Source organism: Zootoca vivipara, chromosome 8 (genome assembly GCF_965207765.1).
Source record: "Zootoca vivipara chromosome 8, rZooViv2.hap1.1, whole genome shotgun sequence".
NCBI lineage: Eukaryota > Metazoa > Chordata > Lepidosauria > Squamata > Lacertidae > Zootoca > Zootoca vivipara.
Genome location: NC_142591.1, coordinates 81,088,363 through 81,232,193, shown reverse-complemented (window position 1 = coordinate 81,232,193; position 143,831 = coordinate 81,088,363). Strand labels below are relative to the sequence as shown.

General features: G+C 43.0%; 11 protein-coding genes across 13 annotated transcripts in view; 1 reads left to right on the top strand and 10 right to left on the bottom strand.

Moving 5' to 3' along the window:
- Nucleotides 1-960: 960 nt before the first annotated feature.
- LOC148684917 (proto-oncogene Mas-like) lies at nt 961-1,899 on the bottom strand. The gene has a single exon (XM_088675062.1). The coding sequence runs from the start codon at nt 1,897-1,899 to the stop codon at nt 961-963; it is 939 nt and encodes a 312-aa protein (XP_088531188.1).
- Nucleotides 1,900-16,856: 14,957 nt separating this feature from the next.
- LOC118089671 (mas-related G protein-coupled receptor member X4-like) lies at nt 16,857-17,822 on the bottom strand. Its single transcript, XM_088676418.1, has one exon. It carries the CDS (start codon nt 17,820-17,822, stop codon nt 16,857-16,859), a length of 966 nt encoding a protein of 321 aa, XP_088532544.1.
- Nucleotides 17,823-39,390: 21,568 nt separating this feature from the next.
- LOC118089668 (mas-related G protein-coupled receptor member H-like) lies at nt 39,391-40,981 on the bottom strand. The gene has a single exon (XM_035124437.2). The coding sequence runs from the start codon at nt 40,677-40,679 to the stop codon at nt 39,720-39,722; it is 960 nt and encodes a 319-aa protein (XP_034980328.2). The 5' UTR covers nt 40,680-40,981; the 3' UTR covers nt 39,391-39,719.
- A 2,599-nt stretch (nt 40,982-43,580) lies between these two features.
- Nucleotides 43,581-44,741, bottom strand: LOC118089667 (mas-related G protein-coupled receptor member H-like). Its single transcript, XM_035124436.3, has one exon. The coding sequence runs from the start codon at nt 44,739-44,741 to the stop codon at nt 43,761-43,763; it is 981 nt and encodes a 326-aa protein (XP_034980327.3). The 3' UTR covers nt 43,581-43,760.
- Nucleotides 44,742-54,988: 10,247 nt separating this feature from the next.
- LOC118089666 (proto-oncogene Mas-like) lies at nt 54,989-55,975 on the bottom strand. Its single transcript, XM_035124435.2, has one exon. The coding sequence runs from the start codon at nt 55,973-55,975 to the stop codon at nt 54,989-54,991; it is 987 nt and encodes a 328-aa protein (XP_034980326.2).
- A 9,592-nt stretch (nt 55,976-65,567) lies between these two features.
- Nucleotides 65,568-66,591, bottom strand: LOC118089665 (proto-oncogene Mas-like). Its single transcript, XM_035124434.2, has one exon. It carries the CDS (start codon nt 66,552-66,554, stop codon nt 65,568-65,570), a length of 987 nt encoding a protein of 328 aa, XP_034980325.1. The 5' UTR covers nt 66,555-66,591.
- Nucleotides 66,592-71,031: 4,440 nt separating this feature from the next.
- LOC118089664 (mas-related G protein-coupled receptor member H-like) lies at nt 71,032-72,349 on the bottom strand. The gene has a single exon (XM_035124433.2). It carries the CDS (start codon nt 72,246-72,248, stop codon nt 71,229-71,231), a length of 1,020 nt encoding a protein of 339 aa, XP_034980324.2. The 5' UTR covers nt 72,249-72,349; the 3' UTR covers nt 71,032-71,228.
- A 5,710-nt stretch (nt 72,350-78,059) lies between these two features.
- LOC132592583 (proto-oncogene Mas-like) lies at nt 78,060-81,962 on the bottom strand. Of its 2 annotated transcripts, none has more exons than XM_088676002.1 (3): nt 81,832-81,962; nt 81,604-81,713; nt 78,060-79,424 (listed from the first exon to the last, which is right to left on the bottom strand). In XM_088676002.1, the coding sequence occupies exon 3, from the start codon at nt 79,376-79,378 to the stop codon at nt 78,389-78,391; it is 990 nt and encodes a 329-aa protein (XP_088532128.1). In that variant the 5' UTR covers nt 79,379-79,424; nt 81,604-81,713; nt 81,832-81,962; the 3' UTR covers nt 78,060-78,388. The 2 variants fall into 2 exon arrangements, with proteins under 2 accessions (XP_088532128.1, XP_088532129.1); XM_088676003.1 differs by having other exon boundaries at nt 78,060-79,421.
- An 11,223-nt stretch (nt 81,963-93,185) lies between these two features.
- Nucleotides 93,186-94,826, bottom strand: LOC118090502 (proto-oncogene Mas-like). Its single transcript, XM_088676000.1, has one exon. It carries the CDS (start codon nt 94,824-94,826, stop codon nt 93,837-93,839), a length of 990 nt encoding a protein of 329 aa, XP_088532126.1. The 3' UTR covers nt 93,186-93,836.
- Nucleotides 94,827-99,708: 4,882 nt separating this feature from the next.
- LOC118090501 (mas-related G protein-coupled receptor member H) lies at nt 99,709-100,698 on the bottom strand. The gene has a single exon (XM_088676001.1). It carries the CDS (start codon nt 100,696-100,698, stop codon nt 99,709-99,711), a length of 990 nt encoding a protein of 329 aa, XP_088532127.1.
- A 15,726-nt stretch (nt 100,699-116,424) lies between these two features.
- Nucleotides 116,425-143,831, top strand: part of COL22A1 (collagen type XXII alpha 1 chain) — a 180,488-nt gene continuing 153,081 nt past the window's right edge. The window contains exons 1-3 of one of the 2 annotated variants that reach the window (XM_060277589.2): nt 116,425-116,561; nt 140,195-140,359; nt 143,118-143,684. In XM_060277589.2, the coding sequence (XP_060133572.1) occupies nt 140,269-140,359; nt 143,118-143,684 (658 nt within the window). In that variant the 5' untranslated portion in view covers nt 116,425-116,561; nt 140,195-140,268. Of the gene's footprint in view, nt 116,562-127,484; nt 127,561-140,194; nt 140,360-143,117; nt 143,685-143,831 lie in introns of those variants that run through there. The other variant, XM_060277590.2, reaches the window with a different exon arrangement.

Sequence of the window (143,831 nt, the reverse complement as noted above, 5' to 3'; positions counted from 1 at the left end):
ATCCAATCCCTTAATCAACAAAGGCAAGAAGCTTGGTAATACAATTTCAAATCTGGTAGAGAGAAACCTCATAGGAGTGGACATATTTGGAGGTCGGTGGCATTGATGCCAAAGTGGAAAAAGACAGCCACACACCTATCAATGCTGATGGCTATGAGTAGAAATTGATCCATGCTGTACAAGAATGCAGAGGTTCAGGATGTAAGTGATGAAATGAGACCTTTCAATACAGAAACCAAGCAGCCAGATGACAATCGCATTCCACCAAAGCCCCAAAATGCTGATTAAAAGGTAGAATCCAACTGTGGAATCCACTCCCATAGTATATACACCAATGACCACCAACGTGGATGACTTTAAAAGAGGACTGAACACATCAATGGATGATCAATTAATATTCTGCCTCCTCTGTGTGATGCAGTATGCCTCTGAATTCCACTTGCTGAGAATAACCAATATGCAATATATACTGTCCTAATATCAATCCTGAATCGTTATCAGTGTGGCTATTGCTAGAGAGAACAGTTTCATTGAAAGTTCCATAATATTCCTCTCCATCATACAAAGGGGACAGTGATGGGTGGGTGTAATTGATCATTGTGATCAATCTTTGCTTTTATACATCTTCTGGTGTTTTCTGGTTGGAGGAATTTAGACAAAGGTAGAATTAGTCTTTACTAACGGAAATTAGCAAATACAAAGCTAAAGCTTTTCAGATTAGTCTTTCATATCTTGTAGCTATTTTGGAGTGGGTTAAGGGGAAATGACTCTTGCTCTTTAATTGCCAGGTAAAGGGGCCAGTGGGGCTTGCAGCTACCTGAATATATGAGGGGTTTCAGATATTTCAGAATATATGCAGGTATATGGGTTTCTTTGAACTTCTGAACAGCCCAAGGACCTTGCCAAAAGTTTCAGAACAGCAAGAGGAAAAAAGTGAATCATTCTGATTCTTTTGAAGCATCATATCTGCGGGCTGACCTGGAGTTCTACCTCCTCTCTTCCATGTTCCTCCTCCTCCTTGAAAACCCTCTGAAATACAACCTTCAAGCTCTCCCTTGATTGAGAGTGTTTCTTTCTACCAACCAGGAAATAAATCAGTGGGTTAACACTGCTGTTTAGGCAGCTGCATAAGCGCCCAAGAACGTATCCACCAAAACTGTAAATATAAATAAAAGTATATGGGAAAGCTAAGAAGAGAAAGAAGAGGAAGGCAAGCAGGATGGCTGTTACAGCTTTCCCCTTCTTCCTCTGTTGTGATCTAAAGTAAACTTTTATAAACAGGACCAGAGTGGAAACAGTCATGAGTGGGAGGCAAAGTATAGCATTCGTTAGAAACTGGTAGAAAGAGAAATGAAGTGAACGGTAAAAAATAGAAAGAATAAATTCGATTGCACTGAGCAGGAAAGAGATGATCCATATTGTGGCACACACAAGGGTGGAACATTGTGGTGGACGGTGGCATCGATGCCAAAGGGGGAAGACGACAGAAACACACCTGTCCATGCTAATGGCTGTCAACAGATATTGACCAGTGTTGTACATGAACCAAAAGAGAGAGATGTCAATTGTTGTAAACAAATGATATTCATACCAAGGTATGAGTGAAGATGACCAAAGAAGATATAGACTGGAATAAGTAAATAAGCATATGAGTGTCCCAAGGTCAGCAGCAGCCAGATGGAGGATGAAGGTGGTGAAATGATTCCTCTTCATGCAAAAGCCAAGAAACCAGAGGACAGTTCCATTCCCCATAAGTCCAAAAATGCTAATCATTACAATGAAGACAGAGAAAATAATTTCTGTTACAGAATACCATAAAAATCTAGTAAGCTTTTCTACTCCAATATCTTCCCATGAAGCATTCAAAGTGGACCAGGATCTCAGGCTACCATTGCTCATCTTGCTTAATCTTCGCTTTTGAGCTATTTCTTGTAGGGATCTTCCTACCAAGAGAAAAGGGAGTCAGTTTTGGCTTTAAAGCTCAACCATATTAAACTGAGACTCAAACAATAATGGAAGAGACATGGAATTCATGACTGATAAACAAAAAGAAAGAAAGAAAGAAAGAAAGAAAGAAAGAAAGAAAGAAAGAAAGAAAGAAAGAAAGAAAGAAACACTTTAGGAATATTGCTCATTGGAATGTTTGTCAAAATTTATCAGTTTCAAAGGTTTAGGGGGGAAATGCAGTTGGCCAATGGGTTATGGATTTTTCCTCCAATTAAGGAATCTGCAGGCACATCATCAGTAAGCATATCATTTTTAACCTAAAATTCCCCTCTTCTGCTCTCTGAGTCGGACATAACATCTGAAATTAACGTGTTGTGTGCTATGCACTGAGATTGGGGCGGTTGGATGGGGTCAATGTTTCAAATCTGGAGTGGAGAAGAGGAACAGGAGAAGGAGTTGAATATCAAGAAAACAAAAGCCATTATTATTAGTAGTACCCCAGCCACAGTGGACAGCTTCCAACATATATAAAAACATAACATAACAATGCACTAGGAAGGCATGTGTAAGTTTTTATTATTAAAATGTGATTTTTAACAAAACCAGATTAAATAAAATTCAAGTCAAATCCACTGCCTTAGTCTCACAGTGGCCAAACACATCTTTAAGTGAAGCCTACAAACAGCTTTGGAACATAAAAATCCTCTCCTCTGCTGTGGTTTTCTGCTGCCCCAACCAACCCCACTCGGGGCAACTTTGACCAACCTGCTTTTTTACGAGGGCATGGGGACACTTCTCTCCAATCCCAGATTCGATAACATGACCCCTAACATTCTTCAGATGGAAATAGGGATATTTTTCACTCCTCTCCTATTGAACCCCCTCTACCCCCTTTATTTGTCCCCCACATAGCATTTCCTAACATAAGAAGTACCACTACCAGTAAACGGTTTATGGAGGGGGGGGGAGAACCCTATGAACTATAACAGAAAAATAATACACAAGTTAAACACACAAGTGTATTATATTATATATGTTATATTATACATATATTATTATTATTATTATTATACTAGCTGACCCGGCCACGCGTTGCTGTTGTTCTTTCCTGTGATCCCCCCCCCTAACCCTGTCCCGATCCTTGACGCATCCTGCCCCTCCTCCCTCCACCCCGGCTCATCCCTGTGTTTCGGTAGGATACCCTTCCCTCTGTTGTCCCTGGGGAGTGTTGGCCCCTCCCCCTGTATCTCCATACCTTGGCCCCCACCCTTCAAAAAGGAACTGTTAGGTTCTGGGTTCTATTTCCCAGCATGCACTTTTGGCTGAACCCTCTGTTGTCCCTGGGGAGTGTTGGCCCCTACCCCCGGTATCTTCCTACATTGGCCCCCCAGCCTTGGAGAAGGAGCTGTCAGTTTCTGGGTTCCATTTCCCAGTATTTACTTTTGTCTGAGCCCTCTGTTGTCCCCTCCCCCTGTGTCTCCATACATTGGCCCCTGCGCACGCATCATGAACATATATATTTAGATTAAGGACCGGGGGTGATGATGTGCCCTGGGACCCAGAGAACTACTTAAAAAATCCCAACCCGGGGGGGGGGGTCAATTAGCGAAGCCCCATAGCCCCGTAGCAACAGACAGGCCCAGACAGAAGGAGGGGGGTCATATGGGCCACTTGGCGCGGGCCTCCGAATCTAAAGGAGGCCTCGGTCGGCATATTCACAATCATTAAAATGGAAAAAGTAACAAAAGGGTAAAAAACAGGGCCACATTATCTACCTGGCCCGGGCCTGGCAACAGAAGGCGCGTTCTGAAGCACCCGAGTTGTTCAGTTCCATAAAAAACCCAGGAAGTGGCAAGGGGAAGGTAGGGGATTGTAAATGGGGTGGGGGTTGGCCACTGCAAATATCTGGGGAGAGAAAGTGCATGGTTGTTGTTGTTGTTTTTAAAAAAAGACACAGAGGCTTAAAATCAGTTGTTTCTCTTAAAATAAGACATACCCATAAAATAAGCCATAGCAGGATTTCTAAGCATTTGCGCAATATAAGCCATACCCCGAAAATAGGACATAGTGATAGGCGCAGTTTTGGAGGGCCCCAAGGAAGAGGCAAGGCTGGACGCGTAATAAAAAACATCCCCTGAAAATAAGCCAATGTGGGGCTATTTTAGGAATAATAAATATAAGACGGTGTCTTATTTTTGGAGAAACACGGTAAAGCCTAGGTTAAAGGGGCACGACTGCCCTTACTTAAAATGGCTGCCGGAGCCTCGCATGTGACACAACGGCCACTTAATTATGAAGCGAAAACCCCTCGCTGTGCCCCCAAGTGCATGTTAGGAGAAATGATGAACGACTGCCTAATGCTGCAGGGCGTTTATTAATGCAGCCACCGGGAGAGGCTTTGGGCTTGGCCCCTGCGCACACATCGTGAACATATATATTTAGATTAAGGATGGGGGGTGATGATGCGGCCTGGGACCCAAAGAACTACTTTTAAAATCCTGACCGGGGGGTGTCAAATAGCGAAGACCCACAGCCCTATAGCAACAGACAGGCCCAGACAGAAGGAGGGTGGTCATATGGGCCACTTGGCATGGGCCTCCAAGTCTAAAGGGGGCCTCGGTCTGCATATTCACAATCAGTATAATGAAAAAAGTAACAAAAGGGTTAAAAACAGGGCCACATTATCTTATCTACCTGGCCCGGGCCTCTGTCTGGCCCTGGAAGGGCCTGGCAACAGAAGGCGCGTTCTGAAGCAACCGAGTTACCAGCGTATCTCATGACGTTTTGAAGGATGGTATTTATTTTTGTCTTGTGGTTATTTGGTGGGGGATTTGGTGGGGTAGTGGTGCTAAATTGTAAAGTAAAAACCCCTTGCTGTGCCCCCAAGTGCGTTGCTGTGGGTCGCCCCCCCCCCCCGGGCCTGTCGGGGCCTACATAAAACAAAGGCCTGGTTTGATAATGGCCGCCTTGCTGGTTTCAGTTGCTTGGTTGATGATGATGTCATTTGGTTTGTGGGTGTGGCTTAGATTTCACAGGAAGGGAGGGGGTGTACTGTGGGAGGAATTCCACTTGAGGGCGCTGTTTGACTTGGTGGAAAACCAGGTCTGTACCTGGGCAGGTGTGCGATTTGAGGGATTTTTGCCCCCAACAACGCGCGGGGAGTGGCCTGGATTGTTGTGTCAAAATTTCAGGACGATCGGTCAAACGGTTACGGAGAAAAGTGGAACCTGGATTTTCACGATTTTTACATTTTTATATATATAGATTGTGTATTTAATGAGTTAAATACACAGGTTAAGCACACAATATCGTGGGCTGTCCCCTGAGTCTGCTAGATGTTATCGGGGGAGACTGTTGTCTCAGAAGAGCGAGGAACATTCTCAGGGATGACTCACATCTGACCAGCACCTTTTTAATCTCCTGCCCTCGGGTAGAGTGGTACAGTGATAATAAAGTATTATTATTATTATTATTATTATTATTATTATTATTATTATTATTAAATGAGTTTAAAGCAGCAAAATGAGAGCTAAAATCTCTCTCTCCATGTGTGTGTGTGTGTGTGCTTGTGTGCATGTGCTGTTGAGCCTGACATTGAGTTTTTAAAAAAAATAAAGTTGTACCCCTATAGTAGAGCACTTGTGAGGCAGATTATGGGTTTGTCCAGTCCTGTATTCCCTTCTCCAGGGATTCAACCTGGCATTTTCCGCCATCAATGCATGTACACTTCTGTTTACGGTTCCCCAAACCCTTTTGCAAATGAACTATGTCAACTTGAGACATCTACATACCTGTGAGCAACTGTTGGATCAGCAGTCTAGTACAACATCAAGCTCAGTGCAGTCCTTTCCTACTGCAGGAGGCAAAACAGAAATGGGGAACATAGAAGAAGATGAACAAAGTGGTGAAACTGATTGAGTGAGATAAGCAAGAGACTGCTAGAGGTATTCATGGCATTGTAAAAAGTGGAAATAAGCGGGCAAGTGCCAGCAATAAAGGCTTCTCTCATATTTGCTTTGATTTAAGAAAAGGAAACAGACCAAGGAAATTGAAAAGAAATGATATATTTGAATATATGCCTTATATTAGGCCCCTCTTCACCCGTCATGCATTCAGTAAGTGCATAGGAGGGAGAACATATTTGTCAAAGCAGATCCAGCCTGTGACCTCCACACAGCCATCTGGAGACCTTTGTGGAGCCATTCAGATTTACAGGAGTGAACATATAGCCTCTGTCCAGTTATTTTTTTTTATTATCAATAGACACGCATACCACCAACAAATCATCAATAGAATTTTTCATGTACACACATACACAAATAGATCCCCCTTCCTTGGCAGCCTAAGTGGTAAGTTGCTCATCAGTGTGACTAATTTTGAGTATAAGCCTACTTTTTTGGCACCAAAAATGTGCTGAAAAACAGCCCTCGGCTTATATTCGAGTGAGGCGGGCAGCGGTGGAGAAAGACACAGGTCTGGGGGTTCAGAGAAGCGCTGCGACTCTCCGAACTCCCGTCCTATGCCTGCTCTGTGCAAGGCAGCTGGGAGGAAGTAGCGGCAAGGAAGAGATCCTTCCTCGCCATTTCTCCCCCCCCACCCTGCCGCCGACAGCTGGGAAAGGCATAGGATGGTATTTCTTTTTATTTTTGAAATTTACAAGTAGCTGCTGCATTTCCCACCATAGGCTTCTACTCGAGTCAATAAGTTTTCCCAGTTTTTTGAGGTAAAATTAGGTGCTCGGTTTATATTCGGGTTGGCTTATACTTGAGTATATACGGTAGTTGATATCAGTGGATCTTTTGTGAGAGTGGATCTTTTGTGAGAGTGGATCTTTTGTGAGAGTGACTTCATTGGCACCATATTTTATGTATAGTTTTAGCTATCATATGAAGGTCAAGATATGGGGGCAGAGGCACAACCAGTAATTTTTCTCTTTCTCTCTGCCGGTACTCACCATGAAGTTGTTAAAATAAGTGCCATACTTTAAACATTTGCAGGGAAAAGGTGCTGGTACTGTGTACCTTTGAGTACCCCCAGAAAAACACACTGGGCACAAGCCTTCAAATCTCCGCACAATCCTAAATGTGTGCAGACTTCTAGTGAGGCAGACCAATGCTTCCCACCCAACAAGCAATGAGTCCCCGAAAGCTCCTACAAAGTGTTTACCACTCCTGCCACCTGCTACTCTTTTAACTCTGGGGGTTGAACCTAGTCCTGGTCCGAGTGTTTCAGATGCTTCATAGGGCAAGGAACATAGCTCTGTGGTACAGCATCTGCCTCATGTGCAGAAGGGTTCAAACCCTGGCATCAGCAAGTAGGGCATACCCTTATCTGAAACCCTTGGGAAGTGCTGTCAGTCAGAGTCAAAGAATCATAGAATCTTAGAGTAGGAAGGGTCCCAAGGGTCATCTAGTCCAACCCCCTGCAATGCAATACCAAAGCAATACTAGGCTGTAAGTTGGAAAGAGCCAATGTGGCATTGTGGTTCCAATTTTGGAGTAAGATCTGGGAGATAAGCGTTCAGATTCCCACACAGACGTAAAACTCACTGGATAACATTGAACCAGTCAGAGTCCTTCAGCCTGACGTACCTCACAGGCTTCTTGTGAGGATAAAAAGAGGAGCAAGACAAACCCATGTATAGCACCTTGGATGAATTCCTTGGAGGAAAGGTGGGGTGTAAGTAAATAAATGGACTGAATTTTAGAAGGCAGCTTCCTATACTTTCATGTTCCTTAAACCTCATACAGAATCTTTCACAACTGAGTTATCTTTGAACCTTTCAACCCCAGGGGATCATGCTGTGCATGTCAATCAATCAATCAATCAATCATCTTCATCATCATCATCATCATCATCATCATCATCATCATCATCATCACTGCCAGACATGTTATTCATCTTTCTGCTCTTGCAAAAGAAGAATTTCTAACTTTTCACTTACCTTTGACAAACATCAGATGAGATATCGTGATAGAGAGAGGAAAAAACCAGAAGTAGATAATCCTGTGCTGGAATAAACAACCAGAAGATTTGCAGACACCAATGCGAATCCCAAGTATTGAGGAAACATTCAATGCTTTTAGGAGCTCATGACAACATGTACAAGAATGTGCCCATTTGCCTACATTTATGCTTAATCAGTTTGCCAGTGTCATGTGACAAGAGAAAAACGATTATCATTGGGTTGTCAACATAGTCTTTAGAGGATTGTGATCATGCACACTAACAGCTCCATTTGTAAAATTCTGTATACAAAAGTGCTTTGAAAGGCTCCATTACACTTCAAAAGTCTGCAAGTAAGTTATAAGCACTGAGAAGCACTTTGCTCCCCACACAGGATATTTCCAAAACACCTGGGGAAAGAAAGCCCAGCTAATGGGCTGGAAAGAGCAGGATGATGGTACAGTAGGGATACAGAACCTTTTTCCAGCAAGAGGACCTCATTTTTTCTGGGAAACCTCCTAGAAGGAAATACATACAGCCAATCTACTGCTTTCAAGCAGAGAGTTCCGTTTGGATAAAAGTAGGATGCTTGAAATCTCTCAAGCCTCTTTGCTTCCAGATGCAAGCTACAAAAATTCTATGCACGGCAGGAGAGAGTGCAGAAAGGTAAGGAAGGCACTTCTCATGGCAGAATGGGGGTGAATGGAAAGGACGAAGACTGGAAAAGGTGCAACAAGAGTTTGTGGTTGACATTTGGTCCTCTGCTTCAGCAAGCAAAATGTCTTGCACCAGCATTAACACATCACATCCTTTCTTTTTGCCTTTTTCTCCGTCTCTTTGGCATCTGGACTCATTTATATTCATCCCTCCTTCAGTCTGTGTTGGTATTGAGCCGAACCATACACATATTAATTACTCAAGCCACGCATACATTCAAAACTCTGAATAAATAAACATAGAAAACTGCCTTGTACAAGGCAAAACAGTTATTCTATGTAGCACAGATTGCTGACACTGACCACCAGCAGGGATATAGGCAGGAATCATTCCTGTCCCTACCTGGAGCTGCCACTGAGTGAATCCAGCACATTCTGCATGCTAAGTCAAAGCTCCGCATATGAGCAAGAGTCCTCAAAACACCTGCAAGCATAAAGTGTATATGTCTCTGGAAACTTTGATAAGCGATTTCTTTTTTGAATTTTTTAAAATAAGTTCATTTCCTGAACACATAGGAGATTGCTGAAGTACCTAGGCTGAAAAAAGAAAGAAACCTTCCCATGACGAATTGAAACACCAACTAGTGGATATGAACATTTTAAAAGGACATGAATTAGCCCTACCTGGCAGAGACTGAATCTGTAATCTTCTGCATAGAAACCACTCAGCCTCAGATTCTAAGTATAACTCTATAACATACGTTGAACTATGATTTCTATGCAACGATATGAGAGGTTATTCTTTTGTTCCATTGCTTTTTCCCAAGAAAAGCTGCTGTTTACTGTTGATTTAGGACAAAGATCAGAAGGGTCTTTGAAGGGACATTCAAAATCCTAGTGTTAGACCTTAAGCTACTAAGGCCACCAGGCACTGAGATATCCTGAACTCATTCTTTCCAAGCCTGCCACCTGGGATCCCTAAGGTAAAGGTAAAGGTAAAGGTAAAGGTAAAGGACCTCATTCTTTTCTGGGAAACCTCCTAGAAGGAAATACATACAGCCAATCTACTCCTACTTTTAAGCAGAGAATTCTGTTTGGATAAAAGTAGGATGCTTGAAATCTCTCAAGGCTCTTTGCTCCCAGCTGGAAGCTACAAAAATTCTAAGCACGACAGGGACGGCAGGAGAGAGTGCAGAAAGGTAAGGAAGGCACTTCTCGTGGCAGAACTGGGGTGAATGGGAAGGATGAACGCAGGAAAAGGTGCAGCAAGAGTTTGTGAGTGACATTTGGTCCTCTGCTTCAGGCAGCAAAATGTCTTGCACCAGCATTAACACATCACATCCTATCTTTTTGCTTTTTTCTCCTTCTCTTTGGCATCCTCACATATTTCTTTTCCTTCATGCTCCTCCTCAAAGGCAACCTTTATGGTGAAGCTTCTGGACTCCTTTGTCTCCATCTCTCCTTCAGTCTGTGTTGGTATCCAGCCCAACCACACACACATCAATTACTCAAGCCATGCACACGTTCAAAACTCAGAATAAATAAACATAGAAAACTGCCTTGTACAAGGCAAGACCATTATTCTACGCAGCTCAGATTGCTGACACTGACCATCAGGGATACAGGCAGGAATCATTCCTGTCTCTACCTGGAGCTGCCACTGAGTGAATCCAGCACATTCTGCATGTTAAGTCAAAGCTCTGCAGATGAGCAAGAGTCCTCAAAACACCTGCAAGCATAAAGTGCATATGTCTCTGGAAAATTTGATAAGCGATTTCTTTTTTGAATTTTTTAAAATAAGTTCATTTCCTGAACACACAGGAGATTGCTGAAGAATCTAGGCTGGGGGGAAAAGAAACCTTCCCATGACTAATTGGAACACCAACTAGTGGATATGACCATTTTAAAAGGACATGAATTAGCCCTACCTGGCAGAGACTGAATCTGTAATCTTCTTCTTGCAAACCACACAGCCTCAGATTCTAAGTATAACTCTATAACATACATTGAACTGTGATTTCTATGCAACGATATGAGAGGTTATTCTTTTGTTCCATTGCTTTTTCCCAAGAAAAGCTGCTGTTTACTGTTGATTTAGGACAAACATCAGAAGGGTCTTTGAAGGGACATTCAAAATCCTAGTGTTAGACCTTCAGCTACTAAGGCCACTGGCACTGAGATATCCAGAACTCATTCTTTCCAAGCCTGCCACCTGGGATCCCTATAACTCTGTTCATGTCAGTGTGCAAAATGCTTGCTAATTATCCCACTGAGGAATGGCTCTCCTGCTACCTTTCCAGGTGAAGTATGTTCACATACCTGTGATAATCTGTGGCTCAGATATCATGAGCGGGAGGAAGCAGGAGGAACAGAATTCTGTGCTGGGGAAAGTAGGCAATCAAAGGATTTGTAGGAATCAGTGCAATCCCCAAGTCACAAGGAAAACTTGTAAGACTAACCAAGCTGAATTCAAGATGTCCTGTAAATTATCCTCTTCTCTTTGTCTGCGCTTAATCAGTTTGCCAACAGCTTGTGACAAGAAGAAACTGTTTCTTTACTGGTGATCAAGATAGGTAAAGGTAAAGGGATCCCTTACCATTAGGTCCGGTCGTGACCGACTCTAGGGTTGCGGCGCTCATCTCACGTAATTGGCCAAGGGAGCCAGCGTACAGCTTCCAGGTCACGTGGCCAGCATCACAAAGCCACTTCTGGCAAACCAGAGGAGCACGCGGAAATGCTGTTTGCGTAACAAGGCCCCAAGAAATCCCAATAACTCACAACGGACACAATAATTATGGTTTGGTTTTTGGCATTAACTTTTTGGCCACAACTTTATTTAAAATACAAATTAATTTCGAGTGTTGGCTTAGGCTTTGGTTAATCCTTCTGTCCACCCTAAGGGACAGGACCATTTCCATCTGACCACTGGGTCAGGACCATACCATCTGCTCAGTTAAGCAGGACCAATTCCATCTGACCATTTGGGTCAGGACCAACTCCGACTTACCTTGTGGTTGGTAAGTCAAGTAAACACCCCAAGGGATTGGAGGTACGGTTTCCCAGTACTCTCCTTCCCCCAAGGAGTGTTCCCCGAGGCTCGGCTCTGTAATGGACACACCATCCTTGCTTAAGGCCGGATGATGGACTAGAGTCCCTGAGCCCCAGGATTCCTTTAACAGAATACTTCTATAAGGAGCCAATAATTGGGGGATAGGCCTATAGGCCATGCCCCTCCAAAACCATTTAACCAAAGCCTAACGGCCAACCTAACAAGTTGTGACATATTGCTCGTCAGTAGGCGAAAACCACATGGCAACAGCCAATCAGCCAAGTGGAAAAATTCCTACTGAACTCCTGAATACAGCGAGCCCCGCTAATCGGGCAAGCAGTGTCGGCTAAGGCCTAAAATCAGCGGCGGGTGGGTGGGGATTCGAAGCTTCTCAATCGGACTGGGCAGAAACGAAAGTGAGCGATCATTAAGTTAGAAGTGCCTGTCAATCAAACTCAAGGCACGCCCCGTGACTCAGCTTAACATTTTAACCCACCCCCTCCCAGATTTCTCTCAGGCCTGTCCGCAAACGCCACTACACTTTATTGAGTGTAATGGTCCTTACCTTCCCGCTGGAGCGGTACCTATTTATCTACTTGTACTTTGACGTGCTTTCAAACTGCTAGGTTGGCAGGAGCTGGGACCAAACAACAGGAGCTCACCCCGTCGTGAGGAAGCGGCAACCTTCTGATCGGCAAGCCCTAGGCTCTGCGGTTTAACCCACAGCACCACCCGCATCTCTAGATAGCCATCATCAAAATTAGGAGGAGGTCGTTGTTGCCTTAAGTCTCACTGCTGTAGAAAGTACGCTGGATAAGTACGCTGGATAAACGCTGGTTTCCTAGTCACCGGGAAGCGGGAAGCAGCAACAACTCTGTGACTTGATTGAGTGATATTCATTAATTGATTAATAGCTTAGTATGCTTCTATCTTTCTATGCTCAACTCATTTAACATAATAATGTATATAGAAAAAAGTACAAAAACACAGGGATTATTGCAGTCAATGGGTACAGTAACATAAGAGGCATGAGAGGTTTCTGCTGGAAAGTGGCGATTTCCTGTAGATTTCCCCCCCCCACTCCCACATGTAACCCCCGCTAACCACTCAAAACTCTGCCATTGTTTACAGCCTCCACTTTCCTCATATCAGATTCCCCCAAGGATGCAGCATCCTCAAATATACCATTGCTTGAAGGTATTTAACTCAAACCACTGCTTTATTTAAAATTGCCATCCCCCCCTCTCAGTTCTCTCCATCCCTGCTTTACTCAAATGTCCACTCTTGTTTTAAGTCACCATTTTCCCATTGAAAAATGCCTCTTCATTCATTGGTACCTCGTCTTGTTTCCATCTTTGTGCTGATAATATTCTTGCTGCAGTTGTTGCATATAAAAACAATGTTTTATCTTTCTTATATATTTCTCTAACTGCAATACCTAATAAGAAGGCTTCTGGGGTTGTTTTTTATATAAATGTATATTTCAACATTTTTTAAAGTTCATTATAGTGTCTGCGGGGCTCATTTCTTGCCTGAAGAATTCTGCAATTATCTACATGTACACAGGTCAATAATCGTGTCTCTAAAACAGTCAACTTCTGCCTTAAATTATTTGCAGATTTAAACAAAACTTTTGGACATATTCACAGCATTGTTGATATACCAGTTCTTAGATATTAATGCAGAAAGCTACTATCAGATATTTGGTGGAAACTGCTTTGAGGCCAAGCTGAGAAACAAGTACAGTTTTGCCATGAAACTACAACAGGGTGAAACATGGTATTGCCTGAACAATTTAATTTTGTAAGAAACGGAGGTTTTATTTTAGGGGGGAATCTACCAACTTCTTTGCCTTTATTGTTGCCAGAAAAGATGAATTATGAAAATGCAGTTTAAAATTATAAAAGATAAAATTTCAGAAAACATGCATACAGAAGATCTGGACAGAGGCTCATCGCACCCAGCATCTTGCTATCAAAGTAGTCAGGTAAGTACCTACGGAAGCCTTCAAGCAGAATCCAACTGCAAAAACTCTTGCCTCATATGAGATTCCTAGCCACTGGCATTCAGAGACATACTGCCTACAATTATGAAGGGTGGAACACATGGCTAGAAGCTTTTGAGGCAACCATTACCGAGTCATTAACATTCATCTCTGAGCTCGGAGTCCAGAAAATTTCGCCAGCAGATTTTCACACCTGTGAGTAGGCACTGATCAGCAGTCTTCAGATGTGGTGTGGGAAAAGCAGCAATGGTGTTTGTTGTATGTGGAATGGGACTGCGGTGGGGAGTCCTGAAGAGAAAATGCTGCAATCATCAATGGAATATGAAGTGATATCTGCCAAATTTGTTGCAAGAGGCACTGTAGATTTTGTTTGCTTGCTATCCTGGCTTTTTCAGCTTGCCAGCCTCATAGAAGGGAAATAATATGTCACTTTATTGCCGACTAAGGTAGCAATCAGTGATTTTAGGGGGAATTGGAGTTCTTTTGCAATCTGCTCAACTCTCAATGTGACTGGGTGGGAACATTTGATATTGGAACAAAGTAGTGCACTAAAAGAGAATTTTACACAGTCAATGGAGGAGAGGGAAAGGTGTCAATGCATCAAAGGGATGTACCAGGTGTCCAGGCAGGTGTGTGTGTGTGTGTGTGTACACACACAAGGTATGACTGGACAATTCAGTGAATGGTCACATAAATTGGGCAGCAAGAAATATTTGAACATACAATCGGCATCGGAAACCCACAAAATGCTCACAATTGTGTACAGAGATGAAGCTGTAACTCGAAAGACAGTGTATGAGTGGTTTTTAGCATTTCCGTGAAGGGTGGGAAACCATCAAAGATGACCCTCAGTCTGGCAGATCGTCGACGAGCAAAACCACTGCAATTGTTGACAGAGTCCATGAGTTATTGATGCGGGATCGGCGTTTGTCCATCCGAAATATGGCAGAAGAATTGCATATTCCCTGTGAAATCATTACTGAGGTTACTGAGTTGTCCCACCTCCATATTCTCCCGATCTGGTCACACCAGATTTCTTTATTTCTCCAAAACTGAAATATGCACTGAAAGGGCACAGATTTTCCAACATTTCACATGTCCAAGCTGCTGTGATGAGGGAACTGAAAGCAGTACGAAAATAGGACTTCTCCAGAAGCTTCCAACAGTTCTAAGAATGTTGTCAGTGGTGCCCTGTATCAGAGGGGTCTACTTTGAAGGCCTGTAATTTACCATATGTATGTTTGAATATTTCTCGCTGTCTGATTTCTGTGACCATTCACTGAGCGCACATGTACACACACACACACACACCTTTCCATAATCCAAGTCCTCACCTCAAACACTCAGTGCAAGGGGCAGCTTGTAGCTACCTCCAAAATAGAAAAACAGACCAAGCAAAAGTCTGTGGAAGATGCACACAAACATTGTGGTTTTTTTCCCTGAATTCCATGCACAGCATCACTTTATATGCTCTTAGCTTCATATATAACTGCACAAGTGTGCTTGCACACACAGCGTATAATATGAAAGGTGCTCACGGGCAGCCATACTTAAAGTTTGAGCCCATACCAGTATGAGCCCCTAGGGTTAGAGCCGTCTTTCCCATTGGGCTTACTGGCACGTTGCGCCAGGGCGCTGGCCTCTCAGGGGCACCCCAGCGAGAGGGGGAGCTGTGCAGCTTTGCCGGCGACCTCCCCTTTCCCTCCTGCATGCCTGCCAACTGCGCCCCGCCAACCTTATGGCTGGCGGGCATGCTGTTTCCTTCCCAAGCCTCCGCGGGAGGAAAGCGATCTCCGCAGACGCTTAGGATGGAATAGAATAGAAATAGAATAGAAATAGTTTATTGTCACTGTACCACTTGTTTACAGTGAGATTAAACGAGCCCCTCCCCCCAATCTCTCAGTCCTTGTTACACTCTGTGTGCTGTCGTATGACCACCAACCCCAAACATCAGCTGCAATGTTGCTGTCTTCCATTCTGCAGCCTCACGGCCCATGGGTAGATACTGTTCTTTAACCTGTTGGTGCGGCTTATCATGCTTCTATATCTCCTGCCCGAGGGCAGTGCAGCTTCCTTCCCAAGCCTCCGCGGGAGGAGAGCGATCACCACAGAGGCTTGGGAAAAGGTCAACAACTCTGGTAAACAGGGATGGGGGTGGGGCGCCAGGGGGATCTTTGCACCACGGCGCTGGATATGCTTAAGATGGCCCTGCCTAGGGTATATTTTCAATGTTGCAGGAAAGGAATGAACACCTACAGTGAGCTAACTCTGTGCTGCCGAGTTCAGAGTCTGTAGCATTAGAATCGTCCCTCTTCAAAAGCAAGCAATATATTATTAGATATGAATAAATGTTTGGTAACTTTAAATAATCTGTACATGTATTTTTTAGAACAACAACAACCAGGGGCATAGCCAGGATCAAAATGGGGGCAAGGGGCGGGGCCAAGGCACGGGTGAGGGGCCACAGTGGGGCAAGGAAAGCCATGGTCGTTCAGGGGCGAGGGGGCGCCAGGATCAGCCCGAAATCGGGCTGCTCCGACTCCCTCATTGACCGGCAGGGGCGAGGGGGCACCAGGATCAGCCTGAACTTGGGCTGCTCTGACCCCCTCCGCGATCGGCAGGGGTGAGGGGGCGCCAGGATCAGCCCGAAATTGGGCTGCTCCGATCCCCTCCTCCCCCTCCGCGATTGCCGGGGCGGGTGGAGGGAAAGCTGGCTTTCCCTCCACCCGCCCCACAGCCAGCAAGGGAGAAGGGAGACGTCCCTTCTAGCTGGCTGGCTGTGTGGTGGGTGGAGGGAAAGCCCCAGAGCCACACAAAGCGTTTGGCTGGCTTTCCCTCCACCAGCCCCACAGCCAGCCGGCTAGAAGGGACGTCTCCCTTCTCCCTGGCTGGCTGTGGGGCGGGCGGAGGGAAAGCCAGCCAAATGCTTTGCGCGGCTCTGGGGCTTTCCCTCCACCCGCCCCACAGCCAGCCAGGGAAAAGGGAGACGGCACCGGGCAGCGGCGGGCAGCGGGGCAGGCTGGCCAGCGGCCCTGCTTCTAGGGGGGGGGAACTACCCCCTCTTGCCCCCTCTGCCTACGCCAATTACAACAACAACTAGGAAAATCTTCTGCCACTTAGACTACAACTTCCATATCACCAGATAGATGGCACAGACTGGGGGTAGGCTCAACAACAACAACAACAACAACAACAACAACAACAACAACAACAGTAGTAGTAGTAGTAGACAGCTTAAGCTTCTATGGAGGCTTCAATATTTATTTTGACTGGGGAACTCCAATTCCCCTTTGCTGTCTCCCTCCTCCTTTAAAACATTCTCAAGTATACTCTTAATTCTCTCCCGGGATTGATGACTCTTCTTCCTCCCTACCAGGAAATAAATCGCAGGATTAACGGTGCTGTTAAGAGAGGCACATATGAACGCATATTCTAGGAGGTAGGGATTTTTATGAAACAAGGCCAGGTACTGAACAGCATCCATTGGGATAGCAAGGAGGAGAAAGAAGAGGAGTGTAAGCAAGATGGCCATTATAAGCTTCCCCCGCTTACGCTCATGTGGTTTTAAGTAGACCTTCATGGAAAGGGTTACGGTGGAGAAGGACATTAACAGGGTGCAGAGCAGGGCAATGGCAAGAAACTGGTAGGAGCTTAGAGAACAATATTTCCCAGTTAGCAAGAGCGTGATATGAATTCCAGAAGACACGAAGGCAAGGATCCATATTGCGGCGCACACGATGACGGACAGGTGTATGTGCTTATGGAAGCGATACCAAATTGGGAAAAAGATGCACACGAACCTGCCAGTGCTGATAACCGTCAGTAGAAGCTGGCTAGCACTGTATGTGAATAGGAAGACAGTGTAAAACAACGACCTTAGAAGCTCGAAATCCAAGTAATGTGACTTACATACAATCCAATTCAAATCAATAGCAACTACAGCAGTGAGTACGCCAAAGTCAGCAATGGCGAGGTTCAGGATGTAGGTGCTGAAGTGATTCCTCTTGATGCGGAATGCCAGAAGCCAGATGACTGTCCCATTTCCCACAAATCCAAAAAGGCAGAGAAGCAAAGTGAAGGTGATCATGAAAAACATTTCTAAAGAACTATCGGCACAGCTCCTTGGATCATAGCTGTTATTCGTTGGGATACTTTGCGTTCCATTGTGTTCTTTTCCAGCATCCAGCGGTGACAGGAGTGACCGGCAGAAATTTGCCATCCTGATCAGTTTCTGCTTTGATATTCCTTCTGGTGTATCCTAGAAGAAAAGAGAAGAGTTGGATTTGTTTCTTGATTTGGGGCTAAATGCATAATGATGCTGCTCAAGTTCTCAGCTGGGTCTTCTTTGCTCCCTGCTCTTGATCAACTTTAGAAGCCATTTAGATTATTTCAGGTCCATGTTATTTTCAGATCAGTTCATATTCATACTACACTGCTCCAGAGAAAATTTCTCAGGTGCAGAGCGATTGCAGAAGGAAGCACAAAAATTTTGAAACAATAGAAATGAAAATACAGCTCCTTTCATTTAGAGAGTAATTCTACCCATAGGACTATTCAACTGATGGAACTCAAAGAGTAATTTTTAATGCACCAGAAATTGTGTTCAAGACCATCCAAATATGAAGACGCATGCTGTACTTGTAACTTTCATGGGGTTGGAAACATGGGAAGCTTTCATATTTGGAATATTCCTTGCTTGTATTGTCTATACTAGGTTGAATCCATATTAAATGAATTACAATTATTTTCCATTGAAATCAGTGGGACTTAAGTCATGGATTGGGTCAGCTAACTTGACTACCACTCCAATTACCTGGGAATAAACTTATTTGAATTCATTGGAACTTGAAGTGGACATGGTGAGGATTGCATTGCGAGCTATTCCTTAACTCTAGCTTTCAGAAATTTCTTCCAACCAACTATTTTTTGCACATACTTTTTGACTAAAGCACACATTTCTGCATTTTATTCTCACTGATATCTTTATTTCAATCCACAATTTCACTTAAATATATGTGTTAGTTTAAGCATTCTTCGGTTGAAGAACTGCATCACAAAATTCAGATAAGTGTGAATTTTGAAGGACAGTTCTATTTCAGTTCACTTATGGTTCCAGTAAGCGTTAATTTGATAGATTCAGCTTTAAATGCACAATGAATCAATTTCTCCCCCATTTCTAAGAATGAGGACTAAGAGGATGGGCCAAAAGCGTTAGAGAAAATATTATCTTTGAATAGGATTCTAAGGAAGAGTAAATGAGGGCATGTTGGAACCACAGGAGAATTGACCATTAATAAAAGTTGTCATGCACAGAATGCCCTACCTTTACAAATCACAGCTGTTGGCTCACAACTGGGTATAGCTATACTTCTGATGTTCTCCTCCTTGATTTTCAGGACCTCAAGCCATACATCTCCTTTCTGCTTCAAAAAAGTACTTTGCCAACTACAACATGCCCATGCACACTGAGCATACTACCTGGAGCTGGGAGGGTCAGGGATGGGCTTTATGTTCAGACAGGGTGGGGCACATCATGATGAAATGTACAAGAAATCCATTGGTTGGTGCCTCAATAACCAAGGTCAGGGCTCTGCAACTTTCTGTGTGGGCAGAAAAAAATGCTTCTCAAATGTAAAGTCTCAAGGGAAGTTTGCACTTATCTTTGCAGGTGTTTAAAAGCATACTCCACCTCTCTAGGAAGAGCGTTGAGGTCATATTTATTACACTGATTTTGACCATCATTCCCTAACAAAGAAATGAATTTTGCTCGATCATATTATTCAATCCTATTCAATCAAATTACACATTCTAAAAATCTCAGAGTAGACAAGGCCCCCTAAGACCCCCACATGTGCACCCGATAAACTGGCGATGACCCCTTTCCCTGTACTTACTACCTGGACATATTTTATTCATGGACAAAGGGTCCTTCCTGAGGTGCATCTGAAATTCTCCTTCTTCCAGAATAATGGAGTTCTGAATTGCCTTGTCTAGTTTCTTGTTTTTGATCTCTAAACTTCCCCCTCTATTTCCTGCACAGCTTGCTGTTCCTTTCAGTTACTTCATTCCATCCCCTCTCTATCAGCAAATCACGTAGGCCCATTGATTTAAAAAATGGTTGTATGGGGAGAAAACTGATCATATGAAGAAAATTGTGAGCATTTGAGAAGTATTGCTCTCCAAAGCAAACACCTATGCTTAAATGCTTGGAATAAGATAAGTACAGCCTTGACTCCCAAACGAAGCTGTGTTATCATGAGGCAAATTGCTGAATCATTCAGCCCAGTACTGTTTTTGGGGGAGCTGCTATCTAAGATCCTTTTAACTAGAGAGTGAACCCAGGAAATTATACTTGCCACATTTTTGCTCTATCATTGGATTAAGATCATTTTGCCCCCTTTGAACCACACACATTTCCTTTAGAACACCACGTCCCCTTTAGCATGCTTTGCCTAATAAACGGTTCTGAGTTACTGATATTTTCCTTCATACATTTTCAGAGGAAATGATTTTAATTCCACCATGTAGGTATTTCCTGACTTCTTTCTCCCATTAAATGTGCAGCACATAAATGAATTCATCTCTCCCCCGCCCCATTGTACTTTTGCAGAAGTCAGTTGCAGGAAGTTCTGTTCATGACTTCTGCTAAAGCTTTGTACGAGGCACAGAAAGAACTCTTGTTTGCCTTCCCGACTTCTCTTGAACCCCCCCCCCAAAAAAAACCCCAAACTCAACAAGTGAAGATTCGCAGCAACATTAAATAACACATGACAATGAAGACAGAACTAATTATTTTCCCCCTTTAATAAACACTACTGTTCTGAATTTTAGCAGTCATAGAATCATAGAATCAAAGATTTGTACAGTTGTAATCCCAAACCCAAAGGATCATCTTTTCATCACTTGTTTCAAGTTCTCTGCACATTCGAGAGGAGATAAGGTTATGTTGATATCAAATAATGGATCACCATTATTTATATTGTATATTATTTATATCACCACCAAAGGAACACAAGTAAACAACAAAGAACCCTCCCCCCACATATATTAAGTAAAATAGAAACATCGTCACCTGACCCCCATCTCCTCCCATCTACTTCTATCCCCCTCTTTCTTCCCAATGTCTCAACAAATGGAACCAATTTGTAAAAAAATTTTACGAGAGACATTGCATATTTTTCTGTAAATCAAGAAAATCTTAAATAAATAAATAAATAATAGGATGGAACCAAACTTTGAAGATATAACCACTGACTAATCATGCTACCAACATGAGTCTGACCAAACTGCGGGAGGCAGTGGAAGACAGGAGTGCCTGGCGTGCTCTGGTCCATGGGGTCACAAAGAGTCGGACACGACTAAACAACAAAACAACAACAAAAAATGGATACAATAAATAAATAAATCACACAGCCATCTTGGTTGAAGGCCATCACTGCCTCATGTGGAACTTGGATGTGAGGCTGAGGAAGGGTGAAGCTCTCTCAGGTGAGAAGAAGAAGAAGAAGAAGAAGAAGAAGAAGAAGAAGAAGAAGAAGAAGAAGAAGAAGAAGAAGAAGAAGAGGAGGAGGAGGAGGAGGAGGAGGAGGAGGAGAAATTTGTATTTGATATCCCATTTTATCACTACCTGAAGGAGTCTCAAAGCAGCTACCAATCTCCTTTCCCCTCCTCCCCCACAACAGACACCCTGTGAGGTGGGTGGGGCTGAGAGACTTCAGAGAAGTGTGACTACCCCAAGGTCACCCAGCAGCTGCATGTGGAGGAGCGGAGACGCGAACCCAGTCCCCCAGATTAAGAGTCTACCGCTCTTAACCACGGCACCACACTGGCTCTCGGAGTCTAGAAGGAGTCAAGCCTCTGTATATGGATTGGCGATTAAGATAAAATGGTGATAAAGGCATACCTATACTTATATAGAATTTTGTGTTTTATTAGGACCTTTATTTTATTTTATTTTATTCTTTCTTTTTATTCTTTCTTTTTTATATTCCTTTCCAGACTAGTTTGGTTCTTTGTTGTATAGTAAGTTGAAAACCTTCAATAACCTTTAAAATAAATAAATAAAATATGCCTCACAAAGAATACCCTATCTTTTTCAGTAACTGTGTTTGCTGACAAGTGGGAGTAGACAAGAGTCAGATTTTCTCCTCCTAGAATGTAGGATCTTGAGTCGTACGTCCCCTCTCTTCTTCCCAAAGGACTTGTTTCCATCCAGAACTGAGCACACAAGCTTGGGTAGAGGATTTCGGGAAGAGGCTTTATGCATTTACATCATGATGAAGGTGCAAATAATTGTTATATGTCCACTTAGCAAAGCCAGGGCTCTTTTGCTTTTCCTGGGTGCTCCAGAAATTTCCTGTCACAGGAGAAATTGCTTCCCAAAGTCTCAAGAGTGGTGTGTGCTTTATACATGCACTTCATTCAAAGTGCTTTCCAGCACTTTGTGTAATTTGAACATAGTGCTCTTAGCACATAGATCTGATCTCTGGGCTCTGCAAAACACATATTTTCCGTAGAAAGCTCAATCATACAAATGCCCACTTTTTAACTCTGATGGCACAGAAGAGAAATGAACCACAAATTTGACCATCAAGAGATGGGCAGAACTAGAACTACAGTCCTTTAACACTCTCGGTTTAATGGTAGCATTAGGGATCTACATTATTATATTTGTTGTTGTTGTTGTTTAGTCATTTAGTCGTGTCCAACTCTTTGTGACCCCATGGACCATAGAACGCCAGGCACACCTGTCTTCCACTGCCTCCTGCAGTTTGGTCAAACTCATCATTATAACTCATCAAACTACATCATTATATTAGGATTATTATTAATTTCATTTCTATACTGCTTTATATTTTTAAGGGGGAAAATATCTAAGTGGTTTCTAACCCACATTAAAATGCTCCAGCATAGGTCCAGTGGGCGGGGGGCACTTCGATGGTGCACCCCACCCCGGGCACCATCGAGGAACGTTTCACCACTACAACTGGGCAAAGGAAATTTATTCTTCATGCCCAAAGATTGATATTGATGCACTGGAAAGAGAAATGTATGTCTCTCTTTAGTGAATGGATTGCATATATGACAACATTTGCTTATGAACTTATGAATGGATTGTTTACAGACATAGATTTTGTACGGACAACTATAATGTTATTTGGAATGCATTTATTAAAAATATAAGGTAAAGGGGGACCCCTGACCATTAGGTCCAGTCGTGACCGACTCTGGGGTTGCGCGCTCATCTCGCATTATTGGCCGAGGGAGCCGGCGTATAGCTTCCAGGTCATGTGGCCAGCATGACAAAGCCGCTTCTGGCAAACCAGAGCAGCACATGGAAACACCGTTTACCTTCCCGCTGTAGCGGTTCCTATTTATCTACTTGCATTTTGACGTGCTTTCGAACTGCTAGGTTGGCAGGAGCTGGGACCAAGCAACGGGAGCTCACTCCGTCACAGGGATTCGAACCGCCGACCTTCTGATCAGCAAGCCCTAGGCTCAGTGGTTTAACCACAGCGCCACCTGGGTCCCCAATTAAAAATATAGTTGGTTATAAAGAACCACATATATATTTGGATCACAATAAAACATATACCTATACACCAGACAGACATATATGAAATCTTAATTTGCATGCATGCATGCATGATGAAATAATTTTACTATGTATCCTCCACCTTTCTGTCTCCCTGGTCGCTGAAATTCTCATCTCTACACCTGCTTGCTCATGTGTGCTCCCTCTTGACTCTCTCAATAGATGCAGCCAACTGCCTTTTAATTCCTCAGCTGTGTGCGTTGCTCACTTCTGCATGCATTGCTACCGTAGGAGAGAAGGATCCCTGCTTTCTGATAGGCTAATCAATCCTGCTGGAAGCTGCAAAACCAGTCTCTCTCTCTCTCTCTCTCTCTCTCTCTCTCTCTCTCTCTCTCTCTCTCTCTCTCTCTCACACACACACACACACACACACACACACAGAGAGAGAGAGAGAGAGAGAGAGAGAGAAGATCATTCCAAATTATAATACTTCAAATTCATTTACAGTGCTTTGGCTGTTCCTGTTGACCAAGGAACTCATAATATTCTGAGTTCTTATTTTGGAATAAGATACATACATGAGGCATCTATGGATGGACAATTATCATTAGCCATGATGGGTGAGTGGTTTTGCCTATATAATTTCACATTTGGGTGCTATCTACATTTGTTATTTTTATTATGTAGTAAAATTGTCTCATCTTTTTTTTTAAAAAAAAAAATCGCAAGTGTTGTTACTGGAGGTGTTCTGCAATTTATCTTTCCACTGCTTATTGTTTAGAAATTATTTTTTGATATTTTAAACATAGGTTACACTGGGGATATGTGTGTGGTCCTGACATGCAATTAGGACCACTGAAGAAGACTTGAAGGTCAAAACATGTTTGGCCATGTTTAGATGCTCCTTAGTTATTCAGGTCATTTGGGGGGGGGCAATCCTATTGCAAGGTCTTCAGAAATAAGCAGCTGAGGAGGCAATGGATCTCTTCGTTCCCAACCCCAGGTCAGCTGAAGATATGCCAGTGTAACTTTTTTATTCTAGTTTTGCCAAGGCACTGCCAACGAAGCAAAAGGTGGCATAGCAGAGATCAGTATAAGTTCACCCAAAGGAGCATTCTGAGGGTTTGATGGAGACAGGACCAGTTTTGAAAGACATAGGATAGCTCCTAAGCCCATTCAGCTTGGTCCCATGGCACAGAAACCCAAAATAGAATACAAATTCTAAACGCTTGTTTTCCCTCCGCCAGACTAGTTAAGGCAGAGTTCCAGCAGCAGCTGAATGGGCTGCAGATCTCACATAATTTTACACTTCTCGGCATAGGATTTATTCCTTCAAATTTAACTGTTAATCTTTTTTATTAGCATTTGTTATATACGAATATGTATAATAGATTTTTGGCTATCTGTGTTTCATATGCACCCTAGATTTGTAAAGCATGGCTTTCAAACTGTTTGGGTTTCTTTACAAATACATAAATTGAGTAAAACTGGAGAAAAAAATGGCAGAGCACACATTCTGGCAGCAAATCACTGAGCCTGCTTAGATTTTCAGGGGGCTGTAACACCCATGTACAGTATGCTATTAGCTTGCAACTCCAGGTTTAGCACACACACACTCTCTCTCCCTCTCCCCCAACTTGTTTCTTCCATTCTCCCAGCAAACAGCAGATCTTTATAAAAATCATCCTTTGCTTGAGGCAGGGGGAGGTATGTTCCCAATCTCAAGAAATATACAGCTGTTTCTTGGCTGCTGAAAATGTAACTGGCTTATTTAGAAGGATGTTTTTTGTTCAATCTCCTAACCTCTGCTCTGCTGCTGCAACTGTAACCTAATTCTCTTATGTATTGACAGAATGTACCTGGATGTCTCAGGACGTGGGTGGCGCTGTGCCGATCGGAAGGTGGGCGGTTTGAATCCCCGCGACGGGGTGAGCTCCTATTGTTGCTCAGTCCCTGCTCCTGCCAACATAGCAGCTCGAAAGCATGTCAAAGTGCAAGTAGATAAATAGGTACTGCTCTGATGGGAAGGTAAACGACATTTCCATGCGCTGCTCTGGTTCACCAGAAGTGGCTTAGTCATGCTGGCCACATGACTCGGAAGCTGTACGCTGGCTCCCTTGGCCAATAAAGTGAGATGAGCGCCGCAACCCCAGAGTTGTCTGTGACTGGACCTAATGGTCAGGGGTCCCTTTACCTTTACCTTTTTACCTGGATGTATCACCTGAGGTACTGCCATAACATATTCAACGTTTGCTTGGCATTCAAAAATGGTGCTGTCTCTGTACGTCTCTGAAAACTTGCTTCTTGTGTTCTTTCAGCAAATAACAACAATAACAACAACAACAGCAACAACAACAGCAACAACAATTTATCATTTACACCCCGCCCATCTAGCTGGGCTTCTTCAGCCACTTTGGGTGGCTTCCAACAAAATATTAGAATACAATAGTCCTTCAGATATTAAAAGCTTCCCTAAACAGGGCTGCCTTCAGATGTCTCCTAAAAGTCTGGTAGTTGTTTTTTCCCTTTGATATCTGATGGGAGGGTCTTCCACAGGGTGGATGCCACTACTGAGAAGGTCCTCTGCCTGGTTCCCTGTAACCTTGCTTCTCGCAGTGAGGGAACTGCCAGAAGGACCTCGGAGCTAGACCTCAGTGTCCGGGAAGAACGATGGGAGTGGAGACGCTTCTTCAGGTATACTGGACCCGAGCGACTAGAAGCAAGGCTGTTCCCATCACAGGCCTCCGTAAACCACCCTTCAGACATTAGCATGTGAAGTTGGCTTAAGGAGGCGCCCCTTGTGATTTAATCAGACTGTTGGTCAGTCTAACCTTGCATCTGTCTCCTTTCTTCAGAGCAGCAGTGATTCCCAGGTGTACCAACCATCCTTTTCAAGCTAGCCTCCTCAATATTCAGCAACTTGGAATTAATCTGGGACATTCTCCATGCAAAGGCTGTATCCTGCTAATGAGCTATTGGATTTCCCCTTTTTTCACATGCCTGAGATGAAGAACAGATCAGCAATCTTCGTAAAGGATGATGAGAAGTCAAAAGTGTGGAACAATATCCTGTGATGAAAATGCAGGGGGTTGGGAGGACATGCAGAAATATCTCTGTACACCTCAAGTCCCAAGCAGGAGAGGGAATTGGGTTGTTTTTGAAACTCACAGCAAGATGTAGAATGGAAAGTCCCACCCACCCTTCATCATGACTTTATCAGCTGCCAGATTCATACCACAAGAGGAAAACACTCCTTTTCTGGTCAACAAGATAACAATCTATGAATTGAGGAGGGAGAGACCCTTCCTGCTGGAAATACAGGTACTGGGAGGCAAATCCTTGTGCACCTCAAGTCCAAGAGGGGAGAGAAATTGTCTTGTTTTTATAGCTCACTGCAAGATGTAGAACAGCCCGCCCACCCTTCATCAAAGTTTTATCAGTTGCCAGCTTCATATCACAAGAAGAAAGTGTTATTTTTTGGTCATCAAGATAATTTTCTGTGAACTTAAGAGGAGGAGACTATTCTTGTGAAAGGCTCTATATCAGGGGTCAGCAAACTTTTTCAGCAGAGGGCCGGTCCACTGTCCCTCAGACCTTGTGGGGGGCCGGACTATATTTTGGAGAAAAAAAAATGAATGAATTCCTGTGCCCCACAAATAACCCAGAGATGCATTTTAAATAAAAAGGACACATTCTACTCATGTAAAAACACCAGGCAGGCCCCACAAATAACCCAGAGATGCATTTTAAATAAAAGGACACATTCTACTCATGTAAAAAAAATGGTGATTCCCGTACTGTCCGCGGGCCGGATTTAGTTTGAAGCATCACACACACACACACACACACACACACACACACACACACACACACACGTGCTCCTCTTGGCTGTATTTCTTAACCAGTTCCTGAATAAAAAAGAGCCTCTCCTTTTATTTTATGGCTGCTAATCAAACACAGTAAGCTTTATTGAGATACTTTGCCTCTTCTTCTCATCCACACCTTGACAGTCCCAGGTTGTTTTCGGCAGCCGAACCTGGTTCCTCCCAATTTAACCTGGTACACTTCGGGATTTGGGCTTCAGCTAAATCCATTGCACAGCCCTAATGAATATGCATTGAAAGGTGAAAACAAAATCCTGTGCTTCAGAGCTCAGATTTCAAGCCATACAGTATATTATTGCCAGACAATAGCTTGGAGGCTATTGCATTTGTGAAGGGCAAAATTTCTCCTGATAATGTATGAGAGGAAAGTTCTTCTCCACTTAAGCACCTTTCTAGAATACCAACAAACTTACCCATGAATGGGGTGCCACTTAAAAGAATGGTAAATTTCATCCTGAGGTGGCGTCTGTGTCCCACCCTTGATGTCTGAAACATGTCTGAAACATTCTCTCTCCAGGTTGGGGAGCTCAGAGGTCTTTTTCATCCAGATAAGAGATTGCAGCTGTGATAAAGTTGCAAATGTTTGGATTGGAATAAGGAAGGGCATACTCTGTCATGATATTTTAAAAGGGTAATTCTCCTGATTTGTGATGCTCTCTCTCCTCCTACATAGGCAATCTTTCGTTTCCAAGACATAATGTTTCCATAAAAGCAACATGTTTTCTGATTAGACATCATAGCTCTGGTGAAGCTGATAGTTGTATGCTCGTTACTCAGATATATTAGAACGACCAGCTTTTGCTTTACAGTCTACAGGGTTGTCCATAGCTAGGAGGTTGCAGGGGCGACGACTCAGTCTTCTTGAACAGGTCCACCCCACCCATGAGGTGAGGTGAGGTAAGGCAGTAGCCTCACAGGGAGGCAGGGTTGGGGGTCAGCTAGGAGAGGTGGCAGATCTGGCTTCCATGGAGCATGCCGTTTTCTGCCTCCTGCACTCTTCAACCAACTACTCCTCCTCCACTCCATGTCCACCATCCACCAGTCTATCGTCACACATCTTCAACACACTCATTGCTGCCAGGCATGCGGAGGAGGGGGGGGGACAGGGGACGGTGGTTTTGCAGCTTTAAGAAGTGTTGTGCTGTTTTTCACCACAGATGTTTCAATAATCCATATTTAAATGAGGATAAGAAGAGAGCCCAAGTGTCCTGTTTAACAGAGAGTTAAATATAATTGTTTAATTCACATTGAAAAGAAGAATTCCTGTGTGTGTTACTGAAGGCTTTAACATGGGGATTTTTCATGGGGCTATGTTAAGTTCTCTGAGCTTTGAGATGGGTTGATAATTAGCTCTTCTTTTACTTTTTATGATACACATTTTTCAATATACCAGATTTGAAGAAGATTCAATATACCAGATTTGAAGAAAGTTTTTTGTTTGTTTGTTTTTGTTTTGTTTTGTGTTAGTTTTTTTGTTTTTGTGTTTGTTTTTTTGTTTTGTTTTTTTGTTTTGTTTGGTTTGGTTTTGGTTTTGGTTTTTTGAAGGAAGTGTGTTGTGCCCAACCAGAAGAGTGCCTCAACTATGGAAGCAGAAGGTGGTGGAAATCATGACCAAACACACTGAATATATATATCACTACAGCCATCCAAAGACAACTGACCACACCCTAGGCCACCCCAAACTCTCTCACCACCAGTAGTGGAGCAAGCCGATTGGGTGCCTGGGGCGGCGCGCGTGCCTTGTGCCTAGGGGCAGGATGCTCCATGGGGCCTCTGACGAGTCTGCCTGCCTCCTCCCACTCAGCCGCCCTACAGCTGAGGGGGAGGCGGCGGGCAGACCATTTGGGGCAGCATGGAGCCTGCGGGCGCCCAAACAACTGTGTCACTCCCAGGAGAGATGCATGGCTCAGGTGTGCTGAAGGCCCCACAGTGAGTGCCACATGCCATTTTGTCACCCTCCAGTGGTAACACCCAGTGCATCCTGCCCCCTTCCTCCACCCCTTCTCACCATGAAGGAAATATAACAAGCAAATAGAAATAGAACCCACACAACTGATGCTGGCACAAAACTCCGCACATACACTAAGTGTAAGCATTGCCACCCCAAGCCCTCTTTTCTTCCCAACCTAATACTGCATGCAACACTAAAGTCTCACAACAAATGTAACTGATCTGTAGAAAACACAACTTGAAAAAAGAGTTAATGCACACATTTTTTGTAAACTAATAAATCTTTAATAAACATTATTTTTTATAATCTATTTTTATTAATTTTCCAATTAAAACACAATTATATCACATCCATTATTCCAAATCCATATCAATTAAACGGAATATTAAGCCAAATCAAATAATTTTTTTTGGGAGTTCCCATGCTTCAAAAATTGGGGATTCCTCGCAACTGTCCACTGCCGTCTTTATTCTAAAGTCCAAATAGTCACTCAAAGTCCGTAATAATCCCGATCTTTCCCCTACAGTCACTGAGATGTTTTCTTCTTTCATCCAATTTTTTTCCACATAATAAACATTATTAACAACAACAACACCTACCCACACTATGGACTTCAGTGTGGGTTGCATGCAGCTGGGTAGCATGCACTGGAAAAATCAGAATTAAATTGGAGCAAGAGTAGTTTGCCACTTGGGTGGGGATAACAACATGTGGACAATGCAAATACTGTACTGTATACACACCCATCCATTGTCTATCAACAGCTCGTATTCTCCCAGGACACACTTCATAGGGGCTAGACTTTTCATGCAGTTATTTTCCTTTATTTTTAAATTTTTCTTAATACCTGTCATAGAACATTAATCATACACATAAGTCTCCCAGCTGGAACAATAGAACTAACAACAAGAAATTTGGTAGATAAGGAACTTTTTGAACATTCCATGGAAGCAATGGGAGGAAGGAAGATTTTGGTTTGTTTTTTCCCCATGATTGGTTGATTTGGCAGGGACTTACCATTTTCTGGGAGATTTTTCTTCTGCACCTTTATATGGTTAATATTTTAAATTTGCAATCAACTGTCCTCATTATTCCTCAAATCCATTAAATCTATCTCAATATTAGGAGAAAATAAACATTATACATATCATGTATTCTCTTTAAAATCTTATGTAACTTTTCCTCTGTTGCTTAACATGTTGCATAGATGACTATACTGTACAATGTAGTAACACAGTCTTCATACTTTTGATCGGAAGATCCATGTACGAACTGCAGGGAAGGTATTAGAAAGGGCTTTCTTCTAGGTCAGGTTTCATCCATTATTGTTATAATTGAAGCAATAGGTGCAAATAGTCTTATATTTCTTTCTTCAGTGTCCCTAGTAGCTTAGTGGTAAATGATCATCTATGATACTGCAATGCTTTTCATGCTATTTTGTAAAAGCATGATACTATTTTGTATCATACTTTTCAATACTTACATTTTTTGTCCGTTCTTTTTACTAAACTTTTACTCAACTTGTGAGGTGGATCTTGATTTTTGGTCAATAAGAAAGTTAGTGAGAGTTCTCAGTTCTATTTTCTACAGTGAGCATGCTCTACATGCTCCCTGTAGAAAATAGAACTGAGAACTCTCACTAACTTTCTTAATGCCTTTATTGAGCTTTCGATGTTAAGTGATGCCCACTGTAGTCTTGGATGGCAGTTATAACGAGGTCCCATATCCAGACCGACTTTGTATATGTGTAGGTAGCCGTGTTGGTCTGAGTCGAAGCAAAATAAAAAAATTCCTTCAGTAGCACCTTAAAGACCAACTAAGTTTATATTTTGGTATGAGCTTTCGTGTGCATGCACGAAATGTGGTGTATCTGAAGAAGTGTGCATGCACACAAAAGCTCATACCAAAATATAAACTTAGTTGGTCTTTAAGGTGCTACTGAAGGAATTTTTTTATTTTGTATATGTGGTCAAACTCAGGGAGAAGACGTCACTCATTTTCTGTTAGTCTGCCAGGAGCTTTCCGTATTTATGGAAGCATTACAACTGTTCTTGAACTGGGAGTTCCAGTTCCTCTCTACTGACCTCTTCTTCCTTAAAAACGTTTTGGAGAATGACCTTTATGCTCTCCCTACATAGATCTACCTTCCGTTTCCCAACCTGGAAATGAATCAGTGGCTTAACGCTGCTGTTAAAGGAGGCAGAAAATAAACGCAACTCCATGTGATGGGCATGTGGAACAGGGAAATATGTGATGTATAAGGCATTCAGTGGCAAATCAAAGAAGAGAGAGAAAAGGAGGATAAATAAGATGGCTGTTAAAAGTTTCCGTCGCTCTTGCTGCTGTGATTTCAGGTAGACTTTGTTGAAGAGGCTGAGAGCAGAGATAATCATGACTGGGGTGCAAACCAAGACACTCACAATAAACTGGTAGTACATTTGGGGATAAAATTCAGTATGGAGAGTAAGGACAATAGCACAAATCAGGAAGGAGAAGAGCCATATTGCAGCGCACACACCAGTGGACCACTGTAGGGGGCGGTGACAATGATGCCAAGCTGGGTAATAGACTGACACACACCCGTCAATGCTGACGGCCATCATTAGAAGCTGACTGACACTGTACATCAACAGGAAGAGCTCTAGAGCTATTGGGAAAATAACTGAAGGAACGAAGGTGCCTTCCTTAAAAAATCCTACAGCAAGAAACGCGATAAGGCATACCAGGACCCCAAAGTCAGCAGCAGCCACGTTCAGGATGTAGGTGCTGAAAGGATTCTTTGCAATGCAGAAGCTAAGGAACCAAAAGACAGTTCCATTGCCCAGAAGTCCAAAAATGCAGATTAAAAAGACGAAGACAGAAAAAACAATCCTTCCTAAATTGTCGTAGAGGATCCCCTCTGTCCTATTATCAGAGGGGTTCTTGACTGGAATTGCAGTGGTATATATTCCGTGATAACCCAGTTCCACATCCGTTGGGAACGTAAGCACATGGCTGGTATTGGTTACCATGTTCAATATCTGCTTCAATTCCCCCCCCCCCTCTTCTGAGACAAGTACTGGTTCTAAGGTAAAAGAAGAGAGAGGAGAATTAATTTCCTGGCATGGTGCTTAATAAGCAATGATGTGGCTAAAATGTCCAGCCTGGTATAAGTGACCTCATGCACTGAGACCATTTGAAAAATGCATTATTAATGTATTTTACTTAGATGAAATGTTTGATTGGAGGGTGTGTGTGTGTTTTTAACCCTATATGCTCACTGCATTTGCTTCCCTCTCCAACCATGCTGCAGAGAGCAGTTGTTGTTCAATGTTGCTTTGCCAGCACATACCCTATGAAAGACAAGCTAGAAAAGCATTTCCCTATACCTAGCAGTGTCACAATGCTTGCAAGAGGGCTTTCAAACAGCCCTATACTGCACTTATATGCAACCGGAGGGAATGGAATACATAACACATATGCAATTGTCTCTGAAGAGGCGAATAAGATTCAAAAAGTGCCAAGTTCAATGTGCAAAAAGTCCAATGTAATAAGGTGCTAAGGTCTCTCAGACGTCCTCGTCTGCCCTCCAACGGGCGGCTAGCTTGTGTTCTCCCCATAAATATCTTCAGGATACTTGCAAGACCTACTGTATTTTTGTATGCTTGTACTTTTAAAGCCCATATTGGTGTATGTTAATTTATTGCCCTGTCATGATTGGTAGTGTTAAGAATTGTATTTAACCTTGAAATTTATTGTTGGATTTTGCTTTGCCAATCAGGAACCCTTGAGGTTTGTGAGCATTTTCAGCCTCATTAAGTTTTAGTGTATGAACATGTTAGCGAGTAACTTTTAGATATTATCATGTTTATGTACTTAAAAGTGATATGTAAATGCTTACAGAGTGTATTGTAAATATTACCTAAGATGAAGTCCGTCCCTTGAAGAAACTGTACCAGTGAAACGGGGAGAACACAAGCTAGCCGCCCGTCGGAGGACAGATGAGGACGTCTGAGAGGCCTTAGCACCTTATTACATTGGACTTTTTGCACATTGAACTTGGCACTTTTTGAATCTTATTTGCCTCTTCAGAGACAATTGCATAAGTGTTGTGTGTTCCATTCCCTCCAGTTGCATATACTGTATATGATTTAGTGTTTTCACGGTCTTTGATATTCATTCTATTCATTCTGTAGTATTACCGTGTTGTCTGTTGTTGGTCACTCTACTGCACTTTGGCTATGTCTGCCTGTTTGCAGCAAGAGAACACAAGTGCATAGTCAAACCGAGGGACATTGAACATTCTGCTCACCACTTGCAATCTCAGTATTTTTGTTTGTTCCTTAGAATTCCTGACCAACACTGCGTGCCTTTGGGGGTCATCAGTTCAGTGCTTACTTTAGAGGTGGTGCAGATTTTTCATTTCTCTTTTAGCACCTACTACAGGCATCCCCAAACTGCGGCCCTCCAGGACCAGTGGTTGGGGAAGATGGGAATTGTAGTCCTAAACATCTGGAGGGCCGAAGTTTGGGGATGCCTGACCTAGTACTTCTGAAAAATGCTGCGTGCTACTCCCGATGGTTGTTTTACTCTGATGTCGCAACCAGCTCTATTTCCCTTTCTAAAATGTCTGTAATTTAAAACCCCGATGTCTGCCTGCCTGTGCAGGTGACCATTGCTATATCCCACCCCTCCCAATGCCTCCGGATAATGCTAGCATTGTGATGGGCATCACGGTACATCATGGGCAGGGAACTGGTGGCCTTACAGATGTTGTTGGTCAGCGGTCAGCGATGAAGCCCAGTGATGATGGGCTTCTGCCACAGGTTATCCACCTCTCCTGCCTATGGAGCTTTATAGAGTAGCATAAGAAAAAGACACCACTTCCTGTCCCAAGGAACACACAGTGTAACTATTAAAAGTGGGTGGCATAAGAAAAGGAATGGAAGAGGAGAGACTAGAGTAACAAACAACAAAATAGTAAGCAATAACATTGAACATATAACTTTGGAAATAGCTGGGGTTCATTACGGTTAAGATGATTTCAAGCTAAAGGCCTCTTGGGATTTATCCCAGGAGTAGTCAACAATATACCCTCAAGTTGCAGCTTGACTACAACTCCCATAATCCCTGACAATTGGGATGTCAACCCTGATGTGAGTTGAGGTCCGTAACATCTGGAGGGCAGCACATTGGTTAGCTTATACAGGAGGAGGAGGAGGAGGAGGAGGAGGAGGAGGAGGAGGAGGAGGAGAAGAAGAAGAAGAAGAAGAAGAAGAAGAAGAAGAAGAAGAAGAAGAAGAAGAAGAGGAGGAGGAGGAGGAGGAGGAGGAGGAGGAGGAGGAGGAGGAGGAGGAGGAGGAGGAGGAGGAGGAGGAAGGAGAAGGGAGAGAGCTATGGCACCACAGCAGAGAAGACATCCCAATAAAATATTTAATTTCCTACCTTCTACTTATACAAACTTTTCAAAACAGGGAGAAAACAGGTCTGAGGTGCACACCAGAAATTCATAGTCCCGGTCTCCAAGATGTCCTCTGGCTTCAAAATGCTTTCTCCTCAATCAGCATTGAGCACCTCTCTGAAGAAAGTCAGCATGGCTTCTGCTTCATCCAGGGTGGAGCACAGAACACACATCATAGTGCAATTACCAACCAAAGCATTAGTGGATGCTCCATTAGCAATGGGCAGAGTTCTTTCACTCTTCCTGGATGATTTGGCAACCTTCTAAGTGTGGGGCAAATTGTCTCCTGAAATGCAGGTCTCAAGAGAAATTTGCACTCTGGACCTGAGAAAATTGTGCGTGCTTCCAAGGTATGATAAAACACTTATGCAAAGCTTTAAGTGGGAGCTCCGAGGACTTCTAGGTTGTTCCTCATACTCTGAGAAGAACATTTCCCCACATATTTCTTTAGCAAATATGCTAACTAGCAACAACAACAACTACAATAATGATAATTATTATTTATACCCCGCCCATCTGGCTGGGTTTCCCCAGCCACTCTGGGCGGCTTCCAAGAGAAATATTAAAATACACTAATTTCTTAAAAATTAAAAGCTTCCCTAAACAGGGCTGCCTTCAGATGTCTTCTAAAGTCTGGTAGTTGCTTTTCTTTTTGATATCTGTTGGGATGGCGTTCCACAGGGCGGGTGCCACTACCGAGAAGGCCCTCTGCCTGGTTCCCTGTAACTTGGCTTCTCGCAGCGAGGGAACCGCCAGAAGGCCCTCGGCACTGGACCTCAGTGTCCAGGCAGAGTGATGGAGGTAGAGACGCTCCTTCAGGTATACTGGACCAAGGCCATTTAGGGCTTTAAAGGTCAGCACCAACACTTTGAATTGTGCTCGGAAATGTACTGGGAGCCAATGCAGGTCTTTCAAGACCGGTGTTATGTGGTCTCGGCAGCTGCTCCCAGTCACCAGTCTAGCTGCCGCATTCTGGATTAATTGTAGTTTCCGGGTCACCTTCAAAGGTAGCCCCACGTAGAGCGCATTGCAGTAGTCCAAGCGAGAGATAACTAGAACATGCACCACTCTGGCGAGACAGTCCGCGGGCAGATAGGGTTTCAGCCTGCGTACCAGATGGAGCTGATAAACAGCTGCCCTGGATACAGAATTAACCTGTGCCTCCATGGAAATCTGTGAGTCCAAAATGACTCCCAGGCTGCGCACCTGGTCCTTCAAGGGCACAATTACCCCATTCAGGACCAGGGAGTCCCCCACACCTGCCCGCCTCCTGTCCCCCACAAACAGTACTTCTGTCTTGTCAAGATTCAACCTCAATCTGTTAGCTGCCATCCAACCTCCAACCGCCTCCAGACACTCACACAGGACCTTCACTGCCTTCACTGGTTCTGATTTGAAAGAGAGGTAGAGCTGGGTATCATCCACATACTGATGAACACCCAGTCCAAACCCTCTGATGATTTCTCCCAGCGGCTGCATGTAGATGTTAAAAAGCATGGGGGAGAGGACAGAACCCTGAGGCACCCCACAAGTGAGAGTCCAGGGGTCTGAGCACTCATCCCCCACCACCACTTTCTGAACATGGCCTAGGAGGAAGGAGCGGAACCACTGTTTGACAGTGCCCCCAGCTCCCAACCCCTCTAGACGGTCCAGAAGGATGTTATGGTCGATGGTGTCAAAAGCCACTGAAAGATCCAGCAGAACTAGGAAACAGCTCTCACCTTTGTCCCTAGCCTGCCGGAGATCATCAACCAGTGCAACCAAGGCAGTTTCAGTCCCATGATGAGGCCTGAATCCCGACTGGAAGGGATCCAAATGGTCCGCTTCTTCCAGGCATGCCTGGAGTTGTTCAGCAACCACTCGCTTAATCACCTTGCCCAAGAATGGAAGATTTGAGACTGGGCGATAGCTGGCCATATTGGCCGCATCTAAAGATGTTTTTTTAAGAAGCAATGTGTGGAAAGACAATGTGTTTTGGTAAAATATTATTATTATTATTATTATTATTATTATTATTATTATTATTATTGCAGCAACAGTTTAATGCCTCTCTTTACTTTTCAGTGATTTTGGCAAGCTTTCTACAAATACAACTCAAATTGTTTGTTTGTTTGTTTGTTTGTTTGCAACAGTTTGTATCCAGCCTAGTTCAGGTGTAATAGAAGGAAGGTGAAGGAAAAGGGAAATTCTAAGCAGATCAAGAGATTCCTCCTTGGTGAAGGAATCTGAGACATTTCAAGAGAAAACAGAATATGGTGGGGTGGAATGTCAGGAAACGTTCTGCATATTCGTAAATAGTTGATTGGCACTGCAAGTGCATCAAAGAGAAGAGTAATGATTAGGGAATTGATGAATCTAGGGGTGAACTCTCATCACCTATCAGCTGCTGCTGCAGAAGGAGCACTTGCTCTGGAAGAGAGAAGCGGTTGCAGTTGAATGGAACCTCTTTCCCATTCCAATAACTGCTCCTTGTACCTCTGAAAATTTGAGGTTCAAAGTGCAGGACAGGGATGTTTGCAAAAGGCCCCACCCACCCACCAAATGTGGCCTGCCATTGGTGGTAGAGAGGCATCTAGCCTGCCAGCCAGAAAAGGTTTCCTTCCTCAATCTTGCTATAAGAAAAAAGGCAGATGTGGATTCCGTTCCTGCAAGGAGATCCTTCAGACACAATGTTCAGCCTCTCGTACAAGGGTGTCTAACTTTTGACCCTTCCGATATCAGATTCCATCTCCCATCACCCCTGATCTTCTGTCACCTACAACCACTGGCAGAGGAAGGTGGGGGCGGGGGAGTGGTCCCCTCAGGGTAGCATCCCAGGTGGGGTGCCATTGTGGCCGCCCCCAGACGCGCACTGCACACCCCATCGTGCCGGGCGCCATGCCCCTGCAGGCAGTGCACCACACCCTCGGGACGCACGCCAGCCACACCCCCGCCTGTTCTCCACTCCTGGTGCCAGAGCATGCAGCTCCCACACTGCCTACAACCTACCATAGCTGCCAAGTTTTCCCTTTTCTCACGAGGAAGCCTATTCAGTATAAGGGAAAATCCCTTAAAATAAGGGATAACTTGGCAGCTATGCAACCTACCCTGGGGGTTTCTAGTGCCTTCAGAAACCTGGTCTGTTTCTTCTCTATCAGAAAGAACTGATAAGCCTCTTACGGTATTGAGTTCATACTTCAGTAACATATCTAAATGCTCCATGTAATATCAGGGTTTCAGTCATACAGTTTCTTTCTTAGATTCAGGGACCACCTGTCCTAACATGTGCCTCTGTCTCTTTGACCCAACATATACCTCCCCTTTGCCCTTAACCTCCTAGGCAGAACCTGCCAGAAGCTATTTATCCAAACTCCCTTGTAGATCAAAGTTTCTGTTCAACAACCCCTTGACAATTTCCCTGAGCAGCATGTGCAGAAACCACATTTTTGACCATTGGACTTACTATTGGTTTTGTGCGCTCAATCTGCTAGAGCCTGTCTTTGTAGGGCAAAGGAAGTTCCAATTCACTGAGGGTTTGAGACCCATTGGCTACTCTCACCTGGTTTAGCCAGCCAGTTGAAGCCGTTTCCCAGGGTGTGGCTGTTTTCACATGCTGGCAGCTTCTAGGACCCACAGCTGAGAGCTGACTGCAGGGTGGGGACCAAAGGTGGCCAAACTACCATAAAAGGGGCATGACTTGTCCCCCACCAGAGGTACTACCCCTCCCCCAACATCCCATACAACATTGCATACAATTTGCCACTGTAAAACCACACATTCTTCAAGCTGTAACATTTGGAGTTTCTTACATGCAAGGTCTACTCAGCAGTACAGACCAGCAATCTTCCAAAAATAAATAAAAGTGAATTTCTAATACTATCCCTAGTTTGAATGGCAGATGATGGCAAGATTTATAGAGAAGCATTTGCACTTATTACTCCTGATATCTCATGAAAGGAGCTGAAAGATGTACGTTATGCTTTATGTCTTGGCTTAATCAGTTGGCCAACAACATCTGACAAGAAGACATCCTTTTACTGGCTGTCAAGATAACCATCAATGAGTTTAGGAGGAGATTCTAGCCCTGAAAGTCTTTGTGTTCTCTAACATTTAATTTCCACAACCTAGCACCCTTACTAGCTGGAATAGAATCTAATAATTCAGTATTATGCTTCTCTTGGAACAAACACTTCATATAGCAGAGTTCAGCAGCTGGAATTATGTTTAATGTTACATAAAATGCAGTACAGTTGTACCTCTACTTACGAATAACTCTACTTACAAATGGAGCTCCGTCTGCCATCTTGGATGCGGTTTAGATTTTTTCTACTTACGAATTTTTAGATAGGATTTTTTCTACTTACGAATTTTTTCTCCCAATGCATTCCTATGGGATTCGACTTACAATTTTTTTCTACTTACAAATGTGTGTTCAGAACGTATTAAATTCGTAAGTAGAGGTACCACTGTATTTGAAATCACATTATGTTTGAGTTGTTGTAAAAAGAATAAACCTATATTTTTCCGTGATGTATTTCCACACAAGGGTAGGGCAATCTAGGTCTTGTGATTCAGATCACAAGTGTTAGGGCTGTAACTTGAGTATTATACCAAAGTTTGCATGTGAATAGGGTTTGCCTCAGAGCAGAGACACGCAGAAACAGCACACAGGCAGTGTCTCTCCCTGGGCATCGGCTGAAGCACAGAAGTGAACAAGAGGGAGAGAATGCTTTGGTTTCTAGCTATATTTTCTTCTGTAAATATGTTTAGAATAATCACACTAGGACCAATGTAGATAGAGTTAGTTACAGGTAGGTAGCCATGTTGGTCTGACGTAGTCAAAACAAAATAAAAAAATCCTTCCAGTAGCACCTTAGAGACCAACTAAGTTTATCATTGATATGAACTTTTGCGTGCATGCACACTTCTTCAGATACACTGTGTAGATAGAGTTTGTGAGACTGGAACAATTGCAAAAGATTTATTGTTTTTGTAACATTGGAACCAAGTTTCAGCAAGGAAAGCTTGAAAACTTATTTTTCCTGTGTTGAAGAATTTATTTCTAGACTAGAGTCAGATTAGAGAGAAATATTCCGCTCACAATATATATCTGGCAAAAACCACCACAAGAATAACAAAAAAATTAAAAATTCATAATAGTCATACAAATCTTTGGCAGAGCAACCAACATGACTTTGCAGAGGAGTCTACATTTCATCCACGGAAAAATCAATGATTTCTGCATACACCTCTTTCCATACCTTATTGAGATAAGCAAGCTATATCATCGCAGCATAAAGAAATATTACAGTCAGACAACAGCATTCTTATGTAAGGATCATAAGTGGATTTGAAATGGGACGGTCCATTTCCTGTCCGTTGTCTTCCTCCACATTCAAAGCCCTCTGGAGAATGACCTGTAGGCTCTCTTTGGATCGACCTCGCTTCTTCCTCCCAACCAGAAAATAGATCAAGGGGTTAGCACTGCTGTTTAGGGTGGCACACAAAAAAGCATAATGGTGTAGATCAGGAATGTCAAAATCTAGAAAATGATTAAGGGCAATAAGGGCATCAAGTGGAAAAGCAAGTACGAGGAAGAAGAGAAGAGTAAGTAAAATAACCATTAAAAGCCTTCCCCGCTTTTGCTGGTGTGATTTAAAGCAGACTTTGATGAATAAGATCACCGTTGAAATTGTCATCAGTGCGAGGCAGAGCAGGGCAGACAAGAGTAATTGGAAGCTTGCTGTGACGTAATAGCTAAATATGCTAAATAATTGGAGAATGTAGAGAACTATGGTGAACAGAAAGCAGAGGACCCATATGAGGGAACACACAGTGGTGGACAGATGTGTCGGCCGGTGGCACCGATGCCAAATAGGGAAGAGCACAGACACACATCTGTCAATGCTGATGGCTGTTAGGAGAAGTAGATCAGTGTTGTACGTGAACATTAAGAGATGAAGAGTTATTAAAGAAGCATCTTTGCCTAGACCAGTCAAAGCAATACAATGATATATTTCTACAGTCATGAGGAAGGCAAAGTCAGCAACAGCCAAGTTCAGGATGTAGGTGGTGAACTGGTTCTTCTTAGTGCAGAAGCTAAGAAGCCAAATGGTGGTTCCATTTCCCAAAAATCCAGCACAACAGATAACCAAAGTGAACATATAGAAAATAGCTTCTTTTAATGGATTAGACCAGTCATTTTCTTGGCCAGTATATGAGCTATTAAGGTCATAATCTGCCCAAGCCGCCATATCAGATCTGGAAGTCCAGCTGCTATTTGCCATCTTGCTCACTTGCTCCTTGTGGGATCCTTATCTCTTCTCCTGGAGTACGAGTGCCCACTGAGAGAAAGAAAATGTTACATAGAACATTTCAAGTGGAACAGTTCAAGTGGAATTCCATACATGACCCAGAATGATGTGTTCTTTTCGGTTTGGCTTTGCTCAGAGACTTGAGGGTGGGGCTATTGCAAAGGAATCAGAAAAGGTCATTGTAGTCCATGCTGTCTTACTTCGATCAAAATCCACTCCCATCAGTAGACACTCTAGCAGATCCCTTTCAATATCCTTCCAGAATACATGCTATATAGGGGCATTTCCTTCCAATAACCTATAAGAATAAGATTGGTGGAACATTTTGATTGTCAATGGACACACTGACCCATCACCAATCCTCTGGGGGACAAATGTCAAAGTAGGTATGGCTGAACCCAACCAATTCATTTCCATTTGCCTCATTAAATACTTCGCCATCTCTTTACAAGGTACTCATTATTTATTGCCCCTTTATTCATGTCCACCCCTTTTGAGATACCATATTAATTTCCACCCCATCCACCCACATCTGCTTTCCCTCTTTCTCTTCCACCCATATGAGAAGGTCTGAAGCTCATGGAGAACATGTCTGCTTTGTATTCAGAAGGTACAAAAACTGACCCCCAGCATTTCCAGGTAGATAGGGGAATGTCCTCCCTGAACCAATGAGCTCCACAACCAGTCAGGGAAGATAATAATAGTTATTATTAACCTAGAGCATGAGACTGGTTGAGCAAGAGACTCTTAATCTCAGGGTTGTGAGTTTGAGCCCCACTTTGGTTGAAAGATTCCTGCATTGCAGGGGCTTGGAGTAGATGGTCCTCGTGTTGCTTACCAACTCTACAATTCTGTGATTTTATGATGTATTCTACAATACCTGCAAAAACACACCATGCCATAGCTGCCAAGTTTTCCCTTTTCTCGCGAGGAAGCCTATTCAGCATAAGGGGAAATCCCTTTAAAAAAGGGATAACTTGGCAGCTATGCACCATGCACTTCTTGACTCCGTATCCCATGTTCTCTCTCCTCGCCCCTCTCTACCCTAAAATTCTGCTTAAACTGAGTCTGTTCCTTGGTCCATCTAGCTCAGTATTGGTCGCACTGACTCCCAGACACTCCTAGGGATTTCAAAGAATGTTGTCTCTTATTCCATCTGGAGATTAAAATGGGGACATTCCATATGCAAAGCAGATGCTCTGCACTGAGCTACTTGGCCATTTCTCCATACGTCTTTTTCCATGCATGGATATAATCTGCTCCCTCACTAAGCTTCACCCAACCACCCAGAAGATAGTTATTTTACAACTTGCTGACAAAGTATGGATTGGGAGTCAACAGATATGGTGATCAGAAGACAACAGGGACAAAGTATCCTCCTGCAGCAGAATGGTAGGTACTAAGGCATTAGAAAGGCAAGGTGGTGCCAATCATTCTTCAAAGAAAAGTGGAAAATCTTACCAATCTCATGCCGATCCCACCCATTCTTTGTCTTGGCTTAATCTGTTTCCCTGCCTCATGCGGCAAGACCCTGTTCTTTTAGTGGCCATGAGGATAAATACCATCTCGCCTAGGAGGAGGAAACTCTTGTCATTTAAAGATCTATGTCCCCAAATGCCAGTTTGTAATGGGTTGTGAAGGGGAAACTGAACACATGTCTCATGTGCTTTTTTATCTGTAACGGCCAAGTAAAACATCTCAGGACCTGTCATGATAACAGATAAAACCACCCTGGCCCTTTAACGGCAAAAAAACATTTGCCCAATATTGGACATTTTGTAGGGAGGGGGTGAGCACAGAAGGGAAAATAAGATTTTCTGAAATGTCTTTCTGCTTCTTCTCTGTGTAAAACCAGAGATGAGAAGTGGAGTGGGATGCAAGAGCAATTGGTTCTTCTTCTTGTTAATTCCCCATCAGTTTTCTGAATTAGAAAACAAATACATCAAGCCAAATTGCCCCCATTCACATTTTGGTTGACACTTGCACCAAGACTTTTGCAAATGACGAGACGTGAAAACAACACTTGGATTTAAAATGAGCAGTGTTTATTTAACACAGTTAAAGGTTTGCAAATGGGTAACAGTTTCTAAATAAAGGAATTCCCAACAGCACAAGCTCCTTTACATCTGAGTTATTGCGGTGTTGTACCTATCACTTCAAATTGTTGGGCAAGTTCCATTGACTCAGGGCCACAGAGTTGTTAATTCCCTGCTCATAGTCATTCCTTGCATGTACATTAACAGTGCAATCCAAACCATAATCTGCTGGGATGAATGAGTTTAAAATTTCATTTCATTCATTTCATCCCCCCCCCCCATTGTTCCACACAAAAACCCAGGCCCAAAGTCGCTAAGAACAAAAAATAAAACAGGGATGTGTTTCGAACAAACACAACAAACACAATTTCATAATAACAAAAAAACAACATAGTAATAATTTCATAATAACATAGTAAGATGAAAATATAATAACATAAAATAAACCACATTTCAATACTATAACAAGGTCACTTAAACAGCATGTAGCATCCAACAGCAAAAATAGCAAGGGAGGTTCCCAGTAACTCTCTCATTCAAGGGGATATGTTTTACACCATGTGACTAAGGTTAGGTCAACAATTTTCAGATTTGGTGAGCAGAAGACAGGAGCAGTATTCTGGTATAGCAGGTGCTAAGGAATTGGGGCAGGGTGTGTGGTACCAGTTGTGTTCCAAAGAAGAATGTAAAATCATTCTATTCCAATTCCAAGTTGTACAATGAATCCACCTGATCTTTGCCTTGACTGTTTCAGCTTGTGCAATATAGGTGCACAGTGTGGAGCATTTTTGAGCCGTAGGGCTTCATATCTCCATGGACAACATTTCAGGGGTTGTATTCCATAGGTGGGTGGGGCACAGAAGAAAAATGGGGAGAAGAAAAGATGTGGCTTTGTAGAATAGGATGCATTTCAGCTACACAAACCCCCAAAATATCAACAAAATCCAAGCCTCTTTTTCTGGTGAGCAAGAGCGATCAATGCAGTCCAAGGACATATTGCAACCAGACCAAAGAACTCTTATGAAAGGTTCCTAAGTGGGTTCGAACAAGGAGGATCCGTTTCCTGTATGTCATTCTCCTCATTCAAAACCCGCTGGAGGATGACCATTAGGCTCTCCCTAGATTGACCTCCCTTCTTCCTCCCAACCAGAAAATAGAGGAAGGGGTTCACACTGCTGTTGAGCGAGGCACACAAGAATCCATAACGGAGTCGAACAGGAGAATCTGGGTCTACAAAGGATATAGCAAAAAAAATGGCATTGAGTGGGAAAGCAAGCATGAGGAAGAAGAGGAGTGTAACCAAAATCACCATTAAAAGCCTTCCCCGCTTACGCGGGTGTGCTTTAAAGCACACTTTTATGAAAAGGATCACAGTTGAAATTGTCATAAGTGGGAGGCAAAGCAGTCCAGTCAAGAAATATTGGCCTGTTCCTGACAAGCAATGTGGAAATTCGTAAATTTCTTCAAGAATGTTGAGGATTAGGCAGAGCAGACAGGAGAGGACCCATATGAGGGCACACACAGTGGTGGACAAATGTGTCGGCCGGACACACCGATACCAAATAGGGAAGAGGATAGACACACATCTGTCAATGCTGATGGCTGTCAGAAGAAGTTGCCCAGTGTTGTATGTGAAGTCTAAGAGACATTCAGCAATTCTGTCAAGAACATAATTAGAAGCTGGAATAAAATCAAACAACTCTAGGCTCAGGAGGAATGCAAAGTCAGCCGCAGCCAAATTAAGGATGTAGGTGGTGAATGGTTTCCTCCTAATGCGGAAAACAAGAAGCCAGATGACAGTTCCATTCCCCAAAAATCCCATACAGCAGATAACTAAAATGAAGCCATATAGTATATATATTTCAAATCGGCCATCCTGGAAATCTCCTTGATCATGATATGAGCTATTATGAGTGCTGTTATACTCCTTATATGTCACAGCATCCACAGCAGATTGCAAAGTCCCATTGATATGTCTTTGCTTGCAGAATGACTCCATGTGGAATCCTTGTCTTCTCTTCAGGAGCAGAAGTTTCCTCTAGGTCTAGGAAATGGAAAGTGTCACAAAGAAGTTTGACTCAACAGGAATTTTGGTGAGACCCAGGAGCCCATTGAACCACACATACAACCACAACTTTTGTCTATCAAGTCAAAAGACATATTTGTACAATTCTCTGCAATATAACTGAATCCTCCACATGGGACACACCCCTTTGCATGTTTTCTCATAAAGCTGTTTTTGTACTTTAGTTAGTTTACCAGGAAATTGCGTTTCATTGGTGCCAAGAGAAGAGGTCAGCACAGCATTCCCTGGTGTCCTTGCCCTATTGTCCAATTTGTAATGTCTCTCCAAAATTGGGATTCAATCATATTTCTTTTACTATGACCAGGCTCAACATTCCTGCCTAGGAAGAGATATCAGTAAGGATGAAGTAGATGGACTGAGGGAAAGATTGTTTAGGGAAAGATTGTTATAAAGTTTTATAGCAGTAAATTTCACTTACCTACTGTAAATCCATCCAGTTGGGACTATCTTCCAATTGAAAAGAGTCTAGGAATGAATGAGCGTGTGGAGGAGGTTCTGAAAGAGAGGTCAGGCAGTAATGTAACATTTTTTCTTATTACATATAACTCAGTGTTCTTTTTGTTGTTCAGTCCTAGGATTCTCCCCCAAATAGAGTAAGCTTTCTGATATGCCTTTATTGGCTCTCCCCTAACCAAGGAGGCTGTTTTTTGATGGATGAGAATTGAACAGGTGGGGGGGGTGGTGTTTACCCAAGTAGTAGTGGCTCCATTAAGAAACGATCAATCTTGATTGATAAACAAATGAACGGATTCCCTGCGCTGGACTTGCTTCACTTGAAATGACCCACTCTATTCTGCATTCCCTATTAAGACACATTAATCTCATTGTGTCTGGATACAGTGTTTGTTCTCTGCCTCTTTTATTTTATTTTTTAAAAATATATTTATTGGTTTTTTTCTGACAAACACAAAACTGACACACAAAAATTCAAAATAGCAAAAGAAAAAAGAAAAAACCACAGGAAATAGAAAAAATACAGAAAAACAAAACAATAAAAAAAGAAATTATGATTTTATAAACTCATTTCATAACTCTACTTTGACTTCACCGTCCCTCCCTTTCCGAATAGTATCCCAATTCTTACACAGCTTTCAAATTATTGTTCTCTGCCTTTGGCAAAACCTCAGAAAGTGACCTTATACTGAGTCAGACTATTGGTCTATCAAGGTCAGGACTTGTCAAACAGACTCTCTGTGCCACTCACTAGCATTTTCAAAAGTGGTCTTTCCAACCCTACCTGGAGGTGCTTGGGAATTAACCTTCTGCAAGCTCCGAAGATCCGGCCCACCTGTAAATGTTTCACCCAACTTTGCGACTGACTGCAGATCAGCAGTCTTCAGAGATGTTGAGTGCAACATAACAAGACACAGCATCTTGCCCTGGAATGGCAGGTCCTAAGGACTTAAACACAGAAAATATGGCCCCACTCATGCCCCATGGAGAAAATAAAATCTTACCAGTCTCACTCAAAGATGCAAACTGGTCCCTCCTGTTCTTCGTCAGGGCTTCATTTGATTCTATGCCTCATAGGACAAAAGGATGCTCTTTAATTGGATATGATGATAATTATCAGTTCACCAAGGAGGAGGAGACTATTGTCATTTATGTCCCCAAAGGCTGCAGTCATGAAGATCAGATTTGTAATTGGTTCTGGAGGAAGCAGCTCATGTCTCATGTACTTCTTTATCTGTACCAGACAAATGGAGTAAATCAAGACCTCATCCCCACATTTCTAATCTAGGCTGTCTAAGCAAGATAACAACTTCCTGGCCTTTTAACGGCCAAAAGAATTTGTCCCCTATGTGTCCTTTATTAGATAGGGGAGTTGACTATTGGTGGTGAGACATGATTACCTAGGGTGGGAGGGGAGGTTGCTCTTGAGTAGGCCAACTAGGTGGAGGGGGGCAAGGAGTCAGAGCCATTGGCTGCGACTCATTGAAGGGAGCAGTTCCACCAGGTCATCCGTCATGCCCCCCTTAGTTGGAGGCAATTCCATGGTAACCAATGTAACATTTATTTCATTCATTTATTTCAAAAAATATAAACACTGCTTGATTGTCAAAAAAAACAAAACAAAAACAAAACAAAAAACACCCCAAAGCAGCTTACAAATGAATAAACAGAAAAATCAAGAAAAAATCACAGCCATTCTTAAAAGCATGCAAAAGTTAAATTGCTGAAGCAGATTCAATATATGTTAAGTTTCTTTACATGACATATTGTGCTTACAGTAATATCTTTTGAACTCCAATTAACTTTAATATATATTTAATAGCTATATGAAGCCATTAGATGCGGTCATTAGTTTTGGAGCACGGTATTAGCAGTGTGATGATGTTGACACACAGCTTTCCCTTTCTATAACATAGGAATCGGGAGAGGCTGTGGAAGCTTTGAACCTGTGTCTGGATGCAGTAGTGGTCTGGATGAGGGCTGATCAACTGTGTGTGAATTCTAGGAAGATGGGAGCTCTTTGAATGGGGGTTCCCCATGTTTTGGAAATTGGCAAGTTCCCTGTTCTGAGTGGGGTTGCACTCCCTTTGAAAGAGCAAGTATGAAGCAAGATGTATTTCTGGATACATCTCTGTCACTAGATACTCAGATGCCTTCTGTGTCCCCCATTCACAACCCTGGATTATATTTTGGTTGACACGTGCCAGGACCTTTGTAAATGACGAGATGTGAAAACGATGCTTGGACTTAAAATGAGTTGAAGATCTGCAAATTGGTGTCTGTTACTATATATAGGAATCCCCCAAAGCATGAGCTCCTTTACATCTGAGGCATAGTGGTGTTGTACCTATCACTTCAAAGAGTTAGGCAAGTTCCATTGATTCAGGGCCCCAGAGTAGTTAATTCCCTGCTTGTAGTCATTCCTTGCAGGTACATTAACACTGCAATCCAAACCCAAGATCTGTGGAGATTAAGAAGTTTAAAATTTTATTTCATTCATTTTAATTTTTTCACATTTTTCAAACAATCCATCAATCTTGATTGATAAACAAATGAACAGATATCTGCTCCCTTCGTATTGCCTTATCCCAATACTTCACTGATCAATCATAGGTGAATTCCCTGCCCTGGACTTGGTTCACTTGAAATGACCCAGTCTATTCTGCAGTCCCTGTTAAGACACATTAATCTCATTGTGTCTGGATACAGTGTTTGTATTAGGAAATAATATTGGGGGAAACTGGGTATTAAGAGTACTAACATAAATCATATACCCCAGTTTCACAGTGGCCCTTCAAAGTACGCTTCACGAGTTTAAAAAAACACCCCAAAATCACAAACAATAGTTGACTTGGCTAAATTACACCACCAAGAGTTTAAAGACCAACCTAGCATGAAACCCCTAACTAGCAGTATACCTGTTTAAAGTACACAGAAGAAAAACAAAAGGTTGGCTTTCTTTAACAGAAAAACAAACTGACTCGGACGAGACTTTAAAGATAAACGCTCTCTCCCAGCAACCTTACATACCCACATTCCAACCCTACAAACCTCCCACCATACTCCCATACAACTACCACACAAAATGCTTTCCAACAGAGCCTTATATACATGGAGTAGAGCCCACACCTGTGAGCAATTAAACAGAAATTACCAGCACATGTTTTTTCTTAAACAGACAGTATTGACATTGGACTGGCTCAAAAGCACCTTTGATTATTCAAGAAACCCAACAGTTTGTTTTCTCCTTTGGCAAAACCTCAGAAAGTGACCTTATACTGAGTCAGACTATTGGTCTATCAAGGTCAGGACTTGTCAAACAGACTCTCTGTGCCACTCACTAGCATTTTCAAAAGTGGTTTTTCCAACCCTACCTGGAGGTGCTTGGGAATTAACCGTCTTCAAGCACCACAGCTCCAGCCTCTCCTGTAAATGTTTCACGAAACCTTCTGACTAACGGCATCTAACTAATCAGCAGTCTTCAGAGATGGTGAGTGCAAGAGAACAAGGACACAGCATCTTGCACTGGAATGACAGGTCCTAAGGACTTAAGAGGAAAAAATGTGGTCCCACTCATGCCCCATGGAGAACATGTAAAATCTTACCAGTCTCACTCAAAGATGCAAACCGGTCCCTCCTGTTCTTCGTCTGGACTCAATTTGATTCTATGCCTCATAGGACAAGAAGATGCTCTTTAATTGGATATGAAGATAATTATCAGTTCACCAAGGAGGTGGAGACTATTGTCATTTATGTCCCCAAAGGCTACAGTCATGAAGACCAGGTTTGCAATTGGTTCTAGAGGAAACAGCTCATGTCTCGTGTACTTCTTTATCTGTACCAGACAAATGGAATAAATGAAGACCTCATCCCCATATTTCTAATCTAGACTGTCTAAGCAAGATAACAACTTCCTGGTCTTTCAATGGCTACAAGCACTTGTCCCGTATGGGTCTTTTCTTGGGTGGGAGAAGTGTCTATTGGTGGGGAGACATGATTACCAAGGGCGGTAGGTTATGCAAAGTAGGTGGAGAGGGCAAGCATTCAGAGTCATTTGCTGTGACTCGTGGAAAGGAGCAGGTCCACCAGGTCATTCTTCTCCTCCCCACCCTCATCCCCTACCAATTCCATGGTAACCCCCTGTCTCTCACTCTAATTGTCACAACCACCATGTTCGACTTTTTCTGCCTCTCTCTGACCATCACTCCTCTATATCTCTATGGTAAACCCCTGGGCTGAGCCTCAAAACCAGGTAGGCTCTGCCTCTGAGCTTTCTCATTGGTCAAACTGCATTAACCATTTCCATCACAAGGGATGGGCAAATGCAACATCCGTGTCACATTAATTTCTTTTCACTTATTTCATAAAATTTTTATACTGCTTGATTTTTTAAAAAAGAAAAAGCACCCCAAAGCAGCTTACAGATGAATAAACAGAAAAATCCAGAAAAATCACAACTATACTTTCATACATGAAAAGTTAAAATGCTGAAGCAGATCGAATATATGTTAAGCTTCTTTACATGACATATTGTGCTTACAGTATTACCATTTGAACTCCAATTAACATCAAAATCTATTTAATATCTATATGAAGCCATTGGATGTGGTTATTGGGAGTTTTGGAGTACGGTATCAGCAGTGTGATGATGTTGACACGCAGCTTTCCCTTTCCATAACAGAGGAATCGGGAGAGGCTGTGAAAGCCTTTAACCTTTTGTCTGGATGCAGTAGTGGTCTGGATGAGGGGTAATAAACTGTGTTTGAATTCAAGGAAGATGGGAGCTCTTTGAATGGGGGTTCCCCGTGTTTTGGAAATTGGGAAGTTCCCTGTTCTGAGTGGGGTTGCACTCCCTTTGAAGGAGCGAGTGTGAAGTTTGGGGGTACCTCTAGATAAATCTTTGTCGCTATATGCTCTGTTGTCTTCTGTGTCTCTGAGAGCCTTTCACCAGCTATGGCAATTCCTGGACGGGGATAGCATGACCCTGCAGACCAGGCATTGGTAACCTCGTGGCTAGATTACTGTGATATGCTTGATGTGGGGCTGCTCCTGGGTCTGGTTTGGAAGTTCCAGCAGATGCAGAATGCTGCTGCCAGATTGCTGATGGGAGCTTCTCGTCGATTCCTGCAATGCAGGGGCTTGGAGTAGATGATCCTTGTGTTCCTTTTCAACTCTACAATTCTATGATTTTATGATGTATTCTACAATACTTGTAAAAACACACAACTCACTTATTGACTCTGGATTCCATGTTCTCTCTCCTCGCCCCTCTCTCCCCTAAGAATCTGCCTTAAACTGAGTTGGCAGGGGGTTGGACTGGATGGCCCTTGTGGCCTCTTCCAACTCTATGATTCTATGAGTCTGATCCTTGGTTCTATCTAGCTCAGTATTGGTCACACTGGCTACCAGACACTCCTAGGGATTTCAAAGTAGGTTGTCTCTGATCCCAGCAGGAGACTAAAATGGAGACATTTCATATGCAAAGCACATGCTCTGCACTGGGCCATTTCTCCATACGTCTTTTTCCATGCATGGATGTAATCTGCTCCCTCACTAAGCTTCACCCAACCACCCAGAAGGTAGTTATTTTACAACTTGTTGACCAAGTATGGATTGGGAGTCAACAGATATGGTGATCAGAAGACAACAGGGACAAAATATCCTGCAACAGAATGGTAGGTACCAAGGTTTTAGAGAGGCAAGGTGGTACCAATCGTTCTTCAAAGAAAAGTGGAAAATCTTACCAATTTCATGCCGATCCCTACCATTCTTTGTCTTGGCTTGAGGGGGAATCCCAAGATGGCAGAGTATCAACATCCTCCCTTCTGACCCCCTTACTTTACTGGTCTGTTTTTAAGGTGTTTTTTTTTTTTTACTGCTTTATACCACCCATTCTTTGCCTTGGCTTAATCAGTTTCCCTGCCTCATGTGGCAAGATCCTGTTCTTTTAGTGGTCATGGGGATAAATACCATCTGGCCTAGGAGGAGGAGACACTTGTCATTTAAAGTTCTATGTCCCCAAATGCTAGTTTGTAATGGGTTGTGAAGGGGAAACTGAACACATGTCTCATGTGCTTCTTTATCTGTAACGGACAAATAAAACATCTCAGGACCTGTCATGATAACAGATAAAACCATCCTGGCTCTTTAACGGCAAAAAACATTTGTCCAGTATTGGACATTATGTAGGGAGGGGGTGAGCACAGAAGGGGAAAATAAGAATTTCCAAGATGTCCTGCTGTTTCTTCCCTGTGTAAAACCATAGGTGAGAAGTGGAGTGGGATGCAAGAGCAGTTGGTTCTTAAGGATGTTAAAATGAGGTTGTTTTTTTAAATTGTAAAATAGATAATTTAATAAAAAATTATAAAAAGACTCCTTTATTTCTATCTACAGGTGAATGGGCCATGAGAGGTACAGTTCTTTTCTATCTACATGCCCCTGAAGCTTACCTTAACTTAAGCTGCCTGTCCTCCTTAAAAAGGGGTTGGGTAAGGCAGACACCCAAGATATATGCCAATACAATGTGTTCTTTTCTAAAATGAAAATTTATTAAGAAATTTCATAATATGATAAAAAACAAACTATTCTAATAAAAAAGAAAAGAAACAAGGGGAGAGAAAGAGATAGTACAATGCAATGTCCTGTCTCACAAATGTATCACAACTATTATACCATACAGGGGAAAACTGCCCCCCCAACTTTTACCTGGGAGTTTGTCTCACCCTGGGAGATCTCCCCTTCCCTACATTTCACTCAGGGCCCTTCACCAGATGTCCATCAATCTCATCTGCATGCAATTATTTCCTAAACACAGAACTCAGCCATGCAGTTGCAAATAAAACATTTTATGTGAATTTTACGTGCAATATACAAAGTGATAATAGGTGGTGATGGTGAGTCTTGTGGAAAATTCAATGTATTTTCAAAAATGCTTTTTAAAAAAAGCATTTTAGGAATGGTTTTTATTTATGTACATGACAACAAGAGAAAGCTGATCTAAACACACACAAAAACAAGGGGGGGGGGAGAAAATACCATGCATCATAATATATATGTCAGCAGTTAATACAAGTGCTTGCCTCAATATAGTATCATTCTTTGCTTGTTTATTGAACACAAATATAGACTGATTTTTAAGAAACCAACTCTTCAGATAGCATTGTACAAGCACAAAATGACAACCATCAAAAATACAAAGCAGGTGGGTTTTATATATTAAAAGATAGGCATCCAAAATTCCTACTAGTCATATCATATATATATATATATATATATATATATATAAACTGAACACACTATGAATCCTGTGTGTGTGTGTGTGTGTGTGTGTGTGTGGTCTTAAGGACATGCTTAAATCCCCAAAACAATGGAACTTGCCTGTTCTCACAGAGAATTGAATTCAGAAACTCCTGGAATCATACACTCATAGAATTGTGGAGTTGGAAGGGGCATCCAGGGGAATCTGATCCAACCTCCTGCAATGCAGGAATCTCAAATAAAACACCACAAGGTTGTTTAATCTTACATGGAATTAAATTCTGCAAATGTGGCCTTTTTATCTCCTATGATTGCTGGCAGGGACCTAAGTAGAGTCTCTGAATTAAATCATAAGGTGCAGGTGATCTCACAGGAGTGAAGGCAGTCCTTGAAATACCCTATTTCCAGCACTTCCAAGTAGACTTTGGTTTGCTGTAAAAAGTGGTGCACCTGGTACAGTATAGTTAAATGGTGTGGAGCCTCTTTCAGCCAAAGGGCTTCATTTCTTCGTAGCCAACATTTCAGGGGCTGTATACAATAAGTGGGTGAGGCACAGAAGAAAAATTGAGATAACAAAAGACAAAAGCAAACGGCCTGTGAGCACCTAGAAAGAAATGCTGTGATCACTAAAAGTCATCATGGGTTTCTGAAAAATAAGTCATGTCAGACCAATCTGATCTCATTTTTTGACAGAATTACAAGCCTGGTAGATGAAGGGAATGCTGTGGAAGTAGCCTATCTTGATTTCAGCAAGGCCTTTGACAAGGTGCCCCATGATATTCTTGTAAGGAAGTTGGTAAAATCCGAGCAAGACAATGCTACCATTCAGTGGATTTGTAACTGGCTGACTGACCGAACCCAAAGGGTGCTCATCAATGGCTCCTCCTCATCCTGGAGAGTAGTGACTAGTGGGGTGCCACAGGGTTCTGTCTTGGGCCCAGTCTTATTCAACATCTTTATCAATGACTTGGATGATGGGCCTGAGGGCATCCTGATCAAGTTTGCAGATGACACCATTTTGGGAGGGGTGGCTAATACCCCAGAGGACAGGATCACACTTCAAAATGACCTTAACAGATTCGACAACTGGGCCAAAGCAAACAAGATGAATTTTAACAAGGAGAAATGTAAAGTACTACACTTGGGCAAAAAAAATGAAAGGCACAAATACAGGATGGGAGACACCTGGCTTGAGAGCAGTACATGTGAAAAGGATCTAGGAGTCTTGGTAGACCACAAACTTGACATGAGTCAGCAGTGTGATGCAGCAGCTTAAAAAGCCAATGCAATTCTGGGCTGCATCAATAGGAGTATAGCATCTAGATCAGGCATCCCCAAACTTCGGCCCTCCAGTTGTTTTGGACTACAATTCCCATCATCACTGACAACTGGTCCTGTTAGCTAGGGATCATGAGAATTGTAGGCCAAAACATCTGGAGGGCCGCAGTTTGGGGATGTCTGATCTAGATCAAGAGAAGTAATAGTACCACTGTATTCTGCTCTGGTCAGACCTCACCTGGAGTACTGTGTCCAGTTCTGGGCACCACAGTTCAAGAAGGATACTGACGAGCTGGAACGTGTCCAGAAGAGGGCAACCAAAATGGTCAAAGGCCTGGAAACGATGCCTTATGAGGAACAGCTTACGGAGCTGGGTATGTTTAGCCTGGAGAAAAGAAGGTTAAGGGGTGATATGATAGCCATGTTCAAATATATAAAAGGATGTCATATAGAAGAGGGTGAAAGGTTGTTTTCTGCTGCTCCAGAGAAGTGGACACGGAGCAATGGATTCAAACTACAAGAAGATACCACCTAAACATTAGGAAGAACTTCCTGACAGTAAGAGCTGTTCAGCAGTGGAATTTGCTCCCAAGGAGTGTGGTGGAGTCTCCTTCTTTGGAGGTCTTTAAGCAGAGGCTTGACAGGCATATGTCAAGAATGCTTTGATGGTGTTTCCAAGCAGGGGGTTGGACTGGATGGCCTTGTGGTCTCCTCCAACTCTATGATTCTATGATTCTATGACTCCTCCCATTGTAAAGTAGGATACATGTCAGCTACACAAACCCCAAAATTTTCAAAAAAACGAAACAAAAAAGAACCAGCCTCTTTTTCTGGGACACATTACACCCATACCAAAAAACTATTATGAAAGGTTTGCCGTGCTTTGCCGTGACTATTTCAGCTTGTGCAATAAAGGTGCACAGTGTGGAGCATTTTTGAGCCGTAGGGCTTCATATCTCCATGGCCAACATTTCAGGGGCTGTATACCATAGGTGGGTGGGGCAGAGAAGAAAAATGGGGAGAAGAAAAGACGTGACTCCTGGCATTGTAGAGTAGGATACATTTCAGCTATACAAACCCAACAAATTACAACAAAATCCAAGCCTCTTTTTCTGGTGAGCAAGAGCAATCAATGCAGTCCAAGGACATATTTCAGCCAGATCAAAAAACTCTTATGAAAGGTTCCTAAGTGGCTTTGAACAAGGAGGATCCATTTCCTGTCGGTCATTCTCCTCCTCATTCAGAACCCGCTGGAGGATGACCATTAGGCTCTCCCTAGATCGACCTCCCTTCTTCCTCCCAACCAGAAAATAGAGCAAGGGGTTCACACTGCTATTGAGGGAGGCACACAAGAAGCCATAATGGCCTGGAACATGAATATCCAGGCCTACAATTTCCAGGAAAAGAAGGGCATTGCATGGAATAGCAAGCATGAGGAAGAAGAAGAGTTTAAGTAAAATAACTATTAAAAACCTTCCCCGCTTTCGTCGGTGTGATTTTAAACAGACTTTGATGAAAAGGATCACAGTTGAAATTGTCATGAGTGGGAGGCAAAGCAGTCCAGTGAACACAAATTGAAAAAATTCTATGTTATATGGTGTGTTGAAATATTTTTGTTCGAGAATGTAGACGATTAGGCAGAGCAGACAGGAGAGGACCCATAGGAGGGCACACACAGGGGTGGACAAATATGTCGGCCGGATACACCGATACCAAATAGGGAACAGAACAGACACACATCTGTCAATGCTGATGGCTGTCAGAAGAAGTTGTCCAATGTTGTATGTGAAGAATAAGAGACGAAAAGCAATAGCATAATGAAATCTATTTAAATTAAGAGAATTATAGAACTCTAGGCTCAGGAGGAATGCAAAGTCAGCAACAGCCAAATTAAGGATGTAGGTGGTGAATGGTTTCCTCCTAATGCGGAAACCAAGAAGCCAGATAACAATTCCATTCCCCAAAAATCCCACACAGCAGATAACTAAAATGAAGCCATATATTATAGATATAATAGATATTTCAAATGGGTTATAGTGGGAATGTCCTTGATCATTATATGAGCTAATATAAGTGTCGTTATACTCATTATATGTCACAGCGTCCGCAGCAGATTGCAAAGTCCCATTGATATGTCTTTCCATGCTGAATGACTGCATGTGGAATCCTTCTCTCCTCTTCTGCAGCAGAGGTTTCCTCTAGGAAATGGAAAGTATCACAAATAAGATTGACTCAGCTGGAATTCTGTGCAAAACCGAGAATGGTGAGACCCAGGAGCCCATTGAACCACACATACACCCAAAACTTTTGTCTATCAAGCCAAAAGTCATATATGTGGAATTCTCTGCAATATTACTGAATCCCCCACATGGGCCACACCCCTCTGGATTACTTCTCATAAAGCTGTTTTTGTTCTTTAGTGAATTAGTTTACGAGGAAATTGGGATTCACTGGTGGCAAGAGAAGAGGTCGGCACAGCATTCCCCGGTCTCCTTGCCCTATTGTCCAATTTGTAATGTCTCTCCAAAACTGGGATTCAATCATATTTCTTTTACTATGACCCGGCTCAACATTCCTGCCTAGGAAGAGATATTAGTAAGGATGAAGGAGATGGACGGAGACAAAATGAGAAGGACTCCACCTTGTTTAGGGAAAGTTTGTTAGAAAGTTCTATAGCAGTGAATTTCACTTACCTACTGCATATGCATCCAGGTGGGACTATCTTCCAATGCTAAAAGAGCAGTCTTGGAATGAATGAGCGTGTGGAGGAAGTTCTGAAAGAGAGGTCAGGCAGTAATGTAACATGTTTTCGTATTATAACTCAGTGTCCTTTTTGTTGCTCAGTTCCAAGGATTCTCCCCCAAAATAGAGCAAGCTTTCTGATATATCTATATTGGCTCCCCCCAATCAAGAAGGCTGTTTTTGATGCATGGGAAGCAAACTCGTTGGTGGGGGGGGGCAGGCGTTTACCCAAGTAGTAGTGGCACCTTTAAGAAGCAATAATACTTGCTTGATAAACAAATGAACAGATTCTCCTGGTGGTGGTGATGACAGAAGGTTTACCTTACTCTCCCCTCCAAAGGCCCCAGCCATTTTCCTAGTGCAAGGAAACTGAGCATTAGCACTTGGGCTGTTGCTTTAGCTGTAGTTGGGAGCTGGTGGCATCACACATTCCTGGCTTTCAGCCTCGCCCTAATCCAGACAGCTGTTTACATCTACAAACATAATGTATGTAGCCTCATACACAACATGCTGGGAAGACTTAGCAGTCCTCTTTGCCTGCCTGGTTCTCTTCTTCTGTAGTCCTGAGGTTGATGGGGAAATATCCAAGAGCTTGCAAGAAACGCAAGTACCTAATGTGGAGACCTTTGATGATGGGGTAGGGATGTAATTAGCCTTCACTTCACTTCCTTATGACCAAGAGTAAGGAAAGTGCTCTACTGGCATTCTGAGTGTTGACTCAATGAGTGACTTATAGAAAGGAGAGAAACAAACTCTTCAGTGGGATAATTATTGTTCTGTAGCTTCACGCTAAGGGTTTAGTCACTCACAGAACAGAGAAAGGAATTCAAAAATTAAAGAGAGTGTATATGTTTATATATTAAGCGGAATCCCATCATAGTGTTTGCTTCTAGGAACATGGATATCTGCTCCCTTCGTATTGCCTTAATAATATCAACTTTCCCAAGACTTCACTGATCAATCATAGGTGAATTCCCTGCGCTGGACTTTGTTCACTTGATATGACCCAGTCTATTCTGCGCACCTGTTAAAATACATTAATTGCATTGTGTCTGGATACAAGGTTTGTTCTCTCCCTTGGCAGAACCTCAGGAAGTGACGTTATACTGAGTCAGACTATTGGTCTATCAAGAGCAGGATTTGTCAAACAGACTCTCAGTGCCACTCTCTAGCATTTTAAAAAAGTGGTCTTTCCACCCCTACCTGGAGGTGCTTGGGAATTAACCTTCTGCAAACACCGCTGCTCCAGCCTCTCCTGTAAATGTTTCACCCAACCTTGTGACTAACTGCAGATCAGCAGTCTTCAGAGATGGTGACTGCAAAAGAACAAGGACACAGCATCTTGAAGTGGTCCTAATGACTTAAGAGAAAAAAATGTGGCCCCACTCATGCCCCATGGAGAAAATAAAATCTTACCAGTCTCACTCAAAGATGCAAACTGGTCCCTCCTGTTCTTCCTCAGGGCTTCATTTGATTCTATGCCTCATAGGACAAAAGGATGCTCTTTAATTGAATATGAAGATAATTATCAGTTCACCAAGGAGGAGGAGACTATTGTCATTTATGTCCCCAAAGGCTACAGTCATGAAGACCAGGTTTGCAATTGGTTCTAGAGGAAACAGCTCATGTCTCGTGTACTTCTTTATCTGTACCAGACAAATGGAATAAATCAAGACCTCATCCCCACATTTCTAATCTAGACTGTCTAAGCAAGATAACAACTTCCTGGGCTTTTAACGGCCAAAAGCATTTGTCCCCTATATGTATTTTATTTGGTGGGGGAGTTGAGTATTGGTGATGAGACATGATTACCTAGGGTGGGAGGGGAGGTTGCTTTTTAGTAGCACAACTAGGTGGAGGGGGGCAAGGAGTCAGAACCATCCGTTGTGACTCATGGAAGGGAGCAGTTCAACCAGGTCATCCTTCATGACCCCCTTTGTTCGAGGCAATTCCATGGTAACCAATGTAACATTTATTTCATTCATTTATTTCAAAAAAATTAAACACTGCTTGATTGTCAAAAAACAAAACAAAAACAAAAACAAAAAACACCCCAAAGCAGCTTACAAAAGAATAAACAGAAAAATCAAGAAAAATCACAACCATTCTTAAAAACATGCAAAAGTTAAAATACTGAAGCAGATTGAATATATGTTAAGTTTCTTTACATGATATATTGTGCTTACAGTAATATCATTTGAACTCCAATTAACTTTAATATATATTTAATAGCTATATGAAGCCATTAGATGTGGTCATTAGGAGTTCTGGAGCATGGTACCAGCAGTGCGATGATGTTGACACACAGCTTTCTTGGGTGGGAGAGGTGTCTATCAGTGGGGAGACATGATTACCAAGGGCAGTAGGTTATGCAAACTAGGTGGAGGGGGCAAGCATTCAGAGTCATTTGCTGTCACTCATGGGACCAGGTAGGCTCTGCCTCTGAGCTTTCTCATTGGTCAATCTGCATTAACCATTTCCATCACAAGGAATAGGCAAAGGCCACATCCGTGTCACATTAATTTCTTTTTATTTATTTCATTAAATTTATATACGCTGCTTTCCCTTTCCATAACATAGGAATCTGGAGAGGCTGTGAAAGCTTTTAACCTTTTGTCTGGATGCAGTAGTGGTCTGGATGAGGGGTAATAAACTGTGTTTGAATTCAAGGAAGATGGGAGCTCTTTGAATGGGGGTTCCCCGTGTTTTGGAAATTGGGAAGTTCCCTGTTCTGAGTGGGGTTGCACTCCCTTTGAAGGAGCGAGTGTGAAGTTTGGGGGTACTTCTAGATAAATCTTTGTCACTAGATGCTCAGGTGTCTTCTGTGCATCTGAGAGCCTTTGATCAGCTATGGCAATTCCTGGACGGGGATAGCCTGACCCTGCAGACCAGGCATTGGTAACCTCGTGGCTAGATTACTGTGATATGCTTGATGTGGGGCTGCTCTTGGGTCTGGTTTGGAAGTTCCAGCAGATGCAGAATGCTGCTGCCAGATTGCTGATGGGAGATTCTCATCGATTCCTGCATTGCAGGGGCTTGGAGTAGATGATCCTCGTGTTCCTTTACAACTCTAAAATTCTATGATTTTATGATGTATTCTACAATACTTGGAAAAACACACCATGCACTTATTGACTCTGGGTCCCATGTTCTCTTTCCTCGCCCTCTCTCCCCTAAGAATCTCCCTTAAAATGAATTGGAAGGGGGTTGGACTGGATGGCCCTTGTGGTCTCTTCCAACTCTATGATTCTATGAGTCTGATCCTTGGTTCCATCTAGCTCAGTATTGGTCATACTGGCTACCAGACACTGCTAGGGATTTCAAAGAAGGGTGTCTCTGATCCCAGCAGGAGACTAAAATGGGGACATTCCATTTGCAAAGCAGATGCTCTTCACTAAGTTACTTGGCCATTTCTCCATACATCTTTTTCCATGGATGGATGTAATCTGCTCCCTCACTAAGCTTCACCCAACCACCCAGAAGGTAGTTATTTTACAACCTGCTGACTAAGTATGGATTGGGAGTCAACAGATATGGTGTTCAGAAGACAACAGGGACAAAGTATCCTGCAACAGAATGGGAGGTACTAAGGCATTAGAAAGGAAATGGGGCACCAATCATTTCTCAAAGAAAAATGGAAAAACCGTACCAATCTCATGCTGATCCCACCCATTCTTTATTTTGGCTTAATCTGTTTCCCTGCCTCAGGCGGCAAGATCATGTTCTTTTAGTGGCCATGAGGATAAATACCATCTGGCCCAGGAGGAGGAGACGATTGTCATTTAAAGATCTATGTCCCCAAATTCTAGTTTGTAATGGGTTGTGAAGGGGAAACCGAACACATGTTTCATGTGTTTCTTTATCTGTAACAGCCAAGTAAAATATCTCAGGACCTGTCATGATAACAGATAACAGATGAAACCATCCTGGCTGTTTAACGGCAAAAAACATTTGCCCAATATTGGACGTTTTGTAGGGAGGAGGTGAGCACAGAAGGGGAAAATAGGATTTTCCGAAATGTCTTGCTGTTTCTTCCCTGTGTAAAATGATAGGTGAGAAGTGGATTGGGATGCAAGAGCAGTTGGTTCTTAAGGATGTTAAAATGAGGTTTTTTAAATTGTAAAGCAGATAATTTAATAAAAATTATAAAAAAAGAGTCCTTTATTTCCATCTACAGGTGAATGGACAATGAGAGTGACAGTTCTTTTCTATCTACATGCCCCTGAAGCCCACCTTAACTTAAGCTGGCTGTCCTCCTTAAAAAGAGATTGGGTAAGGCAGACACTCAAGATATATGCCAATACAATGCATTCTTTTTTTAAAAATGAAAATTTATTAAGAAATTTCATAATACAATAAAAAACAAACTAGTCTAATCAAAAAAAAAAAAAGGAGAGAGAAAGAGATAGTACAGGGGTGCTCAGAGGGGAGAGGAGGGGGTGGAAGGAAACCCAGACACAAAAATGGAACCTTGGAAGTGCTGTGCCCTGCGGGTTCCTCTTGTGGCAGGAGGGGGCCTGTGGGAGGGCAGCATGGAAAAGGAGGAGGATTAAGTCAATACTATAAGAATAGGATTTTGAATTGGATTAGAAAACCCGCCATAATTAATTAAAGAAGTTAGGAAAACCAGGAGGAAGAGTATCGAGGAAGTCACAATTATAATGTTAAGATAATAAGAATTGGGAATTTATATTTTTTCCCTATTGTTGTGTGTGTTTGTTCAAGTATGCTTATGAAAGAGCTGGGGGGAAACCAACCCTCAGAGCTCCTCCATCCCTGTCCTTTCAGTGGCAGGGAGGGGATAAGGGGGGAGGAAGGAGGGGGGAGGCCAAACCCAACTTATAATGGACCCCTTTGATTCTCAACGCCCCCGGGTCCTACTGGTGGCAGAAGTGGACTGGTGGGTGGTGGGAAATTGAAGGGACAGTGTTATATTCTATGTTTTGTTTGTATAAAACTAATAAAAATTATTATAAAAAAAGAGAAAGAGATAGTACAATGCAATGTCCTGCCTTACAAATGTATCACAACTTTTATACCATACAGAAAGAGATGACCCCTCACCCCCAGCTTTTACCTTGGAGTTTGTCTCACCCTGGGAGATCTCCCCTTCCCTGCATTTCACTCAGGGTCCTTTACTAGCTGTCCATCACCCTCATATGCATGCAATTATTTCCTTAACCCAGGACTCAGCCATGCAATTGAAAAAAAAAAAACAAAAAAAAACATTCCTAGTTAGTTTTAAGTGCAATATAGAAAGTAACAATACACGGCGATGGTGAGCCTTATGGAAAATTCAATGTATTTTCAAAAAGCGTTTTAAGGATGGTTTTTATTTATGTGTAGAGTACAGGACAACAACAAGAGAAAGCTGATCTAAACACACACAAAAACAGGGCAAAAAAAGAAAATACCATGCATCGTAATGTATATATCAGCAGTTAATACAAGTGCTTGCCTCAATATGGTATCATTCTTTGCTTGTTTATTGAACACAAATATAGACTGATTTTTAAGAAACCAACTCTTCAGATAGCACTGTACAAGTACAAAATGACAACCATCAAAAATACAAAACAGGTTGGTTTTTTATATTAAAAGATAGGCACCCAAAATTCCTACTATATATATATATATATATAGAGAGAGAGAGAGAGAGAGAGAGAGAGAGAGAGAGATTTGGACTTCAAAAAATTCTAATGGATAAAAGAGTGCTTTTAAATTATAATGTTACCAAACAAGAAGTGGAAGAGGCAATAAAGCAAATGACAATAGGAAAAGCACCGGGTCCAGATGGCTTAACGGCAAAGTATTATAAGATCCTAAAAGACTGGTTAGTTGAACCATTCACTGATTTGTGCAACAAGATTTTAGGAGGGGGCAAGGCACCAGAGACTTGGTAAGAGGCATATATAACATTGATATTAAAACCAGACACAGACAGATTGCATATGACGAATTACCGACCGATATCATTATTAAATGTGGATTACAAAATTTTTGCTAATATTTTGGCATAAAGATTAAAGAGATTATTAAGGGATTTGATCCATAAAGATCAGGCCAGGTTTTTGCCCAGCAGACACTTGAAGGACAATATTAGAAACATTGTGGATATTTTAGAAATGCTGGAGGAAAAGAAGAACATGAGTGCAGCTTTAATTTTTGTGGATGCCGAAAAAGCTTTGGATAACATTTCTTGGAGATTCATGATACGTAATTTAGAGAAAATGGAAGTTGGGAGGGAGTTTATAAATGGTTTGTCAGCTATATATGTAGACCAAAAAGCAAAGATTATTGTTAATAGGGTGATATCAGAAGATATTCGAATAGAAAAAGGAACTAGACAAGGATGCCCACTCTCCCCTTTGTTATTCACTACAGTTCTGGAGGTTTTACTAGACAGGATCAGGAAGGAGAAAGAGGTCTCGGGGGTCAAAGTGGGAAAGAAACAATATAAGTTGAAAGCTTTTGCAGATGATCTAGTTTTGACAGTTCAGGAACCGGACACTAGTATTCCTAATGTATTAGAGATTATACAGGAGTTTGGACAGCTGGCAGGCTTCAAATTAAATAAAATGAAAACCAAAGTTTTGAGTAAAAATTTAACACCGGAAGAGATAAGTCAGCTACAAGAGACCACGGGATTGACATTTGTGAAAAAGGTTAAATATCTAGGGGTAAATGTGTCAGACAAAAATATACAGTTATTTAAAAACAATTATGAGAAGTTGTGGAATGAGGTGAAGAGAGACTTGGAAACTTGGTCAAGATTGAAATTGTCATTGTTAGGGCGCATTTCAGTTATAAAAATGAATGTATTGTCAAAAATGTTGTTTATGTTTCAAGCATTGCCAATTGTAGAGAAACAGGCATGTTTTAAAGAATGGCAAAAAACCTTATCAAGATTTATCTGGCAGGGGAAGAAGCCTAGAATTAGATATAAGTTATTGACTGATGTTAAAGAAAGAGGGGGATTCTTCCTGCTCTTTCTTTAACATTTTTAACATCTTTAACTCTTAAAGTTATATTTTGAGGCAGCGGCCTTTTGCTGGATGAAAGAATGGTTCACACTTGATAATACAGATGTTTTAGATCTGGAAGGGTATGACAATGCATTTGGGTGGCACGCTTATTTATGGTATAACAAAGTTAAAGTACATAATCGATTTAAATGTCATATTATAAGAAAGTCATTGTTTAATGTTTGGACTAGATATAAAGATCTTCTAGAAAGAAAAACACCTAGATGGTTATCACCACTGGAAGCAAAGGTTAATAAAAAAATTAATATGCAAGATAAATGGATAAGATATAAAGATATGTTGATAGAAGAAAATGATCAGGTGAAGTTAAAGCCTTATGAGCAGATGAAAGATCAATTGAGTGGTTGGTTGCAGTATTGTCAGATTAATGAGTTATTCAAAATGGATAAAAAAATTGGTTTTCAAATTGAAAAATCAAAGTTGGAAACAGAATTAATTGAACCAAAAGTTAAAAATCTTGCAAGAATGTATAAGTTACTGTTGGAATGGCATACGAAAGATGAGCCAACAAAATCAATGATGATAGATTGGGCAAAGGATATAGGACATAATATAATGTTGGAAGATTGGGAAAGGTTATGGAATTGTAACATGAATTTTACTGCTTCTAGTTTGTTAAAAGAAAATTTGTATAAGATGATGTATAGATGATATCTTATGCCAGTGAAACTGGCAAGGATATATCATAATAAAGATAATAAATGTTGGAAATGTAAAGAAACAGAAGGGACCTTTTACCAAATGTGGTGGACTTGTCCCCGAGTAAAGAGCTTCTGGGACAAGATTTATAATGAGTTGAAGAAAGTGTTTAAAAACACGTTTGTTAAAAACCCGGAGGCCTTTTTACTTGGAACTACAAGGAAAGAATTGCCAAAGAAAGATATTACTTTTTTTCTGTATGCCACAGCAGCAGCTAGAATTGTATTAGCAAGGAATTGGAGAGTTGAAGAATTATCTACAGTGGACAACTGGCAGATGAAGCTGATAGATTTTATGGAGCTGTCTGAATTAACTGCGAGAGTCCGAGATCGGGGAGAGGAGACGGTGGAAGAAGATTGGAAGAAATTTAAGATATATAAGATTAAGAATGGACAATAAGGGAAGGGGTTATACAAAGATGCTGAAGAAGTGCAAAGACTTTGTAAGACGGATTTAAGTGTTAAATGTAAATTAATTAGTGAATACATTCTTTATAAGTAAATTAGAAAAAGAATTGGATTAAGAAGTAGAGAGTGCAGTAATACATATAATTAGAAACGTGGAAAGGGGGGGAAGGAGGAAGTCGACAGTGTTAGATTTATATTGGGTAAAATGATAAAGAATTGTTTTCTTGTTTTTGTTTTGTATTTTTGTCTTGTTTTTAATTTTGTAAGTTTTCCCCCTGGAATCATACACTCATAAAATTGTGGAGTTGGAAGGCGCATCCAGGGGCATCTGATCCAACCTCCTGCAATGTAGGAATCTCAACTAAAGCACCACAAGGTTGTTTAATCTTACATGGAATTAACTTCTGCAAATGTGGCCTTTTTATCTCCTATGATTGCTGGCAGCACCTAAGTAGAGTCTCTGAATTAAATCATAAGGTGCAGGTGATCTCACAGGAGTGAAGGCAGTCCTTGAAATACCCTATTTCCAGCACTTCCAAGTAGACTTTGGTTTGCTGTAAAAAGTGGTGCACCTGGTATAGTATAGTTAAATGGTGTGGAGCCTCTTTCAGCCAAAGGGCTTCATTTCTTCGTAGCCAACATTTCAGGGGCTGTATACAATAAGTGGGTGAGGCACAGAAGAAAAATTGAGATAACAAAAGACATGACCCCTCCCTTTCTTTTGGGAGAAGCAAAAAGGTGACTACTCCCTTTCTAAAGTAGGATACATTTCAGCTACACAAACCCCAAAATTTTTAAAAACTACAACAACCCAGCCTGTTTTTCTGGGACACATTACAGCCAGACCAAAAAAACTCTTATGAAAGGTTCCTAAGTGGGTTGGAACAAGGAGGGTCCATTTCCTGTCTGTCATTCTCCTCCTCATTCAAAACCCGCTGGAGGATGACCATTAGGCTCTCCCGAGATCGACCTCCCTTCTTCCTCCCAACCAGAAAATAGAGGAAGGGGTTCACACTGCTGTTGAGCGAGGCACACAAAGCGGCATAATGGAATCGAACGGGAATTTTCAGGCCAACAATTAAACTATCGAGAAGAATGGCATTGAGTGGAAAAGCAAGCATGAGGAAGAAGAAGAGTGTGAGTAAAATAACTATTAAAAGCCTTCCCTGCTTTCGTGGGTGTGATTTAAAACAGACTTTGATGAAAAGGATCACAGTTGAAATTGTCATGAGTGGGAGGCAAACCAGTCCAGTAATGAGAAATTGGAAAAATTCTCTGGGGATACGAAGAAAGATGGTATTTGATCTAAGGAAAGATGTTTCTTTGAGAATGTAGAGGACTATGGAGAGCAGACAGGAGAGGACCCATATGAGGGCACACACAGTGGTGGACAAGTGTGTTGGCCGGACACACCGATGCCAAATAGGGAAGAGGACAGACACACATCTGTCAATGCTGATGGCTGTCAGGAGAAGTTGTCCAGTGTTGTATGTGAAGGCTAAGAGATAAACAGCAATTCTATAAGGAAAAGAATCAGTAAACTCAATAGAATAAAATAACTCTAGGCTCAGGAGGAATGCAAAGTCAGCAACAGACAAATTAAGGATGTAGGGGGTAAACGGTTTCCTCCTAATGCGGAAACCAAGAAGCCAGATGACAATTCCATTCCCCAAAAATCCCATACAACAGATGACTAAAATGAAGCCATATATTATAGATCCTTCAAATGGGTTGTATTGGGAATATCCTTGGTCATTATATGAGCTATTATAAGTTTCATCATACTTGTTATCTGTCACAGCATCAGCAGCAGATTGCAAAGTCCCATTGATATGTCTTTCCATGCTGAATGACTGTATGTGGAAATCTTGTCTCCGCTTCTGGAGCAGAAGTTTCCTCTAGGAAATAGAAAGTAGCACAAATAAGATTGACTCAACAGGAATTCTGCGCAAAACAGAGAATGGTGAGACCCAGGAGCCCATTGAACCACACATACACTCACAACTTTTGTCTATCAAGCCAAAAGTCAAATAGGTGTAATTTTCTGCAATATTATTGAATCCTCCACATGGGCCACACCCCTCTGGATTTCTTCTCATAAAGCTGTTTTTGTTCTTTAATGAGTTAGTTTACCAGGAAACTGAGATTCACTGGTGGCAAGAGAAGAGGTCGGCACAGCATTCCCTGGTCCTCTTGCCCTATTGTCCAATTTGTAAAGTCTCTCCAAAATTGGGATTCAATCATATTTCTTTTACTATGACCAGGCTCAACATTCATGCCTAGGAAGAGATATCAGTAAGGATGAAGGAGATGGACAGAGACAGAGTGAGAAGGACTCCACCTTGTTTAGGGAAAGTTTGTTACAAAGTTAAGTTCACTTACCTACTGCATATGAATCCAGGTAGGACTATCTTCCATTGCTAAAAGAGCAGGCTAGGAATGAATGAGGGTGTGCAGGAATTTCTGAAAGAGAGATGAAGCAGTAATGTAACGTGGGTTTTTTTTTTTATTACATATAACTCAGTGTTCTTTTTGTTGTTCAGTTCCTAGGATTCTCACCAAAATAGAACAAGCTTTCTGATATGTCTATATTGGCTTCCCCCTAACCAAGGAGGATGTGTTTGATGCATGGGAAGCAAACATGTGGGGGAGAGCAGGTGTTTACCCACGTAGTAGTGGCACCTTTAGGAAGCAACCATGCTTGATTGATAAACAAATGAGCAGATTCTCCTGGTGGTGGTGATGACAGAATGTTTACCTTACTCTCCCCTCCAAATGCCCCAGCCATTTTCCTAGTGCAAGGAAACTGAGCATTAGCACTTGGGCTGTTGCTTTAGCTGTAGTTGAGAGCTGGTGGCATCACACTTCCCTGACTTTCAGCCTGGCCCTAATCCAGACAGCTGTTTACATCTACTTACACAATGTATGTAGTCTCATACACAACATGCTGTGAAGACTTAGCAGTCCTCTTTGCCTACCAGGTTTTCCTCTTCTGTAGTCCTGAGTTTGATGGGGACATTTCCAAGTGCTTGCAAGAAACCCAAGTAGCTAATGTGGAGACCTCTGATGATGGGGTAGGGATGTAATTAGCCTTCACTTCATTTCCTTACGACCAAGAGTAAGGAAAGTGCTCTTCTGGCATTCTGAGTGTTGACTCAATGAGTGACTTATAGAAAGGGGAGAAACGAACTCTTCAGTGGGATGATTATGGTTCTGTAGCTTCATTCTAAGCTTCAGTCACTCACAGAACAGAGAAAGGGATTAAAGAATGAAAGAGAGTATATATGTTTATATATTAAGCGGAATCCCATCATTGTGTTTGCTTCTAGGAACATGGATATCTGCTCCCTTCGCATTGCCTTAATAATATCAACTTTCCCAAGACTTCACTGCTCAATCATAGGTGAATTCCCTGCCCTGGACTTGGTTCACTTGATATGACCCAGTCTATTCTGCGTACCTGTTAAAATACATTAATCTCATTGTGTCTGGACACAAGGTTTGTTCTCTCTCTTGGCAAAACCTCAGGAAGTGACCTTATACTGAGTCAGACTATTGGTCTATCATGAGCAGGATTTGTCAAACAGACTCTCAGTGCCACTCTCTAGCATTTTAAAAAAAGTGGTCTTTCCACCCCTACCTGGAGGTGCTTGGGAATTAACCTTCTGCAAACACCGCTGCTCCAGCCTCTCCTGTAAATGTTTCACCCAACCTTCTGACTAACTGCAGATCAGCAGTCTTCAGAGATGGTGACTGCAAAAGAACAAGGACACAGCATCTTGAAGTGGTCCTAATGACTTAAGAGAAAAAAATGTGGCCCCACTCATGCCCCATGGAAAAAATCTTAAATCTTACCAGTCTCTCTCAAAGATGCAAACCAGTCCCTCCTGTTCTTTGTCTGGAGTCAATTTGATTCTATGCCTCATAGGACAAGAGGATGCTCTTAAATTGGATATGAAGATAATTATCAGTTCACCAAGGAGGTGGAGACTATTGTCATTTATGTCCCAAAAGGCTACAGTCATGAAGACCAGGTTTGTAATTGGTTCTGGAGGAAGCAGCTCATGTCTCACGTACTTCTTTATCTGTACCAGACAAATGGAGTAAATCAAGACCTCATCCCCACATTTCTAATCTAGGCTGTCTAAGGAAGATAACAACTTCCTGGCCTTTTAACGGCCAAAAGCAGTTGTCCCCTATATGTCTTTTATTTGGTGGGGGAGTTGAGTATTGTTGGGGAGACATGATTACCTAGGGTGGGAGGGGAGGTTGCTCTTGAGTAGGTTAACTAGGTGGAGGGGGCAAGGAGTCAGAGCCATTGGCTGTAACTCGTGGAAGGGAGCAGTTCCACCAGGTCATCCGTCATGCCCCCCTTCATTGGAGGCAATTCCATGGTAACCAATGTAACATTTATTTCTTTTCATTTATTTCATAAAATCTATACACTCCTTGATTGTCAAACAAAAACAAAAAAACACCCCAAATCAGCTTACAAACAAATAAACAGAAAAATCAAGAAAAATCACAACCATACTTTAAAACATGCAAAAGTTAAAATACTGAAACAGATTGAACATATGTTAAGCTTCTTTACATGATATATTGTGCTTACAGTATTATCATTTGAACTCCGATTACCTTTAATATCTATTTAATATCTATATGAAGCCATTAGATGTGGTCATTAGGAGTTCTGGAGCACGGCATCAGCAATGTGATGATGTTGACACACAGCTTTCCCTTTCCATAACAGAGGAATCAGGAGAGGCTGTGAAAGCTTTGAACCAGTGTCTGGATGCAGTAGTGGTCTGGATGAGGGCTGATCAACTGTTTTTGAATTCGAGGAAGATGGGAGCTCTTTGGATGGGGGTCCCCATGTTTTGGAAATTGGGAAGTTCCCTGTTCTGAGTGGGGTTGTATAGTGATACCTCAGGGTAAGTACTTAATTGGTTCCGGAAGTCCCTACTTAACCTGAAGCGTACTTAACCTGAAGCAAAATTTCCCCTTGAAAGTAATGGAAAGTGGATTAATCCATTCCAGACGATGAAAAACACCCCCTAAAACAGCAATTTAACATGAATTTTACTGTCTAATGGGACCATTGATCAATAAAATGAAGGCAATAATCAATGTACAGTGATACCTCAGGTTAAGTACTTAATTGGTTCCGGAAGTCCATACTTAACCTGAAGCATACTAAACCTGAAGCGAACTTTCCCATTGAACGTAATGGAAAGTAGATTAATCCATTCCAGACGGGTCTGCGGAGTACTTAACTTTAAAGTGCTCAACCTGAAGCGTACTTAACCCAAGGTAGGACAGTACTCCCTTTGAAAGAGCAAGTATGAAGTTTGGGGGTATTTCTGGATACATCTCTGTCACTAGGTGCTCAGATGTCCTCTGTGTCCCCCATTCGCAACCCTGGATCATATTTTGGTTGACACTTGCGCCAGGAGCTTTGTAGATGATGAGATGTGAAAACAATGCTTGGACTTAAAATGAGCAATGTTTATTTAACACTGTTAAAGGTAACAGTTACTATATATAGGAATTCCCAACAGCACAAGCTCCTTTACATCTGAGTTATTGCGGTGTTGTACCTATCACTTCAAATTGTTGGGCAAGTTCCATTGACTCAGGGCCACAGAGTAGTTAATTCTCTGCTCATAGCCATTCCTTGCAGGTACATTAACACTGCAATCCAAACCCAAGATCTGTCAAGATTAAGGAGTTTAAAATTTCATCTCATTCATTTTATTTTTTTCTCATTTTTCCATACAAAAATGCATGTCCAAAGTGGCTTTCAACCACAAAAAACAGGGGTGCATTTCACACAAACACTACAAAAACAATTTCATAATAACAAAATAACAAAAACATAGCAATAATTTCACATTAAGATAGCAAAACAAAAACATAGTAACATAAAATAAACCACATTTCAATAGTATAACAAGGTCACTTAAACAGCATGTAGCATCCAAGAGCAAAAACAGCAAGGGAGCTTCCCGGTAACTCTCTCATTCAAGGGGATAGTTTTTACAACCATGTGACTAAGGTTGGATCAGCAATCTTCAGATTTGGTGAGCAGAAGACAAGGGCAGCATGCTGAGATGGCAGGTGCTAAGGATTTGGGGGGGGGGATTGTGACACAAGTTGTGTCCCAAAGAAGATTACACAACATTTCTATTCACAGTCCAAGTTGTACAGATTGTTCCACCTGATCTTTGCCTTGACTAGTTCAGCTTGTGCAATATAGGTACACAGTGTGGAGCATTTTTTTTAGCCGCAGGGCTTCATATCTTCATGGCCAATATTTCAGGGGCTATATACTGTAGGTGGGTGGGCCAAAGAAGAAAAATTGGGAGAACCAAAAAGGTGACTACTCCCTTTCTAAAGTAGGATACATTTCAGCTGCACAAACCCCAAAATTTTCAACACAACCCAAGCCTCTTTTTCTGCTGAGCATGAGTCATCAATGCAGTCCAAGGACACATTACAGTCAGACCAAAAAACTCTTATGAAAGGTTCCTAAGTGGGTTGGAACAAGGAGGGTCCATTTCCTGTCTGTCATTCTCCTCCTCATTCAAAACCCGCTGGAGGATGACCATTAGGCTCTCCCTAGATCGACCTCCCTTCTTCCTCCCCACCAGAAAATAGAGGAAGGGGTTCACACTGCTGTTGAGCGAGGCACACAAGAAGCCATAATGGAGTTGAATGGGAATATTCAGGCCAATAAATCCACCAAGAAGAAAGGCATTGAGTGGGAAAGCAAGCATGAGGAAGAAGAGGAGTGTAAGTAAAATAACTATTAAAAGCCTTCCCCGCTTTCGCGGGTGTGATTTAAAACAGACTTTGATGAAAAGGATCACAGTTGAAATTGTCATGAGTGGGAGGCAAAGCAGTCCAGTCAAGAGAAATTGAAAATATGCTATGAGGATATAAAGAAAGGTGTTATCTGATATACGGAAATATGTTTCTTGGAGAATGTAGACGATTAGGCAGAGCAGACAGGAGAGGACCCATATGAGGGCACACACAGTGGTGGACAAATGTGTCGGCCGGGCACACCGATGCCAGATAGGGAAGAGGACAGACACACATCTGTCAATGCTGATGGCTGTCAGAAGAAGTTGCCCAGTGTTGTATGTGGAGGCAAAGAGACAAAGAACAATCCTATAAAATTGTAGCAATCCTACAAATTCAGTATACTCAATAGAATAAAAGAACTCTAGGCTCAGGAGGAATGCAAAGTCTGCAACAGCCAAATTAAGGATGTAGGTGGTGAATGGTTTCCTCCTAATGTGGAAACCAAGAAGCCAGATGACAATTCCATTCCCCAAAAATCCCACACAGCAGATAACTAAAATGAAGCCATATATTATAGATATAATAGATATTTCAAATGGGTTATAGTGGGAATGTCCTTGATCATTATATGAGCTATTATAAGTGCCGTTATACTCCTTATATGTCACAGCATCCGCAGCAGATTGCAAAGTCCCATTGATATGTCTTTCCATGCTGAATGACTGCATGCGGAAATCTTGTCTCCTCTTCTGGAGCAAAGGTTTCCTCTAGGAAATGGAAAGTATCACAAATAAGATTGACTCAGCTGGTATTCTGTGCAAAACCCAGAATGGTGAGACCCAGGAGCCCATTGAACCACACATACACCCACAACGTTTGTCTGTCGAGCCAAAAGTCATATATGTGCAATTCTCTGCAGCATTACTGAATCCCCCACATGGGCCACAACCCTCTGGATTACTTCTCTTAAAGCTGTTTTTGTTCTTTAGTGAGTTAGTTTATGAGGAAATTGAGATTCATTGGTGGCAAGAGAAGAGGTCAGTTAAATGTTAAGCTTTAGATTAGAAAAAGGAGTAGATAGGAAAAATGGAGTTTTCTGGAGGGAGAGAAGAATGGCTGGGGAAAGGAATTTTAGATTTGTATTTAATGTTTATGTTTTGTTAGGTGCCTGGGCAGAGGGCCACCTTTCTTCCTTTCCCTGCTTGGAAGCACCTGGTGGCAGGGGGTGCCCCGAGGGGGAAGGAGGGGGTGGAGGGAAACCCAGACACAAAAATGGATCTCCTTTGGAAGGCCTCACCTCATGGATACACCTCGTGGCAGGAGGTGACCCGTGGGGAGGGGGCATGAAAAAGGAGGAGGATAATGTGAATATTTAAAGGAAAAGATTTTAATTATGAATAAAAAATCCGCCATAATTATGTTAAAAAACTAAGAAGACCAGGAAGAAGAGATCTGAGGAACCCATAAGTACAATGTTAAGTTACAAGAATTGGTAAAAATCCTTTGTTTGTTTTATATGTGTGTGTTCAAGGAATAGCTGGGGGAAATCCAAACCAGGCTACTCTTCCACACCTCGCCTCCTGGTGGCAGGGGGGTGGGTGAGAGTGGAGGAGTGGGGGGGGAGGACGAACTTAGCCTTAAAATGGACCCCTTCGGCTCTCAATGCCTACTGGTCCTACTGGTGGCAGAAGTGGACTGGTGGGGGAAGGGAGGATGGAGGGACAGAATATATATATAATGTTATGTTTTGTTTGTGTTTATTTAAAAAACTAATAAAAATATTATAAAAAAAGAGAAGAGGTCAGCACAACATTCCCTGGTCTCCTTGCCCTGTTGTCCAATTTGTAATGTCTCTCCAAAACTGGGATTAAATCATATTTCTTTTACTATGACCAGGCTCAAAATTCCTGCCTAGGAAGAGATATCAGTAAGGATGAAGGAGATGGACGGAGACAGAGTGATAAGGACTCCACCTTGTTTAGGGAAAGTTTTTTTAGAAAGTTCTATAGCAGTGAATTTCACTTACCTACTGCATATGCATCCAGGTGGGACTATCTTTCAATGCAAAAAGGGCAGACAAGGAATGAATGAGCATGTGGAGGTGGTTCTGAAAGAGAGGTCAAGCAGTAATGTAACATGTTTTCTTATTATAACTCAGTGTCCTTTTTGTTGCTCAGTTCCAAGGATTCCCCCCAAAACAGAGCAAGCTTTCTGATATGTCTATATTGGCTCCCCCTAACCAAGAAGTGTGTTTTTGATGCATGGGAAGCAAACACGTTGGTGGGGGGGGGGGCAGGTGTTTACCCAAGTAGTAGTGGCACCGTTAAGAAGCAATCATACTTGATTGATAAACAAATGAACAGATTCTCCAGGTGGTGGTGTTGACAGAAGGTTTACCTTACTCTCCCCTCCAAAGGCCCCAGCCATTTTCCTAGTGCAAGGAAACTGAGCATTAGCACTTGGGCTGTTGCTTTAGCTATAGTTGAGAGCTGGTGGTATCACAACTTCCTGGCTTTGAGCCTGGCCCTAATCCAGACAGCTGTTTACATCTACAAACACAATGTATGTAGCCTCATACACAACATGCTGTGAAGACTTAGCAGTGCTCTTTGCCTACCAGGTTCTCTTCTTCTGTAGTCCTGAGGTTGATGGGGAAATTTCCAAGAGCTTGCAAGAAACCCAGGTACCTAATGTGGAGACCTTTGATGATGGGGTAGGGATGTAATTAGCCTTCACTTCACTTCCTTATGACCAAGAGTAAGGAAAGTGCTCTACTGGCATTGTGAGTGTTGACTCAATGAGTGACTTATAGAAAGGGGAGAAACAAACTCTTCAGTGGGATAATTATTGTTCTGTAGCTTCACGCTAAGGGTTTAGTCACTCACAGAACAGAGAAAGAATTCAAGAAATAAAGAGAGTGCATATTCTTTATATATTAAGCGGAATCCCATCATTGTGTTTGCTTCTATGAACATGGATATCTGCTCCCTTCATATTGCCTTAATAAGACCAACTTTCCCAATACTTCACTGATCAATCATAGGTGAATTCCCTGCTCTGGACTTGGTTCATTTGACATGACCCAGTCTATTCTGCATATCTGTTAAAATACATTAATCTCATTGTGTCTGGGTACAATGTTTGTTCTCTCCCTTGGCAGAACTTCAGAAAGTGACCTTATACTGAGTCAGACTATTGGTCTATCAAGGTCAGGACTTGTCAAACAGACTCTCAGTGCCACTCTCTAGCAATTTAAAAAGTGGTCTTTCCAACCCTTCCTGGAGGTGCTTGGGAATTAACCTTCTGAAAGTACTGCAGCTCCGGCCTCTCCTGTAAATGTTTCACCCAACCTTATGACTAACTGCAGATCAGCAGTCTTCAGAGATGGTGAGTGTAAGAAAACAAGGACACAGCATCTTGCACTGGAATGGCAGGTCCTAAGGACTTAAGAGGGGGGGAAATGTGGCCCCACTCATGCCCCATGGAGAAAAAGTAAAATCTTACCAGTCTCACTCAAAGATGCAAACTGGTCCCTCCTGTTCTTCGTCTGGACTCAATTTGATTCTATGCCTCATAGGACTTCATATCTTTAATCGGATATGAAGATAATTATCAGTTCACCAAGGAGGAGGAGACTATTGTAATTTATGTCCCAAAAGGCTACACTCATGAAGACTAAGTTTGCAATTGGTTCTGGAGGAAGCAGCTCATGTCTCACGTACTTCTTTATCTGTACCAGACAAATGGAATAAATCAAGACCTCCTCCCCACATTTCTAATCTAGGCTGTCTATGCAAGATAACTTCCTGGTCTTTCAACGGCTACAAGCACTTGTCCTCTATGGGTCTTTTCTTGGGTGGGAGAAGTGTTTATTAGTGGGGAGACATCATCACCAAGGGATCACCAAGGTTATGCAAACTAGGTGGAGGGGGCAGGCATTCAGAGTCATTTGTTGTCACTCATGGAAAAGAGCAGATCCACCAGGTCACCCTTCTCCTCCCCACCTTCATCAGCAGCCAATTCCATGGTAACCCCCTGTCTCTCACTCTGACTGTCACAACCACCATGGTGGACTTTTTCTGCCTCTCTCTGACCCTCACTCCTCTATCTCTCTATGGTAAACCCCTGGGCTGAGCCTCAAAGCCAGGTAGGCTCTGCCTCTGAGCTTTCTCATTGGTCAATCTGCATTAACCATTTCCATCCTCCTATACAAACATAATCACAAGGAATGGGCAAACGGCACATCAATGTCACATTAATTTTTTTTCATTTATTTCATAAAATTTATACACTGCTTGATTGTTAAAAAAAAAAAAACACCCCAAAGCAGCTTACAGATGAATAAACAGAAATATCAAGAAAAATCACACCCATACTTTAAAACATAAAAAGTTAAAATAGTGAAGCAGATTGAATATATGTTAAGCTTCTTTACATGATATATTGTGCTTACAGTATTCTCATTTGAACTCCAATTAACATTAATATCTATTTAATATCTATATGAAGCCATTGGATGAAGTCATTGGGAGTTTTGGAGCAAGGTATCAGCAATGCGATGATGTTGACACGCAGCTTTCTGTTTCCATAACATAGGAATCGGGAGAGGCTGTGAAAACTTTGAACCTGTGTCTGGATGCAGTAGTGAATTCAAGGAAGATGATACCCAATAGTCGGATATAGTAGGAAACAAAACTCTCAAGAAGATGTAACTTTCTTTTTGTATGCCACAACAGCAGCGAGAATTTTGATAGCCAAGAATTGGAATACACATGAAGTACCAACAGTTGAAGATTGGCAGATGAAAATGATGGAATATATGGAACTGGCTGAACTGACCGGGAGAATGACCAGAGGGAAGAGGCGGTGGAGGAAGACTGGAAGAAATTTAAAGACTATTTAAAGACATATTGCAGTATTTGAGATAGATTTGGAAGTAGTATAGGTTGTAGTTTTAGAAATTATGATATAAGGGAAAGATAACTTGATTGGTGATTTTAAGAGAGAAAATATAGAAATTATGGAAAGTAAGATAATAATATAGTATAGAGCTTTAACACAGAAGTTGCTAAAGTAAAGATGGAATTAAATTGAAGCACAGATGGAGGGATTCGAGGAAGTCACCTGAAAATGGTTAAGGAGAAAAAAAGATTTTTTAAGAGATTTTTATTTTTATTTTTTGTTTTGTATATTCGCAATGCTGTGTATCGTATTGTGTTGTGTTTATTTGTGTATTGTGTTCACTATGTGATGTTGCAAAATGAATATTTTTTTTATAAAAAAAGAATTCTAGGAAGATGGGGGCTCATTGCGGGTGGGGTGTGGGGTGTCATCCATGTTTTGTAAGTTGGCAAGTTCCCTGAGTGGGGTTGCACTCCCTTTGAAGGAGCGAGTGTGAAGTTTGGGGGTACTTCTAAATACATCTGTGTCACTAGATGCTCAGGTGTCTTCTGTGACTCTGAGAGCCTTTTGGCAGGTATGGAAATTCCTGGACAGGGAAGGCCTGACCACTGCAGTCCTTCAGTCTAGGACAGGCATCCCCAAACTTTGGTCCTCCAGATGTTTTGGACTACAATTCCCATCATCCCTGACCACTGGTCCTCTTAGCTAGGGATCTTGGGAGTTGGAGACCAAAACATCTGGAGGGCTGCAGTTTGGGGATGCCTGGTCTAGGAGAATTTTACCCTACCCCTGAAATGACATCAAAAAGTAGCCACAGGAAATCACTTTAAAATAAGCAAAGAGCAGAGCAGAGATCTACAGCCTCTCCTGGACAATGACAGCTCCCTTTCTCAAGCTCTGGGAGGAAGACCTTTCATTGCCTACAGACAGCCACCCAATCTTAAACAACTCCTCACCCACAATAATACAACCACCAGACTTAACATGGACACTGGTACCAGAGCCTGCAATAAACCCAGATGCCAACTTTGCTGCCACATACACCCAGACAACACCATTACTGGCCCCAACAACATCCAACATACCATCTCAGGACTATTTAATTGCTCATCCTCTAACATTGTGTATGCCATCAAATGCCAACAGTGCCCTCCAGCTCTCATATATCAAATGCCAACAGTGCCCTCCAGCTCTCTATATTGGACAAACAGGCCAAACCCTACGCCAAAGGATAAATGGACATAAATCTGACATCAGGAACCAGAAGACAGAAAAACCAGTAGGAGAACACTTCAATCTCCCAGGACATTCTATACAAGATCTCAAAGTAGCTGTCTTACTACAAAAGAATTTCAGAAATAGACTGGAAAGAGAAGTTGCTGAATTGCAACTTATCACCAAGCTCAAAACCATGGAGGGACCTGGTTTGAACAGAGATATCGGGTTCTTATCTCATTATACATGATAAGCGATCTTCAGCCATCTCAACCCTTGCTTTTTCATGCAAAACCATTTGCAGTCGTTTGCGGTCATCAACAGCTATCAGTCAGTCAATCACCCATTTCCACCACCCTTCTGGGTGATCCCCCCTCCCCATCCCCACCCCTCCCCACCCCTTCTCTACATAAGTGCCTGGAAACTTCCATTTCACTGTATCTGAAGAAGTGTGCATGCACACGAAAGCTCATACCAAAATAAAAACTTAGTTGGTCTTTAAGGTGCTACTGAAGGAATTTTTTTATTTTACAGCAATAAGAAAGTGAAACAAGCACCAAGTACTAAAAGCATCACATACCCGCAGTTGAAGAAATGAGACGAGGGTTCATCTCCACTCCTCCCCAGGCATATACAGTACAATCAAGAGTGAAAAGCAGCAGGTTTACAAAAAAGAGGGCTAAATGGAACAAAGATTGTCATAGCAAGAGGTGTCATTGTGGAGCTCTCTGATTACTGTATTTTGAACGTCTCACACTGCAGTTTGGATTGGGACTTCTACCTCCTCTCTGCAGTCTTCCTCCTCTTTGAAAAGCCTCTGGAGTATGACTTTCAGGCTCTCCCGGGATTGACCCCTTTTTCTCCTCCCAATCAGGAAATAAATCAGTGGCTTAATGCTGCTGTTTAGGCAGCAGCATAAGGATCCAATATGTAGTGCATTAGGAAAGGAAAGATGGGGAAAAGAAAATATTAAATAAAGGAAAGTAAATGGGAAAGCAAACAAGAGGGAGAAGAGGAGCACCATCAGGATGGCTATTAAAACACTTCCCTGCTTCCTCTGCTGTGATCTCAAGCAGACTTTGATGAAGAGGACCAGAGTGGAGACAGTCATGAGCGGGAGGCAAAACACAGCACTCACCAGCAACTGGTACCAAGCAAAAGCTTCTCCAAAGAATACAATGTCATTAAGGATGTGCACGAGAGTGAGAAGGAAAGTGAGGCTCCATATGATGGCACACACAATGATGGACAGGTTGGGTGGCCAGCGGCATCGATGCCAAATGGGGAAGACGACAGAAACACAGCTGTCGAGGCTGATGGCTGTCAGCAGAATTTGACCGGTGAGGTTTGTGGAGAAAAAGCAATAGGCACTTATGGTCACTAAATAGTAAACATGGAAATTGACAAGATGTGGATGAAAATTATCAAGGAAGGCAATTATCCTCCAAGGAAATAAGCCTAGGAGGACCCCAAGGTCAGCAACAGCCAAATTCAGGATATAGGTCGAGAAAGCAGTCCTTTTCATGCAAAATCCGAGAAACCAGATGACAGTTCCATTCCCTAAAAGTCCAAGGATGCTAAGGAGGAAAAGGCAGACAAGGATAATAATAATCGTTACATCATATGGTCGTATTTCGTCACCAAAATCAGTATATTCTGGGAGCTCGGTTGCATTGTGTATTCTCGTATATTCCTCCTCAGCACCCAAAGGGATTGGAGAGTACAGTCCATTATTGGCCATGATGTTCAATCTCTTCTCTTTCAGCTACTTCTTGAAGAGTCACCTACTGGGGGAAAAAGAGAAAAAAATGAAGCCTGTTTATGCTATAAAGCTGAAAAACATTGCACTGTTTCCTGCAGTTGACTATAAATCTCTCATTTTTGTTCTCATTGTCAATTGAATGGGGTAGAGAAGGGGAGAGAACACTGTGGAGCACTGAGATTTCTCTTCAGTGATGTTACTTTCTAAGGGAGCAACTCTTTGGACTAGAATCTGTCATAAATCAAGCAGGTTTAAATTCAGCTATGTCAGATTCAAACCCTGCCTATCAGCCATGCTGCTTCTGCTCTGTCTAAGCCTGGTATAAGGAAAACAAGCCTTTTAGGAACATATGCTAAGTTATGCACTCACATGACTGAGCTGAATGGGCTTGGGATCCAGCCTAAATCCCCCCCTCTGGCCCCATCCTTGAGAACAACCCCAGACTTTGCCTTTTCTAGGACTTACTATATGATTCAGTCCAAGCAGCCTTAGCTCAGCTGGCTGAGTGTCACATGAGCAGGAGAGATCATACAGTGAGAGAAAACATTGTATATCTTCTTTGTCCTCTTTTGGTTCTCACCCAAAGTTGCAACCCTTGATCTGACCCAGTTTACTCTGCAACATCTGCTAACACTCAAAGGACTCAGTAATTCTGGATCTAATGTTCTCTCCCTTCCTCTGTCCCTCAGAACAAAACAGCAGAGCTTTTGGGGGGGGGGCAAACTTTTCTCCAACTAATATTATTATTAAATATCTTGATTGGTTCTCCGCTTGGCCAATCACAAGTGGGCAAGGGAATGGCCCATCAGGACCTAGCACTCCTCTTTTTCGCCATGTGCGTCGCCACCATCCAAGCTCGGGGCTGCTCTGCAAAGTCTGGGGGCTTGCATCTCAGCGCCTGGCAGAGCGGGGCCACTTGATGCTGCCGCTTCCTCCTCCGCCGCCCATGTTGCTCCCAGGTGGCGGTTTCACTTGGCGGTGTATCTCAGGCGAAACTGCTGCCCCTCTTGAGTCCCTCTGCCAGCTGCAAGCCGCCCCGTCACTCCTGTTTGCACGCGCCAGCCGGAGAGGCAGGGCAGCTCCGTGGACTGGCAGAACTGACGTGCGAGGTCAGGGAGGCTTTGGGGGGGGGGACTCATCTCAGATGAGTCATGTGTACTACAATGGGGCTCGTTGTTGTTGTTGTTTAGTTGTGTCCGACTCTTCGTGACCCCATGGACCAGAGCATGCCAGGCACTCCTGTCTTGCACTGCCTCCCGCAGTTTGGTCAAACTCATGTTCGTAGCTTCGAGAACACTGTCCAAGCATCTTGTCCTCTGTCGTCCCCTTCTCCTAGTGCCCTCAATCTTTCCCAACATCAGGGTCTTTTCCAAGGATTCTTCTCTTCTCATGAGGTGACCACATCCAGCTTACCTCCATTCATGGTTCTTACATTCCAGGTTCCTATGCAATATTTTTCTTTACAGCATCGGACTTTCCTTTCGCTTCCAGGCATATCCGCAACTGAGCGTCCTTTCGGCTTTGGCCCAGCCGCTTCATCAGCTCTGAATCTACTTGTACTTGTCCTCCGCTCTTCCTCAGTAGCATGTTGGACGCCTTCTGACCTGAGGGGCTCATCTTCCAGCGTCATAACTTTTATATGCCTGTTGTCTTTGTCCATGGAGTTTTCTTGGCAGGGATACTGGAGTGGCTTGCCAGTTCCTTCTCCAGGTGGATCACGTTTAGTCAAAACTCTCCACTATGACCTGTCCATCTTGGGTGGCCCTGCATAGCATAGCTCATAGCTTCTCTGAGTTATTCAAGCCCCTTCGCCACGACAAGGCATTGATCCATGAAGGGGACAATAGGGCTCACTCCTGAGTAAATCTGCGGCACAATTAGTCATTTAGATTGTTGTTGTTTTTTACTTGATGGGGGGCAACTGCTCCATGCACCCCCCTGGCTACACCCCTGATTACACATGAATAAAAAACTTCCTTCTAGCACCTCAAAATTTGTGGTTCCTATTTTTTTTAAATTTTTCAAAGTACCATCAAGTCCCACATTCGGTACTTCCTTCACATCCACGAAGGATAGTGATTCTGTTTTATTTCTTCCCCCTGAGGAGTCAAAAGATAGGAGACGAGACTCCATCAAGCACGTATCAGTTTTCTTCTCGTGGTTCCAGAAAGCTTCACTTCCGTAACGACAATCATTCGTCTTACCTGCAGGAGAAAAGGCAGCGAAGATCCTCTAGCCCTGGTTGAACTGCGTTACTTCCAGCACTGAGAGATACACTTGCAGCCAGATCAGAAACTTGTTATCCAAAAGGAGCCTTGGGGAGTAAACAAAAGAAAAGCTAAACCCAGCAGGGTATTTGAGGACGGGGAAATACCAATCTCCATCCACTTTCCAGAGCTATGAAGACCCTCTCTTGAAAAACCGATACCTACCGTGTTAGGAAATGAAAGACGGAGACAAATGAAATAGTTAAAACTCCTGAAATTCCACGTTTGTAACAGCAGCAACTGGGACAGAGCGATGCAACCCCGTTGCTCTCAGAGTGAGGCTAATTTTGGAATGAAGACACTAAGTTTGGAAGGCAAATGGGAAGGGAAGTAAGGAGGCGGTGCCTCTGCGAAGGGTCTGCAGCGGGAATGAAGGGTATGCGTAAAATGATCTAGAGTGAAAGCTGGAAGAGACTTTGTGGGTAATGAAGAAAGCCTGAAGGGAAGAGGGCGCTAGGAGGGACCTCGGGATTGCCGCAAATTATTGACAACCCTAAATGCCCTAGACAACCCTAAACGCCCTATTGAGCCCAGAGTTCCTCTGCAATGTACAAGTCATAGGGTTGCACGGAGAGAGATCCCAAGAAAAGGTAGAATATCAGAAAGGAGAGTGGTGATGATTTGTCACAGAAATGGAACAGTGAAAGAACTAGCGGGTGTGGAAGAAAGAGAAAAGGCGAGAGGTTTGTGTTTTGTTTTTATAAACCTATTTATTGTGGGAATAGTAAACTTCTATGCAATCCCCAGCAAAGCAGTTCAGGGACATTGTCCGTAACATTTTGGCTGCGGAAAGTCTAGCTTCTAAACGTGAAGGATTTAACTTTGTTACCTTTGCATTGAACATATTTTTGGTTTAGGGAAGCAAAGGAGGAACCACAACTCCGTTTGCATGGAGAAGGTCCCAGGTGTCATTCTTGGCACCTGCAGGTAGTGCTTGAAAGCCCTGCCTGCAGCTGTGGACAGGTGCTGACAGGCGATCCAGACCAGCATCTCCCACCTGGCATTCTCCAGATGATTTAGAATCATAGAATCGTAGAGTTGGAAGAGACCACAAGGGCCATCCAGTCCAACCCCCTGCCAAGCAGGAAACACCATCAAAGCATTCTTGACATATGCCTGTCAAGCCTCTGCTTAAAGACCTCCAAAGAAGGAGACTCCACCACACTCCTTGGCAGCAAATTCCACTGCTGAACAGCTCTTACTGTCAGGAAGTTCTTCCTAATGTTTAGGTGGAATCTTATTTCTTGTAGTTTGAATCCATTGCCTCGTGTCCGCTTCTCTGGAGCAGCAGAAAACAACCTTTCTTCCCCCTTTATATGACATGCTTTTATATATTTGAACATGGCTATCATATCACCCCTTAACCTTCTTTTCTCCAGGCTAAACATACCCAGCTCCCTAACCCATTCCTCATAAGGCATCGTTTCCAGGCCTTTGACCATTTTCGTTGCCCTCTTCTGGACACGTTCCAGCTTGTCAATATCCTTCTTGAACTGTGGTGCCCAGAACTGGACACAGTACTCCAGGTGAGGTCTGACCAGAGCAGAATACAGTGGTACTATTACATCCCTTGATCTAGATGCTATACTCCTATTGATGCAGCCCAGAATTGCATTGGCTTTTTTAGCTGCTGCATCACACTGCTGACTCATTTTAAGTTTGTGGTTTACCAAGACTCCTAGATCCTTTTCACATGTACTGCTCTCAAGCCAGGTGTCTCCCATCCTGTATTTGTGCCTTTCATTTTTTTTGCCCAAGTGTAGTACTTTACATTTCTCCTTGTTAAAATTCATCTTGTTTGCTTTGGCCCAGTTGTCTAATCTGTTAAGGTCATTTTGAAGTGTGATCCTGTCCTCTGGGGTATTAGCCACCCCTCCCAATTTGGTGTCATCTGCAAACTTGCTCAGGATGCCCTCAAGCCCATCATCCAAGTCATTGATAAAGATGTTGAATAAGATTGGGCCCAAGACAGAACCCTGTGGCACCCCACTAGTCACTACTCTCCAGGATGAGAAGGAGCCATTGATGAGCACCCTTTGGGTTCAGTCAGTCAGCCAGTTAAAAATCCACTGAATGGTAGCATTGTCTAGCCCGCATTTTACCAGCTTCTTTACAAGAATATCATGGGGCACCTTGTCAAAGGCCTTGCTGAAATCAAGATAGGCTACATCCACAGCATTCCCTTCATCTACCAGGCTTGTAATTCTGTCAAAAAATGAGATCAGATTAGTCTGACATGACTTATTTTTCAGAAACCCATGCTGACTTTTAGTGATCACAGTGTTCCTTTCTAGGTGCTCACAGACCGTTTGCTTAATGACATAGCTGCCAAGTTATCCCTTTTTTTAAGGGATTTTCCCTTATGCTGAATAGGCTTCCTCACGAGAAAAGGGAAAACTTGGCAGCTATGCTTAATGATCTGCTCTAGAATCTTTCTTGGTATTGATGTCAGGCTGACTGGGCGGTAATTGTTTGGGTCCTCTCTTTTCCCCTTTTTGAAAATAGGGACAACATTTGCCCTCCTCCAGTCTGCTGGAACTTCACCTGTTCTCCAGGAATTTTCAAAGATTATTGCCAGTGGTTCTGAAATCACCTCTGCCAGTTCTTTTAATACTCTTGGATGTAGTTAATCTGGCCCTGGAGACTTGAATACATCTAAACTAGCCAAGTATTCTTGTACTACCTCTTTACTTATTCTGGGCTTTGTTTCCCCTGCTGAATGATCGGCTCCATGTTCTTCAGGTCGGGCATTGTTTTCTTTTTTGGAGAAGACTGAGGCAAAGAAGGCATTGAGGAGTTCTGCTCTTTCTCTGTCCCCTGTTTGCATTTCACCATCTTCTCCTCTAAGTGACCCCACTGTTTCCTTGTTCTTCCTTTTGCTACGGACATACCCATGAAAGCCCTTTTTGTTGCTTTTAACCTCTCTAGCAAGCCTGAGTTCATTCTGTGCTTTAGCTTTTCTGACTTTGTCTCTACACATGCTGGCTATTTGTTTGAATTCCTCTCTGGTGATTTCCCCCTTTTTCCATGTTTTGTACATATCCCTTTTAAATCTTAACTCAGTTAAAAGTTCTTTAGATAGCCACCCTGGCTTCTTTAGGTACCTCCCATGTTTCCGTCTCATTGGTATTGCCTGAAGTTGTGCTTATAATATCTCCCTTTTTACAAACTCCCAACCATCATGAACTCCCTTCCCTTTTAGTATTTCTGTCCATGGGATCTCACCCAGCATTTCCCTAAGTTTTCTGAAGTCGGCTTTCTTAAAGTCTAGGATTTGAGTCTTGGTATGCTTGGTTGCTCCTACAATTCTTGGTTGCTCCTACAATTGGACTACAATTCTCATCATCCCTGACCATTAGTCATGCAGGCTGCGGATAGTGGGAGTTGGAGTTTGCAGGGTATCAGGTAGGGAAAAGGTATTCTAGTGATGGCAAGCCTCCAGCCAGCAGGCCAAAGGAGACCTACTTTTGCTCATAAGGCTGTTTCTCCAAAACCTCATCTGCCTATCACACACATGATACCATATGTGATATCGAATGTGGGGCATGTAAAGAATACCTGACTAGAAAGGAACTATCGGGGGCTAGGTTTGGCATGTGGAGCTCACTGTCAGCTGTTTGGTACAGACAGCAAGCCACTTTAAAGTTGTCCCTTTGCTGGAAGGATTTGGCTGCAAACACTACCAGGAAAGGGTTTGGTTCTCTCCCCCCCCCCCCCCTGGCACTCTTGCCAACCTTTCTGCAAAGTCATAGAATCATAGAATTGTACAGTTGGAAAGTTCCATCTAGTCCAACCCTCTGCAATGCAAGAGTCTTTTGCCCAGCGTGGGGCTCAAACCCATGACCCTGAGATCGAGTTCTGTGCAAACTGCCTGTTTGCAGTGCAGTTTGGATCAAAATCAGTATGATTGTATATGATATAAAGGAGATTCCTGTACAGTGGTATCTTGTGTTACAAATGCTTCTTGCCCCTCTCTCCCCTAAGAATCTGCCTTAAACCGAGTCTGATCCTTGGTCCATCTAGCTCAGTATTGGTCACACTGACTACCAGACACTTCTAGGGATTTCAAAGTAGGTTGTCTCTGATCCCAGCAGGAGACTAAAATGGAGACATTTCATATGCAAAGTAGATGCTCTTCACTGAGCTACTTGGCCATTTCTCGATATGTCTTTTTCCATGCATGGATGTAATCTGCTCCCTCACTAAGCTTCACCCAACCACCCAGAGGGTAGTCATTTTACAACTTGTTGACCAAGTATGGATTGGGAGTCAACAGATATGGTGATCAGAAGACAACAGGGACCAAGTATCCTGCAACAGAATGGTTGGTACTAAGGCAGGCATCTCCTAACTTCGGCCCTCCAGATGTTTTGGACTGCAATTCCCATCATCCCTGACCACTGGTCCTCTTAGCTAGGGATCATGGGAGTTGTAGGCCAAAACATCTGGAGGGCCGCAGTTTGGGGATGCCTGTACTAAGGCATTAGAAAGGAAATGGGGCACCAATCATTCCTCAAAGAAAAATGGAAAAACCTTACCAATCTCATGTCGATCCCACCCATTCTTTGCCTTGGGCTTAATCTGTTTCCCTGCCTCAGGCGGCAAGATCATGTTCTTTTAGCGGCCATGAGGATAAATACCATCTGGCCCAGGAGGAGGAGACACTTGTCATTTTAAAGATCTATGTCCCCAAATGCCAGTTTGTAATGGGTTGTGAAGGGGAAACTGAACACATGTCTCATGTGCTTCTTTATCTGTAACAGCCAAGTAAAACATCTCAGGACCTGTCATGATAACAGATAACAGATAAAACCATCCTGGCCCTTTAATGGCAAAAAACATTTGCCCAATATTGGACATTTTGTAGGGAGGGGGTGAGCACAGAAGGGGAAAGAAAATATATTCTGAAATGTCTTGCTGTTTCTTCCCTGTGTAAAATGATAGGTGAGAAGTGGATTGGGATGCAAGAGCAGTTGGTTCTTAAGGATGTTAAAATGAGGTTAATTGTAAAGCAGATAATTTAATAAAAATTATAAAAAGACTCCTTTATTTCTTTCTACAGGTGAATGGGCAATGGGAGGGACAGTTCTTTTCTATCTTCATGCCCCGGAAGCCCACCTCAACTTAAGCTGGCTGTCCTCCTTAAAAGGAGATTGGGTAAGGCAGACACTCAAGATATATGTCAATACAATGTGTTCTTTTTAAAAATGAACATTTATTAAGAAATTTCATAATACAATAAAAAACAAACTATTCTAATCAAAAAGAAAAGAAAAACCCCCAGCTTTTACTTGGTAGTTTGTCTCACCCTGGGAGATCTCCTCTTCCCTACATTTCACTCAGGGTCCTTCACCAGCTGTCCATCACCCTCATCTGCATGCAATTATTTCCTTAACCCACGACTCAGCCATGCAGTTGCAAATAAAACGTTTTATGTGAGTTTTAAGTGCAATATACAAAGTGAAAATAGATGGAGATGGTGAGCCTTATGGAAAATTCAATGTATTTTTAAAAAATGCTTTAAAAAAGGCATTTTAAGAATGATTTTTATTCATGTGTAGAGTACAGGACAACAGCAAGAGAAAGCAGATCTAAACACACACAAAAACAGGGCAAAAAAGAAAATACCATGCATTGTAATGTATATGTCAGCAGTTAATACAAGTGCTTGCCTCAATATGGTATCATTCTTTGCTTGTTTATTGAACACAAATATAGACTGATTTTTAAGAAACTAACTCTTCAGATAGCATTGTAGAAGTACAAAATGACAACCATCAAAAATACAAAACAGGTGGGTTTTTTATATTAAAAGATAGGCATCCAAAATTCCATATATATATATATATATATATATAGAGAGAGAGAGAGAGAGAGAGAGAGAGAGAGAGAGAGAGAGAGAGAGAGAGAGAGAGATGAAGCTGAACACACTATGAATTTGTGTGTGTGTGTGTGGTCTTCAGTATGGGAATGTTAGGGATGTGGATTAGGATATATTATTAGATAGATCCTATCCGAGCTTGTGTTAGCAAGCTTCCAATATCAGCAGAGTGACATTCCCCTTTTGTGCGCAGCAAAGCATGTGCGTTAGATTCGCTAGAATCTCTATAACAATATTACACTTTATAGTTCAATATTACACTTCCTGGCAAAGGTCCCCTTTGTCCCTCTTAAAAGAAATACACAACACAGTGTTTATAAAATAAGATAGAGTTTACTTACAGTTTCATCCTGAGTTACAGCATAATCTCAGAAAGGCAGGCTTGCTTAGAAAAGTTACAAGTATATATACATCTAGAGACTACTTAGTAAAGTAAGACTCCATTTGGTCTCACTCTTGGCTGCAGGCCTAGAGTGAGAACCATGCTAACTGGAGATTCTCTGGAGATGTGTCCCCATCGAAGGGAGGAAGTAGCTAAGAGAGAGAGTGATTGCAGGCTAGGGCTTTTGTCTAATCCAACTCATTTGCATGTCTGAGGGAACAGGAACTGACCTGTAGTCAAGTGTCCCTCCAGGTGAGTTCCTGTTAGTGGACACTCTAGGAACTGTTGTGACTTGTCTGCCCCAGTGTTCCATCCCACAAACCCCTTCTCAGGCAATTCACAACATTCATTACATACAAAACAAAACATAAGCAACTTTATTCAACCACCCAAGAGTCCCAGCTTGACACGCAGGTTCTGGAAACTCTGTCTTGGCAGGGGTTTTGTTAGGATGTCTGCTGTCATCTCCGATGTGCAGCAGTACGACAGTTCGACAAGTCCATCTTGTATCATCTGGCGAACGTAGTGGTACCTGACCCCAATGTGTTTTGAGCGTGCTAGGAACTTCTCATTCTGCGCCAGCTTTAGACAGCTTTGGTTGTCCTCCAGCAGGCTTATAGGTTCCTTTCTCTCCACGCCAAAGTCTGTTAGGAGTTGGTCCAGCCAGGAAATCTCTCTGCACGCTTCTGTAGCCGCAACATATTCCGATTCTGTAGACGATAAAGCTATACATTTCTGTTTATAACTGCCCCATGTGATAGCTCCGCCCCCATACATAAAGACATGCCCGCTTGTGGATTTATAATCAGAATTATCACCCGCCCAGTCAGCATCAGTGTACCCAATGAGCTTAGGGTCACTGACAGCTGGTAACTTTAATTTACAATCCATTGTACCCTTAAGATATCGAATCACCCTCTTCACACCAACCCAATCATGCTCAGTGGGACTACTCACTTTCCTGCTGAGAATCCCTACTGCATTGGCTAAATCAGGTCTGCATGTGGTAACTAAATACAAAAGTTTACCAATTGCTGAACGATACTCTGTGTTGTTTGGCAGCAGCTTCGAATCCTCTTGGTTCTTTAAGAAGTCTGTAGCCATCGGGGTGTCGACGGGTTTTGCATCCTGCAATTGCATACTCTCCAACAGTTCAATTATCTTTTGCTTCTGATTAAGTAGAAATGAACCATCCTGTTCTCTTTCCACTTGAATCCCGAGGTAATACTCAACTGGTCCTAATTCCTTCACTTGCACTTCCTTGTTGAGGTGCTGGACTACATTTTTATAATCCCTGTCATTTGACGTTGCGATTAAAAGGTCGTCAACGAAGGCAAGAATATAAGAAAATTGTCCATTACTCTGCTGAGTGTACAAATACTTGTCAGCTTCACCTTGCTTGTACCCAAGTTTCACCAGCATTCCATGCAATTTCAAGTTCCAGGCTCTGGCTGCTTGTTTTAAACCATACAGTCCCTTTTGAAGCTTGCAAACTAAATGTGCCTCATTTGGCTTTATAAAACCTTTAGGCTGCTTCATGTAAATTTCTTCAGAAATTTCCCCATGCAAAAACGCAGTAGCTATATCGATGTGTTTCACCTCCATCCCTTTTGATGCTGCGATGCTTAAAAGTAATCTTACGCTACTGTATCTTACTGTCGGTGCAAAGACTTGGTCATAGTCGTGGCCATATTGCTGTGAAAAACCTTGTGCCACTAGTCTTGCTTTGTAACGTTGCACCTCCCCTTCTGAACCCCTTTTAACCTTGAACACCCATTTGCTCCCAATTGCTTTCTTACCAGCAGGCAATTCTGTGAGTGTCCAGGTCTTGTTCTTGTGCAGTGCGTCAATCTCCTCCTGCGCGGCTTTCCTCCAGAGACTGGCTTCGGTGGCTGGCATCTGCTCTACCTCTTCCCAAGTGGAAGGTTCTGGTGGAGACGCCGACCCTGCAAAGTAGGACAGTCGTAGTGGCGGAACGCCCTTGTTAGTTCTGGATGAGCATCTGACCTCTGGTTGTGCAACCGCATCAGCATCCTCATCCTCCTCCAACGCTGGCATGTCCACGTACAGCTCCTCCTCTTCGTCTCTGGTGCCGCCAGGGGTCTGGACCTCTGCGTCTTCTGGGGTGTCGCCTGTAGGGGGTGTTGTGACACTAGAAGGTATATTAGTTCCTTGTGCTAAAGGAAAACTTATAAACTCTTCATCTGGTGACTCTCTAGAACAGTCAATAACAGTGTTCTTTGTATCAAACTTTCCCTGTTCATCAAAATGAACCACATGGTATGGGTCTACTCTGCCACTCTTTGGATCTAGAACTCTATATCCCTTTCCTCCAGGAGCATATCCAACCAGGATACCTGCTTTTGCTCTGGAGTCAAGCTTGTGTCTGCGCTCTTTGGGCACGTGGTAATAACAGACACTTCCAAACACACGTATGTGCTGCAGACTTGGGACTCTCCCGTGCCAAAGTTCAAATGGTGTGCGTTCTGCACCCTTTGTAGGCAATCTGTTTTGCAAATAAATCGCCGTATTCGCCGCTTCACCCCATAGCTTCTGTGACAAGTTGGCCTCTTTTAACATGCACCTTGTCATCTCCATAATAGACCTAAACTTTCTCTCAGCAATGGAGTTCTGTTGAGGCGTGTAAGCAACTGTAGTTACATGTGCTATGCCTTCTTGTGCCATGATGGCCTTCATCTGCCGTGAGCAAAACTCTCCACCATTATCCGAAATTAAGGTGGAAGGAGCTCTCTGGAATTTGTTCTTCACCATGTTTAAGTACAGTTTGAACAATTCCGGTGTCTGACTCTTTTCTTCTAGAAAATATCCAACACAATATCTTGAGAAGTCATCTATAAATATCAGAATGTACTTATTGTTTCCTAGGGAAGGTACATTCAGCGGACCACATAGGTCAGTATGAACAGTGTCCATGACTTTTGTGCTTCTCTTCTCTGTACAACGTGGGAAGGAAGGCTTGACTGCCTTTTCAGTTATGCAAGTTGTACAGTTTGGCATTGGTGTACTGCAATTCTTTACCTGTAGACCTTTTACCAGACTTTCCTTCTGCATTTTCAGGATAAGGTTGGTATCCCTGTGTCCAAGCCTTTTGTGCCAGAGTTCCAGATCTGGTTGATCCTTTCTGCTGGGTTGTGCAACCCTTGCAGACTCATTCTCTGAAATATCAATCTCATACACATCATTGATTAGTTTGGCTTGAATAAACACTTCACCATCTTTTATCACATTGCATTGTCCATTTTTAAATATAATTTCAAAACCTTTCTTGTCTAAACTAGACACACTTATTAGATTACAGTTCAGCTTTGGTGCATACTTAACATTACTCACTGTAGTATCAAAAGACTCATTGTTCACTTTGAAATTCAAGTTCAAAGATCCTGCACCTATTGACTTTATAACATTTCCATCAGCAATTTCAATCTCAGACTGTTTATTATTGTCTATTTCATTGAAATATTCCCTTTTATAGCAGAAGTGGCTGCTTGCTGCACTGTCCAGAAGCCACTTATTGCGCTTTCCTTCACAGCCCTGGAAAGCTACATTTCTTTCTTGCAATATCATTGCACGCCCACGACCCCCCTTCTTTTCGCCTTTTGGTGGAAAGGGGCGGGATTTATTCCTAGGTGCCCGGCATTCCTTCGCCATGTGCCCTTTTAAATTGCAGTTAAAGCAAATTATTTCCTTTGGCGTTTGTCTGGACCTTTGAAAATGCTTGGAAGCATAATTAGTGTCCTTTCTCCCTGTATTCCTTTCTGAAGAATCAAGGTAATCTCTGCATTCCTCTCTCAAATGATCAATCAGTTCTTCAAAAGTCAGGTCCTTTTTGTGATCCATGCAACTCTTGAATGAACTGAAGCTTGGTCCTAGAGATGCTATCAAAAATGAAACCTTTGTTTCTTCATCAAGGGCTTTAGTAGTAAGATCAATCCTCTGAACAATTTCACTAAATTTGCTGATATGGTCAGTGAATTCTTCTCTTGAATTCATCCTCAGCGCAGTTAATTTGCTCATCAAATTCCTGTAGGAGTTCTTAGTAGATGCTCCATACCTGCGCTCAATATCTTTTAAGATTTTAGCTGCATCATCTTTGCTATTAACTGATGTTAGATGCCTGTTGCGAAGTCCACTCAAAATTATGTATCTGGCCTCGCTGTTCATGCGTTTCCAATTTGCTATCTTGGCTAAATCCTCTGCTGTTGTGCCAGTAGGCATAGGTTTTTCAATGGCATCCAAAACATTCCTTGCATCTAAAAATGCTATCAGGCGTTGTTTCCAAAATACATAATTGTCATCATCTAGAGCCATGAATCCTGGCTTAACTCCACTATCAAAATCTGCAAAAGCCATCTTGGAATCTCAAAATTCTAAAAATTTCTCAAAATTCAAAAATTTGCCAAAAATTCCAAAATCAAAATCTCTAAAAATATCTCAAAATGCAAAATAATCTTCACTGCCTCTGAGTTCTCAGTGCTGTAAACTCTGAGGGAGGGGAGGGGTAGCTAATCCCCTAAGCACACTGGAGAACAATAGACCATGTGCTCACCAGGAAGTTCTAACTGAAAAAATCCTACTCAGTTCAAAATCACAATCCAAAGCAATCCTTCAAAAATACACAAAAATACGCAGTCCTGGGCCGTAATAACCCTTTATGGGAATGTTAGGGATGTGGATTAGGATATATTATTAGATAGATCCTATCCGAGCTTGTGTTAGCAAGCTTCCAATATCAGCAGAGTGACATTCCCCTTTTGTGCGCAGCAAAGCATGTGCGTTAGATTCGCTAGAATCTCTATAACAATATTACACTTTATAGTTCAATATTACACTTCCTGGCAAAGGTCCCCTTTGTCCCTCTTAAAAGAAATACACAACACAGTGTTTATAAAATAAGATAGAGTTTACTTACAGTTTCATCCTGAGTTACAGCATAATCTCAGAAAGGCAGGCTTGCTTAGAAAAGTTACAAGTATATATACATCTAGAGACTACTTAGTAAAGTAAGACTCCATTTGGTCTCACTCTTGGCTGCAGGCCTAGAGTGAGAACCATGCTAACTGGAGATTCTCTGGAGATGTGTCCCCATCGAAGGGAGGAAGTAGCTAAGAGAGAGAGTGATTGCAGGCTAGGGCTTTTGTCTAATCCAACTCATTTGCATGTCTGAGGGAACAGGAACTGACCTGTAGTCAAGTGTCCCTCCAGGTGAGTTCCTGTTAGTGGACACTCTAGGAACTGTTGTGACTTGTCTGCCCCAGTGTTCCATCCCACATTCAGGACATGCTTAAATCCCCAAAACAATGGAACTTGCCTGTTCTCACAGAGAATTGAATTCAGAACCTCCTGGAATCATACACTCATAGAATTGTGGAGTTAGAAGGGGCATCCAGGGGCATCTGATCCAACCTCCTGCAATGCAGGAATCTCAACTAAAGCACCACAAGGTTGTTTAATCTTACATGGAATTAAATTCTGCAAATGTGGCCTATTTGTATCTGCCAATGATTGCTGGCAGGCACCTAAGGAGAGTCTCTGAATTAAATCATAAGGTCCAGGTGATCTCACAGGAGTGAAGGCAGTCCTTGAAATACCCTATTTCCAGCACTTCCAAGTAGACTTTGGTTTGCTGTAAAAAGTGGTGCACCTGGTATAGTATAGTTAAATGGTGTGGAGCCTCTTTCAGCCAAAGGGCTTCATATCTTCGTAGCCAACATTTCAGGTGCTGTATACAATAAGTGGGTGAGGCACAGAAGAAATATTGAGATAACAAAAGAAGTGACTCCTCCCTTTGTAAAGTAGGATACAGTTCAGCTACACAAACCCCAAAAATTTCCAAAAAAATACCCAGCCTCTTTTTCTTGGACACATTACAGCCAGACCAAAAAACTCTTATGAAAGGTTCCTAAGTGGGTATAAACAAGGAGGATCCATTTCCGGTCTGTCATTCTCCTCCTCATTCAAAACCCGCTGGAGGATGATCATTAGGCTCTCCCGAGATCGACCTCCCTTCTTCCTCCCAACCAGAAAATAGAGGAAGGGGTTCACAGTGCTGTTGAGGGAGGCACACAAAGCTGCATAATGGAATCGAATGGGAATATTCAGGCCTGCAATTAATGCATTGAGAAGAAGGGCATTGAGTGGAAAAGCAAGCACGAGGAAGAAGAGGAGTGTAAGTAAAATAACTATTAAAAGCCTTCCCCGCTTTCGTGGGTGTGATTTAAAACAGACTTTGATAAAAAGGATCACAGTTGAAATTGTCATGAGTGGGAGGCAAAGCAGTCCAGTCATGAGAAACTGAAAATATGCTATGAGGACATCAAAATATATGTTATATGATTCAAGGAAACGTGTTTCTATGAGAATGTAGACGATTAGGCAGAGCAGACAGGAGAGGACCCATAGGAGGGCACACACAATGGTGGACAAATGTGTCGGCCGGACACACCGATGCCAGATAGGGAAGAGGACAGACACACATCTGTCAATGCTGATGGCTGTCAGAAGAAGTTGTCCAGTGTTGTATGTGAAGGCTAAGAGATAAACACCAATACTAAAAAGAATAGAATAAGCCATAATAATACAAAAGAACTCTAGGCTCAGGAGGAATGCAAAGTCAGCAACACCCAAATTAAGGATGTAGGTGGTGAATGGTTTCCTCCTAATGCGGAAACCAAGAAGCCAGATGACAATTCCATTCCCCAAAAATCCCACACAGCAGATAACTAAAATAAAGCCATGCATTATAGATTCTTCATACTGGAAATCATCTTGATCATTATATGAGCTATTATGAGTGCTGTTATACTCATTGTATGTCACAGCATCCACAGCAGATTGCAAAGTCCCATTGATATGTCTTTCCATGCTGAATGACTGCATGCGGAAATCTTGTCTCCTCTTCTGGAGCAAAGGTTTCCTCTAGGAAATGGAAAGTATCACAAATAAGATTGACTCAGCTGGTATTCTGTGCAAAACCCAGAATGGTGAGACCCAGGAGCCCATTGAACCACACATACACCCAAAACTTTTGTCTATCAAGCCAAAAGTCATATAGGTGCAATTGTCTGCAATATTACTGAATCCCCCACATGGGCCACACCCCTCTGGATTTCTTCTCATGAATCTGTTTTTGTTCTTTAGTGAGTTAGTTTATGAGGAAATTGAGATTCACTGGTGGCAAGAGAAGTCTCTGGTCTCCTTGCCCTATTGTCCAATTTGTATTGTCTCTCTAAAACTGGGATTCAATCATATTTCTTTTACTATGACCAGGCTCAACATTCCTGCCTAGGAAGAGATATCAGTAAGGTTGAAGGCAATGGACGGAGACAGAGTGCTAAGGACTCCACCTTGTTTAGGGAAAGTTTGTTAGAAAGTTCTATAGCAGTGAATTTCTCTTACCTACTGCATATGCATCCAGGTGGGACTATCTTCCAATGGAAAAAGAGCAGTCTAGGAATGAATGAGCGTGTGGAGGACGTTCTGAAAGAGAGGTCAGGCAGTAATGTAACATGTTTTCTTATTATAACTCAGTGTCCTTTTTGTTGCTCAGTTCCCAGGATTCCGCCCAAAATATAGCAAGCTTTCTGATATGTCTATATTGGTTCCCCCCTAACCAAGAAGGCTGTTTTTGATGAATGGGAGGCAAACACGTTGGTGGTGGTGGGGGGTTACCCAAGTAATAGTGGGACCTTTAAGAAGCAATCGTACTTGATTGATAAACAAATGAACAGATTCTCCTGGTGGTGGTGATGACAGAAGGTTTACCTTACTCTCCCCTCCAAAGGCCCCAGCCATTTTCCTAGTGCAAGAAAACTGAGCATTAGCACTTCAGCTCTTGATTTAGCTGTAGTTTAGAGCTGTTGGCATCACACATTCCTGGCTTTCAGCCTGGCCCTAATCCAGACAGCTGTTTACATCTACATACTCAATGTATGTAGCCTCCTACACAACATGCTGGGGAGACTTAGGAGTCCTCTTTGCCTACCAGATTCTCTTCTTCTGTAGTTCTGAGGTTGATGGGGACAATTCTAAGAGCTTGCAAGAAACCCAATTAGCTAATGTGGAGATCTCTGATGATGGAGAAGGGATGTAATTAGCCTTCACTTCACTTCCTTACGACAAAGAGTAAGGAAAGTGCTCTACTGGCATTCTGAGTGTTAACTCAATGAGTGACTTATAAAAAGAAGAGAAATGAACTCTTCAGTGGGATAATTATTGTATTGCAGCTTCACACTAAGGGTTTAGTCACTCACAGAACAGAGAAAGGAATTCAATAATAAAATAGAGTGTATATGTTTATATATGAAGTGGAACCCCATCATTGTGTTTGCTTCTAGGAACATGGATATCTGCTCCCTTCGTATTGCCTTATCCCAATACTTCACTGATCAATCATAGGTGAATTCCCTGCGCTGGACTTGGGTCATGTGACATGACCCAGTCTATTCTGCATACCTGTTAAAATACATCAATTACATTACAGTACTCTCATTGTGTCTGGGTACAATGTTTGTTCTCTCCCTTGGCAGAACCTCAGAAAGTGACCTTATACTGAGTCAGATTATTGGTCTATGAAGGTCAGGACTTGTCTAACAGACTCTCAGTGCTACTCTCTAGCAATTTAAAAAGTGGTCTTTCCAACCCTACCTGGAGTTGCTTGGGAATTAACCTTCGGAAAGTACTGCAGCTCCGGCCTCTCCTGTAAATGTTTCACCCAACCTTCTGACTAACTGCAGATCAGCAGTCTTCAGAGATGGTGAGTGTAAGAAAACAAGGACACAGCATCTTGCACTGGAATGGCAGGTCCTAAGGACTTAAGAGGGGGAAAAATGTGGCCCCACTCATGCCCCATGGAGAAAATGTTAAATCTTACCAGTCTCACTCAAAGATGCAAACCGGTCCCTCCTGTTCGTCGTCTGGACTCAATTTGATTCTCTGCCTCATAGGACAAGAGAATGCTCATTAAATGGATATAAAGATAATTATCAGTTCACCAAGGAGGTGGAGACTATTGTCATTTATGTCCCCAAAGGCTACAGTCATGAAGATCAGATTTGTAATTGGTTCTGGAGGAAGCAGCTCATGTCTCACGTACTTCTTTATCTGTACCAGACAAATGGAATAAATCAAGACCTCCTCCCCACATTTCTAATCAAGGCTGTCTAAAGAAGATAACAACTTCCTGGTATTTCAACAGCTACAACCATTTGGGTGGGAAAAGTGTCTATTGGTGGGGAGACATGATCACCAAGGGCAGTAGGTTATGCAAACTAGGTGGAGGGGGCAAGCATTCAGAGTCATTTTCTGTCACTCGTGGAAAGGAGCAGATCCACCAGATCATCCTTCTCCTCCCCACCATCAATAGCAGGCAATTCCATGGTAACCCCCTGTCTCTCACTCTAACTGTCACAACCACCATGTTTGACTTTTTCTGCCTCTCTCTGACCCTCTCTCCTCTATCTCTCTATGGTAAACCCCTGGGCTGAGCCTCAAAACCAGGTAGGCTCTGCCTCTGAGCTTTCTAATTGGTCATTCTGCATTAACCATTTCTATCCCCCTATACAAACATAATCACAAGGCATGGGCAAGCACCACATCAATGTCACATTTATTTCTTTTCATTTATTTCATAAAATTTATACACTGCTTGATTGTAAAAAAAGAAAAAACACCCCAAAGCAGCTTACAGATGAATAAACAGAAAAATCACAACGATACTTTAAAACATGAAAAGTTAAAATGCTGAAGCAGATCGAATATATGTTAAGCTTTTTACATGATATATTGTTCTTACAGTATTATCATTTGAACTCCAATTAACATTCATATCTATTTAATATCTATATGAAGCCATTGGATGCGGACATTGGGAGTTTTGGAGCAAGGTATCAGCAGTGCAATGATGTTGACACGCAGCTTTCCCTTTCCATAACATAGGAATCAGGAGAGGCTGTGAAAGCTTTGAATTTATGTCTGGATGCAGTAGTGGTCTGGATGAGGGGTGATCAACTGTTTTTGAATTCTAGGAAGATGATACCCAATAGTCGGATATAGTAGGAAACAAAATTCCCAAGAAAGATGTACAGTAACTTTCTTTTTGTATGCCACAACAGCAGCGAGAATTTTGATAGCCAAGAATTGGAATACACATGAAGTACCAACAGTTGAAGATTGGCAGATGAAAATGATGGAATATATGGAACTGGCTGAACTGACCGGGAGAATGACCAGAGGGAAGAGGCGGTGGAGGAAGACTGGAAGAAATTTAAAGACTATTTAAAGAAATATTGCAGTATTTGAGATACATTTGGAAGTAGTATAGGTTGTAGTTTCAGAAATTATGATATAAGGGAAAGATAACTTGATTGGTGATTTTAAGAGAGAAAATTATGGAAAGTAAGATAATAATATAGTATAGAGCTTTAACATAGAAGTTGCTAAAGATGGAATTAAATTGAAGCACGGATGGGAGGGATTCGAGGAAGTCATCTTAAAATGGTTAAGAAGAAAAAAAAGAATTTTAAAGAGATTTTTGTTTTTGTTTTTTGTTTTGTATGTTCACAATGCTGTGTAATGTATTGTGTTGTGTTTATTTGTGTATATTTGATGTTCAAAAACGAATTCTAGGAAGATGGGAGCTCATTGCGGGTGTGTGTGGGGGGGTGCCCTCATGTTTTGTAAGTTGGCAAGTTCCTTGAATGGGGTTGCACTCCCTTTGAAGGAGCGAGGGTGAAGTTTGTGGGTACTTCTAAATACATCTTTGTCACTAGATGCTCAGGTGTCTTCTGTGATTGGTGATTTTAAGAGAGAAAATATAGAAATTATGGAAAGTAAGATAATAATATAGTATAGAGCTTTAACACAGAAGTTGCTAAAGTAAAGATGGAATTAAATCGAAGCACAGATGGGAGGGATTCGAGGAAGTCACCAGAAAATGGTTAAGAAGAAAAAAGAATTTTTAAGAGATTTTTATTTTTATTTTTTGTTTTGTATATTCGCAATGCTGTGTATTGTATTGTGTTGTGTTTATTTGTGTATTGTGTTCACTATGTGATGTTGCAAAATGAATTTTTTTAAAAAAAAAGAATTCTAGGAAGATGGGGGCTCATTGCGGGTGGGGTGTGGGGTGTCATCCATGTTTTGTAAGTTGGCAAGTTCCCTGAGTGGGGTTGCACTCCCTTTGAAGGAGCGAGTGTGAAGTTTGGGGGTACTTCTAAATACATCTTTTTCACTAGATGCTCAGGTGTCTACTGTGACTCTGAGAGCCTTTTGCCAGGTATGGAAATTCCTGGACGGGGATGGCCTGACCACTGCAGTCCTTCAGTCTAGGACAGGCATCCCCAAACTTTGGCCCTCCAGATGTTTTGGACTACAATTCCCATCATCCCTGACCACTGGTCCTCTTAGCTAGGGATCTTGGGAGTTGGAGGCCAAAACATCTGGAGGGCTGCAGTTTGGGGATGCCTGGTCTAGGAGAATTTTACCCTACCCCTGAAATGACATCAAAAAGTAGCCACAGGAAATCACTTTAAAATAAGCAAAGAGCAATAAGAAAGTGAAACAAGCACAAAGTGCTAAAAGCATCACATACCCGCAGTTGAAGAAATGAGATGAGGGTTCATCTCCGCTCCTCCCCAGGCATATACAGTACAATCAAGAGTGAAAAGCAGCAGGTTTACAAAAAAGAGGGCTAAATGGAACATAGATTGTCATAGCAAGAGGTGTCATTGTGGAGCTCTCTGATTACTGTATTTTGAACGTCTCACACCGCGGTTTGGATTGGGACTTCTACCTCCTCTCTGCAGTCTTCCTCCTCTTTGAAAAGCTTCTGGAGTATGACTTTCAGGCTCTCCCTGGATTGACCCCTCTTTCTCCTCCCAACCAGGAAATAAATCAGTGGCTTAATGCTGCTGTTTAGGCAGCAGCATAAAGATCCAATGTGTAGTGCATTACGAAAGGTAAGATGGGAAAAAGAAAATATTAAATAAAGGAAAGTAAATGGAAAAGCAAACAAGAGGGAGAAGAGGAGCACCATCAGGATGGCTATTAAAACACTTCCCTGCTTCCTCTGCTGTGATCTCAAGCAAACTTTGATGAAGAGGACCAGAGTGGAGACAGTCATGAGCGGGAGGCAAAACACAGCACTCACCAGCAACTGGTACCAAGCAAAAGCTTCTCTAAAGAATACAATGTCATTAAGGATGTGCACGAGAGTGAGAAGGAAAGTGAGGCTCCATATGATGGCACACACAATGATGGACAGGTTGGGTGGCCGGCGGCATCGATGCCAAATGGGGAAGACGAAAGAAACACAGCTGTCGAGGCTGATGGCTGTCAGCAGAAATTGGCAGATGAGGTTTGTGGAGAAAAAGCAATAGGCACTTATGATCGCTAAATAGTAAACATGGACATTGACAAGATGCGGATGAAAATTATCAAGGAAGGCAATTATCCTCCAAGGAAATAAGCCTAGGAGGACCCCAAAGTCAGCAACAGCCAAATTCAGGATATAGGTTGAGAAAACAGTCCTTTTCATGCAAAATCCGAGAAACCAGATGACAGTTCCATTCCCTAAAAGTCCAAGGATGCTAAGGAGGAAAAGGCAGACAAGGATAATAATAATCGTTACATCATATGGCCGTGTTTCGTCACCAAAATCAGTATAGTCTGGGAGCTCAGTTGCATTGTGTATTCTATTATATTCCTCCTCAGCACCCAAAGGGATTGGAGAGTGCAGGTCATTATTGTTCATGATGTTCAATCTCTTCTCTTTCAGCTACTTCTTGCAGAGTCACCTACTGGGGAAAAATGAGAAAAAAATGAAGCCTGTTTATGCTATAAAGCTGAAAAATATTGCACTGTTTCCTGCAGCTGGTGATGAATCTCTCATTTTTGTTCTCATTGTCAATTGAATGGGGTAGAGAAGGGGAGAGAACACTGTGGAGCACTGAGATTTCGCTTCAGTGACTTTACTTTCTTAGGGGGCAACTCTTTGGACTAGAAGCTGTCATAAATCAAGCAGGTTTAAATTCAGCTATTTCAGATTCAAACCCTGCCTATCAGCCGTGCTGCTTCTGCTCTGTCTAAGCCTGGTAGAAGGAAAACATGCCTTTTAGGAACATATTCTATGGTAAGTTATCCACTCACATGACTGAGCTGAATGGGCTTGGGATCCAGCTTAAATCCCCCCCGCCGCCCCATCCTTGAGAACAACCCCAGACTATGCCTTTTCTAGGACTTACTGTAGGATTCAGTCCAAGCAGCCTTAGCTCAGCTGGTTGAGTGCCACATGAGGGTGAGAGATCATACAGTGAGATAAAACATTGTATCCCTTCTTTGTCCTCTTTTGGTTCTCACCCAACGTTACAACCCTTGATCTGACCCAGTTTATTCTGCAGCATCTGCTAACACTCAAAGGACTCAATAATTCTGGATCTAATGTTCTTTCCCTCCCTCTGTCCCTCAGAACAAAACAATTGCCCTATACTGCGCCACAGCAGACCTTTTTTCTTTTTTTGGCCCGAATTTTTCTCCAATTATTATTATTATTATTAAAAATCCTGATTGGTTCTCCGCTTGGCCAATCACGAGTGGGCAAGGGAACGGCCCATCAGGACCTAGCACTCCTCCTTTTCGCCATGTGCGTCGCCACCATCCAAGCTCGGGGCTGCTCTGCAAAGTATGGGGGCTTGCATCGCAGCGCCTGGCGGAGCGGGGCCACTTGATGCTGCCGCTTCCTCCTCCGCCCATGTTGCTCCCAGGTGGCGGTTTCACTTGGCAGTGTATCTCAGGCGAAAGTGCTGCCCCTCTTGAGTCCCTCTGCCACCTGCAAGCCGCCCTCTCACTCCTGTTTGCACGCGCCAGCCGGAGAGGCAGGGCAGCTCAGTGGACTGGCAGAACTGACATGCGAGGTCAGGGAGGCTTTTTTTTGGAGGGGGGGCTCTTTGGGCTCTGGGGTGGGTCACTTCAGGGTGCTCCCCATTATGCACGATTTTGCGTGTGTGCGTGCAGGGGCTCGTAACAGAACCCCTGTGTAAATTGGGGACTCATCTCAGATGAGTCATGTGTACTACAATGGGGCTCACTCCTGAGTAAATCTGCGGCACAATTAGTCATTTAGATTGTTGTTGTTTTTTACTTGATGGGGGGCAACTGCTCCATGCACTCCCCTGGCTACACCCATGATTACACATGAATAAAAAACTTCCTTCTAGCACCTCAAAATTTGTGGTTCCTATTTTTTTTTTTCCAAAGTACCATCAAGTCCCACATTCGGTACTTCCTTCACATCCACGAAGGATAGTGATTCTGTTTTATTTCTTCCCCCTGAGGAGTCAAAAGATAGGAGACGAGACTCCATCAAGCACGTATCAGTTTTCTTCTGGTGGTTCCAGAAAGCTTCACTTCCGTAACGACAATCATTCGTCTTACCTGCAGGAGAAAAGGCAGCGAAGATCCTCTAGCCCTGGTTGAACTGCGTTACTTCCAGCACTGAGAGATACACTTGCAGCCAGATCAGAAACTTGTTATCCAAAAGGAGCCTTGGGGAGAAAATTAAAGGAAAGCCAAACCCAGCAGGGTATTTGAGGACGGGGAAAAAACTTTCAAGAGCTATGAAGACCCTCTCTTGAAAAACCGATACCTACCGAGTTAGGAAATGAAAGACGGAGACAAATGAAATAGTTAAAACTCCACGTTTGTAACAGCAGCAACCGGGACAGAGCGATGCAACCCCGTTGCTCTCAGAGTGAGGCTAATTTTGGAAGGAAGACACTAAGTTTGGAAGGCAAATGGGAAGGGAAGTAAGGAGGCGGTGCCTCTGGGAAGGGTCTGCAGCGGGAATGAAGGGTGTGCGTAAAATGATATAGAGTGGAAGCTGGAAGGGAATTTGTGGGTAAGGAAGAAATCCTGAAGAGAGGAGGGCGCTTGGAGGGACCTCGGAGATTGTCCCAAATTCTAGACAACCCTAAGAAGCGAGTCTATTGAGCGCAGACTTCCTATGCAGTGAACGAGTTATAGGGTTGCACGGAGAGAGATCCCAGGACAGGTTGAATATCAGAAAGGAGAGTGGTGAGGATTTGTCACAGGAAATCGAACAGTGAAGGAACTAGCGGGTGAGGAAGAAAGAGAAAAGGAGAGAGGGTTTTTTTTAAAAAAAAAATATTGCAATTTATTGTGGAAATAGCAAGCTTCTATTCAGTCCCCAGCCAAGCAGTTCAGGGACATTGTTTGTAACATTTTGGTCACGAAGAGTCTAGCTTCTAAACGTGAAGGATTTAGCTTTGTTACCTTTGCACTGAGCACCTTCTTGGTTGGAGGAAGCAAAGGACGAACCAGGTCTCGGTTTGCATGGAGAAGGTCCCAGGTGTCATTCTTGGCATCTGAAGGTAGGGCTGGGAAAGTCCCTGCCTGAAACGCTGGACAGGTGCTGCCAGCCAGTGCCAACCAGCATCTCCTACCTGGCATTCTCCAGATGATTTGGACTACAATTCTCATCATCCCTGACCTTTAGTCATGCTGGCTATGGAGAGTGAGAGTTGGAGTTTGCAGGGCATCAGCTAGGGAAAATGTGTGCTAGGCATGGGGATCCTCCAGACAGCAGGCCAAGCAAGACTTAATTTTGCTGGTAAGGCTGTTTCTCCCAAACCTCATCTGCCTGTCGCTGTGGGCATGTAAGGAATACCTGACTGTTGTTGTTGTTGTTGTTGTTGTTTAGTCGTTTAGTCGTGTCCGACTCTTCGTGACCCCATGGACCATAGCACGCCAGGCACTCCTGTCTTGCACTGCCCCCCGCAGTTTGGTCAAACTCATGTTCGTAGCTTCGAGAACACTGTCCAACCATCTTGTCCTCTGTCGTCCCCTTCTCCTAGTGCCCTCAATCTTTCCCAACATCAGGGTCTTTTCCAATGATTCTTCTCTTCTCATGAGGTGGCCAAAGTATTGGAGCCTCAGCTTCACGATCTGTCCTTCCAGGGAGCACTCAGGGCTGATTTCCTTAAGAATTGATAGGTTTGATCTTCTAACAGTCCATGGGACTCTCAAGAGTCTCCTCCAGCACCATAATTCAAAAGCATCAATTCTTCGGCGATCTGCCTTCTTTATGGTCCAGCTCTCACTTCCATACATCACTACTGGGAAAACCATAGCTTTAACTATACGGACCTTTGTCGGCAAGGTGATGTCTCTGCTTTTTAAGATGCTGTCTAGGTTTGTCATTGCTTTTCTCCCAAGAAGCAGGCGTCTTTTAATTTCGTGACTGCTGTCACCATCTGCAGTGATCAAGGAGCCCAAGAAAGTAAAATCTCTCACTGCCTCCATTTCTTCCCCTTCTATTTGCCAGGAGGTGATGGGACCAGTGGCCATGATCTTGGTTTTTTTGATGTTGAGCTTCAGACCATATTTTGCGCTCTCCTCTTTCACCCTCATTAAAAGGTTCTTTAATTCCTCCTCACTTTCTGCCATCAAGGTTGTGTCATCTGCATATCTGAGGTTGTTGATATTTCTTCCGGCAATCTTAATTCCTGCTTGGGATTCATCTAGTCCAGCCTTTCGCATGATGAATTCTGCATATAAGTTAAATAAGCAGGGAGACAATATACAACCTTGTCGTACTCCTTTCCCAATTTTGAACCAATCAGTTGTTCCATATCCAGTTCTAACTGTAGCTTCTTGTCCCACATAGAGATTTCTCAGGAGACAGATGAGGTGATCAGGCACTCCCATTTCTTTAAGAACTTGCCATAGTTTGCTGTGGTCGACACAGTCAAATGTAAGTCACATGTAAGGAATACCTGACTAGAAAGGAACTATCAGGAGCTAGGTTTGGCATGTGGAGCTCACTTACAGGCAGACAGCCCCTTTAAAGTTGTCTCTTTGGTGTTGTTGTTTTGGTTTTTTTATTTAATAATTTTCTTAATTTAATTTTTTAAAAAAGAAAACAACAATTAAAACAGTTCAATACATATTCAAACATAGAAAACATAAATCCTTTTACAATTTCAATACCTTCCTTTCCCTCCCCCCTCCCCATGCTTCCCTTCACCCGTGTATGATCTTATTTGCCTATTATTCTTTTTGTTATCGTTGCAGTGCCCACTATCTTATTGATCATGTCATTAATAAAAAATTTTTTTCACTTTGCTGGAAGGATTTGACTGCAAACCCTACCTAGAAATGGATGTTTCCCCCCCTCATTTGCACACTTGCCAACCTGTCTGCAAAGTCATAGAATCATACAATTTTAGAGCTGGAAAGCTCCATCTAGTCCAACCCTCTGCAATGCTAGAATCTTTTGCCCAGCGTGGGGCTCAAATCCACAACCCTGAGATCGAGTTTCAGGCTCTGCTGATTGAGCTCAGTCTAAAAGGAAGGGGGAAGAAAGCCTGTTTGCAGTGCAGTTTGCATCCAAATCAGTATAATTGTATATGATATAAAGGAGATTCCTGTATCCTAATTTACTAGCTACTTGCAGGAAACAAGATTACTGTTTCAGAAGCTGCAAGTGGCTGCCCCAGAGAAAGTGGAGGCTGTTCTATTAGGGCAAATGTGGCAATACCCCACCAACCTCTTTCTGTCTGCCTTTCAACTTCTTTCTCCTTAGTTGACCCTTGTAGAACTCAACAGGGAGGAAGATAGAACAGAAAACCAAAATTTGTTGACTCAGCCTGTGATTGGTTCTGGCTCCATGAATTATTGGGCTTGCTGCCATCCGCCTCAATGGTTCTAATGGGTATCAGCCACCCCTGCCCAGAGGTATCCTCTTCTCACTGCATGGATACCCACCTGGTAACAGAGATGAGAGTCCCATGGACTGCAAGAAGATCAAACCTATCCATTCTGAAGGAAATCAGCCCTGAGTGCTCACTGGAAGGACAGATCCTGAAGCTGCGGCTCCAGTACTTTGGCCACCTCATGAGAAGAGAAGACTCCCTGGAAAAGACCCTGATGTTGGGAAAGATTGAGGGCACTAGGAGAAGGGGGTGACAGAGGACGAGATGGTTGGACAGTATTCTCGAAGCTACTAACATGAGTCTGACCAAACTGCGGGAGGCAGTGGAAGACAAGAGTGCCTGGTGTGGTCTGGTCCATGGGGTCACCAAGAGTCAGACACAACAAAATGACTAAACAACAACTACAACAGAGATGATATTGTGGATCTTCTTGCCCTATCTGAATATTGGTTGGCTGGTTGTATTTATATCCCATCCTTTTGTTCTTTCTTTTTATACCGCCCTCTCAATGTAAAATGTAACCTTCTCAATGTAAAACAAACCCACCCACCCAAAAAATCCAACTACAGTCACTAGCAAAAACCAAGTGTAAACATTGTAAATCCAGGTATAGAAAACATAAATACAAATAAAGTGATAAGAGATCACTTTTCAGTAAATTCCATTTTTTCACCAAGTGTGTGTAATATTAGGGGTGTGTGATGTGATGACCTTGTATAGTAAGTGTTCAATGGATTGAAACCGGCTGCAAGAACATTTCCCATCTTTTCCTAAGTATTATTTGAAAGTTTGATCTCAGAGAGATCAGAAGAATTAAAGCAATAGGCAAATGTTTCCATCACATTATTTTTCAAAAAAAATAAAATCAGTTATAAATATGTCCCATGTTGCTTCCAGTGATACAACAATAAAAGCAACCACATTGCAAAACTTAAATACAATGAGCACAGAGGAGTAAAATAATCACATCTACAAATTTTCTGGGCAAAAATAAAATAAAATGCTCTTTGCTCGGTTCTGAGATGAGCCACTTTCTGAACCTCTCTGGGGAGCACTTTCAATACATTGGGTGCCACTACTAAGAAGATCCTCCCTTCCCCCAGGTATCACCATTAATGGTAGGGCAGGTGGCTGACATGGAAGTACTTGTGCTCATAATAATAATAATAATAATAATAATAATAATAATAATAATAATTTATTATTTATACCCCGCCCATCTGGCCGGGTTCCCCCAGCCACTCTGGGCGGCTTCCAACACAACAGAAATTCTAAAATACAGAGATCCATTAAACATTAAAATACAGAAATCCATCAAACATTAAAAGCTTCCCTAAACAGGGCTGCCTTGAGATGCCTTCTAAAGGTCTGGTAATTGTTGTTCTCTTTGACCTCTAGTGGGAGGGCATTCCACAGGGTGGGTGCCACTACCGAGAAGGCCCTCTGCCTGGTTCCCTGTAACTTGGCTTCTCGTAATGAGGGAACCGCCAGAAGGCCCTCGGAGCTGGACCTCAGTGTCCGGGCAGAACGATGAGGGTGGAGACGCTCCTTCAGGTATACCGGACTGAGGCCGTTTAGGGCTTTAAAGGTCAACACCAACACTTTGAATTGTGCTCGGAAACGTACTGGGAGCCAATGTAGGTCTTTCAGGACCGGTGTTATGTGGTCTCGGCGGCCGCTCCCAGTCACCAGTCTAGCTGCCGCATTCTGGATTAGTTGTAGTTTCCGGGTCACCTTCAAAGGTAGCCCCACGTAGAGCGCATTGCAGTAGTCCAAGCGAGAGATAACTAGAGCATGCACCACTCTGGAGAGACAGTCAGTGGGCAGTGGGCAAGCCTATATCCGGTTTCAAAAGGTAAGCACCAACACTTTGGATTGTGCTAAGAAATGGCTCAAGGATCAGTGAATCTGTTTATACCAGGCATCCCCAAACTTTGGCCCTCCAGATGTTTTGGACTAAAATTCCCATCACCGCTGACCACTGGTCCTGTTACCTAGGGATCATGGGAGATGTAAGCCAAAACATCTGGAGGGCTGCAGTTTGGGGATGCCTGGTTTATACCATGGTGAGATAGATTCACAATGTGGCTAGTAGCTGTATTTTAAGATGACAAGTCTTCTAAGATAGCCCTACATTAAATGCATAACAGCAATCTAACTACAACATAAATCATAATGGCTAGGCTACTTGTGCCCAAGAGTGGTCCATACCTGGAATCCCAGCTGAACTGGTGGAAGGTCCATCATGCCACTGTAATCACCTGACCCTCCATCAACTATCTAGGAGGACCCCCAGAGTCCATCAACAATCCTGACTCCAACCTTGATCTTAAAGAGGAGCGTAACTCAATCCGGAACAGGCTGATCACCACCTTTCCCAGCAGATGTCTCACCTATCAACCAGGTGAGAAGGAACTGAGAGAGATGGAATTCATTGGTGTTGGTTTGAATAAAAGGAAATTAGAAAGAGGAGGAGGAAGAGACCAGCAGGTGGATGAAAAGATAAGGGAAGCTGAAGGAATAAAAGGCACAAGTTTCTCTATTAGATGAGGTGAAGGAGAAAAAGAGACCGAGAGCTCCCAGGCCAATTTTAGCCCCACTTGGCCAAGTACTTTGGTCTTTTTATAGCTGCTTCTGAAATAACATACTGTGCAAGGGAGAAGGGAGGGGAGAAAGAAGACCCTAGATCGTGTCTGCTGCCCACTAGGTGGAAGTGGAATCAATGCTATACAGTATTATGGAGGGTCCAGTAGATGGCAGCATTTGCCTGTTGAAAGGGTCCTTGTCACCCACTCCCCCCCCCCCCAATTTTGACTAGCTCCTAAGCAGATGCAGGTCACTGAACTTCCCAAGATTTAAGATTATATGGAACATGATTTTTGAACTTTGAGACAATGCCTTTCCCATAGGACTATTGGTTCTCTACCCATCCTTCATGATTGGGTTGCATTTCCTCCCTATGACATTACTTTTAGCACTTAATTGGCACCTTCTACACAATTTAAGCTGCATTACCCACTTAGGCTGGAATAAACCCCATTGAACTTAGTCTGTCAATGGCCAGGTATCTGAAGCCAGCTCCCAATAGAGCACATCGTTAGGGATCTTGTAAAATATTTTTTGGGGTGTGTGTGTATGTGTGTCAAGTGAATGCCTAATAGCTAAAGTCTTGATTCCCCTAATGCTTTTGAGTAAAGAAGATGCTGTGGAAAAGTCCTTTTTATTTTCACAAGGAAACCAGCAGCCCAGAGCAAAAGATCAGAGTGAAAGGAAAAGTAACTGAATTAAAACTTGGCGATGGGGAGGGGGAAAGGCAGGCAAGTCGCTGGGATTCTACAGCAGACCCCACAAGGCCAATCACATGGTCACTCACCTTGTCATGGACATTGGGGGAGAAAGCACGTGAGTGCCACTATGGTCTGAACCACTGAGCCTCTTGGGTCTGCCAATTGGAAGGTCAGCAGTTCGAATCCCCACGACGGGGTGAGCTCCCGTTGCTCTGTCCCAGCTCCAGCCTATCTAGCAGTTCGAAAGCACATTAGCACAAGTAGATAAATAGATAGCACTGCAGCAGGAAGGTAAACAGCATTTCCATGCACTCTGGCTTCCACCACAGTGTTCCATTGTGCCAGAAGCGATTTAGTCATGCTGTGGACAAACGCCGGCTTCTTTGGCCTGAAAGCGAGATGAGCAGCACAATTCCATAGTTGCCTTTGACTGGACTTAACCGTCCCGGGGTCCTTTACCTAATTTTTTAACCTTTAGACATTGGGAATCACCTGTAGGTCTGCCATCCTCCCTCTGTATCCCACCAAATCTTACATCTAGGGTTCTTATTAGGCCATAGGTTGTGGCCTTGGTGCTGAATGGATAGTACCCCATATGGTGGCCGTCTCTGGCCTCTTGCCGAGGGGCAGGAAGACGTTGCCAACAGCATGGAGCAGCCTCCTCCCTTGTTAGGGATCGGGGAGCCCAGTCTCCACACCACACCTGACAGAGGGACAGATCCACATTCAGGTTAAGGGGGCTACATACTGCTGTTGGCACCCCAGGGGGATTTCCTTCCCAAGTCTTGTCACCATTTAATCATGAATATGTCAAGTGGTCAGCATTATATTTGAGCAGCAGCTCATTCAGCCTTGGCAGCAGGAGATAATTTTAATGTTTTCTCTGATTATGTCTCTTACTTGCCGATTCTCAGATAATTATTTGTTGTTGTTGTTTAGTCGTTTAGTCGTGTCCGACTCTTCGTGACCCCATGGACCATAGCACGCCAGGCACTCCTGTCTTCCGCTGCCTCCCGCAGTTTGGTCAAGCTAATGTTCGTAGCTCCGAGAACACTGTCCAACCATCTCGTCCTCTGTCATCCCCTTCTCCTGTGCCCTCAATCTTTCCCAACATCAGGGTCTTTTCCAGGGAGTCTTCTCTTCCCATGAGGTGGCCAAAGTATTGGAGCCTCAGCTTCAGGAGTTATTTACTGGAGTTATTATTTGAGAGCATTCACACCATGGGGATTTTCCCGATGGAAGCCCCCTCTGATTTCTAGTGCTCCACCCCAGGCTTTGTTAAATCCCTATATTGAAGGAGATTATGTTCCCTTCAGATCTTGAACCTACCACCTTTTCTTCTCTCTGTATCATTTAATACTGATCATAGGCTGCATGTACCCCACACATTTAAAGCACATAATTTCTCTCAAAGAATCCTCCAAACTGTAGTTGTTTGAGGGTGCTGGGAACTGTGGCTCTGTGAGGGATAACTTACAGTTTCCTGAATTGTTTGGGAGAAGGCATGTGCTTGAAATGTGCATTAAATGTATGGTGGGTAGGCATCCCTAGTGGTGAGCCATTTGGACTTGAAAGCCTTTTGCACAGATGCACATAACTGATAAATATTACATATATACAGTGGAGAGAGAGAGAGAGAGAGAGAGAGAGAGAGAGAGAGAGAGAGAGAGAGAGCATGGCCAATGGCCAGGGATGATGGGAATTGTATCTTAAGGACTGTCACAGGGAAGATAGAGCAAGCTTGCCCACTCCTGCTCCAGAGCATAGGACTTGAACCAATGGTTTCAAGTTACAAGAAGGGAAATTCCAGCTAAGCATCAGGAATAACTTTCTGATGTTAAGAACTGTTTGACAGTGGGACAGACTCCCCTGGGAGGTTCAATGGGTGTTTTAAAGGAGAGGTGTGTGTGTGTGTGGGGGGTATCTCTCATGGATGCTTTAAGCTGAGATGCCTGCATTGTAGGGGGTTGGACTAGATGACTCTAAAAAGGTAAAGGTAAAAGACCCCTGACAGTTAAGTCCAGCCGCGAACGGCTCTGGGATTGTGGCTCTCATCTTGCTTTACTGGCTGAGGGAGCCGATGTTTGTCTGCAGACAGTTTTTCCGGGTCATGTGGCCAGCATGACTAAGCCACTTCTGGCGAAACCAAAGCGGCGTATGGAAACACCATTTACCTTCCCGCCAGAGCGGTACCTATTTATCTACATGCACTTTTTGGTGTGCTTTCGAACTGCTAGGTTGGCAGGAGCTGGGACCGAGCAGCACGAGCACATCCCATCACGGGGATTCAAACTGCCAACCTTCTGATCGGCAAGCCCTAGGCTCAGTGGTTTAGACCACAGCACCACCCGCGTCCCTTAGATCAGTGTTTCTCAACCAGTGTGCCTCCAGATGTTTTGGAACTACAACTCCCATCATTCCTGACCACTGGTCTTGCTAGCTAGGGATGATGGGAGTTGTAGTCCCAAAACATCTGGAGGCACACTGGTTGAGAAACACTGCCTTAGATAACTCTAGGGAGGTCTATTAGTCTATGATTCTATGGAGGGTCAAAGGTTCCCCACTCCTGTATGAAGGGGTGTATTTAACTAAAATTTCAATCAGAGTAGCTCTACTGAAATTAATAGACCCAAGTCAGTTGTGACCATTAATTCCAATAGGTCTACTCTGAGTAAAGGTTAATTGACTACAGCGCCAAGTGACCACACACACCAATCTGGATGGCAGAATCTTGATTGAAAGAAGCGTGTTGAGAATGAATGATTTTGTATCAATTAAAAAATGCATTCTTGTGTGTGCTATAAACAGGTAAGCCAAACTTGCATCAGGGGGAAAACTATTCAGAATCTTCCTCCTGGAAGGCAAAAGATATTATATAGGGCCATAAAGTATCTTTAATCCTGGCTTTCTGCTTGCAAAACTAGGGGGCACCAGCTGATATCTCTCTGCACCTCACAACAGATGCCTCTGATCAAAGCTGCCCCAAAAATAAGAACCTGGGAATTTTCTACATGGGTGGAGTGGCGGCTCCAGCCTTCAAGCCACAGCTGAGCTACCTCCCAAAATATTCCTGCCACGGGCCTTTTAATTTAGACCACAAGCTAGAAAGCAATTTGGTAAGAATCTTCTCATCTCAAAATAACATCCCCCCATCTCCAAATCTGATAAGATGCATAGCCTGCCTCGCTATTGTTTTTCCTCTCTTCAGCTTAAACCTCAGCTCAAAATACCTGAATCCGTATTTTCAAAGGGGGAGGAGTTTTTTTTTTTATACAGAACTAGGGTCATATTTCTATCCACCCAACACCCTTCCTTCTCCCCTGCACAGTAAGTTATTTCAGAAGCAGCTATAAAAAGACCAAAATACTTGGCCAAGTGGGGCTAAATTTGGACTGGGAGCCTCAGTCTCGGTTTTTCTCATTCACCTCATCTAATAGAGAAACTTGTGCCTTTTACTCCTTCATCTTCCCTTTTCTTTTCATCCGCCTGCTGGTCTCTTCCTCCTCCTCTTCCTAATTTCCTTTGATTCAAACCAACACCAATGAATTCCATCTTTCTCTGCTCCTTCTCACCTGGTTGATAGGTGAGACATCTGCTGGGAAAGGTGGTGATCAACCTGTTATGGATTGAGTTACGCTCCTCTATAAGATCAAGGTTGGACTCAGGATTGTTGATGGACTCTGGGGGTCCTCCTAGATAGTTGATGGAGGGTCAGGTGATTACAGTGGCATGATGGACCTTCCACCAGTTCAGCTGGGATTCCAGGTGTGGACCCCTCTTGGGCACAAGTAGCCTAGCCATTATTATCTATGCAGTAGTTACAGGTAGGTAGCCGTGTTGGTCTGAGTGGAAGCAAAATAAAAAAAAAAATCATTCAGTAGACCAACTAAGTTTATATTTTGGTATGAGCTTTCGTGTGCATGCACGAAATGTGGTGTATTTGAAGAAGTGTGCATGCACACAAAAGCTCATACCAAAATATAAACTTAGTTGGTCTTTAAGGTGCTACTGAAGGAATTTTTTTATCTATGCAGTAGTTAGACTACTGTTATGCCAGGCATGGCCAAACTTGGCCCTCCAGCTGTTTTGGGACTACAATTCCCATCATCCCTGACCACTGATCCTGTTAGCTAGGGATGATGGGAGTTGTAGTCCCCAAACAGCTGGAGGGCCAAGTTTGGCCATGCCTGTGTTATGCATTTGTAATATTGGGCTCCCCCAATATTTCATGAGAAGAGAAGAATCCTTGGAAAAGACCCTGATGTTGGGAAAGATTGAGGGCACTAGGAGAAGGGGACGACAGAGGACAAGATGGTTGGACAGTGTTCTCGAAGCTACGAACATGAGTTTGACCAAACTGCGGGAGGCAGTGGAAGACAGGAGTGCCTGGCGTGCTCTGGTCCATGGGGTCACGAAGAGTCGGACACGACTAAACGACTAAACAACAACAACAATATTGGGCTATCTGAGAAGACCGGCCATTTTAAAATACAGCTACTAGCCACTGCTTTGTGCTACCAGGGGCGGAGAGCAGGCAGGGGCACGGCTGGCACCCCCGGGGCATGGCGCACATCCCCGGGGCATGGCACGCTGGCCGTGAGGGCAGGGCATGGCACAAATTCTGGGGGCATGGAGCACTGCCTGTGGGGGCGTGGGTGCATGGCACATGTTGCGGGGTGCCCTGCAATGGCACCCTACCAGAATAGTGGTACCAGGAGTGGTCCACTCCTTCTGCACTCCCATTCTTCCACCAGTGTTTGTGGGACCAGTCATTGTGAACCTGTCTCACCATATTATAAACAGATTTACTGGTCCTTGAGCCATTTCATCTCAGAACCGAGCAAAGAGCTTTTTTTTTTCTTCCATGCTGAAAATTTCTAGATGTGATTGTTTTATCCCTCTGTGCTCATTGTAGAAATTTTGCAATGTGGTTGCTTTTACTGTTGTAATGCTGGAAGCAACAACAACAACAACAACAACAATAATAATAATAATAATAATAATAATAATTTATTTGTACCCTGCCCATCTGGCTGGTTTCTGCATCCACTCTGGGTGGGTTCCAACAGAGACTAAAAATACATTATAACATCAGTCATTAAAAACATAATATCCCTAAACATGGGACATTCTATCTATCTATCTATCTATCTATCTATCTATCTAAATGTGATGGAAACATTTAACTTTTGCTTTTTCTGCTGTTTCTCTTTTATTTAATGCAGTACTCAGATAAAACGTTAAAATAATACTTACGACTAATTTGGGAGTGTTCTTACAACTTTAAAGGGGCTTGCTGTCTGTAAGTGAGCTCCACATGCCAAACCTAGCTCCTGATATTTCCTTTGTGTGGCAATGCCCCTCCCTCCACGTGAAATAAGATACGAGACACAATGAATAAGTTTAAGTGGGCGAAAAGGCCACAACTTTATTGGTTACGAATGATGAGCGGTATTGGCTTAGGCATTGGAACCTAACCAGCTATATCCGACTGCAACCCGTGTGTTACAGTCTGGGAGAAATTAACCACCAGCAAGGAGCCCAGTGATGTACATCTACTGGGACACCTCCTGTGGCCACCGTTGGGGGGTGCCTTAAGGCCCTGACCTCCGCAGGCCCAGGACAAAGGTACCACCCCCGGAACCCCTTTAACAGAGTTACTTCTCCAATTTCTGGGCAGAGGATGACGCAATCTGCCCCCCTTCTTCTTTTATGCAAATTTCCAATGCCTAACCGCCAAACCAAGTTGTGACGAATTGCTATGAGGTAGGCGAAAAAACCAGCTTGGCTAGCCCAAGTGGAAAAAGTCCTACCAGGCCCCTCGGCCAACCAAGGCGATCAACCAAAGTCCATAGAAGCGTCGGCCTAACCTGCCTAGCCTAAAGGGTGGGTGGGCGGGTGATCCGTTCGGGTTGGGAGCCAGAGCAGGAAAGGCTGAGTTCCCGCCTCCGATCGGTTTAAAGGTCGCGAAGCCCCACCTCCCGGCTGACCCTATTGGCCAGCCCGGGTATGACGGAGGCGGGAACTCCCACCTCGTGAGGGGGCTGAGCTCTCAGCCCCCATCGTGAGAGTTCGCTCGAGGCTAGCCCACAACACCACCTCCGTGGGGAAGCGGAAGTGGTTTTCTAGTCATGTATTCTTTACATGCCCCACAGCTGACCACATATGATATCGTGTGTGACAGGCAGATGAGGTTTGGGAGAAACAGCCTTACCAGCAAAATTAGGTCTTGCTTGGCCTGTTGGCTGGAGGCTCTCCATTCCTAGCACACCTTTTCCCTAGCTGATGCCCTGCAAATTCCAACTCCCACTATCCAAAGCCAGCATGACCAATGGTCAGGGATGATGAGAATTGTAGTCCAAATCATTTGGAGAATGCCAGGTGGGAGATGCTGGTCTGCATCGTCTGTCAGCACCTGTCCACAGTTGCAGGCAGGGCTTTCCCAGCCCTACCTGCAGATGCCAAGAATGACACCTGGGACCTTCTCCATGCAAACCGAGAGCCTGGTTCCTCCTTTGTTTCCTCTAACTAAGAAGGCACCCACCCAGTGGAGAAGGTAACAAACCTAAATCCCTCTACCTCTTGGACTCTTGGCAGCCAAAACGTTACAGTCGAGGGTCTTGTCCCAGAACTGCTTGGCTTGGGACCCTGCATAGAAGTTGACAATGATTTTTTTTATTAAAAAAAAAAATCGAAAAACAACAAAACATAACAACAGAACAAAACACCAAAACTCTCTCCTTTAATCTTTCTTCCTCAGCTGCTAGTTCCCTTCCTGCTCCATTTCAAGAGACAAATCTTCACCGCTTCCCTTTCTGTTCCGCATTCTACCTGTCCTGCGATCTCTTTCAGGGCAAACCTAGGACTTGCTAAATGCAAATGAAGTCTGCATTCATTATGCTCGCTCCATAGAAAGGGGCGTTTAGGGTTGCCTAGGATTTGAGAAAATCCCTGATGTCCCTTAAGGCTCCTTCTTCTCTTAAGGCTTCCTTCTTCACCCGCAAGGTCCCTTCCAGCTTCCACTCTGCATCGGTTCGCACACACACACTTCATTCCCGCTACAGACCCCTCCCCAAAACACCACCTCCTCACTTCCCTGGCCCCTTGCCTTCCCATCCTTCCAAACTTAGCCTCACTCTGAGCAACAAGGGCGCAGCGCTCTGTCCCGGGTGCTGCTGCTGCTACTGTGGAATTTCTTGAGTTTTTACTACTTCATTTGTTCCCGTCTTTCATTTCTCTCTCTCTCTCTCTCTCTCTCTCTCTCTCTCTCTCTCTCTCTCTCTCTCTCTCTCTCTCACACACACACACACACACACACACACACACACACACACACACACACACACCTCAGTATCCGTTTTTCAAGAGAGCGTCTTCAAGTCTCTGGAAAGTAAGGATGCAGAGAGATTTTTCCCCTCCTCCCTTTTCATGTTAAAGTTCCCCCACAACACCCTGCTGGGTTTGGCTTGCCTCTCGTTTATTCGCCAAGCCTCTTTTAGGAGAGCAAGTTTCTGATCTGGCTGCAAGTGCATCTCTAGTGCTGGAAGTAACTCAGTTCAACGGGGGCTGGAGGATCTCCGCTGCTTTTTCTCCTACAGGTAAGAGGAACGATTGTAACGCTCTGGAACAACCAGAAGACAACTGATATCTGGTGCTATCTTTCGTCTTGGGACGAGGTGGTGGTATAAAATGTGTGTCTTGATGATAAAAATAGGAATCACAAATTTTTAGATACTAGAAGTTTTTTTTTTTGTTAATGTCTAAGGATGTAATCCAAACCCAATTTACACAGGAGTGAGCCCCAATGAAATCAGTATCACATGAATTCTGAGTAGACATTAGTGTAACCCTAATCCCATTTACTCGGGAGTAAGTTCCATTTAATTAAATAGCACTAACTTCAGAGTAGATGTGGATGTATACTTGCTAGTCTATGTCTAGCCCTGCTTACTCAGGAGTAAGTCCCATTGAATTCAATAGGACTAACTTCTGAGTAGACGTCGTAAGGGTAGCAGCCTAGGAGTGGAAACGGAAGGTAGCCGAGCTAAGGTTAATCTGGAAAAGTCTAGTGGCTTTTATTGAACCAATGAGGAGAAACATCCTTGTTTAATTTTTTTCAACAAAATTGTTTCTGGTATAGGAATACACAGGAGATGTCTAAGGACAGTGTTTTTCAGTGGATGCTTTTTTGCATAATGCAGATTTCCCTCCCATCCAAACAACTGCTGCTAAGGCACTAACTGATATGTGACTCATATAACCAATGGAATAAATATATAAGGCTACATTAAGCGATATATGGGTTGCAATCTTGGCCTTGGGTAATGCCACTGCTTCAGCAAAGTTCCACAGTAAAGTAGGCAAAATATAGATTATTAAAGGTTCAAAAGTGGTTTTTCACTTGCACTTATAATTATATGAAGCCTTCTTTGGTTTCAACGTGAATGCAAGAACAGTCTGCCAAATAGAAAAAGCTCAGCTCTCTTTTAGAACCAGCAAATGTGGGTGCTGTTCCCTCTGTTATTAGGGCAAGGGTAGCCAACATTGTGCCCTCTAGAGATTGTGAACTGTAACTCCCATCATCCCTGACCATTGGCCTTGCTGACTGAGGCTGATAGGAATTGTAGTCCGGCAATATCTGGCAAGGATCATGTTGTTCTAGGGAAAATCTTGCAGTATAGAGTTGGAAAACAGCTTGAGGCCATCAAGTCAAATTCTCCTTAAATCTTCACGCCCAGAACAAGACATGGTACCCATGTGGGGTCTGACCAAGGCAGAATAGAGTGGGACTATTACTTCCCTTGATCTGTACCCTATACATCTGTTGATGCAGCCTAGAATAGCATTGACCTTTTTTTTTTTTTTTGCTGCCACATCACACTGTTGAATCATATTCAGCTTGTGGTCCACCAAGACCCCTAGATCCTTTTCACATGTACTGCTAGGAAACCTGGTGTCCGCTATCCTATATTTGTGCATCTGGTTCTACCTGCCTAATTGCAGAACCTATTGGGTTATGTCAGCAACGACAGTGGGCACCACCATGGCAGGCATGGGCAGCATGGATGAGAAAAGGTGTCTGTTCTGCATGATGATTGTTCATTGTGTGCGGTGTGCCTTTGTATACTAGCTGATGGGAATTGCAAGAGGAGTGTGTTGCACTCGGTTTCTGATTCCAGGATTCCCAGAGGCATCTGGTTGGCCTCTGTAAGAATAGAGAACATGGGGCTTTAGCCTTATCCCACAAAGCATCTCTTATGTTCTGAACTATGATGTTCTGAATTTTTGAACTATGTACATGCGTTTTTGTAAATGTATGGGTTAATAATACTTTATAAGCAAATTCCTTTGTGACTCCTGTCGCTAATACTGATAGTTTCAGGGCAAGCACTTCTGTGCTGCATGTCAGAGCAACTTTTGATGTGTGAAAGATGTAGATATTTTGAAGATAACTTGTGGCTTTATGCTGGGAACTCCTCCATAGCTATTTATTGTGGAATGTTTTGTAGGCAAGTCCCCCCGGGTGTGTGTGTATGTTTTTTTAAAGTCTCATCGTCATATTTTACCTTGAGGCATATGTTTTAATCACATTTTAAATCACTCTCAGATCTTCCCTCTTATGCTTCCCTGCTAAGGAAAACATGCCTGAAAGTCTCTTTTTTTTCAGGATGGGAAAACCCCTTCTTCCATCTCAGAGTTGACAGGGTAAATCAACGTTGTAATTTCCTGCCACTCTTGTTATCTGCAATATGTCCTCTATCACTCTTTTTAAGCCTCCAAACACAGTGCCCAGAAGGGTCTGTCAAAAGTTTCTGCTCAACATATCAGCCAAATTAGGTATTTGCCTTCGATCCTGATTCTGACTTTACATCCTACCATTGCCTTTTGTCTGTCTATTAAGATTGTATCCTACCTTTCCTTCAAACAAAACAAAACAAACTGAGGGCAATATGCACAGGGACTATTCCATGGTTTTATTGACAACAGCCCTGCGGAGTAGGCTGATAGGGAGTCTAGGGTCACTCCTTGATCATTGTGGCTAGTCAGACTCAACTTTCTGAATCATAGTCTCCCTGGTTCAAGGTGGCACTGGCAGAGGAACAGGGGTGCAGGGGGAGTGCATCGCCCCCAGCGGCACAATCCCAGTGGGGTGACATCGTGGCTGGCCTCCCCGCACTGGGTGCCACACCCCAAAGGCAGCATGCCACGCCCCCAGGACACGCGCCACGCCCCTGCGGATGACGTGCCATGCCCCACCCCTTGGGGTGTGCACCAGCCATGCCCCCGCCTGCTCTACCCCCCTCCCTGCTGGAGCTTGAAGCTCCACCACTGCAAGGTGGATGCTCTTACCAAACCATCTATCCCCGCATTGCCCACCAAATGCTAGCCCACCATACTGAGATGTATAGTTCAAAACTTCTGCAAAGCACCAGGGTGGTGAAGGCTGTTCTGACCACTAGACTAGATTGGGTATCACTTTGGGTATGCTCAGGCATCTGAGAGGCAACTCTGAAAAGGCCTGTTCTTCTGATGCTACCCTCTGCACCTCCCTCAGCGAGGGCATAAGGAGAAGGACCTCAGAAAAGGCCAGCTTGTCTGTGAGGTGGACCTCATGTGGGAATACATGAGGTCCATTAAGAGTGGCAGGAGAGGATATATTGTTTATTAACATCCTTCCTAACTTGCGCTAGCAAGTTCCTTTACTTAGCAGAGTTTACATTCCCCTTTTTACATGCACAGCAGATAGCTGGTTGCAGACTTGTGTAAACCTCTCACTATTATACAATTCAATTTGGTTCAGACTGAATTGTACATTCCTGGTAAGTTCCCTTGGATCCCTCTTAAAAGAATAAAGACACCACAATCTTATTCAAAGTCAATAAAAGAAGTTTAGTTACATCAGGCAGAGCACAGTGTGATCCCTGAAGGCAGACTTAGTTACAAATATGTACATGTGGATGGATCTACCCCAGGTGGAGGAATGATCCCAGTTTCTGGTAGCTGGAAGCTAACAGAGCAGTCCTACGTAGAAGCTGATCAAATGTAGAAGGAAGTGAAAAAGATAGAGGTGTGCTGTGTGACTCGTCCTTTTGTTGCCTGGACAGGTTAGGTCACACCCACCTTCTATCAAATGCAAAAGGAAGGGGTGCTCCAGCCAGGAGGGACAAGGAAGTTTTGACTGGCTGGACCAAACATCTCCTTGCATGTTCACTCTAGGAAAACAAGGAATGTTGTATTTGACTGCTCCCAGTGGATTGCATCCCACAAAGCAGTCACCTTGAGCAGTGGAATCCCAGGGACAGTGCCCTGCCTGGCTCACCTCTGCTGTCTGATAAAGGAGATGAAGCAGTTGAACCTAAAGGAGATGAACCTAGAAGCCACCCCATTAATTAATTCTCAAGGATAGCTGAGAACTTGGATAATTTCCCATATAACAAAAAAGACGTGCAAAAAGTGACATTCTTGGCTTCGTCTTCCTTGAGGTGAAGAAAATAAATTGTCACAGTAAACCGGGCTAACGACGAAATTCTAGGATGTGTGTCTCCATCTGGACAGCCCTTCATTCAGATGGAATGAGAACACTTGTTACAGTTGGCTCTCGTGGTTCATAACTTGCCTAATGCTTTGCTTAGTAATTTTCCTCCTGGGCCTGCTTTAATTACATGGTCCCCTGCAGTGTAATTTGGAGAGCTGTTTTTATGTCTTTTTCTGCAGACTCTTCCCAGTTTGTATGGGTAAGCACTTTCTGTTTCCAGTTCCTGAAATTAAAAACTGCATCATTTGGGCTTGAAATTCATTCCCCTCCAACCCGGGCAGGCTGTCTACTCAGAAGTAATTCCCATTGAAGTCAATGGGGTGTATCAAGGCCCCATGACCACCCTGTTCCCTGAGGTGCGGATAACTCGACAACACACAGCATATTGGTTTTGGGGATCAAATAAGGCCACAACTTTATTGGTTACAGATGTGAGGTTTGGCCATAGGCACTGTGGTAAGCAACGGGACATGTCACTGCCACTTGTCTGCTGGGAGTGATTCTAAGGGTTAGGCTGGCAAGGGGGGTGCCCTATGTCCTATGTCCAATCGGGGAGTCCCCCAAGAGGTCCCCGTTGGAGGAGTGGTTTGACCCTAGCCACCATCTGGGCATCAGACAGGTGCCACTCCTCCTGGGTCCTTTTAAAAGAATAACCCATGGAGGGGCAGGCAGAGGCTACAACCTTCCCTCCAACCAAGGCTAGGCTTACCTAATGCCTATCCGCCTTACAAAGTTGTGATGATTGCTATGAGGTAGGCAGAAACCCAAATGGTGGTGCCAATTAACCAAGTGGGGAAAATTCCTGCTCGGCCCCTGAAAAGTAGGCGACTGACATTGTCCATAAGCAGGTCGTAACCATACAGGAAGAAACCCTAATCTGAGAGACGGTGGGTGGGAGAAGAGGTGCGGCAAGAGAGTGACCAAAAGGCCCCACAGGCCAGGCATTTAAACTCCCCCTGGCATATGGTGCCAAGGTCCACAATTGGTCATTTGGTCCTGCACCCAGGAGAACGCCCCCTAACTCCTGCCGCTATTGGTCCATTTGGTGGCAGGAAGACAATCTGGCCTGTGATAGGCTGATTTACTAGGGAGACCGGGGGCCTGCCTGCAAAGCCGCCCACCTGATAAGGGGGCAAACAGTCTTCCCAGAGCAGGGTTGGCCTGTAAGCTTGTATACAGTTAAAAGGGAGGAAGGCCCATTTTTAATCACCCTTGTTATTGTGTTTGATTTTTCTCTAGCCTGCTTTCTGTTCTATTTTTGTTTTTACTCACCTTGACGCCTCTTGGTTTTCTATTACCTTATTTTTCGTTAGCAAGATTTTCATGTAATTTCCAAATGATTGACTACAGAAAGCTTTCAGTCGTCCTTATTTTAAGATGAAATCATAGCCCATGTCCTATGAGCTGCCCAAGGGAGGAGGCAAGCAGCGGTGGCCACGGAGAGGCCATGGAGAAACAACAGGATTCTCCATCACAGCCACAGCTTCCACTCAGGACAAGCACCAGCTCATCCTCCTCCATGAGCTCGGTGGCAGCAGCACAGGTGGAGGAAATAGGGACATTCCAGGATCAAATCAGAAGCTGAGATGGTCTTTCGTAATTCCAGGACTGTCCCTGGAAAACTGGGACACTTGAAGGGTATGGCAGGGGCGGAGCTACCTGCCCTAGCACCTGTAGCAGTGCAGGGGCGGGGCTAGCCACCCGCACAGCGAGCGTGGGGGGGCTGCCGCTAGCCGCCTGTGCGATGAGTGTCCCTAGCCATCTGCTGCCCATGCGAAGAGCGTGGGGGGGCACCGCTAGCCGTCCGCAGCAGCAGCATCCCTAGCAGCCCGCCACCTGTGCTGCGAGTGTCCAGGAGCGCCGTCCGTGCAACAAGCATGGGGGGGGGGTTGGGGTTGGCGCAGCAATGTCACTTGCTCTCATGGCTGGCCCCTGGTGCACACCGCACTCCCCCCCGCACCCGCCTTCCTCCGCCAGTGAGGTATGGCCTTCCCCCTCACCACTATTTTGCAATGTTAAACTTGGGTGGAGAGAATTAGCAGGGGAGGCTGGGTAAAATCACTCTTTCACCTTGGTTTTTTTGAGAACCTTCTTGCAAAAGGCTCTGAAAGGCTTCTCTGCAAAAGCTCCATAACATGCATTCCAAAGAAGGCAAGGAGAACTCAACCACAACCAAGAAAGAGCTAGCTTGACTGCTATGTAATTCCAAGATCTGCGCTATGTTTTTGCCCTGCCTGCTGGTCATCCCCTCTTCTTCAAGTATTACATCTTGGGGGGACTGAATTTTGCACTCAGCCTGGTGGTAGCAATAGTAGTGTATGCGATTCTTCCTTATGGAGCATTTTCATGGCTTTGCAAAGATGGTGATTGATTGTCGTTTTGGCCCAGAATTCTATTTCTGAAAGTGGGTAGCACCTGAAGCTCTTCAGCAAGTGTACATGCAGCACAACATAATGACAGAGTTTTGAACTTCCTGCTTTCCCCTCCCAGCTTTGGGCAAACTTAGCAGCTTGCATTACAGACCACATAATCACAGAGACCAGGCCGCTTAATGGCAGATGTTAGAGAAAAGAACACCATACCAAAATAGACTTGTGTGAATTGAATTATTTCTGGGTGAAATGAAATATCTGGGGGTAGCCTCCAAGCTCTGGAGAAAACTCTTCATTGTGTGAGCTATTATCCACCAAATGGCCTGGGGATTTCATGTGTGACATGAATGTCCTGTTTAAATTCTTCTGTCACTCAGGAATGGGCAAATGCATTGATGCTAATTGTTCTCAGTTTCTCATTTTCCCATTCTTTGTTTATCCAACCTTAAGTTTTGTCCTCCACATTCTGTGACAGTTCATGAGTATTTTTTTTAAAAAAAGTCCACACAAAAATCCATCAGAATTGTTTTGCAGAATACACAGATTTTTGCAAGCAATTTCCCCAAATATAATCATAGAATCATAGAGTTGGAAGGGACCCTAAGGATCATCTAGTCCAACCTCCTGCAATGCAGGAATATGCAGCTATCCCATTTGGGGATTGAACCTGCAACCTCAGTGTTATTAGCACCACACTCTAACTGAGCCATCCTGCATTGTGCATGCTATTTCTCTAATTTGTGAATACTTTTGCACAGTTCCCATTAATATGCACACTTTATCTGCAAATACTATGGCTTAAGAACTGCATTGCAAAATTCAGAGAATTGTAAATTTCAAAGGAAAATTGTCTTTCAGTTCAAATATTGCTTTGAGATGTGTAAGTTAAGGGAGGTCTGCATTAAACTGCAAGGCCGTCTGAATGTAACCCCTGCTGATCCTCCACGCTCATTTCTCACCCTTCCTGTTCTCTTGCAGTGCAAGAGCTAAACTTGGGACAGTTCCAATGTAAGTTTGAATTGACTCCTCTACACAGTTTTGGGGAAACCGCATGCAGGTGTGAGGCAGGCCTGCGTAGGATGAAAACTGAGGACTGGCGGTTTGGGGCATGTGGTGGAAATGGCACAACATGTGTTTGAGGGGAAATGCATGGGTGTATACAAGATATATTTAAAACCCTGTTTTAAACAGGGTGTGGTTTACATTTTAATTACACACAGCCACACCACTGTTACTGAACATTTCCTGCATCCAAATTGGCCCTTCTGCAATTTCATAGTGGATAGCACTCTGCTGAGCAATGTGGCTAAAACTGGCAGGATCACATCTTTCTCTATTCAAAGAAATCATTACTGTACAGAGAGCAACTGTGAGGCAAATATAACAAAGATTCTCTGGAAACCAACAAATTTATCTCACTGTTTACGGTTACTACTGTCTTTAGCCTTCGGTCTGAACTCAGTGTGGGAAGGGAGGTCTAAATATTCTGGGAAAGGATCTCTCAAAGCACCTATTGTAGAAGTTTGAGAACTGATTAAGAGTTTTGGATTCAAATCTGGTGCCTCCCCCCCCCCACCCCCAGGGTGGGTGGGGGAAGAGGAGGCAAGATTCCAGGCAGGAGTTTTGGGTGTTGCCCCAGTAACCCGACTGCAGCACACGCCAGGAAGAAATGTGTCCCCATCAGTTGAATGGGGACATCAAGCGTATCCCTAGAAGGCGGAATAAATGCTTTCCCAAAGATTGTTTGTAGAGATCCTTAAACAAAGCAGGCAGGGTTAAGTTGCTGTGGTGATCAATGGAGAGATCATTTGCTTACTTCAAAGAAGCACACTTTGCATTAGTTAATAAGTTAGCAGCTTTTCTCAACTGGGGAGCCCTCATTACTTTGTGACTGGAGGCTGATGAGACAGTATGATCAAAATGGTAGCAATGTTCAAAGTCTCCTGGCGGGTGGGATGGCATGAGAGGATACCCCCCCCTCCCCATTTTCTCTGATCTCTGTTTTGCTTAAAAACTGACTTTGGTTGTTTTGGATCATTTACTTGCATAGGAGAACAAGTCAGGTTTGCAAGGACAATGTTTTCAGTTATAGATGCAGTTCTATTGGAGTTGAGTCAGTTTTGCTATTCTTCCAGGTTTGGCCTCGACAGCAGCTGTGTTAGGAGCCAACTGCCCTACTCCTGCCCTTTGTCACAAATGGTACTGTCACGAGATTAAGAAAACAAAACGTAAGAATCCATTTACACAGTGGACTTCCAGAGATACTTGCCAATGATAAAATAATAACTGGTGTTCAGCTGAAAATCTTGTTGGTGGCAAGGAAAGAATAAAATAAAATAGAGAAAGGCACATTCCTGGATGCCAAGTATTATTGGGGCAAGTTTGGGGTTTGGGGCAAGTACTCCTTGGTGAAATATGGGACCCAGGTGGCGCTGTGGTTAAACCACCGAGCCTAGGGCTTGCTGATCAGAAGGTCGGCGGTTCGAATCCCTGTGACGGGGTGAGCTCCCGTTGCTTGGTCCCAGCTCCTGCCAACCTAGCAGTTCGAAAGCACGTCAAAATGCAAGTAGATAAATAGGAACCGCTACAGCGGGAAGGTAAACGGTGTTTCCATGTGCTGCTCTGGTTTGCCAGAAGCAGCTTTGTCATGCTGGCCACATGACCTGGAAGCTATATGCCGGCTCCCTTGGCCAATAATGCGAGATGAGCGTGCAACCCCAGAGTCGGTCACGACTGGACCTAATGGTCAGGGGTCCCTTTACCTTTACCTTTACTCCTTGGTGAAAGAACACCATCAGAGATTTAAAGTCATGAAATATGCAGCAGAGTAAATCCTGCCCCCCAATCCATGGAAGCAGAGTTCACATGCTCGGAGATGTACATGAACACAACTTCTATCCCCAAAATTTGTTTTTGCTGCATAGTGGCAAATCGGGAGAAGCCATTTCCTCTCACGTGGGCTTGCTGTGAAGCTGTCAGATTTATGAATGGTAAAGCTCAGCCATTATATAAAAAATTATCTCTGTTAATATGTGAAGCTGCAGCAGCAAATTCTGCAGTAAACTCTGAATGTGGGGTGCTGTTCATCTTCAGTCACTAAGGCATGGGAAGGCAACCTAAGGCCTGTGGGCCGGATGCGGCCCAATCACCTTCTAAATCCAGCCCACGGATGGTCCAGGAATCAGTGCGTTTTTACATGAGTAGAATGTGTCCTTTTATTTAAAATGCATCTCTGGGTTATTTGTGGGACATAGGAATTTGTTCATTTCCCCCTCTTCAAAATATAGTACGGCCCCCCACAAAGTCTGAGGGACAGTGGACCGGCACCCTGCTGAAAAAGTTTGCTGACCCCTGCTCTTAGGTGAGACAGACTCCAAAATTTCCTGTCTGGTGACAATGCCTTGTAATTTTCCCGCAAGGGAAGTATATCCTAAAAATCCATATTAAGCTTCTCCTCCCCCCGTTTCTTTAATTGACCCTTCTGTTAATCACAAACAGGAACTGTTTAACCATGCCCTGTGTGTGTTGCTGAGATGTTTAAAGCCTATGAAAGTGATGCTGTTTCTTCTGAGCTTCACTTAAAAACCCCCGAAAGCCCATTTCAGATTGCTTGCTTGTTTTAATGTGCTGCCTTCGGCATTGACAAATCGATAATTCAACATGATCCCAGTTAATGATAAATATGTATGTGTCTGTGTGGAGCTAGAGCAACAGAGTCTGTTGATCATATTCTGTGGAATTGTAACTTATATTCTAAGAATTCTCCCAGGAAACGCTCTTCTGTAGATTTGGAATTATTTTACTCAACGTATCTTTCTTCCCATATCACTGAGAAGACTGAGAAAAGCAAAACAAAACTGACTTCAACGAAGATTAGGAGGAATGTTTAATAATAATATGTTTATTTGTTTTTAATTGTTTTAACCAGTTGTACAGGTTTAATTGTGTGTTGCATTGTATTGACCGTAATAAATCATTCAAATAGAAGTAGAAGAATGGACAAGAGGAGAGAGGGAGGGAAATAGAAAATGGAAACGTATAGCAAGATGGTTAGAATTCCTTCCAGCGAATGTCAGGACTATTGACCGGTCTTTGCATCAACACCTGTCAAGGACAGTGGGGTGGGGGCAAGACATGGCCAAGAGGCTGTCCAGAGAATGAGTTGTGGTGACCCTCCTTTTGGCTCCTGTGCCAGAGGGGTCAGGCCTCTGCAAAGCTACCAGCATGACAGACTCTTCCATGAATGCTGTTTCTGCAGCAACAAGGGCCCTGAAATCTCAGTGTGGGCTCTTAGAAGAACTTTGTTTTCACGGAGTCCTTTCCCTGTCTGTAACACGCTTTGCCATAGAAACTTTCATTCCTGTTTCCTTCATCTCATTCTCCCTTCTATCTCCTCTCTAAATTCCAGACTATGAGAAAAACCCAACCGTCTCCTGTTTAATCAAGTGATGTAACCGGAGGAATTCATGGAGATAAACATGGAAGGGTGTTTTGTTTTTTTTCAGATTTGTGCCGCATTCTAAAGTATTGTTCCTCCTCTCTTTCTCCTTGCTGCCTGTTCCCAGACTTTTAAAAAATCCATTTGACTCTTTTGTCTGACTATTCCCCTTTAGAGCTTCCGAGAGACACTGCACAAGAAACAGTCCAACTCTGTAATTCCACAAAGCTATGAGTTGCTATTGTTATGAGGTATGTTGTTGTTGTTGTTGTTGTTGTTGTTGTTGTTTAGTCGTGTCCGACTCTTCGTGACCCCATGGACCAGAGCACGCCAGGCACTCCTTTCTTCCACTGCCTCCCACAGTTTGGTCAAACTCATGCTGGTAGCTTCAAGAACATTGTCCAACTATCTCGTCCTCTTTCGTCCACTTCTCCTTGTGTCCTCAATCTTTCCCAACATCAGGGTCTTTTCCAGGGAGTCTTCTCTTCTCATGAGGTGGCCAAAGTATTGGAGCCTCAGCTTCAGGATCCGTCCTTCCAGTGAGCATTCAGGGCTGATTTCCTTCAGAATGGATAGGTTTGATCTTCTTGCAGTCCATGGGACTCTCAAGAGTCTCCTCCAGCACCATAATTCAACAGCATCAATTCCTCGGCGATCAGCCTTCTCACTTCCATACACCATAGCTGCCAAGTTTTCCCTTTTCTCGCGAGGAAGCCTATTCAGCATAAGGGAAAATCCCTGTAAAAAAGGGATAACTTGGCAGCTATGCATACATCACTACTGGGAAAACCATAGCTTTAACAGACCTTTGTTGGCAAGGTGATGTCTCTGCTTTTTAAGATGCTATCTAGGTTTGTCATTGCTTTTCTCCCAAGAAGCAGGTGTCTTTTAATTTCGTGACTGCTGTCACTATCTGCAGTGATCATGGAACCCAAGAAAATAAAATCTCTCACTGCCTCCATTTCCATCCCTTCTATTTGCCAGGAGGTGATGGGACCAGTGGCCATGATCTTAGGGTTTTTTTTTAATGTTGCGTTTCAGACCATATTTTGTGCTCTCCTCTTTCACCCTCATTAAAAGGTTCTTTAATTCCTCCTCACTTTCTGCCATCAAGGTTGTGTCATCAGCATATCTGACGTTGTTGATATTTCTTCCAGCAATCTTAATTCTGGTTTGGGATTCATCCAGTCCAGCCTTTCACATGATGAATTCTGCATATAAGTTAAATAAGCAGGGAGACAATATACAGCCTTGTCATACTCCTTTCCTAATTTTGAACCAATCAGTTATTCCATATCCAGTTCTAACTGTAGCTTCTTCTCCCACATAGAAATTTCTCAGAAGACAGAGTTATGAGGTATACATTAATTTAACTGGAAAACTTTTTGGGGTGGAGTGGGAGTTCTCATCTTTTGTTTCGGCAGATGTTTTCTCTGATCAGGACCCTCAAAATAGCTTCAGTTTTGCTTTGCTTTAGGTGAGATTTGGCACCAATGCTACCTCTCTCCCTGTCTCCATGGTATTTATAGTTGTCAGGCCAGTGGCAGTCCTACATTTTGGGGGCCCTGAAGCTTGAACAGTTATGGGAGCCCCTTTGGTGCTGTCCTATAAAGCTCTAAATGGCCTCGCCCCAGTGTACCCGAAGGAGCGTCTCCACCATCATCGTCCAGATTGGACACTGAGATCCAGCTCCGAAGCCTTCTGGTGGTTCCTTCACTGCATGAAGTGAGGTTACAGGGAACCAGGCAGAGGACCTTCTCGGTAGTGGCACCCGCCCTGTGGAACGCACTCCCATCAGAGGTCAGAGAGATAAACAACTGTCTGACTTTTAGAAGACATCTGAAGGCAACCTGGTTTAGGGAAGTTTTTAATGTTTAATGTTTTACCATGTTTTTAATATTCTTACTTATTGGAATCTCGTCCTTAGAATCCTTGAATCACGATCTTACCATAGCAAAAAATAAAAATAAAAATCAAAGATTGGACGATATAGAGTTGCAACACAATCTTATGCTTGGGGGGGGGGGTCATGCTCCCAGCAACATTCGGGTGCTATATGTGCCATCTTAGCTATCATCTCTCCCTATTGCCATTCACCGTTTTGCTTTAATTAAAGTGCGTTTTAAGGTTTTCCCTTCAAATTCCCTCTTTCATAGATTCTCTAAGGGCCAAGTTTCGGTTTTATGTTCTTGTGATAATCGTTCGATTGAAACCCTTCCGCACATAGTGTTTATATGTCCTTTCTATAGTGCTGTCTGTAAGAATTTATTGCTACCATTACTCCAAAAATTTCCTGGCCACCCGGCAGATTTTCATCTTGCCTTTTTATTGCAAGATATAGATCCGTTTGCAACTTTACAAATGGCAAAATTTTTAATTTCTGTCATATAAGAGACATAATGGGTTGCTGTATGGAATTTGAAATTCCTTTATTATATTTATATTTAATTTTGTATTCCTATTAAGCCTTTTATTGTTATTAATTCTAAATCAAATCTGTGAGTGTATTTGTTCTTGTTTTTGCCTGTCTATGAGCTTAAAGCTGAAATAAAGTGATTGATTGATTTTAAAATTATGTTGAGAGCCGCCCAAAGTTGCTGGGGAATTATTATTATTATTATTATTATTATTATTATTATTATTATTATTATTAAAAAATTGACACTTTATATATGATTTAAGCTGCAATCCATTACCCATTTAGGTTGGAGTAAGCCCCAATGAACATAGTGAGACTAGCTGACTTCCTATCTGACCCAGTTAGATGGGCAGGGTATAAATAAATCATCATCATCATCATTTATAGAAATGAGGTCTGGGTAACCACTGTTATCTTCTTCAATGGGCTTGGTTACCAAACCTTTACAACATCTGTGCTACTAATTCTCAAACTTTGGGATTGTTGAAATATAGACACAACAACAACAAAAAATCAATTTGAATTGTGTGATACAAATCGGGTCTGCTAGATTCTTTATTTTTAAAAAAGTGATGTGGACCAAAGTTGTTTCTGGGACCCCTCCAGGATTAGGGCCCCTGAAGCTTAAGCTTCATTATTTTTATAGTAGATTTGCTCCTGACAGTGCAGGGATAATTATCACCACTACTAAGAGCTGCTACAGCTGTTTTAGCTAAGGAGCTGGCTGAGCAGAGAAGCAGATCACATGGGATAGAGTCAGATTAACATATATCTGGTCTGTGTCAATCTCACATGTGTTCATTCATAAATCCATTCTGTCCTGATTCCATATTAACCTGCATTTAGAAACAAAGCAAACACACACAGAGAGAACTGCATGGAGCACACAATTCAAGAGTTGTGACCCAATTTCATCAGGGTGCAACTCTCAGCTTGTGTGACTCTCAGAGGCATTTGGTGGGCACTAGGTGAAGGGTGCTTGAAATATACTCGGAGTCGAGAGTGAATTTCATGCTCTTTATTCAGCTCGTAGTGATCAAGGAGAAGAAGAGAAGAAGAATGCCCTTTTCCCAAAACCATCTGCTTATATACGTTATTTACACAATGGGCTTTGCGTGATTGGCTACTTCAGGGCTACACCTGTGGGCCATTCAGTTTGTGGATTGACTTCTGCCAGCAGCCTGATTGGCTGATCCTGCAGGCTAATCAGGTTGCGGATTCACTTCTGCCAGCCGCCTGATTGACTGCTCCTGCAGGCCAATCAGGTTGTGGATTCACTTCCACCTGGAGTTGGATTGGGTGGCTCCTGCGGACCAATCAGACTGCTGATTCTGGATCCTATTGTTCTATGATTCAGCTCAGTACATAACAGTGCTCCTCCAGAATTTGCTGTCATGGTACAGTGTGCAACTACTTCTGAAGAAGTGTGCATGCACACAAAAGCTCATACCAATAACAAAGCTCTAAGGTGCTGCTGAAAGGAAATTTTTCATTTTTATTTTGTGCAACTACAGTTGATGGAGATGCAATTATTTACTACTACTACTACTACTACTACTACTACTACTACTACTACTATTTGCAGCCAATGTTGCATCAAGTGACGATTTGAATGCAATCAGATATATATAATCTCCATATCAGGCTTATTTTCACAAATCCCCCACATTCCCATCTTCTTGATCTTGACAAAAAACAAGTATCCCCCCCCCATTTCTACTAAAAATACGAAAAGTTGTTGCATATCATTCACACACACGTGCCCATGACTTCCATCGTAGGAGCCTACACAACACAAAACACTGTTGCCGTATGCAGGTTTTATTTTATTTATTTCTTATCTTATATTTTGGAAATGTACATCCAGTTTGTTGTCCAGTTTGTTTTCCCTTTATTTTCTTTTGGGGGGGGGCAAGAGAGTGGGGCCCTAAGCTATAGCTTGTTTAGCTTATTCATAAATCTAGCACTGCCTGAGGCAAAGGACAAGATGGCGCCCTTCCCCAAAGCATATGCAGAGAGACCACTTGTCTCTACAGTATCCGCTGCCTGAGGCAACTGCTTCACTCTGCCTTTTCATAGGGCTATCCCTAGTTGTGACATGAGGGAGCAGCAGTCCACTGTCAGAAAGCTTGTTCAGGTCGGAACAACCAAATTCCCTATAGATTTTTTTAAAAAAAAAGAAAGGAAAAGAAAAATGTATTGCCGATCGGTGAGATGCCCTCAGGCATCTCCTCATATTTTGCCCTTTATAGGGGAAACAGGCAACTATCCCCCCCCCCCCGCCAACCAGATTTAGGCCTGTTGCTCTATCACTCTTCAATTCCTATAAAAAGGCATGACACACTGGCTCTTTCATTAACACAATCCTGCACTGCGCTAAAAAAGAAAAGGTTAGATTTCATCCATGGAGCCAGAATGACTTCCTTGCAGATATAAAAAGCATGAAGCCATTGGCGTGCGTGAAATCTGTTTCTTTTTAAAAGCCCCTCGCTTGGGATCTACTGCGAGACAGGAACAAAGGGTGTGGAAGACCCCCTCCCCCCAAGAATTTAGTTTGTTCTTTAGGAAAGTATTCTTTGCATCCCTTAACATTCCTGAGATATGTTGCCCAAACTGGACAGTATAAAGAAATCAGTTCAAAATCGCCCCTGAATTTCACCTAAACAAGAACTATGAGATTGCTTGCAATACCAACAAATAATAATAATAATAATAATAATAATAATAATAATAATAATAATAATAATATCACCGAAGAATGGATGCTTTTGAATTATGGTGCTGGAGAAGACTGCAGTCCAAGAAGATCAAACTTATTCATTCTTAAGGAAATCAGCCCTGAGTGCTCACTGGAAGGACAGATCCTGAAGCTGAGGCTCCAATACTTTGACCACCTCATGAGAAGAGAAGACTCCCTGGAAAAGACCCTGATGTTGGATAAGATTGAGGGAACTAGGAGAAGGGGACGACAGAGGACGAGATGGTTGGACAGTGTTCTCGAGGCCACAAACATGGGTTTGACCAAACTGCGGGAGGCAGTGGAGGACAGGAGTGCCTGGCGTGCTCTGGTCCATGGGGTCACGAAGAGTCGGACACGACTAAACAACAACAACAACAACAATTTATTATTTATACCCCTCCATCTGGCTGGGTTTCCCCAGCCACTCTGGGCGGCTCCTAGCAGAACACTAAAAACAGAATAAAACTTCAAACATTAAAAACTTCCCTAAACAGGGCTGCCATCAGATCTCTTCTAAAAGTCTTCTAAAAGTCAGATAGTTGTTTATTTCCTTCTGATGGGAAGGCGTTCCACAGGGTGGACACTACTACCAAGAAGGTCCTCTGCCTGTTTCCCTGTAGCTTCACTTCTTGCAGTGAGGGAACAGCCAGAAATCACTCGAGCTGATTGATGGGGTGGAGATGCTCCTTCAGGTATACTGAAGTTAGGAAAGTTACAGAAAATGTGTACTAAAATCCTGGTGAATTTTTAAGAGGTTTTATTATTATTATTATTCAAAATGTAAATGTGGCAAATATTGGAGATTGGAGAATTTCAGATTGAATTTGAGACTGGAGAAAATGAGAAATGGTGGGAAACCGATTTTGGCACCTTTCCCACCTAAATCAAAATATCACCCTTCTACCTTGTCAATGCGGACAAACGTCGGCTCCCTCGGCCAGTAAAGCGAGATGAGCGCCACGACCGCAGAGTCGTTCACGACTGGACTTAACTGTCAGCGGTCCTTTACCTTTACCTTGTCAATGCAGGGATGTGGGTGGCACGACTGAGACTCTTGGGATTGCCGATCAGAAGGTCGGCGGTTCGAATCCCTGTGACAGGGTGAGCTCCTGTTGCTCGGTCCCGGCTCCTGCCAACCTTAGCAGTTTGAAAGCATGCCAAAAAGTGCAAGTAGATAAATAGGTACTGCTCCAGCGGGAAGGTAAACAGTGTTTCCGTGTGCTGCTCTGGTTTTGGTGTTCCGTCGCTCCACAAGCGACGTAGTCATGCTGGCTACATGACTGGGAAAAACTGTCTGCGGACAAACACTGGCTCCCTCGGCCTGTAAAGCGAGATGAGCGCCACAACTCCAGAGTCATCTGCGACTACACTTAACTGTCAGGGGTCCTTTACCTTTACCTTTACCTTGTCAATAAATACTACATATGGTGAACAGAATACCAGATAACTCCCCGTATTAAATGGTTTGGAACAACATTTTTTTTTTAAAAAAAATGGACAGGTGATAATTACATTCAGGTGTGAACATATTTGAACACTGGTAGTGGTTTGGGAACTGGGTTTGGTTGCATGTTGGGAATATGCTAGTGCTTTTCTGGCTTCCCAGCCAACTATTGATGGTCGTGGAGATGTTAATATATACAGAGAATGAAAAGGTTGAGCTATTTCCTTTCCCTGGGGACACAAAAGCTGGGCTGAGCGCACTCCAGGGCATTCCATTTAATGTTTAGCCTTCAGACTCCATGAGTCTGTCTGCAGCAGGCAAAAATACTCCTCCAAAGTCTCAGCTGGTCCTTGCTCTGGAATTTCAGGACTGCCACTCTGTCAGGGGAGCATTTATAGCTTCTCCTAAAGTCACCACATCTATGCAAGAGATCAATGTGTGTGAATTGGAACCTGAGCATAGTGCCAGGGAGCAAGAGATTGACATACAGGTTTTCTGGAAGGGATATGCTCCACGGGTAGCAGTCAAGTACAACATTTCTTGTAATGCTAGAGTGGACATGCAAGGGAATGTTTGGTCCAGCCAGTCGAAACTTCCTGTTCCTCCTGGCAGCACTTGGAATTTACCCCATATGGGGTAAATCCACATACTACTACTACTACTACTACTAATAATAATAATAATAATAATAATTTATTATCGGCCAAGTACATTTTCCAACATACTTTGTTTCGGCTACATTGCAATGTAAACATACACACACTTTTCCACTCACAATACAAATAAGCAAAGAAACCCACCCATAATTGACCTCCCCGTCAGCTACACATCTACAAATTTAACAATTTAATGGCACAAGGGAAAAAAAACTGTTCCTGTGCCTGGCCGATTTTGTATATGAAGACCTGTAGAGACGTCCAGATGGGAGTAAATCTAGCAGATGATGACCGGAATGTAAAGGATCTGCTGCAATTCTCTCTGCTCTCTTCTTAACTCTGGTAGCATAGATTGACTCTATTGTAGGCAAGCTAGCACCAATTACCCTTTCTGCAATTCTTACAGCTCGTTGGAGCCTTTTCTTGTCTGTCTTGGAGGCTGTACCATACCAAGCAGTAATAGAATTACAGAGAACAGTTTCAATGATGCTTCTGTAAAATTGGATCAACACTTTCTGGGGCAATTTAAATTTCCTTAGTCGACGCAGAAAATACAATCTCTGGTGGACCTTTTTAATAATACTATTGATGTTGCTTGACCAATTTAACTTTTGAGAAATTATAGAGCCCAGAAACTTAAAGGACTCTACTACTACAACCATGTTACCAAGGATGGAAATTGGCGGCAGGACAGAAGAGTGCCTTCTGAAATCAATTGCCATGTTGCTATTTGTAACTTTAAGTATTTAAGCCTGCCTTCAGGATTGATACGGTGTACTGTGTGAATATGAGTCAACTTACTTTTTGTTGACTATGAATAGGATTGTGGTGTCTTTATTCTTTTAAGAGAGATTCATGGGAATTTACCAGGAATGTACAATTCAATCTGAGGCAGTAAGTAAGAGGTTCTTTTTTTAAAAAAAAATATATTTTTATTAATTTTCCAATTAAAACCAATTATATCACATTCATTATTTCAAATTATACACATATATATATCAATCAAACCGAATGTTATGCCAAATCGTCTAGAGAATTTTTTTATTTGGGTTCCCATGCTTCAAGAAATTGGGGATTCCTCGCAACCGTCCACTGCCGTCTTTTTTCTAAAGTTCAAATCGTCCTCCAAGTTCATAATAATCCAGATCTTCCCCTTACAGTCACATAGATGTTTTCCACTTTCAACCGATTGTTTCCCAGCTGCTGAGATAAATATCAAACAAGGTTTCACAAATGTTCTTTCTCCTGTGTGGGTTAATCAGTCCAGCCTCCCCATAAATCTTCTTTGTCTGGAGCTCCCTGTTGCGTCGAAGCAGCGCCATCTTAAAAAGCTCAAATCACTTTCGTTTTCTCTCATAGCCATGAAGATTAACGATCTTTATAAAATTTACAGCTTTTCCAGGCAGAAGACCCAAACATCAAACCATAAACTCTTGGTAAATTAATGGATCTCCTTGCCCTATAGCTGAACTTAGCTTCAGGTCGCTGCTCCAATTCAAAGTGCGTCACAGCTCATAAATCCTCCGAACGCGTCCAGGACTCCTTCCGTCCGACTAGGGGGGGGGGGGCTTTTCTCATTGGCAACTCCACATCTTTAAAAAATATGCTCAGTAACAACAGTTTATAAAGTTCAACTCACACAGTCTTTTGCTTCTCTTTCACTCCAAACAAGCCAGGACATCGCGTCTGGGAAGGTACGAAGTAACTCATATGAAGAAAAAAAAAAAACTCAATTCCCTTATCGCTCCGTCCCCATCAATCCTTCTTCCAGATGATATACAGCCTTTGACTCCTCTCCCTCAGCAGCATAAATTTCTCAGCAGTAAACAGCGCTTCTTCCCCTCCTTCTGAAGTATGTCCATAGTTTTAAGCCTAATTATCTTCTTTAACCATGGAAATCCCCGCCATGCAGATTAGCGTCCGGGAGTCCTGGCCCTCGTAAGTGCTTTTCAGCCCAAGCTCCCCCCACTCCATAAACAGTCGGAGTGGGTCTGGGGGCATCGCGGGCCAGCGGCCCCTCTCCGTAACCCCCGGAGAGGGTAGGGGGTTGCCATTTACTCCCCTAGCAACCGCCAAATTCCTTACGAAGGTCAGAGGGATGGAAAACAGGTCCGCCATTCCTGCCGGCGGAAACCGGAACCAGTAAGTAAGAGGTTCTAATGAGTCTGCAACCAGCTTTCTGCTGTGTGTGAGAAGGGGGCTGGCATTTGCAACGCTCCAGGTGCCCGAGTGGCTAGCTCCGCCGCTGACTCAGGACTCAAATGAAGGCAGTAATACAGGAACATATAGTAAACTGCTATTTACTGAGCTGCCTTATACTGCCATCCTTGGTCCTTCCAGCTCAGTATCATCTACACCAGGGGTGGATCTTCACACAGTAAAAAAAAATGCTACGAATAACTCAGATATTGAATCATATAGCAAAGAACTGCTATGGGAAATCGCACCCTCTGGTGTTGCATGTTTATAATGGATTCAAAAGGCTGTTATTTGACTAAAGTGGCTGAGTCCCAAGGTGGGGGACCAGGAGACTGAATAGCACCTTCCAGGCCTCTTTATCAGGCCCCTGGGTCTCTGTATAGGTCATGTCTCTCCCCCAAGCCACATCCCTTACTGCCCTTGCATTTATCGCCTCCCATGGACCTTGTGGGAAATGACAGCCGCATTTCTTTGGCAAGGAGGTGGGTTCTATTGAGGACTGCATGCTGACAGCAGGTGGGGGGTGAGAACTGAAAGTGGGAAGAGTTTGCAACTTTGCAGAACTGCATATTATCTCCCTTACTCTGTGCCACCCCAATGTTTGTTCCTTCTCCCTCCCCCCTCTCATGCCCTTCCTCTATCTGTTTTGTCCCTCTCCCACTATTTCAATCAAGATAATTCTCATTATTTTACTCCCAAGAGCATCAGAGCAAGCTTGACACTGCTGCATTTTACAAAGTCTTCTGAGATTCTACTCTCATTTTGGTTTCCAACAGACTTTTACTGTATCCAGTAGCAGAGGAAATATCATTTCTACCCGCTATGACGGGTAGATCTTCTCAGTGGCTTTGCTATGAAAAGGAGCATGACATTGAAGACAACCTTGTGATGTTTTTATTTGAGCCAGGATTAGGGTTTTCCAGAATATTAAACACCAGGAATTGTTCTCATGGATTATGGTGCTGCAACTTTTTTTCGGTGAGTTAGGCAGCTTGCAACTAGAAAGAGAGTTTCAGATCTCATGATGCTGTTCGGACACCTTGTAGAGAATCGCTGAACCACAACCAGTTAGAGTTGCTATCTGCTAACATCCATTTAGAATGGCACTACAGTGGAACCTCGGTTTATGAACACCTCGGTTTAAGAATTTTCAGTTTACGAACGCTGCGGACCCATCTGGAACGGATTAATTCACTTTCCATTACTTTCAATGGGAAAGTTTGCTTCGGTTTATGAACAGACTTCCGGAACCAATTACACCATTCTTCGGGTTAAGTATGCTTCAGGTTGAGTACTCTGCGGATTAATCCACTTTCCATTACTTTCAATGGGAAAGTTCGCTTCAGTATATAAACACTTCAGTTTAAGTACTCCGCGGACCGTCTGGAACAGATTAATCCACTTTCCATTACTTTCAATGGGAAAGTTTGCTTCAGTTTATGAACGCTTCAGTTTATGAACAGACTTCCGGAACCAATTGTGTTCATAAACCGAGGTACCACTGTACATCATGATTAAGGATTGGGAACAAAATTGACTCCATTTGCATTTAGAGGTGAATTTATCTAATTTTCACTTTCTGAAACAAAGCCATCTTTCTGAATTGACACTTCTTTGAATTTTGCAGTTCTCAAGTAACGTGTACAAAATGACCATAGCAGAGAAAACGTGCATAAAATGAATATATTAGGGGAGTCAGTCACCTTGATCATTTTGGTTTCCATTTTCTGAACCTTTTCAGACTCTACAATATCTTTTTAGATGTGAGGTGATCAGTGAATCTTTCATTCCACTGTTTATACAAACAGTGTTTTTCTCTGCTACATCCTGGGGCTTCTTCCTTTCCAGACTCTCAGACCTCAGATCATGGCTACACAGTGCACTCATTACAAGGCCTCTGGTCTCTGGTGTCTGGTTTATACACTGAGTAAAATGGGTAACAGCTTCTAGAAGTACTAGAATGGGTTGCTCAAGTTCAAACGGGGAAATTGCATTAAAAACAAACAAACAGAAAACAGAAGCAGATAGGAGAAGTAAAGGGCATGTGGAGAAGCAGTCAGCCATGTGCTCCACTTGTAGCTGGACTATGTACAATCTATTTACATGCACTCCAACATCCTGGGAACAAAATTTGGGATGCTCCTTTTTACAGTCGTAGCTTGGTTTTCGAATAGCCAAGTTCTCGAACATTTTGGCTCCCAAACGATTGAAACCCACAAGTGACTGTTCCGCTTTTTGAATGTTCTTTTGGAAGCCGAAGATCCGAATTTGGAAGCCGAACATCAGAAGCTGCGCTTTGGTTTTTGAACACTTTGGAAGTCGAACGGACTCCTGGAATAAGAATAAGATCCACCATTTGACTATTGATTGTTGTTGTTGTTTAGTCGTTTAGTCGTGTCCGACTCTTCGTGACCCCATGGACCATAGCACGCCAGGCACTCCTGTCTTGCACTGCCTCCCACAGTTTGGTCAAACTCATGTTCGTAGCTTCGAGAACACTGTCCAACCATCTCGTCCTCTGCCGTCCCCTTCTCCTAGTGCCCTCAATCTTTCCCAACATCAGGGTCTTTTCCAAGGATTCTTCTCTTCTCATGAGGTGGCCAAAGTATTGGAGCCTCAGCTTCACGATCTGTCCTTCTAGTGAGCACTCAGGGCTGATTTCCTTAAGAATTGATAGGTTTGATCTTCTTGCAGTCCATGGGACTCTCAAGAGTCTCCTCCAGCACCATTATTCAAAAGCCTAAAAAACCTCAAAATGTAGTTTATACAATTGACTCCCCTCCCCCATTCTTTGTATATTGTATTATTATTTCATTGCTATGGCTGATGGCTGACACAAATAAAGATTCATTCATTCATTCTGGAACAGATTCTGTTCAACTTCCAAGGTACGACTGTATATTAGGAAAACTTAGGTTAAACATATACAACAGCAGCCAGGGACACTGCTGTGGGTATAATCTCACAATGTTCAATCGTTCTGTTCAGAGGGAATTATTGTAAATAAACTTCCCAGGGAGGCACAAGTCTAACATGGAGGGGCCCAGCCTTGGGGATAATTTCCAGTCTGTTGCCCTGAGTGTACTGTCAAAGATGGACTCGTGTCAACCTATATAATGTGCTAATCTTCTCCCTTCAGATAACTAGGCTCATGCTTGTAACAAAGACATTTTAAGCTGCTTTTTTGCACACTGGTGAACTCTGCACTGTTGCTTTTGTCTGTGTACAGTTTGCAGCGTCTCGAGGAAAACCAGGAGATGAAGCAGCTTCCCTATGAAAGGATGTACAGTTGGAAAAACATTTCTTATTTTCTCCTCCTCTAATATTCTCCCTTTCTCCTCCTACCCTTGCGGGTTGCTGATTCCTTCACATAATAATTACATTTTGCTCTAATTTTTCCTGTGTCTTTTTCTCTCCCCATTCCTAGACATGGATATGTAGATTAACTACCATTGTGGAAGGAAAAAAGGGAATACTATATTGAAGAAGAAGAAGGGAGTCATGTCCTTTGCAGGAAGATTATCGATACCTCCCACCTTGATACTGCTTTTGCTCCTTTGGGGTGGAGAGAACATTCAGGCACAGAGAGCAGGTAAGCAGGGGCACTCTTTGAATTATAGACAAAGGAATGATTTGTTTTTGTTTTTTCCACATATTGTGGTGGATAAACCTATAGAGCAGAATGACAGCAGATCAAAAGTCTGAAATGGATACAGTATTTTTCTGTGTATAAGACGCCCCCATGTATAAGACCCCTATTTTGGGGACTCCAATTTCAAAAAAATGGGGGGGGTGGCCCAGAGTTGTTGAGCTTTTTTGGGGTTCCGGGAATGGTGAAAATCACTCACCATACTGACAAATGCCACAAACTGTCTGCCCAATTGCCAACAGCAGCCAACAGCATGCACAATTGACGCAGCGGAAGCCAATCAACAGCAGCTCTTGTCCTATCCAACAGTCACTAACCCAATTGCCACAGCAGCAGCCAACCCAAAGCAGAACTTGCCGCAGCCACCAATCACCCACCCAATCGTCGCTGAGAACCTCCTGCTCGCGGCTGCAACCAATCACCCCCCCCCATCCACTATCCATGTATAAGATGAGCTCCGATTTTGAACACTATTTTTGAACAAAAATGTCTAGTCTTATACACTGAAAAGTACGGTAATACATGTCTTTTTAAAATTTAAAAAAATAGCATTTCATATATAGAGTCTTGGTAATCCTCACAGCAACCCTATAAGGTAGATCAACATTAATTATTACCTCTGTATTCTGGCGACTGGGGCAGAGTCCTAGTGGCTTACCCAATATCACTTGGCTAGTTCTTGGCCAAGGTGGCTGGTGAACCAAGGACTTCTCAATTGGTAGGTCAGGTTGCAATCCCACACACATTTACTTGGAAGTGAGTTCCATTGAACCCAATGGGAATTGCCTTTAAAGAAAAATGCATAGCCACTACTGCATTGTAGATCTTGTAGGCAGCATGTAGGACTCTGCTAAACTTCTGGAAGAAAGAGGGGGATGTGCTGTTTTGAAAGGGATATGTGTCTTTCATTAGATCAGTTGTCAAATGATCTGATAAACACTTGTGATCTTAGTTATAGATGTAGCTGCCAAAGATTGAGACAAACTGGCAGTAGGAATAAAATGCACGACAAAAATGATTTGATGCTGAGGAATGCATATGTGTCTGTTGAAGAGGTCCCTTGTTTCTGGTATGGAATCCCTGCATGTTGCAACAGATTCTGGGGCCTATTCCATACTGCACTGTCAGTTCACACAGAACAGTGTCCTGACCTCCTAAATCTTCCTGTCGCCCTCATGACTACTGAGATCGTATCCTGGAACATGCTTCTCTGGGGTTATTCATTGCAAAAGTGCATTTATTTACTTGTTGATTTATTTAATCATTTATAGAACACAATACTGTAGTTTTCAAGTGATGTATGGTAGGAATACAGCTTGAGATCAGTTAACCATAAAACTAGAAAAACGTGCTAAAAATTCCCATTTAAAATAATAAAAAGAAATAAAAAGAAAGTCTTCACGTCAGCAGGGAGGGGGTCTGTCTGATCACAGCTGGGAGGGAGTTCCACAGAATTGGAGCCATAGTGATTGGATCCTGGTGGATATAAGCTGTGCAGAAGAACTCAGTGCAGGCATCCCCAAACTGCGGCTCTCCAGATGTTTTGGCCTACAATTCCCATGATCCCTAGCTAAGAAGACCAGTGGTCAGGGATGATGGGAATTGTAGTCCAAAACATCTGGAGGGCCGAAGTTTGGGGATGCCTGCCTCAGTGATTGGGTAGGGATTTACAAAATCAGACGAGCCTTAAGGTATCAAGTTGCTAAGAGCCTTGAAAATTAATTCACAAAACTTGAACCTGGCCTAGTAGCATATAGCATATCAGCAGCCAGTGCAAGTTTAATTATGTCCAATGAGTCCTTCAAGGACATGATGTTCACTAAACCTTACTGAAGAATCTCTGATAAACTTCCGAAGAAGCTGTTTGGAACATAGTTTGAAAGTCATTGGTCTAAAACTGCATTCATTCAGTGCATGAAAGCACTGACTTGGTCAAAGTTAAAAGCTTTATTAAGGGATAATCACGTATGCTTTGAAATATGAGGTCAAGATGCCCTTTTGCTCTCTCAGAATGGTGTCCTCGTGTCCTCGGTTTGATCCTTGGTTTGCTCTTCACTGGCAAGTAGCAACACTTCCTTAGCAATTGAATTCTTCAGTTGTTAAAAATCTCAATCTCCAGTCCATGAATGAATCATCCCCTCGTCAACCATTAGGTTTTGTTGTTTGTATATATATATAAAACAAATCTTGTAAAACTTCTCACCACTGTAAAAGAAAGCATTTCTCCAGGCTGACAATAAAGAAAATATAATGGTGCTTTTAAACGAGAACATGGAATGCCAACTGTTTGCTATTGCTGTCTGTGAAGGCAGGTTTGAAGGCAGGCAACTCTTGAGCTGCCAAAAAGTTCTTAAGCATGTTGAGTTAAAGGGGAATGGAAGGAGGGGGAACAGAGAGCAGTCTGTTAAGATTTCAAAAGAAAATAGTTGCCTCATAGACATGCAGACAGAGTAGGCGAAATCACAGCAGCCACAACAGAGAGAGAGAAGAGAGAAAGTTTGCATAACAAAGCAAAAGCTGTGTTCAGATCATTACAGACTTGGTAATGGTTTTCCAAGGTGGAACATGTTCTGTGGAAGGCTGACCAGACATTCCCCCAAGCAGAGATTGCTATGATGAGCAGAAATGTCCCCAGATGTTGTGATGTTGGTGGCTGTCTTCCTCTACCATGTCTCAGGAGATACTCATTTTTCGCTTGCAGGTTGCAAGAATGTCCACTATGACCTCGTCTTCATCTTGGACACCTCCTCCAGCGTGGGGAAAGAAGACTTTGAGAAGGTCCGCCAGTGGGTGGCTAATCTGGTAGACACATTTGAGATTGGACCAGACAAAACCCGGGTTGGTGTTGTCCGCTATAGCGACAGACCAACTACTGAATTTGAGCTTGGGAAATATCGGACTCGGGAGGAGATAAAAGAAGCTGCAAGGAATATAAAATACTACGGGGGCAATACAAATACTGGTGATGCACTTCGGTACATCAACACATACAGCTTTTCCATGGAAGCTGGTGGGAGGCCAAGCGACCGCACTATCAAAAAAGTGGCTATTCTTCTGACGGATGGCCGGAGCCAGGATTATGTATTGGATCCGGCTACTGCAGCTCATAAAGTGGGCATAAGGATCTTTGCTGTAGGGGTTGGTGAGGCCCTCAAAGAAGAGCTGGATGAAATTGCTTCAGAGCCCAAGTCCGCCCATGTGTTTCATGTCTCAGATTACAATGCTATTGACAAGATACGTGGGAAACTGAGGAGAAGACTTTGTGAAAGTAAGTAAGAAAGCCATTTCTTTGGCACAAAGGTACTCACAGCGAATCTTCTATGGGCTTGGAGAGCTGTGGCTTCATTAGATGTGGTAAAATGAAGGTATTCTGAAGTCCCACCACATGTCAGGTTAAATTAAGAATGAATAATTT

Coding starts and splice junctions, on each gene's coding strand:
- LOC118089668 (XM_035124437.2), bottom strand. CDS start 40,679: ATGGCAAATAGCAGCTGGACTTCCAGATCTGATATGGCGGCTTGGGCA.
- LOC118089671 (XM_088676418.1), bottom strand. CDS start 17,822: ATGGCAAATTTCTGCCGGTCACTCCTGTCACCGCTGGATGCTGGAAAA.
- LOC118089665 (XM_035124434.2), bottom strand. CDS start 66,554: ATGGAAAGACATATCAATGGGACTTTGCAATCTGCTGCTGATGCTGTG.
- LOC118089666 (XM_035124435.2), bottom strand. CDS start 55,975: ATGCAGTCATTCAGCATGGAAAGACATATCAATGGGACTTTGCAATCT.
- LOC148684917 (XM_088675062.1), bottom strand. CDS start 1,899: ATGAGCAATGGTAGCCTGAGATCCTGGTCCACTTTGAATGCTTCATGG.
- LOC118089667 (XM_035124436.3), bottom strand. CDS start 44,741: ATGGAGTCATTCTGCAAGCAAAGACATATCAATGGGACTTTGCAATCT.
- LOC118090502 (XM_088676000.1), bottom strand. CDS start 94,826: ATGCAGTCATTCAGCATGGAAAGACATATCAATGGGACTTTGCAATCT.
- LOC118090501 (XM_088676001.1), bottom strand. CDS start 100,698: ATGAACAATAATGACCTGCACTCTCCAATCCCTTTGGGTGCTGAGGAG.
- LOC132592583 (XM_088676002.1), bottom strand. CDS start 79,378: ATGGCCAATAATGGACTGTACTCTCCAATCCCTTTGGGTGCTGAGGAG.
- LOC118089664 (XM_035124433.2), bottom strand. CDS start 72,248: ATGCAGTCATTCAGCATGGAAAGACATATCAATGGGACTTTGCAATCT.